This window comes from Lepidochelys kempii, chromosome 5 (genome assembly GCF_965140285.1).
Source record: "Lepidochelys kempii isolate rLepKem1 chromosome 5, rLepKem1.hap1, whole genome shotgun sequence".
In the NCBI taxonomy this organism is placed as follows: domain Eukaryota; kingdom Metazoa; phylum Chordata; order Testudines; family Cheloniidae; genus Lepidochelys; species Lepidochelys kempii.
In genome coordinates, this window is record NC_136384.1 from 85,715,957 (window position 1) to 85,860,135 (window position 144,179).

The following is a 144,179-nucleotide window of genomic DNA, read 5'->3' on the forward strand; positions in this document are numbered from 1 at the left end:
GGCCATTTCCAGCAGTTGACAAGAATGTGTGAGGAACAGTACGGAGGGGGGGTGGGTTGGGGGGGGGCGGAATAAACATGGAGAAATAGTTTTACTTTGTGTAATGACACATCTACTCCCAGTCTTTATTCAAGCCTAAGTTAATTGTATCCAGTTTGCAAATTAATTCCAATTCAGCAGTCTCTCATTGGAGTCTGTTTTTGAAGTTTTTTTGTTGAAGAATTGCCACTTTTAGGTCTGTAATCGAGTGACCAAAGAGAATCTCTGACTGGTTTTTGAACGTTATAATTCTTGACGTCTGATTTGTGTCCATTTATTCTTTTATGTAAAGACTGTCCAGTCTGACCAATATACATGGCAGAGGGGCATTGCTGGCACATGATGGCATATATCACATTGGTAGATGTGCCCGTGAACGAGCCTCTGATAGTGTGGCTGATGTGATTAAGCCCTATGATGGTGTCCCCTGAACAGATATGTGTACACAGTTGGCAACGGGCTTTGTTGCAAGGATAGGTTCCTGGATTAGTGTTTTTGTTGTGTGTTTGTTTTACACACTTTATTATAATATGCATTATAATGTGCAACATTTAAAACAGCCACTGGAGGGCTCACTGGTGCCATGTTAAATGACTAGAAGGTCTTTAAAAGCTAGTATTTTCCCTAGTTTTTGGCTCTGGTAATATCAGGAGATCAAAATGTATTAAACATTTTGAGAAAATTGGAAGATAATGGAATTTTTGCAGATAATTTCTGTGCATGTCTACTTTTGGTACCTGTGGGTACAGATAGTGATAGATTTTCATCTGAAAATCTATATGCTATGTGATTAAGTTTCATGGTGTAGGAACATTTCCAAAAGTAGGAGGATCTAAACGACATAGAATAAACACCAAGGATCAGCTTGTCCCCTCTTGGGTAAAAGCCACAAGAGAGGACAGCCCTGCATCATTGTGTCAGGGTTTTCCTGCCCATGGAAAAGCTACCCCCAAATCTGGCAGACTGGCCCTTCCCTTTTATCACAGGATGGCTGCTGGCCCCTGTAAATGAAGCAGGTCCAGCTTCCTTGTGTCAGAACAGGTGCTGCCAGTCTGGTGAATTAAGAGGGTGAAGCTGCACCTGGGGCTATAAAGAACCAGGGAGAGCCCGAGGGCTGGTCTAGACTACAAAATTAGGTTGGCTTAACTACATGGATCAGGCATGTGAAAAATGTCATGTTCTGTGCAATGTAATTAAGCTGACCTAAGCCCTGCTGTAGATGCCTCAGAATTGACGGAGGAATTCTTCTGTTGACCTAGTTTACGCCTCTCAAGGAGGTGGATTTCTACAGTGGCAGAAAAGCTCCCTCCATCACTATAGTAAGTGTTCATACTAAATTGGCACAGTTGTGCCACTGTAGCATTCCTAGTGTGAACATAGCCTGAGAGGGAGAAGACTAGCTGATTCAGAAGTCTGTGAAAATCATCAAGAAAAGGGAGCTGGCAGAGAGTCAGGAGCGTGGAGCAGGTCTCTGGGGATCTGGAATTCCTCCCTCCCCCTACCATTCTCTCCCTGAAAGAGGAAGCAATTATCAGGAAGCTAGAGGAGGGGCTAGCTTCTTATCCCCCTGAGCCAAAGAACCCAAGGGCAGAGAAGGCCCGTGAGAACTGAATGTTTAGAATAGCAGAGAGAGATGCCTGCTAGCTTTCGGAGCTGAAGGATGAGAGTGAGGCAGTACTGCAGAGCTGGGGCATGGTGAGGAGCTCTACGTGACGTACAGGACTACTTAGACTATTTGGACTACTTCTAGGGGCTCTGAAAGAGAAATTGAGTCAAACATGCCTGTTGTGCCCTGGCTCGCTGCACAAGAGTGCTCCAGGAAGGGATGCCTTCTGACACCCCTATTCTGAGCATGGTGCTAAAGTCAGCTTGGGCTCAAAGATGAGTCAGCCATTAGCAAACTGGTTCATTGCTGAAATAAGAGTCTGAGCGTGGAATTGAGGACTAATACATTACATCTCACTGTCAGTTTTTCCTAGTATTTTTGTACCCAATCCTGCTCTGGTTGAAGTTTAAGGGAATTTTGTTTCTGAAGGAAGAGTAATTGGAACCCCACTCAATCTTGCTTTTCCTAATTTAATTCCATTATTTCTTATTATACTTTTTACTTATACAAGCCTAAATTCCTGTCTGACCTTGGTGTTTATACCCTTCTGGTATTGATTGTTATGTCCCCCATTTAATTAATTTAACCAAAGTATACATATTTAGTGTCTTTAATCAGTACTCCTAGTTATTTTTAGTCTTCTTTGAGTTCCCTATAGTTTATCAACCTATTTCTGGTAATAACTTGTTCTGGAACTGAATACAATGTTGCACCAGAGCAGCACAGGGAAGGGACCATTTATTCTGTTCTTTGTGGCAATGCCTGTGTATGTATAATACCGCATAACTGTACTGCCATTTCTGCTGCCATATCTCATGGGAACTTCTTTAATTTATTGTTCTCTATGACCATGAGATAATTTTGAGTATTGCTCATTTGCAGGTGCCTTTCTTGCATTGAAGATCCATTTGAAATCTTTTTCTCCCAGTGTTGTATCTTGCATTTTTCATGTTAAATCTCCTTTTTGTCCTCCCATATTTCTCAACTTGTTAAGTCCCTTGTGGCTCCCTGCCTTTTCTTAGTTGCTAGAGCTGTCATCTCTTGTAGGAGAAATACAGAACCTTGAATTTATGCCTTGGAACCATTAGCAATCATTCTTTAAGAACTCATGGAGAACAGGTGAGGCCCCAGAGCACTGAAGAAGGACAGCAGTAGTACATATCTTTAAAAAGGGGAACAAAGAGGACCTGGGAAATTATAGACCAGTTGGCCTAACTTCAATACCTGGAAAGATACTGGAAGAAATTATTGAACGATCAATTTTGTAAGTACCTTCAGGATAACAGGGATATAAGAAAGAGCCCACATGGATGTGTCAAGAACAAAAATGCCAAACCAACCTAATTTCCCTCTTTGAGAGGGTTACTGGCCTAGTGGATAGGGGTGAAGCAGTAGATGTGATATATCTTGATGTTTTTAGTAAGGCTTTGACACAGTCCTACATAACAGACTCACAAGCAAACTAGGTAAATGTGACAGGTTTCAGAGTAGCAGCCATGTTAGTCTGTATTCACAAAAAGAAAAAGAGGACTTGTGGCACCTTAGGGACTAACAAATTTATTTGAGCATAAGCTTTCATGAGCTACAGCTCACTTCATCGGATGCATTCAGTGGAAAATACAGTGGGGAGATTTATATACATAGAGAACATGAAACAATGGGTGTTACCATACACCCTGTAACGAGAGTGATCACTTAAGGTGAGCTATTACCAGGAGCTCTCCTGCTGGTTATCAATGGCTTCATGTCAAACTGGGAGGGCATATACAGAGGTCAATCATAGGTCTGGTACTTGTCAATATTTTTATTAATTACTTGGATAATGGAGTGGAAAGTATGCTTATAAAATTTGTGGATAACACCAACCTGGGGGGTGTTGCAAGCCCTTTGGAGGACAGGATTAGAATTCAAAATCACCTTGACAATTTGGATAATTGGTCTGAAATAAACAAGATGAAATTCAGTAAAGACAAGTGTTAAGTACTTCACTTAGGAAGGAAAATATCAAATGTACAACTACAAAATGGGGAATAATTGACTAGCTGGTAGTACTACTGGAAAGGATCAGGTTATAATGGATCACAAATTGAATATAGGTCAACAATGTGATGCAGTTGCAAAAGGCTAACATCATTCTGGGGTGTATTAACAAGAGTGTCATATGTTGGACACAAGAGGTAACTGTCCCACTGTACTCAGCAGTGGTGAGGTCCCAGCTGGAGTATTATGTCCAGTTCTGGTTGCCACACTTTAAGAAAGATGTGGACAAGTTAGTGAGAGTCCAGAGGACAGCAACAAAAATGATAAAAGGTTTAGAAAACCTAACCTATGAGGAAAGGTTAAAAAAACTGGACATGCTTTTTCTTAAGAAAAGAAGGCTGAGGAAGGACCTGTTAAGTCTTCAGATATGTTAAGAGCTGTTATAAGAGGATGGTGATCAATTGTTCTCCATGGCCACTGAAGATAGGAAAAGAAGTAATCAACTTAATCTACAACAAGGGAGATTTAGGTGAGGTGTTAGAAAAAATTTTCTAACTATAAGGATAGATAAATACTGGAATAGGCTTCCAAGGAAGGCTGTGTAATCCCCATCATTGGAAGTTTTTAAGAACAGGTTTGACAAACACCTGTCAGGGATGGTCTTGGTGTCCTTGGTTCTGCTGAGCATAGAAGAGTGGACTAGATCAGTGGTTCTCAACCAGGAGTCTGGGTCACCCTGGGGGGCCACAAGCAGGTTTCAGGAGGGCCACCAAGCAAGGCCAGCATTAGATTTGCTGAGGCCCAGAGCAGAAAGCTGAAGTCCCAGTGCATGGGGCTGAAGTCTGGGTCCCTGAGCCCCCCCAGGGCTGAAGCCAAAGCCTAAGCAATGTAGTTTTGTGGGGGCCCCTGTGGCATGGGGCCCCAGGCAGTTGCCATGCTTGCTACTCCCTAATGCCGACCCTGGCTTTTATATGCAGAAAACCAGGTATTTTGGCCCATATGGAGTTTTTATAGAATGTAGGGGGGTGGGGGAGTCAGAAAGAAAAAGGTTGAGAATCTCTGGACTAAATGACCTCTCGAGGACCCTTCCAGACCTACATTTCTATGATGTCTCCCCTTCCCCCCTTTTTTGAGTCATTCTATGTAGACATCTGATTGAAATCTTACTTGATGGCGCTCTTCCAGTGGAGAACAACTACATATTTTCAGGATATATAGTAAACCTCTGTGTGGAATAGTCTGAATTTAATAAAAATTAAGCAATGCATAGTTCAGCAACGATTCAGACAAACTGATTCAGCTAGCTGTATAGGTATTAAAACTTAATGCCTTTGTCTTGTTTTTAGCAACACATCAGTGGAGTTGTCATGGATACTGAGTTGAGCCCTGGTTTTGCAACTTGCAGATGTGTTGAAAAATGTAGGGTTTTTTTATTTTCATTTTTGTTGCTGTTTTTTGGTGTGTCAGTCTTTTTGTTTTTTCTGCTCTAATCCTACAGTCATCCCAAGCTTATGGGCTTGATCCAAAGTCCCCTGAAGTAAATGGAAAGACTGTTCAACTTCAATGGGATTTGGAGAGGTCCCTACATGAACAGTACAATTCTGTAAACTTACTATTTTAGGGTAATTCCCAGAGATCTACCTAGTTTTACCATATCTTATTCCACTTTTGGAATACTAATATTTCTTATCTATGTTCAATTCTTTAGTGACAGGAGTTCATGAAGGGGAAGCATTCTGCTGTACTAGAACATCCCAAATTAAAACGGCTGGCATATTGAATTCTTTGTAGTACATCTCTTCCCCTAGTTTCCACAGATGGAGCACATGCAAATATATTAATCCACAGATTTCTACCCCAGTGTTACAAAAAAATAATTTAAAAATTAAATATTTGACAATTATTTCCTTCTTTACTAACCTGTTCCATTCTCCATATTAGAGATGTCACCAGCTGTTGTAGGAGAAACTCTGAGCCCTGAATTCAGGTCGTGGCAGATAAAATGCTTTCCATTTCATGTATGAATTTTTTTTCTTTTATAACCTTGTCTATCCATTGTCATGTATATCAATGACAATATAAATAAACAATAAGCCACAATCCTACTGAAATCACAAATGCAAGAGTGGTATTCTACATAAAAACATTTGTATTTTTAGCAGTGAAAACCACATTGCATTTCTTCAAAGGAGAGACTGTTTAGAATAGCATTTCTCATATTAATGAACTACTGACATTTGTTTACAACGTTGCAAGGAGTAAATGCAAAGTCCAACTTCTAGCTTGAGTAGGTGGGTCAGGAGGAGAAATCCTCCCTCCAGTGGTTCCACTTGGCTGAAGTAGGCACTGTGGGACCTTTCATGCTTTTGCCTGCTTCCATCCAAGTAGGTCCGTTAATGTCATCTAGCCAGACAAGGTTCTGTTTCCTCCTCTCCATTGCCACACTCTGCCGCTGCTAAGGGGCATTCTGTGAAGAACAGGACTGAATTTGCCTTTAAATAACATGGGGAGTTGTGAACTGGTTGATGAGCACTGAGCTGTAAAGCCTAGGCACCAAAACTGTCAATTCAAGCCACTGCAAGTTCTTGAATTTTATTTCAAACTGCAGGATTTAATACATTTTAAAAACACAAAACTGCATTTTATTAAAGCAAGCTCATTTTTTCCCACTACATTGTCTTTTTAATTTAAAACAAAAAAATCAGTGGTATTTTTTTTCAAAGTAATCCTGCTCCAGGGTGTTTTTCTTAGTGTTTGTGCATGTTTGTATGTCTTAGTTATGCCTCATGAGTCTGAAATGTATTTCTTCAATACGTGTTATAGCATAGCAAGCGTTGCCATGGTACCTTGTAACATTTCTTCAATCAGCAGATGGAGCTACATGGAGAAAAGGGTTTTGCTGGTGCAGAAATTTGAAACAGAATGCTAAAATAAATTTGTTACAAAAAATCATGCCTCATATGATTGATGATACATTACTGGATTATTTGCTTTAATGTATCATCTGGCAGTTAAACATGTTCCCTCATTTATCTGATATTACATGAGAAAATTCAATAAATCAAAATTAATATCAGAACGAATGACAAGCTTTTCTTAACCCTAAACAGCTTTCCCCAAAACATTTCTGGGAGGGTAAATTTCCCCTCCCCCCAAAGAAGAAGTTAAAAAGTATAGCTAGTGAACTGGATGGTTGAGGATAGGGGTAAAAGAGAGCTTTTTACCTATAGGTCAGTTCACATCCAGCTCAACTCAGAGTGTCTGAAAATTTTAATCTTATGCCTGTTTGGTGGTCATTTCCCATGGGACTGGGACCAAAACTAATCCCTACCGAAATTAGTGCTGTTATCGTTGTTGAGAGTGTCAGCAGAGAGGTCAAGACCTGAGTGGGCCTGTAGAATTAATTACTATTTAAAGAGACCCCTATGTCTCAGTTTTCTCGGGAGCATCGCATAATTTTTTATATGCTGTCTTGGTGTCTCAAGAACTTTTTGGAATGACCTGGTTTTTCATAAAATTTATCCAAAAGTTTGGATATTTATAACTACATAATGCTACACTACTACAGAAACTTTTGTATGTGCTGTTTCACTCTTGTTACGTAGTAAGCAGGTGTTCTGAACCATCCATTGTTCAAGGCCAAAGCTCGTCAGGCACCAACATTGCAAATTGTAAGATGAGTCAATGACACAGACTAGCCAGTGCAAAACCCCTGCTTTGGACCTCAAAAAAGAAGGGGAGGGAGTTGGACAGGAAGGTGGATAAGCACCTGGCAGTCCTTCTGTATCTCACTTTTTTCCTTTTCATGGTCACCAGAACCATAGATAGTATGGAGGTAGGAAAAGGGAGTGCAGAGCAAGAAATCAACCTTGCCTTGATCTATTCCATGGCTCCAGTTGGAGCTTTTTCTACCAGGTGAAGCAGATCACGGAAAGAGGCAGAATGCAGAGCACTTGAGTATTTTATACCTGTAAAAATGTTGCCATGAAACTGTCCTGGATTTTGGATTCGAAAAAAAGACTCCTTAATCTTATGCTTGGGAGGTGATCCTTTTAGGTGAGCGTTGAGGCCCTGTCAGATGGTGCAACTTGCATGTTTCACTGACAATGTTAAGTCTCTTCTATGGTTAAATAGAGGATTTCAGTTTCCAGGGCTGTTACTTAAACACCTTTCAAGAGTACTAAATATACACATGCACACATTAAATGGCAGAGGGTAATTACAAAGCTTTGCCTTGCCTTCAGTACCAGGAAAAAATTCTGGAAGCTGTTTGGATTAGAGATGAAACTGTCAAAATCAAGTGAAGTATCCTCAGTGCATACAGAGACTGGCCACAGCTCTCTAACCTTGTTAAGATTCACACTCATGAAATGCTAATGGCATCTCAGGTGAGGGACGCCCTCCTCAGCAGTAGCTGTGGAATGGTCTGTGGCTGATCCGCTCTGCCCATCCCTCCAGTGGCTGAGTCTATGGCTCTTCCCATTGACTGATCCATATGGTAGAAGCAGTGCCAGTGCTAGCCCATTGTGGGGGCCCTAAGCAGGAATATTTCCCCCCTCCCCCGCAGAAGACATGCTAACAATTAAAAGGGGCCCTCTTCAGCTGGCTGGGGCCCTAAGCAATTGCTTAGTCTGCTTATGCCTCGCACTGGCTCTGGGTGGAGAAATTACCAGGGGAGTGACATTGTGGAGGAGGTGTCTCCCCACAACATCCCAACATGAGGGCAGGCTCCCTTCTGTCTCTCTGCCAGGGAGACCCTAAGGGCTAAGAATGCCCACATCCAACCAGACCTGGAGCCAAATGAAAGCATCTGCCTCTTGAGAAAGGAACTGGTTGATCTCTTCCACAACCCAGGCAATTGGGAGGGGGAAAGCCATCACATTTTCCACTTTCTTGACTTATCCAATTCCCTATCCTCCAATTAAGATTTGAATGTACTGTCTGAACCCCTTTCCACTCTCAGCTGCCCAACCACTTGGTCCCTCTCTCTTTCCTAGATATGGATTTTAATTTGGGTTATTGCTGTCCTTCTGTGTATCTCTTCCGGATCTCTCTCCTGAAAAGTTCAGGATCTGTGGAGACCTGCCAAGGTGCAGATCATTTGAATAAATTGCCTGCACCCTTCTGGATCTTCATGAGTCTCTACTGCACTAGCCTGAGTGTCCTCACAGAATAGATCAGGTCCCTATGGAGCTTCTTCTGAACAGGATTTACTTAAGATTGTAAGCTATTTGAAGAAGTGACTTTTTGTTCTGTTTGTACAGTACCAGTACAATGGGGTCCTGGTCCATGGCTGAGATCTCTAGGCACTACCACAATACAAATAAAAAAAAATAACAATATGGATAAGGGACATCTGCAATTATCAGAATTGGGCTCTTTGTGTTTCTATTTCTAATTTTTCAGTGAATTTTAGTGCTTGTGTATGTTGCTGGACTGACAGCCCCAGGAAGTGATGTCCTCTTTTCATCCATAGTACATGTGCAGAAAGGTATCTGAAGAACAGGCTTCCCTCACATTGCTCTGCTGATGAACATCAACCTTGACCTAGGGGGTGAAATTGAAAATGCAGGTCCTGATTCTCAATTACCTTGCATCTTATATAGTCATTTACACCTGAATAAAACAAGGCATAATGAGTGTAAAATTCTACCAAATGAGAATAGTAGCATCTTACACTCACAAGTGTAAATATCTACACAAAGTTAAGGTAGTGGAGAATCAGACTTTGTAGTCTTTATGCTCAACTTTTTCTTCATCTCTCTACAGAAATTGCCAACAAAGCTGCTAATTGTGAGAGACTTCTGAAAAAATGATCTTGTTGTTTCCTCAAGATGGTGACCAACGAGAAGGCTAAGGGTCTTTACAATGTACTTTAAAAATAAGCTTTCTAAAGCAAAAAGGATTCTGGTAAGCCTTCTACAGTTTGTGCATCAGCATCATTTTAATTGACTTCATTGGAGTGATTCCTGACTTTAAGTGAGAGGAGAACTAGGCCTAAAATGTACTTGTTCCCAATTTTCATTTTAGCTACATTTTAAGGAAAAGTGTTCTTTTCCTATTGTAACTCTTCTGCCAGTCAGAGTTGATAGCAAGGGCCGGGTTCAGTATCTAGGGGTTCCTTTTCAACAATACACAAAACTGGCTTGAGCCCCCGCCCAGTGACTTGGGACAATTACACACCACCCCCTAGATGCCTCTAAGAGGCAATACTTCTCCTCTCACAAGCACAGAGTCTGAGTGTAGCAAAAACATTTTTAATAAAAGGAGGGAAATAATGCAGCATTAATTTAGGGAAACACCACAAACAGGGTTTATAGACATAAACCATGAGCAAAAGACCCACCACCAAGTAAGTTGGGCAGTGTCCTTTTCCCCTCAGGTTCTTCAGTCCAGCAACCCAAAAGTCCCTTTAACGTACCTGTCCCTTCTCTGCACTCACAGTTGCTGTCCTTTGGACAGTGCAGACCCAGAGTTCAGAGATGCATCTGCAGAGTTCACCTCCCCACCCTGGGGGTGGGGTGGGGAAGATAAGGAGGCACTTTACTCATTCTGGTGCTCAGGCATTGACTCGCCACAAGTTTCTGCAGGGCTCTGCTCTGGTACTCTCCACCACCCACCCTGCTGGCTGCACCTCTCTGCCAGCTGCCCTGCACCAAGGTGTCTTCAGGGCCCACCACTTAACACAGCTCTCTGTGATTTCAGCTGTTAGCGGGGGAGCCTCACTGCTGATGCACACTGGGCAGTCTCTTGCATCAGAGACACTATCCCAAAGTAGGTCTAATACTTAGACCTAGGTATCAGTGACTTTATTACTCCTGCCTCAATAACAAGGAGAAAGGGGATCCCACACTAGCCAAAAGTGACCAATTGGGCAAGCAATCCCATCATGCTGAGCACCTAGGCAGGGTGGGTGTGCCCATGCAAATGAGATCAGCTCCTAAAATCCCTTTCTACAGCTCACCACTAGATGCCAGGGGAGAGCTCATTCAGACTCTGCTTACACTATTTTACTGACAACAATAAGTAAATAAAATTAAAGTAAGGACTGAAATAACATACTGATTCGTGCTTGAGATAAAGGTATTTTAAATTTTATTTCATTTCATTGTATTACTATAGCTTCCAATACTTTTATTCACCTGAATATATGAACCTTCTGAAGAGATCATAATTTAAAGCCCTCAACCCACAGTGAACTGTGTACAGAACCCCAGTAAAGCCATTGAGTTTCTGTGTGAGTATGCAAGTCCACCTATGCATAGTTTATTGCAGGATTGGGGCTTAACTACATCCATGATACAAGAGGAGCAGGGGGGAAGGGATGGATAGGGGTTATATCTGTGAGAGTATGTGGTTATTCAGTAAGGACTAGTGTATAGCATGGTAGGCAGAATTTTTTTTAATATCTAAAAAAAATACCTGATATTTCTTACAGACATTGCAGCGTAAGTTGGTGTGGAGGTTTTAAGGAGTAGGTTAATCTGCATAGACTATGTAGTTTATGTAGAGCTCGAGCTGTGATGAACATATCCTATCATCATAGGAAATGCACATTTTTTTTCTTCAGAATATAAATTTGAGTAGCTGGATAATTCCAGTGACTTAGTTTATCATGAGATAATTATATCTAAGGATATTAGAGTTCAGCAAGTTTTTGTTTCTTGAAGAGGCTCAGGGCTATGTTTACAATAATCACAATCACTATTTTTGCCTTACTGTCTAATTATAAATTGGCTAAGAAAACATGTATTATATGCATCAACTGGTTAGTCTCCAATATTAAATCTTTTTTAAACTGTTGGTAGGTGAGTAGAACGGGTATAAAATATACGGCATTAAAGTTGACTATTTCTTGTTTCTTTCTTAGCATTTTCCAAGTCTGGCGATACCATCCTGTATCCTGTAATTCAATATAACTTCCAACAGGCTGTTTGTCAGAGGTTCTTCAGACCCTCTCAATAAACTCTGTAGAATAAAGCTAGGCAACTGGTGGTGCTTTTATTTCCTGCCCTGTCTCTTCCTAGTGGGTGGGGGTTGAAGATCCCAGCAGATCCTCACCCCCAGAGTACACTGGTCTACTGACTGAGGTGGGTGGACAAGCTACTCACCCACTTGCAGATACCTGAGAAAAAACTTAAACAGGTCTACCTTGCTGCTCTCCCAGAGAAGCAAGGAGCTCATCACCAAGTTGCCACATAAGGAAGAGATAATGGGAAAAAACAGCCTTCTCTTGAAGACAACAAACATTGTAGGGAGAGGTGATTAGAAGATCGCTGGGCTACTTTCTGCAGAAAAAACTAAAGAGAAGTGCGCGTGGGAGGGAGATACTAATATGAAGGAGGATAGTATAATAGCTTATTTTAAAGATTGGATGGGATTTATACTTGGTGTTCTGAATATTCATATATTTGGACCCCAAATATGAAAATTATCTGAGTCTGAATTATGCATTAGGAGACAAGCTCAAACAAAACAACAGAAATACAACTTGAGCTTTGAACCTGGAAACCTCCCACATGCAGCATGTATATATAGCAACATGTCAGCCCTGAGTGGGCCTGGAGAATGAATTACTATTTCATGTAAGGAGACCCCCTATTTCTCAGTTTTCTCCTTTCCAGTTTTTTATTTGCTTGATATCTGAATAAGATTATGGGATGACCTGGTTTTTCATTTAATTTATCCAAAAGTTTGGATATTTATAACTACACAATGCTACACAACATATAGATTTGTAGGCCACAAAAAACAGGTGAACATAACTAACGTGTCATTCGGACACCTGGATTGTTATCCAGTTGCTTTGGTCTAAATCTTTTGGATAAGAAAATCAATGCACTAAATTTATATTTCAGTCCTGTTCGATTTCCACCCAGCATTTATTGAGGTCATTATTATGCCAGGTTGATAGTGATCTTAACTGAGCTGGCAATAAATATTTTAGTGAAATTGGTACTACCAATCCACCTTTTCGAGTGAGTTTACAGAGATTTTTACTATTTGTTCTTGGGAACTTATTGGGCTATGCAAGTTTAACAATTCTTGTTTGAATTTCCGTTAGAGTTCTTTCTGGTATCCATATTGGTAGGGCTTGAAACAGGAAGTTATTTTTTGTTGACTAATTCATTTTTACCACAGCTATAGAGCCAGGACAAGACAAATATAGTTTTTTTTCTGTTCAGAGAAATCATTTTTCTATTTTGAAATAATGAAAGGAAAATACATTTCATAGAACCAATGGCAGTTAGGAGAAATATTCAGTCCTAAGTGCTTATTTGTTTATACCACACAAACTCAAATGTATTTTGTAGTTATTTAATCATACATTCCTCCAGTCCTACATTTAATATTTCAGATTTAGTATAATTTTATAACATGATATATCACTGAGTTCATTATTAACATCCTGAATGCAAGTCATACATTGTAGTGGATTGGTTTCCATTAGAACTACATCATCTGCCTACAGCTCAATTTTAATGTTATCTTTTATTAATGGTAACCCCTGTTTTGCTATTATTCTGATGTATTTTTGGGTCAGAGGTTCAATAAAGAAGGTGAACAACAAGGGACATAGAGGACAACCTTGTCTGATTCTTCTTTATTTGTAGTTCTTTGCTATATTCTCCATTAACTTTTATCCTAGTAGAGAAAGAAAGTCATATAGTTACCCAAGTTGTCATATCACCTCCAAAATCTGTCGTCAAATGCAGTGTCTTTAGGAAAGACCACCCTACTTTATCAAAGGCCTTCTCAGTGTCAAAGGATAGCAGTAGTCCTTTTAAAAATTCTGTATATCATGAATTACTCTAATAATTTTTCTAATGTGATCACTCAGTTTTCTGTTACATATGAACCCTATTTGATCAGTGTGTACTGACTGAGGATGGACTACTTCTATTCTTAGAATCATAGAATATTAGGGTTGGAAGAGACCTCAGGAGGTCATCTAGTCCAATCCCCTGCTCAAAGCAGGACCAACACCAACTAAATCATCCCAGTGAGGGCTTTGTCAAGCCGGGCCTTAAAAACCTCTAAGGATGGAGATTCCACCACCTCCCTAGGTAACCCATTCCAGTGCTTCACCACCCTCCTAGTGAAATACTGTTTCCTAATATGCAGCCTAGACCACCCCCACTTCAACTTGAGACCATTGCTTCTTGTTCTGTCATCTGCCACCACTGAGAACAGCCTAGCTCCATCCTCTTTGGAACCCCCCCTTCAGGTAGTTGAAAGCAGCTATCAAATCCCCCCTCACTCTTCTTTTCTGCAGACTAAATAACCCCAGTTCCCTCAGCCTCTCCTAGTAAGTCACGTGCCCCAGCCCCCTAATCATTTTCTTTGCCCTCCTCTGGACTCTCTCCAATTTGTCCACATCCCTTCTGTAGCAGGGGGGACCAAAACTGGACACAATTCTCCAGATATGGCCTCACCAGTGCTGAATAGCAAGAATCTGGCAAGAGTCTCTGAAAATATTTTCATGTCTACATTAAGAAGCAAGATAGCAGCTTGTCTTTTTGTAGCATTGGTATTATTACTATATCTGCCTCTTTCAGTGTATATGGAACCTCCTTATTCTCTACAAATCATTACGTAGAGTAGTTAATTTACCTGCAGTGATTTCTGATATTTTATAAAGCTCTACTTAGCATGCATCTGTCCTAAGAATTTGTGTGTTGACATTGATTTATTCACCTCTGTAACCTCCTCTTCCCCTATTTGTCTTTCTAAATCAATCAGTTGTTTCTGAATTAACCCTGGGATGTTATCTTCATTATTATATTCCTTAATTTTTCCCATAGGCTCTTTCTAGTTGAAGATATAAAGATTTGTATAAAACCACCTGAATTCAACAATTTCTGTGATCTTATATTTTCCTTTTTTTATTTGCTTGTATTTGACTTTTCCTTTTCTTAATCTATAGGTGAGGAATTTATGAGCTTTATTCCACCACTCATAATACTCTGTTTCAGCCAGCTGAGAGACGCTTTAGTTTTATCAATAAGAATGGCATTTAGTTATCCCTCTGAGGAAGGGGAGAGGTGTTTAATATACTTCTTGACCCAGTTCTTGTATACAAAGGTTGCACTTTTTCAATTTCTTGTGTTTTTGCTTTTTCTGCTTCCCTTTCTTTTTTCCTCTTAGTTCTGTTTTATAAGCATCCTGGATAATGTTTGACCTTTATCATTAGTATCAAAATAGAACTGAGTTTCTGTTTACCACAGCATTGAAAATAACAATCTTTTGTTAGAGTTATTCAGTCTTTTCTCCAGGATCACCATTATTGATTTTTAAATAGGGTTGCAACCATTGCATGGTCTGTCCAGACTTGGGATATAATATCTAAATCTATTACATATACTTCCAAAGATGATGAAGCTGGATGTAGTCGATCCTGGTATCTAAACTGCATAGTTAGGAAAAAAAAGGTATAAATCTCTCAGAGTGGTGCTTTTGCCTCTGGGTATGTCAAAGCCTAGCTTGATGATATTTTTCCTTGACTTTGATCCTATATTATGGCTTTTTAAAATTTGTATTAGCTAATTTAGTCATGTTGGGGGAGTTCATTTTTTCCCTTTGGTTTTAGAAGTAGGTAAGCAAACAACAATTATATCTGGAAAGACATACAATGAGAAGTGTTAACAAGGGCTATGATGTGTCATGTCAAAGATGGATATCAGAATGAGTAAAAGTGGTGTATATACCATGGAGTATATAGAGAAAAAAGGAACTATTTAAAGGACAGGAAGACGTTCAGCTTTTAAAAGAGACCCAACAGAGGTTTTTAAAGTTATAGTGCTAAGGTGCCTTGCTACAGGTTTTATATTTCACAATATAAGCTGCTCTTAGATAATATTTTCTCTTTATTTCAGTGTGAATTGTTGAATAGGTGATCAGCATCCATCTGTTAGGTTTTTTTTTTAAAAAGTCTGGAAGAGACTATTTAATCACAAATTTAAGAGAGAGGTTAAAAGAGAGGGAGAGTTTTCATTTTAAGGCAAATATTTGCAAGTCATATTGGAGAGTATGAAGAAAAACTATGACAAAGAATATACTTTTTTTATGAGCAGCTTCAGTGTTAGTCATCAGAACTGTAACTCATCTCAGTATAACATTAACCACAGGCTGTATATACACCTACAGGGCAGCATTTTGTTCTTTTGTTTGAAATATTGTACTGGTACAGGTTTCAGAGTAGCAACCGTATGAAGTGAGGTGTAGCTCACAAAAGCTTATGCTCAAATAAATTGGTTAGTCTCTAAGGTGCCACAAGTCCTCCTTTTCTTTGTACTGGTACAGTTACAGTTCTTTCCTTCTTGTCTAATGCAGTTCAGTTCAGCACTGGATGCTGCAGTCTCCTATTGTGGTGCAGGTCACGTAGCAGTGAATGAACAAGATTGCATGAATAATGCGCTCTTTATTCAGCGATTGGGTAAAAATGAATGCCCTCAACACCTACGTACATCCAATCTCCACTGCTTCCTGTGTGCTTATTCTTTCTGAAGCTTTAATTATTTATCCTTGGAGAGAATTTGACAGTTACAAGTAGTCACGACTCAGCAGATTAACCCTACAAGCACTGACTTCCATTTCCATATCAAGCAGACTCAAATGATAGTTTTGAAGTGACATGATTCCTAATTAAAATGAAAAGCAAGGCAGGCTTTAAAGGCTAGTTATTTGTAAGTGTATCAGGCTTCCTTTGATGAAATTAAAACTGATTTAATATTATTGCTAATTTTAATGTGCACACTTTAAAGAATTAAAAGAGTTTAATATGCTCTAAACACTGATATGGGCATTCTGCAGTGAATATGTATTTTAAGGAAGTAATGGGGAAAGCAGGGTTATATTTACTAGTCAAGTACTATATATTAACGAGAAAATAAACTGGATTACAGAAGAAAATGTTCACTAATTTTGCTATTCAGTTCCTTGTAATCGGAGCTCATAGATCACATCTTCGATCAAGCTATATGTATAATCAAGTCAGTTAATCAACATAGCTTAAAAAGGAAAAGCTCTTAGAAATAAACTGGCAATATACTTTTTTAAATTGTATATTGTATAGTTGTTTTGAGTGAGAGAACCATTAAACCTACAGTAGATAACATGATCTTAAATGCTAACGTTTTATTTACAAGGATTTGTTATGACTGCATTTTAAAAAGCAATCCCCTAAAATGCCAATATTAGAATACACCGCCACAATTAGTTCTTTAGCAATAATAGGGTTTTTTCCCCCTCCAATAGTGCCTATGATACTTTCTGAAAAATTTCCATTCATTCTTTAGATAAGGCTTCCATGTTACATATAAAAATCATAAGTATTACTAGTACATTAAATGCCTTGATATACAGTAATCAGAAAACAACGGTAGCACAATAAGATAGCACACATCCAAAACACAGAGACTAGTATCCTTTTTTACTTTTAGATTTTGTCCAAGTTCTGTTAACATACTATCGTCATTTGTCTGATGCAAGTGCATGAATCACTCGGGGTGGCCAACCTGTGGCTCTGGAGCCACACGCTGCTCTTCAGAAGTTAATATGTGGCTGATTGGCGGGGCAGCCGGTGGGAGCCAGGGTGGGGGAAGCTGATGGGGGGCTGCTGACGTATGACTGTGGTTCTTTGGCAATGTACATTGGTAAATTCTGGCTCCTTCTGAGGCTGGCCACCCTTGCACTAGATATACATCATTCTGCATTAAATGTCAACAAAAGATTTTCATATTAAAATGTTGTGAATATGATTGCCAGGTCATATTCTGAAGTCCTATTTTAGGTAAGATATACATATAAACAAAACAATTTAGTGGGGAACTAACCACTGGAAAATTTACCAAGGGCTGTGGTAAATTCTCCATCACTGGCAATTTTTAAACCAAGGTCCGGTGTTTTTTTTTTCCCTCCCTTTCCTAAAGGAGATGCTCTAGCTCAAGCAGGAAGTACTTTGGAGAAGTCTTGCGTTATGCAGAAGGTCAGACTAGACCACCACCATACTCCCATCCGGACTTGGGATCTGTGAATTGAGAATATTAATGTTAGGTTTTTAATCCTAGTGCTAAACTGTTGACTATATAATATCATATTTTGTTATTAGAGAATTCTCTCTTGGTGGTAGTCCCTTTGCCAGCAGTAACGGAAGTGCAACTGATTACTGACTGGGTTTTGCCAAAACACTAAGGAATCCTGAGGTTTGAATACCAAACAGTAATCTTAGTATGGTTCTATGAATTTTTGACTGCCAGACAGAAATGGTTGGTAATAACTTTAATATGTGGAGCTTTGGGAACACAGTGCACACTAAAGACTTGTGCACATGGGTGGTTTAAACTAGATTAAGTGGAGTGAATCTGGTTTGAAAATGCTTGTGTACACATGACAATTCAATATAGCACAGACCCTGTGCTTGGACATAGCAGAACTTGATGAATGGTGCATTTGGTCTGTCTTCTGTGGGTTATTTGACTGTTTGTTCTCTAAGTACAGGCACTGATTAGAGTGATCTGGATTTCTCGGTGACCTGGACACAAGTGAACTATATGCTTTTGAATACAACTAAATGTAAAAGTGTACATCTAGGAACAAAGAACGTCAGCCATACTTACAGGATGGGGGACTCTATCCTGGGAAGCAGTGACTCTGAAAAAGATTTGGGGATTGGGGTGTTTAATCAGCTGAACATGAGCTCCCAGTGTGGTGCTGAGTCCAAAAGAGCTAATGTGATCCTAGAATGCATAAACATTGGAATCTCAAGGAGGAGTAGAGATTATTTTATCTCTGTATTTTGCATTGGTGCAACTGCTGCTGGAATATGTGTGTTCATTTCTGGTGCCCACAATTCAAAAAGGATGTTGATAAATTGGAGACGGTTCAGAGAAGAACCATGAAATTGAGTAAAGCATTAGAAAACAGACCTTATAGTGATAAACTAAATAGACTCAAAGAGCTCAGTCAAAAAGATTAAGGGGTGAGTTGATCACAGTCTATAAGTACATAGATGGGAAATAAGTATTTAATAATGGGCTCTTCAATCTAGCAGAGAAAGCCTGCTATCTGCTCTCTCTCTGTACCTCCATAAGCAGCAAGATTCATCAGAGGCTCAGCAGAAGGAGGCCAGTGAGGAGATCCCCCTGGAAAGCTAGGATCTCTTCAGGACTCAGGACCCTGTGGCCAGGCAGGTAGAAGACAAGCCCAATCCTTGCCCCACAGCAACCAAAGTTGGGATTGAGGCAGCACATCCTATGGAGGGAACCTTGACATGTAAGTATCTGTCTCTACCCTTTATTAGTGTGCTATGCTGCCATGTTAGCTTCTGTTCTGGGTGCCGCATGTCTGCAGCCATTTTCAGTGGATGTGAGCTAGGAGCCTTTCAGACTCCTAGGCCCCCCACTTTCCCTCCCTGCCTTGTCCCAATTCTGTCCATTTGGCACCACCATACAGGTTTCTAAAATGGCAGTTGCTCTGGCTGGGCAATTGGCCTCTGTCTCATGGTAAACTCCCCACATCTGACCATTTTTAGGCCTATGATATGTAAGGTATGTGCCCATTTATCCATTTTCCTTCCCCAGCCATCTTCTGTCCCGCCCAGGAAATGCATGTCCTCCTCCCTGCCAACTCTGTTCGTCAGTTCAAAATGACAGCTGGAAACATGGCACAGCTGCAGCCTCTACTTCATCCCCTTAATTGAAATAACAATTTTAAAACCAATAGGACAAAGGTTTAGAGATATGGCGAGATATATTCAAGTCAATTCTGTTTAGCACTTATAGCAGACTTATCCCCACCTTTCAAGACAAGTAGGGGTAAAAAATTTTTTTTAAAAGATGGCCATATTTTATCAGCCAGATTATTAGCAATATTAGGATTTTAGAGCAAAGGAATGAGGTTTGAGGCCCCAACATTGTATCACAACTTAATGCAGTTTAAACCTTTAAATCTGAATACTATTTGATGTCGCGATGTGGTGTCACCACATTGCAACTCCATGACAACACCACTCATTGTTAACCCTATGTTGCTGATGTATTGTAACAGTCAGTATCACAGGACCGGAAGGGACCTCGAGAGGTCATCTAGTCCAGTTGCCTAAACTCATGTCTGGATTAAGTATTATCGAGACCATCCCTGACAGATGTTTGTCTAACCTGCTTTTAAAAATCTCCAGGGATGGAGATTTCATAACCTTCCTAAGCAATTTATTCTAGTGCTTAACTATCCTGACAGTTAAGTTTTTCATAATGTCCAACCTAACCCTCTCTTGCTGCAATTTAAGCCTATTGCTTCTTGTCCTATCCTTAGAGGTTAAGGAGAACAATTTTTCTCCCTCCTCTTTGTTACAACTTTTCATGTACTTGAAAATTGTCATGTCCCCTCTGTCTTCTCCAGACTAAACAAACCCAATTTTTTCAATCCCTCATAGGTCATGTTTTCTAGACCTTTAATCATTGTTGTTGCTCTTCTCTGGACTTTCTCCAGTTTGTCCACATCTTTCATGAAATGTGGCATCCAGAACTGGACACAATACTCTAGTTGAAGGCTAATCAGCATGGAGTAGAGCAGAAGAATTACTTCTTTTGTGTTGCTTACAACACTCCTGCTAATACATCCCAGAAGGATGTTTGCTATTTTTGCAATAGTGTTACACTGTTGACTCATATATAGCTTATGACCCCCAGATCCCTTCTGCAGTACTCCTTCCTAGGCAGTCATTTCCCATTTTGTATGTGTGCAACTGATTGTTCCTTCCCAAGTGGAGTGCTTTGCATTTGTCCTTATTGAATTTCATCCTATTTACTTCAGACCATTTCTCCAGTTCATTTTAAATTTTAATCCTATCCTCCAAAGGACTCGCAGCCCCTCCCAACTTGGTATCATGCACAAACTTTAAGTGTACACTCTATGCCATTATCTAAATCATTGATGAAGACATTGAACAGAAATGGACCCATATCTGATCCCTGCAGGACCCCATTTGATATGCCCTTCCAGCTTGACTATGAACCACTGATAACAGTTTTTGAATGAGTAATGCACCCACCTTGTAGTAGCTCTATCTAGGCTGTATTTCCCTAGTTTGTTTATGAGATGGTCACGAGACAATATCAAAAGCCTTACTTAAGTCAAGATGTAACACATCTATCACTTCTCCCCTATCATGCATCTCAGCTGGGTACCTCCCTGGCTGAGAGTTTTGCGGTAGAGGTTGGACCACCCACAATAATAGAAAAGAAACATCTTCATAAAAAATGGCAGCACAAGAGGAAGGAAGAAAGATGGTAATGTAAGAACAGTCAAAGCGAAAATGCAAGAGGAGGGCATGGTGGCTAAGACATTAGGAAGAATAATTATTTTCTGCATAAAGAAGGATCAGAGAAGGAGGTTGAATGTTATCACAAGACCATTCATTAAGATTTTAGTCAAGGAAATGATGAAATTGTCCCTATGACTAACTTCAGGACAGGAACATTTATTTATTTTGAACACACACTTGTTTCAGGGGGAAAAAATCTGATAATCTATAGAAGTAGTGCAGGTCACATTAAGGACCTGAGCAACTATTTAAACAATATTATTTTATTGGGTCATTACTTTAGTAAAACTACTGACAACAGTAGGGCTGGATTACTTTTGGTAAACAACTTTTGTTATTTATTATTTGTATTACCCTGGTGCCTAGGAACCCTAGTAATGGACCAGGACTAGCCTATTGTACTAGGTACTATACAAATAGGGAACAGAAGATGGTCCCTGCCCCGAGGAGCTTACAGTTCAAGACAAGAGATGACAGAAACAATGCAACATTACTGGTGATAGGCAGTGCCACAACACACCAGCAGCCTAACCATTGTCAAGATTTTGTAAGCAACATGGCAAAGAAGAGTTTGAGGAGGGATTAGAAGCTGCATAATGAAGTAGCTTTGCAGACATTTACTGGGAGCTTGTCCTAAGTGTGAGGGGCAGCATGGGAGAAAGCATGAAGGAGTTAGTTTGAAAACGTAACAAGTGGTTGGTGGAAGCTGGCATTATGGGCTGATCGGAGGGAGGGGTCCAACAGTTTGAGAGCGAATGAGAGAGGATAGGTTGGGTGGGGATAGGTTGTGGAGGTCCTTGAAACTGAAACAGTTTGGAGGAGTCTGTGGAGGTATGCAAAGAGGGCATGCCTTTCCTTAGTACATTGGCTAGTTTTGAATTTAAGACAGTAGGAGTTGAGGGTTCTCAAACTAAAGCACTTATTCAGGTAACAGATAAAACAGAACTCTTTCTCCCCAAGCTCTTCCCTCCTTTCTTGGTCACCGTGGACACCACCACCATTCTGCCTGTGATTCAGGCCTGTAACTTTGGTGTCATCTTTGACTCAGACCTCTCTAGGTGCTCGCATCCAGGCTGCATCTAAATATTTTAGATTCTTTCAGCAAAACATCTCTAAGACATGGCCTTTCCTATCCATTCACACAGCTCAACCTGTCATCCACTCAGTCCCTCCATGGGCTCCCTCTCCTCTATCACACCAAACATAAGCTACTTATCTTCAGTTTTGAGGCCCTTCAAAACTAACCCCACTCTACCTATTTGCTCCCCTGCCTCTGACTGGCCCACAATACCAGCTTCCATCACCCACTTGTTAAATTTCCAAACAAGTACCTTTGTGCTTCCTCCAGTGTTACCCCCCGCCCCACATTTGGAAGGAGCTCCCAGGAAATTTTTGCAAAATTAACTCATTTTCTATCCTCAAATCCTTCCTGAAAATGCTCGTTTTTTTGCCAGGATACCTACAGAATACTTGACCACAATTAGGCTATTACTGTGCTAAGACCACTGCCTACCATAGAATCATAGACTATCAGGGTTGGAAGGGACCCCAGAAGGTCATCTAGTCCAACCCCCTGCTCAAAGCAGGACCAATTCCCAGTTAAATCATCCCAGCCAGGGCTTTGTCAAGCCTGACCTTAAAAACCTCTAAGGAAGGAGATTCTACCACCTCCCTAGGTAACGCATTCCAGTGTTTCACCACCCTCTTAGTGAAAAAGTTTTTCCTAATATCCAATCTAAACCTCCCCCACTGCAACTTGAGACCATTACTCCTCATTCTGTCATCTGCTACCATTGAGAACAGTCTAGAGCCATCCTCTTTGGAACCCCCTTTCAGGTAGTTGAAAGCAGCTATCAAATCCCCCCTCATTCTTCTCTTCTGCAGGCTAAACAATCCCAGCTCCCTCAGCCTCTCCTCATAACTCATGTGTTCCAGTCCCCTAATCATTTTTGTTGCCCTTCGCTGGACTCTCTCCAATTTATCCACATCCTTCTTGTAGTGTGGGGCCCAAAACTGGACACAGTACTCCAGATGAGGCCTCACCAATGTCGAATAGAGGGGAACGATCACGTCCCTCGATCTGCTCGCTATGCCCCTACTTATACATCCCAAAATGCCATTGGCCTTCTTGGCAACAAGGGCACACTGCTGACTCATATCCAGCTTCTCGTCCACTGTCACCCCTAGGTCCTTTTCCACAGAACTGCTGCCTAGCCATTCGGTCCCTAGTCTGTAGCTGTGCATTGGCTAGTATCATGTTGACTAGTATTGTCTCACTGATGGGGGAATACAAGGAGACAACCTGTCTGTATCCAGCTGTCTCTTTATGCTTGGATTGTAAGCTCCTTAGGGCAGTGACTGTCTTTTTGTTTTGTTTGTCCAGAGCATAGCACAATGGGATCTTGGTCCATGACTAGGGCTCCTAGGTACTAGAGTAATACAAATAATTGATAATACTAATAAACCTTTAACCAACAGACCATTTCTCTCTTAAGGTACGTTCAGGGTGGCATTTGAGCTGGCCTTTGCTCCTAGCAGGCTAGAAGGAGTTAACCTACTCTGTAGCTTACACGGTATAGCTAGCTGCCTGGATCCAAGCTTGGGCAGCTAGCCCCATCCACCACCAGTGCTGTAACATTCATACTAAGGCCTGGTCTACACTGAGAGGGTAGGGGAAAAAAAACGTCTAACTAAGTTACCCAACTTCAGCTACATGAATAACGTAGCTCAAGTCGACATACTTAGATCGACTTACCATAGTGTCCTCACTGTGGTAAGTAGACGGCTGATGCTCCCCCGCCGACTACGCCTCTCGCTCTGGTGGAGTACCGGATTTGACAGGAGAGCACTCGATTTATCGCATCTAGACTAGAAGCGATGCATCGACCCCTGCTGAATCTATTGCTGCCCGTCAATCCAGAGGGTAATGTAGATAAGCCCTAAGACTTTTAGCACTCTAGTCTGAGTTTAATTAGCACAAGTCTGTCCATCTGTGCTGGGAATCACACCTCCCAGTTGCAGTGTAGACACACCCAATCCCTATGCTTTCTTCCTCCTTTTACACAGCAGAGGGAGCAAGAAAGTCTTCTATGTTTGTATAAGTTTATTGGAATATGGAATGTCATCTTTTATCCATGAAAGGGAAGATGAAAGCACTTTTCTATTTTTGTGACTTCTGTAGGATGAAACCAGTTAAATACAATCTGCACTTTTTTTTGCAATCACCATTGCCAACACAGTAAAATAATTCTTGGGGTACTAAACTCTTCGTGTTTCTTTTGAAAGAGACATTTTTGGTCAGAAAACATTAAAACTAAAATTTTATTAGCAAGGATAGAAGGAACAGTGATTGTAAGTGTTGCCAGTCCACCCACACATCACAGCCCTAGCCCCTTTTAATAGGTTTCCTTTCCATTAGATGATTGTGGTGTGCACAATGTACATTTCCAAGGTTATTTGAGGGTCCTGTCTCTGTGCATGCATTACACAGTCTTGTGCACCCAACCATTGTATATCTGACAGCAACCATGATAAATACTAATTTTAACATTGTTGTTTTCCCTGCTGTTTCAAGTAAAAATAAAGCTGCCTTCCATAAAGGATTCAGGCTGAAATGAGTAACTGAGGCACTTTTCATTCCTACTCTAAGTTCCTCTTAGACTCAAAAGACAATTTCATAAATCCAAAGGGGAGAATGCATTATCAGAACTTTCTGATGAAAGGAGAATGATGGTTGTGGGCAAAATCGCACACATTAGAACATTAAAAATGAGACTAAGCTAAACTTTTTGAAAAAAGGAGCTTAGGAGGTGAGTTTTAGATGCTCAATCAGGGTCCAGGTGGTCTGCTAAGGATAGATAGGGACTTAGCCTATTTACACGTATTAAAATGTGAGCAATCATGTTGATTATAGTCAGGCAGGAGATAGGCTCTCGTATCTCCAAACTGACATTTTGTTAATTAATGTGTTAAATGTCATTATTGCTCGGATACCATCAAAATGCATTTATCACCAGTCATAGGTTATTTCTCAATGAACTGAGCCTTGGAGCATAATTTTATACCTTAGGCAAGCACATAGGAATAATCAAATGTAGTCCATAAATGCTATAAACCCTTTATACCTTTTATTTTTATTGACACAAAGGATTTGGGAGGACAATAACCACCTATCAGCTGCCAGTATCCTGGATCTCTCTGTCAGACTTTTGGAGAGGGCATCAGACAGACAAAGCACTTGTTACTCTGGTGAATTACCTCCGCCTGTCCAAGAGCTGTGCTGCTATTGGCCACTCAGTAGCAGCACCAGAAGGAACACTAAGAATTAATGCTGTTTTTGCTCCTGCACAGTTTGAGGTCCACATGACTATTGCTTTCCCCTTCTACACAGCTCCTATGCAGGGGTGGGGGGGCGGCGGATCTCTGTTCTCATGCAGTTTAGGTTCTGGGAAGGAATAGAAATCACTGCAATCATGTGAAGCTCCTACACTGCTCACACTGCACTGGAATAGTACTTCTCTCCTGGGAGTCTTAACTCTGCATAGTGGTTTTTTTTCCACATGCTAAGCCTCCCCTTCTCCATCCTGGTTCACTAGTACTCTTGCTTCTTTAGGATCCCTTCCTGTTCTTTGCTCACAGAGCCGCTTAGGAGCTTTGAGCACCTCTTCCTTCCTTGTCACAAACATTCCTCGTTACACAGCAGATTCCTCCTGCTCACTATCTGTCCTTCCAACTTAAAGGAGTGTCAGCCCCAGTCTCATGAGGCCTCAGCCAACCTCCCATAGTTTTACACTGGCTAGGCATACACCAGGAAGAGTATCTCTACTACATTGTAGATGTAGACTTTTAATATTTTCGTATTGTGAAGTATTTTCAGAATTCTAGAAAAGTGTTGTTGTAGCTGTGATGGTCCCAGGATATTAGAAAGACAAGGTGAGCGAGGTAATATCTTTTATTGGACCAACTTCTGTTGGTGAAAGATGAGCGTTTGAGCTTACACAGAGCTCTTCTTCAGGTCTGAGAAAGGTACTCAGAGTACCTGTGAAAGCTCCAAAACTGGTCTCTGAATGCAAATTCAGAAACATTTAAAATTTCTGTAGTTGTTACATTATTACAGCACTAATATTGGTTGGTGTAAAAAGAACCAGGGTGAAATCCTGGCCCCACTGAAGTTAATGACAAAACTCCCATTGACTTGAGTAGGGCCAGGATTTTACTCCCAGTTTTAAAAGAGAGCAAATAGAACTGGACTAGTTTGTAAATATGTCAGACTACTTTTCAAACAAAAACAGGCTATAAACACAGAGGATAAAGAAAGTAAACAGGAATAGAGCAATGAAGCTGAACAGGGAATTACTGAATTATTTAATATATTTAATAAATAAAAAGGAATTGAATGGTGTGGACTTGACTAGAGAGAGTTATTTTTTTTCACTACACTTAAACAATAACCAGACTGCAAATATAATCACCTAATAGTTGCTTTTCTCACTAAAGCTAGTTTTTCTAAATCTAGGACATCTCAAGTGGTTTTACACCAAAATGGTCATATTGGAGTAGAGTAAGCCTCTGCACTAGGTTTCCAGAAGTAGCTTGGTTTCAGGGACATTGTCGTGGGGCAAACGACTTACCAGTGCAGCACCTCCTGTTGGTCATCCTGGGAATTAGCTCTTCCAGCCAGGAGCGTCCTCTGCAAGCCCGTGTCTCGCCTGCCCCCATGCCCCTCCCAGACCTCGGTGCCCTCCTCGTCAGAGTTCCACCCCAGCAGTAATCCACGTCTCCCCACCCAGGGTGTCCCCAAACCCTCTAGCCCCACCTTGTCTCAGTGGCCACTGCCAGTCACCATCTAGCCTCCGCTCCCTGGGGCAGACTGTAGAATATGAACCACTCATCGGCAAGGGGGGGGTTGGACCAGCTGCCCTCTGCTTATCTCTGGTTTGCCCCTCTGCAGCCCCAATAGGACCCTTTCATAGGCCTTCAGCCTGGGGCTTTGCTAGGCTGGAGCTCCCTAGTTCCCTCTGCCTTTCCCCAGCACTACTCTACTTCAGGTACCCTGCTAGTACCTTTTGTGTGTCCTTAACTAGGCCTGCAGCCTGGGGGTTTGCTCAGCTGGAGCTCCCCAGCACTGTTCCATCTTAAGTACCCTTCTTAGCTTCCTAGGTAGCCAGGTTGTTTTGCACTCACTCACACTCTCTCTGAAACTAAAGAGAGAGTCTGTCCTTGCTTCTAGCCCACAGCCCTCTTATAAGGGCCAGCTGGACCCTGATTAAGCTGGCCACAGCTGTGGCTGCTTTCCCAATCAGCCTGCTTTCCCTATTCACAGCCCTCTCCCAGGCTGCTTTAATCCCTTCAGGGCAGGAGTGGGGGTAGTCATCCTGCTGCAGACATGTTTTAGCTCCAAGGCAGAATTTTACAAAAATCTAATGTTTTGTCTCAGTTGCTATCTTGCATCTTTTTGGCTTCTAAATTTCAATGCAAGTCAGGCAGTGTAGGCAGTACATGTCCTGTCTCTTTGACGATTGTGATAGTGGCTGATATTTAGCATATGAATACATATCTGCCCACATGGAACTACAATTTCCAGCAGGGTGAGAGGCTATGTAAGAGGAGGACACAGAATATGGGGTCATTATGAGGTTGTAGGGTGCAGCACCGACTGTGATCTTCATGACCTTAAGTTTATGAGTATAATGGGAGGCAAGATGGAAGGAGAGACTCGAAAATCTGTGTTGCAACCAACAGAGCTCCCGTCTAGTCTTAGATATCAACTTGGAGCCTGGAGCAGGAGACTTCCTGAAGTCTATGAAGTCTTGACTGGGCCTGCACTTGGAAAAGAAAGGAAGAGAATTTGAAAACTCATAAAAACAGGAAGACACAGTATAAAGGTCAGAACTCAAGAATAAAAAAACTAATAGGGATTTAAGACCAGTAATAGAGCAGGAGTAGGACCTATGGGGAAGGTAGGGAGGAAAATATCTCCTAATGGAATTTGGACTAGGGGAAGGAGGGAGAGACTCAATTAAGTAGTTTTGAGGGATGGAAGAAGACTGAGGAAAATGTGTTGCATCTTGTGGTTTGATTTTTGAAAATACGGTCTCCCTATATTGTTGATTCTTTTTTCTCCCCTCAATGGTTTGTGATGGAGCACGTAAGAGTTAAGAAAAGAAATTAATTCTTTATCAGAGATGGTCCTGTGCCACAAAATGCATATTTAGAGCTAGTTCTGGCCCATCTCTACTATTACCTTTTTACATAATAATGGCTTTTAACAATAGGACAATAAGAGAGGATCCACTAGTGGAGAACAATGAGTTACAGCTTTAATTTGCTTACCAATTTTCATAAGTCATCTCACAGAATTACTTGTCTTAAGAGTAAAAGTATTTCAATATCTTGCAACAAGAGCATTATCATGTAAAATACAAACTTTTTGAGGAAATACTCTGCATAGGAAGGAAAGCGATACTAATTTAGGGCCAACTTCTGATCTCAGACTGGTTTAAAATTTGAGTAACTCCACTGAAGCCAGTGGAGGTATTTCAAATTACACTGGTGTGACTGAGATCAGAAGTTGGCCCTTAAATAACAATATTTCCACCAACCTGGCCTTCCACAGGATCAACTTACAAAGCTCTACACAGTACTCTGATGTATTCACAGGGCCCAACCTTAGCAACCAGGTTACCATGGAAACACAATGAAACTCTGGGAGGGGTGGGGGGAGTTTGCAGGAATTTTTCATTGAAGCAATTGAGTTTGAATTTGTGAAAGAGAAAATGCAAAAGGATATTTTTTTGCTCTCATTTCCTTTTGGCATAGGGTAATATAAACATGATACTGTATTAGCTCTGCAACCACCAAATGCTCAGTATGGAAAATCTAAATGATGTGAACCCACACCATGTTTGTTTCCTGCAAAAAGAATTGAAATAGAGTACAGTCACCAGTTATTGCTTACAACACTGATGCGGACTGTGATTCCTCTGAATATTTACATCAGCTATCTGATTTGCCTTTGAAATTTCATAGGGTCGTGTGTTTCTGCGTGAGAGAGAAAGAATATGCTATATCAGAGATATACCCTTAGAATAGATACATTGAAGTTGTTGTGGGGTTTTTACTTTATTAAAAAAGCCACTTCTCTTCCCAAGAAGATGAAATCATAACATTCTTTTTCTTGGTTATAGCCATGCTACCTGAAGTTGTGATCTCATAAATTAAGTAGGACTGTACCTGGTTTGTACTTGGATAAGAGATAGCTGATCAACTCTAGGTAGGGTAGAAAATGGATTCAGTAAGTGGCATTTTTCCTTCTTGTTGTGAACCAATGTCCCCATAGGGTGCCAGAGGGCTCGGTAGCATTGGAAGTGCTGTCTTTTATTTGAGAAGTGAAACCGAGGCATCGAGCAATCATTTGTGGTCATTAAAAGTCCCATGAGACATTTTGCAAGAGTAGTGTGTTAACCTTAATGTCCTTGTCAAATTACAATTTGAAAATAACATTCTGTCTACTTAAATACTCTGCAGTCATACTTTCCTGAAATGCCAGGTATCAGCAAAAACTGCTCCCTACAAGAATGAAGCTATGGAAAAATAGGTAGTTTAACTAATGGTAAAAATATTTTGCAACAGTTTCGTATAAGAGCTCTAGCACTCCATTGTTTGGAGCAGGGACTTGAAATTTAGCAGAAATGGTACTGGGGTCAGAGAAGTATCTTTTACTGACCCAGGATAATAACTCAGATTTGGCTAAGTTATAAGTCCCTGAAAATCACCTCTTTCACATGCTCAGTAGAGCCTCTGAGGGTATTTCTACACAGCATTTTAGAGTGAGCCTCCCAACCTGGGTCAACACACTTGGGCTAGTTGGGCTTGTGCTAGTGCTCTAAAAATAGCTGTACAAGACAGTGCTTGGAAGTTGTGGTTCAGGCTGGAGCTCCGGCTCTGAAGCCTAGTTATCTGGATGTTGCAACTTCAAAGCACTGGTTAAGCCCCACTACCGCAAGTTGACCTGACCTGAGAGGTTCACTCCCACCCTCAAAGGTTTGCTGATAATCTCTCTGAATATTCCACCTGCACTGAGCATGCCCGTGGCCTCTCTTACTTTCTATGTGCATTGAACATACTCCCAGGCCTCACTGATCCATCATTTGCACTGAACATGCCTCGTGGAGCTTTAGCTCCAGAATGAACAGGGAAACAACAGCAGCTACCACTCTTTTGGCCTAGGGGATCAAGTGCTGTGCTGGGTGGCAGAAGGAGACCAGCTCTTCCACTGTCTGATATTAATAATTCTGTGCACTTCACATCCCTTATTGAGCAAGACCTCATATCCTTCATTTATGAGAAAGTTAAGTATTATTCCCCAAGGTGTACAAAGTCACATTTGATTGAGATGGGAATAGAACGCTCTCTCTAATATAGCAGATGGAAGTTTCATCTACAGCCACAGTGCCTTTCAGAATGAATGTGCCAAGTCTCTATGTACTTGGCTTCTCTTTGTAACCACTAGATCAGATTCCCTTAGAGAACCCAGAATAGAAATCAAGAATCCTTTTTGATTCTCAGCATACTACTGCTGTGTAGCAAATACTGGTGAAATGTGTTTCATCTCCATCTCTAGTTCCATAGTTTCATATTATAGAATTTGTTTGATCCGTTTTCTTTTAAAAATACATAGGAATTTACTAGAAAAACGTTATTCATAAAAGAATGTTAAGATTGCAAAGTCAGGCACTCAAAAGTTATGAAATGCTAGAATTAAAGTTGTCCATGCAACATTAATTTGGTTTCTCTTGTGGAGATGTATTATGATAATCTCTAATTACATGATCACATCCTGTTGGTTCTACAGGGACCCCTGTCTTTCAGTGCACAGGATGGACAGCAAATGAAGTAGAGATCACTAAGAAGAGAACAGATGTTACTTAGGGCACTGGACTGGGCCCCAGGAAAGGTAAGTTCTATTCCTGGCTGTACCACAGACCTCCTATGTGAGGTGCAACTAAGGCCAGTTTTAATTCTGAAATTTTTTGACAAAAGTACCATTTTTTGACATTTCACTATGCAATATTTTTATTCGTTTTAATGTAGATTTTTGTTTGTAATAGTGTCTATATGCATAATGGTAGAATTATCGTTAATCAGGCGGAAGTGTTCAATAAATATTTCTGGTGTGTGTGTGTGTGTGCGCAACAGATGATTTCATCATATCACATCACTGCAGTAAGTTGACAGCTGACCCTCTCCCGTCGACTCCGCTTGTGCTTCTCGTTCTGGTGGAGTACTGGAGTCAATGGGAGAGTGCTCAGCGGTCGATTTATCGTGTCTATACTAGACTAGACATGATAAATCGACCCCTGCTGGATCAATCGCTGCCTGCCGATCCAGCAGGTAATGTAGACAAGCCCTAACTAAACTTACTACCAAAGTTTGATTAACTTTTGAAGTGCCTTGCGCTGTCGCTTGGACTTTCAGGTTGTCCTTGAAATATTGGTATTACTGTTGTCAGGAGCCCATAAGTCCATTTGTTCTGGTGCTGTCATGTCCTAAGGCTTGGTGGTTTTGAACTGTTGTGGTTGTTGCCTAACTGAGACCTTCTCAGGCAAAGGGGCAAATTCAGTGCCCCTTATTTTTCTCCCTTCAGGAAGCTGGAGAAGGCATTGCCTATTCTTCCTCAGTACATGTCTATCTGGAATGACAATCTTGTAAGACACTGGGGCAACCTCATATGAAACCACTGCTGTTTGTGACCACTGATTTCCATGTGAGATGCACACTGCATTCTGATCATGAAGTACCAGCTTCCGGGATTCAAAATCATGTTGTTTTTTTGTTTAGCTGTATCTGTCTCTAATACTTCCGCACATCCCCAGTTCTTCTGATGTCAGTTTCTATCTTTACAGTTATTCTCATTCTCAGTTTTCTGTTAAACAAAATGTCTGTAGGTGACCAACCACATTTCATTGGTGCTATCCTGTAATTTCACAATGCTAAGTATTGATCAGAGTTTGACTCTGCAGCCATTTTTAGTAGCACTTTGTTATTTTAATATCATTTTCCACCAATCCATTGAACTGGGGATAATGGGGTCTTATGGTTACATGTCTAAACAAAATCTTAACTGTAAACTGCTTAAAATCATGCTCACTAAACTGTGTCCCATTGTCACACATTACTATGTCAGGAATATGTCTTGCAAAAACAGATATGATATGCTTGATCACCTATTTAGCCATAGTATCTTCTAGTAAAACTATCCCAGGAAAGTAAGAATATTAGTCTAGAATGAGTACATATTTTTTTCCAAACAACATAAACAAATCTACACCTACTTTGCTCCACAGGGCCAATTTTTCCTATGTCACCAACATGGGCTCTTTTGCTTCACTTGGCCTGTATTTTTGGTATGTGTGACAAGCCTTAATAATTTCCTCAATGGTGCTGTTCATTTGAGGCCAGTATAAAACATCACTTGTCCTTCTTGTAGATTTTCTATCTTAAGTGCCATCTATTTATGCTCTTTAACATATTTTGTCTTAACCTTTAGGGCTCACCATCTGATGTCTCTAAACAAAATCCCATCTAAGACTGAGAGCTCCCCCTTTAGTTGGTGATAGGGGCTGAGAACATGCTGTTCCACCTTCTCTGTGCTAATGACCTTACTCCCTTTCTGAATGGTCTCATCCTGAGCTGTTGCAATCACAGTCAACGTTTTTTCTGAGTGGATAGGTTTTTAAATCAAATTCATACATTCACTGTCTAACTCTGAACATTGCTCCACTGCTCTTTTGTCAAATGCTTTACAGTGTGTGTCTGCAGCCACCAAATCTCTACCAGATTTGCATTCAATTTGCAAATCATAAATTTGTAACCGAAAGAATATCTATATTCTCAGAGAGATGTTCGTTAGGCCCGTTTTGGCAATGATAATAAGTGGTTTATGCAGTGGCCTATGGGCTGGATCTGGCCCACAGGATGATTCTGGCTGACTCCCATGCAAGGTGCCATTCTGTAGGAAAAAATGGTGTCCTCTATGCAGCATGATCATGATGCCTGGAGGACGCCATTTTGGACCACCTAAGATATGCAAGAGAATTGTTGCATGCCTTACTAAAATTGTCCTGGCATGCCACTGGGTTTATGGTCAGAGCACTGTCCACCCTCAATAAATTTCATTCTGGACTGGGTGACTTGCATTGGTTGGCAAATTCTAATTGCCTTGTCAAGGTTTAATTCTGGGTCTCCCAGTAGCTTCTCTGAGGTTTTGAGGATTCCAATCAGAATCCAGTCTCTTATCATTAGGCTCTTATCAAAAGGGTTAGATTTTTATTGGTAAACGTTGATAAATGTTGATTTCACCAACCACACACAAACTGATGAAAAAATTATTTTTGTAGATAATAATTGAATTTTACAGATAGGCAAAGTAAGAAAAAAAATCTGCTTGAGGAGTTATTAGAGGGTGATTTAAGGCTGTTTTCTTTGAATATTTTGACATATGAGGTTGATCATTTGTTTTCAACTGTTACAAAGCTTTAATTTTTTGAATTCTAATGTCTAGCGTCATTAAATAATTATCTGATCCCAATTCCAAATGAAATTGGAATTCTGCCAGACTACTTATCATGCACTCAGGTATCCCCTTCCCCCTACAAAAAATTCAAGATTGGTTCTTAATCCTTAAATCAGTAAGAAAGACTTCTATCGTTTCACATTTCTTTTTGTACCCTCAGATTAAAAAAGAAACTCCAATTTTTTTTTTTACATGTCAAGGAGTATTCCTCAAATTTTTGTAATACAGTTTCATGGTAAGCCTCCTCTACCTCAAAATTACATGAAAATTGTTAAATCTGCTATTGTCAGCAATAAGGCTACCTTCTGTCTTTGTGCTGGCACCTTTTATTTGCATTATTTGCAGTGAAGCATTGTTTTAAATCTGTTCCAGTTATTTTTCATATTGCCAGAGAGTTTCAGCCCTGGAGCTTTTAGCTGCTCCTTTCTTCCACTCACATTTTTTTCTTTAATTTCTGTTTACTCCCAATAGCATGTGGTGTTTAGTAATCACATTGGGACTAAGGTGCTTGAAAGAGAATCTCTTTATTCTGTGATGCAGTTTCCCAACTGCCTCTGCATTGTAGAATGCAGGCTTCTGTAGCGCACTCCCACAGACTTCCTGTCTGGGAAGCTAAACCACTTTAAGGTACAGTTCCCAACACCATGAGAGGTTGAGGAGAAAAGTAAGAGATTGGGTGATAGCAGGGGTAAGGGAGGTTAGAAGATGAGAGGGGATGGGGCCACCTGGGCAGAAAGAGGGGAAAATAGTGGATAGGAATTCTTAGTCATTGAAAGGAGAAAAGGAAGGGCATGTACTGGGGGAAAGGATAGAAGGGGAAAAGTGGAGGGGGAGGTCATGCTGGATCATATTAATTTTTTCTTTAAGAAATCAGCAGGATCCTTTGCAGAAAGGGAGGAGGGAATAAGATGTGGGTAGGGCACGAAGGGAGAGTCAAACGTGTGAAGAGTTGGTTGGGGTTGTGATTCTACAAAGGTGTGTGATTCTACAAAGGAGAAGTAGAATACTTTGCCTAAGAAGATGGCAGAATTAAAGGGGGAATAAGTGTAATTTAGTGGAGAAAGTTAGTCTTCCAGTTTGATTTTTGGGGTGAAATTAGCATATCAATATTTACTTGCAGAGTTCTTTTGATTCTATATATTGTCATCTTTCCATAAGACCCTCTCCTTCTGGATGACTTTTGCACAAACATTCGCCCTTTGTGAAGAGTGTTTTTTGAATATTACAGGTTTCAGAGTAGCAGCCGTGTTAGTCTGTATTCGCAAAAAGAAAAGAAGTACTTGTGGCACCTTAGAGACTAACAAATTTGTTTGAACATAAGCTTTTGTGAGCTACAGCTCACTTCATCGGATGCATTCAGTGAATGCATTCAAAAACATAAATTTGTTAGTCTTTAAGGTGCCACAAGTACTCCTTTTCTTTTTGAATATTAATTATGTTCTCACCCCAAGTGGTCCCTATGTTTATTCAGTCAGAAATCTCAGGCATCCTGATTTTTATACACACATGAATTAAATTATTCATTGCTGTTTGTTTATCAGACAGAGATGACCCGTGCCTGCTGATGGGGGGACGGAAGCGGGGGCAGAGGGAGGGCATCTGGCTTCAGCAGTGTTACTGAGCATGCTCAGTACAAGCCAAGTAGCAAATTGGGGGGGGGGGGATGTGACACCCCCCCAGGTTCCTTCCCATGTGTCGCCTCTGATATCAGGTATGATTCACATTAGAGGGTAGCTCACTGTCACAAGTGAGTTGGAGCAAATCTATGGAGAATTCTGGAAATTAGGAGGGCAATTTAGAAATGAATTCAAAGACGAATAAGAAACCAATTAAAATGTCAGAGTGTGCAGACATACCAACTGTCATGCATCTTGTGTGACACGCACTTATACATTTAAAGTCACCATTCAGTGGTGCTGTGAGTATGCGGAAGGGCCATGGCTGTAATTTATCCTGGTTGAAGCAAGGAGTCACTGTGGTGCCTGAAGAGCAGGCAGCCAGATGTATCTCTCTTGTCTGTTCCCCACTTTTTCGGCTGGTTCTCAACCAGGTGGAGCCTCCCCCGGGCCCCAGCAGGGGAGGTGAGGAGTTACGGGGGAGAAAGGAGAGACAAGGGTTATTGAGAGGAAGGAAGGTGGGGCAGGAGCTACTGCCGCTGGTGGGAGGTAAGTGAGGAGTAGGAGCCATTATGTGGAGCAGAGGTAAATGAGGAATAGCAGGGGAGACAGGAGAGGGATAGTAGCTAATAGAGAGGACCAGTGCTAAAGGGCCTAATGCCATCCCTTAGCAGCCACCTCTCAGGTTCCCTTCTGTCCGACATCTACACCCCCTCACTCTCCATAGGTTACCCCGAGCTTCCCCCAGGGTGCTTCTGCTTCCTGCCAAGTCCTTGCCTCCTCCTTTTGAGGGGTGCATGGAATAAGGTCCTACCACCCACTGTCAGGGAGCCCTATAAATGGAAATGTACTCTCAATCCAACTCCTTTCACTGGCACTAAAGCCACACAGTGTCTCCCAAACTGATGTTTATGGGCATAGGTAAATTATCACACATGGAACACCATAAAATGTGGCAGGTTATGAAGATGAGGGTAACAAATTACTGCTTCCTGGAGAGAGACTAGTTTAAACCAGTTAAACCATTAAACAGTTATTAAGACTTGAGTCTCATTTACAATAAAACTCCATTACACTGCTCTGTAAAGTGGTCTTACTTTAATTGTAATTGTAATTTATGCCCACTTGAAGGCCTCTTTATAGCACTGCCAGGGCAGTATACAGGATTCTTAGTGTAAATGAGAATCAGACCATCCTTCAGGAGTGACTTTAGATCACTATTCACCTGAACTGGATTAGAATCAATTGTGTGGTTGAAAGATTTATACAATTATCAGTCCCAGGAGCTAAGTGGGGACAGATTTTCAAAGTGCTCACTACTTATAATTGAGGCCAGATTTTCAAAAAGGCTCAGTTCCCATTCAACACTGAAATGAGGGCCAGACTTCCCAGTATTCAGCACTCAGCAGCTCTCAATGCAGCACCCAGGACCAGATTTTCAAAAGAGGTAGGCCTCCATTAGTTGCTTTGGTAGCATTTCTATACCTTCTAGGTCAGTTTCAGAAAAGGATCTTTGGTCACTGCATTAAAAGTCCATAAACTCTCCCTCTCTACCCCTTCCCCTGCCTCTCTCTTTCACTGGACTACAGATGACACTATTTTAAAATACCCAGTTTGCAAAAGGGTTAAATATTTAGCTCCATTTTTTCAAAGGGCTAATAAGAACCAGAGAATCTCTGAAGGCAAACCTGTAAAAATTGGAATCTGCCAATGTACATTTGTCGCAATCAAAAAAAATCAAACAAAATGTGTGCATTCATGTTGCTGTCCTAGATGTAAAAGAAACAGCTGAATGAATGTCTTGGGGTGAAATACACGTTCAAGAAAACAGTTTTGCTCACACCCCCTTTCTAATAAAAATCCCTTACATTTAATTGTGAAATATCTTTACTGCAAAACAATTGTGCTAGTCATCTTTAGATCACTGTAAGCAGGCTTTTTTTCTCAGGTTGTTGTATGAAAGATCCCGCCTGTGTTTGAAATGGAATCTTCCACTATTTAGCAAGTCTTTGTTGAATGAGTCATCCAAGCTGTTTCTTATTGGCTGGGATGGTTAGCACCCAAGGGATTGCCTGGCAGAGGCTGCAAGGCCTTGCTTCATTCACAGAAATGTTGGTATGCTAGCCAGTCCTTTCATTCACATACACAGAATTTCATTCACATTTTGCAGGGTTTTTTTTATCTGCTTCTAATGAAGAGAGCCATTTGGAAATGACAGGGTTTTCTGTGTATTAGAGAACAGTAGAAATAATCTATGATGTGTATATTTGCTGTTGCTGTGCTAGCAGGATGGAGAGAAAAATGAATGCTGTGTGGATACTGTAGCAGGTTTGCAGTGGGTGATGAAAGGCTATTCCGCAGATCACTAGAAATCTGTTTTTACACTGAATAGGACATTTCCATTATTCATCACTGCTGGGATAAGAGGTGCTGACTTAACTTAAGGTGTCATAAATTATACTAATTAAATACCTGTATTTAAAGCTGTTTTAGTGTATTTGTACTTCATGCACTGCAGCCTTAGTCATGGGGGAAGGGAGGGAATCCCTCAAGATAATTCCTTCAAAGATATGCTGCAGCTATACTGATTCTTTTAAGAGAACTTGCACCGTTAAACTTCTTTTGTCTGAATTCCTTTTTTACAGTGCAGTATAATGTCCAAAATCCATAATTTGCAAAGCAGACCGACTGACAAAAAAGAGCCATATGGTTTATAATCTGCATTGTATTTTCATTATACTGTACATTTTGGATTTTTACAATAAAAGGGAAAAGAGATTCAAATTTTCAGTATTTATACCTATTTTCTTATTCCTCCTAGGTGTTTTTGACTGGCATTTATGCTTCACAGGAGCTAGTGCATTTTATATTCTTTACTGCAGGGCATCAGTATGCTGATATAAGGACTTTTGAATATTTCTCTGGTATTTAATTTTTCAGAGTTAAGCCAAATATTCAGCTCTACTGAAGATCCATTTTACAGTTTTTGCTTTAGAGTGAAGATCAGTGGTGAACGAAGGCATATTTCGTAAGCCTGCTGCCGTACATCAGAATTTTTTTTTCTTCAGACACAGGTATTTCATGTAACTGCATTAAAAAACAGAAAAAGCTTGCTCTTGAATAATATAGGGCAGAAGGATTTGTTTCTGTACAAAAACTGTGATGTAACAGTTTTTGTGAGAAACGGCATTGGCACAAAGGCATTTGTTAAGGCTGTTAGGCTGCTTTTGTGAAGAAAATGAGTATAGTCTTTAGTGTAGTATGTCCACCCAATTTTTTGATTGCTGTTGTATGTCAAGATTTTCTGAAAGCCTTCAAGATATATGAATCCTGTTTTGTTTGTATATGTTGAAGCATTGTTATAATATCTGATACCTAACTGACCTTTTTTTTTTTTTAACAGATTGACGAATATGTGATATGGAAGAATGTTTTAACAGAAGAATAGAGTGGAGTGGTTTTCTTTTAAAGTTAGTCCAGATATTTAGAGGTATTTGTTTTTGGTAACAAAAAGGGGAAAAATTAAAGATTGGAAGGAAATATCTGTTTGAGAAGACAGGAAAAGGAAATTTGAGAATTGATTGGTGCTAGTGTGCTGTAAGTGGGTGGATTTTTTTTTTTTTTTTTTTTTTTTGCTACAGGAAGTGATTTGCAGTGTTCACTGAGCCTTTTGTTGAAAAGGGTCCTTCTCATTTGTGTGAGTCATGCTTTTGCTGTGAGCGACTTGGCAGCTCTAAGCAGGACTGGGATCTCTGTCATAGAAAACTATTACTTCACCCAACCTTAACGTGGAACCATACATTTATTTCAAAATTATTTTGCACTTCCTTATACTCTTTATTCTTTTTAAGCCAAAATTTACTCTCTATCCTCATTATTATGAATCGCCTGCTATGTTAGCACAGGCATCTCCTGCACTGGCATCAGATTTGCCAGAACATATGCAGGAAACCAGATAGAAGGGCATGCTTCAGCGTACCAAGTATAACCGCTTCAGGAATGATTCCGTGACATCAGTTGATGATCTTATTCACAATTTGTCCATGAACAGCAAAGTCTCAGCAGTTGCTACGACCTCAACAGCACCTTCATACCTGGTCTCGCCTGAAGTTCTCCGCAAAGACCAAGAAGATGGACCCACCACCTTTTGTACCCTCATCCATAAGGTGTCCCACTTGAAACTCTCCAACACAGGCAGCCTTTTGGGTATCAAAAATCTCTCCTCTGCAGTGAAGGAGCTTGCTGTCTCCAAATTGCAGGGAAGCTCGAGTGCTTCTAGCTCAGCAGCAGGGGCTTCAGACAACACATGTAACCTTGTCTCTGCCACTCCGTGTTCTCAGCAGGACATGAGCAAGATGAGTACAGGAAAAAAAACACGGTCAGAGGAAATGCACCTGGGAGGTGAAGACTGGAATCAAAGTAGCAGCTTTGTCAATAAACCCTCCCGAGGGTGGCTGCACTCGAATGAGAAGATCCTGGGACCTGGTGTGACGTACATTGTGAAGGTTGGTCTGCTTTCCTTCCATTCTCTTTTTTTAATCAATGAAAATTTCTCTGCAGGTTTTGATGACAGATTAGTGAAGCTGAAAGGATCTCTATGTGTATGTTCTTTTTTCTGTGGAATGCATGGAATGTAAATGTAGAAAGGCAGGATTAGAAAGCAGTGTTAATTTGTTATATTAGAGAAGAGGAAACAGGCACGTTGGCTCTATCAGTTAGCATGTTTTACAGCTATGTAGAAGATCTTTTTTCTCAAGATAAAAAGCTGTTTTTCTTACATTCGGTATTTTTCTTAATTCAGATTTTTGATTTTATCTGCCATATTGTGTATGTCTCCGATACATAGATTTTCAATATGTCTGGTGCAATCTGTAATACAGGAGGAATGAGAAACACCTTTACGTGAGACCTGTTTATCATGCACCACATTTCAAACTAAAAATTACTTCAAAGAAAAGTGCATTTTTGAGTGAAGTTGTATTTGCAATCTCATGGTGAGAAATCCACAGATTACCGTTTTGTCTCATTCCATAAATAGGAATATTGTTTATCTCAGTAGTGCAGACAAAATGCAGACTTGTTTTACGTAACAGGGATTTGGCTACCTTAAACATTATTTCTCTCTTCAGTTCATTGATGCTTTATGTCGAGAGCAGTGAACCATAGATGTCCAGGCTAATACTGTTGTATTTTTGAAAGCATTTAAAATGTACAGTAAAAAGGATGGTACCTTTGGTAAGAAGGGGGTGCATGCAGTTTCTCTGTCATGGAAGATTCCAGTTGATGTTTTCAAATATAGCATATAGTAGGTATAAAAATAATTATACTGTTCAAAATTCCCTCTTAAATCACAAATTCTTACATATGTAACAGCTCTGATGCTTAAGAGTTAAATTACTATGTAACAGTGTTAAGCAGAAGGTAGATCTATTTTTATCTCAGTTTTTTCAGCGTGTAAAAAATTACAGCATAAAATTTAATCCACAGTGTTTTAAATGAGTTAAAGCAACACTAAATTTAGAGTAATGTGAGGTAAACAATATTAAAAACAGAGCACGTTTTTAACAATTGGAGTTTTGAGAAGTAGGTTTTTGATTGATGATAGATTTAACAAGAGATTTAACAGTTCAAAACCCTTTTTTAAAAGTACTGTCATTCTTTGTCAGTCTCAAACTTATCATGAGACATAAAGGAAAATGAATTATCAGCTTTTTGAATGCACACTGCTTTTCTGTTACTATACAAGAAGTCTCTTGGTAAAATTGACACCTGGATGTTGGGTGTTAAAGTAGCGGGCCTCTGTTGTTCTCTTGCATTACAATATTCTGGTTAACAAAAGGTCATATATTGTCCTCACTTTTGCTCATGAAACTTATTCCATTTTTTTCTGCTTAAGACATCATCAGAAGCATGCAGTTACTGGCTTTTGGAATTCACTGTTACAAGTGCAATCAAAAGTAACAATTATGAAGCAGAACAAATACTTATTTTCTTGAGCTAATATGTTGATTGATTGACCACAAACATGCTAGAAGAACCTGAAAAGTTTGAGTTTGATTGAAAAGAGATGAAAGAAATTATTTTTTAAAATAAAAGTGAACTCTAAAAAACTAACCAATATTTAATGTTGGAACTATGCAAAGATTTCTCTCTATGCAATGAGTATCACATGCTTTAACCAGTCTATTGGGATATTTAAAAAAAATAGCTTTAGCATTAAACAGCCTATATTTCAATTGGGTTTTACATGTAATCAGAATGTATAACATTATGATGTTTAGCATTTATTTTAAAAATAGGATGATGGGATCTTTAACTTTTTGCTGTCTGGAATACTCACTTATAGATACAAATGTATTGTAAATGTCAAAACAAAGTTTAAAAATGGTATAAATAACAAAGGATAACGTATGAATGAAATTAAAACCCATCATAGTTAGTTAATAATTTGCCTGTTCATTAAGTCTCTCTGAATTTTTTCCTCAGCAACTGCAGTATTCACATAAATAAGAACAGAAGTGCAGTTCCCACATCATTAAACACTGTTAGTTCCCCGGGCTTTTGTGCATTCAAAACATCAAATCAATACATAGATAATGTATATTGAAGGGAAACAGTCTTTGGATACCTCATGGCTATATTGAATGTCTGGGGGACTTGTACAGTGTTTAATTAGTACCATATGCCTTGCTGAGCATTCCATATGTCATTTGTTAAATGAAACAAAAATTTGATTTGCTGTTAACCAGAAAAGCTTTTATCATTGTATGTGTGTACTGGCATAGGGTTAGTATTTTTCATTAACTCACATCAGAAATGTGGAAATTATTCACGGAGGAGGGCAAAATGTCACCAGTGGACAGTTTGATGTAAACCATGTTGGAACATCTCCAAGTAGACTGAGCAATATTCCTATGTTGACTTGAACTGTACATGTGTATTATATACAATATAAAATATATGCCCTTTCCTCAATTTCCTTTTTTTCAAGTCCACAATTATAAACAACATATAATTTGCAAAAGAAAAATGGGCAAATATTTTCCTCAGTTATGACAGTGGTCATTTTTTTGCCAGACTTTATTGCTATCTCAGTTTTTTAAGCTTGAGCACATTGTCCATTTTGAGATGGACTACGTAAATGCAATATTTAAAAGTGGGTAGGATATATATTGCACAGGAGTTGTGATACAATATTCTGTTGTGGTGGAATTTTTTTGGACCTAAAACTACAGGTGCTATCTATAATCTGTTTTTCCTGTGAATTTCCTGTGGATTATGGATTTTTTATGGTAAAATTTCATCACAAACACAGTGAAAAGATTGTGTAACAAATTATAGTTGTTCAAACTATATTTGACTTTTTAGTTCATTTGCTTGACATCAGACGTGTATGGAGACAGAATACTGAAGGGTGCTGGTATTCTACTTACACCATTGGTGAACAATTTGACAACTTGTGGATTAATGAAAACAATGAAAGAGAAAATGGCTTGTAGTAATAGATGTCCTTGAAGATCTCAATTGTTTGTTACAGAGCCTACATTTAATATAGAGTGATTATAAATGTTCGTGTTGTTAGAAAAATAAATCCATGCAATAAAACAGTGTAAAACTGCATAATCTAACAACTAACAGCAGTTAAGTGTTTCAATGAAACTCATTTGTTTCAAATTATAGAAGTCTGCTGATTATCTTAACTGTGATAATGGCATCGGTGTTTTGTTTATTTGTAGATTTAACTGACAACACAGTCAACAATCATGATAGGAAGTAAATAGACGTTAGCCTTTAAATAACCTGTGGTTCAGTCTTGTAATAAGTACCGATGAGATTAAAATAGTGACCTTCAGCAGTTTTAAAGTAAAACAAAACAAAAAATGCTATTATATTGCAATATACTCCATTCTTATATTCAAAACATTTCATGCAGTGCACGCAAAAGTGCTTTGCTAGGCATAAAAACAAGCCAGTTAATGTGGATAAACCATAGAAAAAGCAGTACGTAAACCAGGTCTTTAAAAAAAACAAATATACAATCAGTCTTTCAGATCAAGGGACAAGAATTCCAGATATAAAGAGCATGACACCACAAACAAAAATTTGAATGATAAAACATTGTATAGTACATTAAAATCATATTGCAAAAATACGTACGTGCAATACCTAATTGGCAAGGATATCTAATAAATTTGGTCATCACTCTCACACTGCAGTCTTGAGTGGGAGAAAATTTTTAAATCTGATAAGGAAACTGGTGGATACTTTTTTGTGTAGCAATTTGAGAGTGTAACCAAATTTAGGTCCCAATCCTACGCACACTATTACACACATGCTTAACTTTACTTACAGGAGTTGGGTCCCAGTGAAATCAACGTGACTACTCTCATACGTAAAATTAAAGCTATGTGTATGTGTTTAGAGGACGGGTAATGCTTATGCATCATCGTCCATTTAGATGTTATTGGAGCATCCATGTCAGACCACAGGCAGGTTATATGAGATTTTAACAGCATTCTGCAGGCAGTTGTTGAATTTAAGGAATTATTTCCGTCTTTTGGGACTAAATCATAGCTTTAAGCACAGCTCTGAAGAGGGATTGATGTGTAAACTGCACCACCCATTGCATTTCCATGGGAGGCGTTGTACTTAAGGGCTCACTTCTGAGGCACAATTCCCTCTCTTCTTCCCCTATGCTATAGTGGGCAATAATTTCCCAATGGCCTACACCAGCAGCAGATTATAAAAGCTTCTGTAGCCATTTAGTTGTTCTGGTGAGTCTTTGCCCATTAGGAAGCTCACGCAGCAAGGGAAGGGGTATTCTTACTCTCCCTTGCTGGGGCATATAATCAAAGTTACAATCTAGCCCTTAGTTTTATTTGTAGAGTAGTAAAATTAAAACATGACTTTTTGGTTTGCTTTTGTTTGTTGCAGCCTGCTGTATATGGCTGATGATAAATTTGTTTCCCTCCTTTATAACAGTATTGTTTGGGGTGGTTTTTTTTTTGGTCAGCTTTTCATTGCTCCTTATGTCCATTATGATGCACCTGTACTAACTACAGAATAACTAGTACTAAGCATGTTAACTATAGATCCAGTTTTCAGTGGTGGCCTCTAAATTATTACAAGCCAGATTTGTTTATTTGTGTATTCAATAGGCATTTGTACATGTAATTCAAGTAATTAGGCACACAATTCCCAAATATCCAATTTGCAAATCCAAATGTGGGGTTTGTGTGCATGTTTACAGGCCAAGTTTTAAATGTGTCCTTATGATAATAATAGGGATGAAAGTGAATTCCTTATATTTAAATTCCACTATTGCCACCCCCTAAGCTTTGAAAAATCGTGAGTCAGGACTCAAAAAAAAAATCGTGAGTTTGACTTTAAAATCATGACATTAAAATATGTTTCGGGTACTTTTTGTCTTCTGGTTTTTGAGTCTTTAGGGTTCATGTTTTCAAGTTTTTCTCAGCAACCATGAGAACTAGAAACTTACATGAGAATCTCAGCTTTCACTTAAAGAAAAACTTTATCACATGACTCCAGGTGCTGGAGCTTTATGAAAAACATCAGAAGGGTGGCAACTCAGTTTGTTTTCTGAATTCAAAAACTTGGGTGGGGGATAAGGCAGAATTAAAAAAGAACTACTTTGATCTCAGAGATTAATTTTTCTAATGTTCTACAACCCTTTTGTGGTCAGTCTGTAGCCTTTGCTTTTGCTGGAATGGCAAGACTGTCTACAGTTAAGTAAACCCTGTGTTTCTTGCTCAGTCCAAATTCCCATTGAGTTTATTGGTTCTGATCTAGTGTCTATGGACCTGATATGAAGATTATTGAAGTCAATGGAAAGATGACCACTGAGTTTGGATCAGGCCCTATGGGCAGAAATCATAGATGATGGTAGGGTTGTTTTTATTCCATCAATCAAATATTATTACACACTAGGGACCTTTGCTAACAGCCATTTAGGTCAATAGCAAAGCACGCAGAGACTTCATTAGTGCAGGATCAGGTCTCCGGTGAGAACTTTTGATTCACAAAATGCTGTAGAAGTTTCAGCATGTTTCTTCATATTTATGATTCTTTTTACAGGTGGTGTTAATATTTATTTGATTAGTGAAGTCTCAATTATATATGTTTAAAGAAAGGTCAGTAGAAAATCCTGCTGATTATTTACAATATAAACTACCCAAATTTACTAACTAGTTTAGGTGGCAAATCGGCACTCAGCTGCCCTTCCCCCCCCTTTGGAAATTAGACTTTTGATTACTTTCACTACATTCAGATAACATCACAAACACAAGAGTAATTCTGTGCAGGTTATTTAAATATCTGTTGCTAAAAATTAAAAGAGGCACAGCCCTCCACTTATATGAATGAACCAAGATCTTTAGGGATATGGACCATGGAGCTTTCATGCAGAGTCCCTTCCTTTCCTCAGTACCACTGAAGGACCCATGCCCTTGTCCCCTGGCAACATACCCCATTGAGGAGCCCACTTAGATTGGCAGACTACCTATACCTTATTCTCACTCCATTTTAAGGCATAGAGTGGAAGCTAATGCTGAAAATGTCAGTGTTAAATCCTTCTGACGTTTCCACTGGAAATGCTGCAGGTTTGCCAGAAGATGTTATCACACAGTGCAGATATCTTACCAACTCTTACGTTTTTTCAAAACTGACACAGCCAACCCTGTCCATGGAGACTCAACTGCATGATGCTACCAGGGAATGAATTTCAGAGGTCTGAAGGAGAGTAGGTTGGCACTGCTCCTACCTCCACCTATTCCAGCCAGATCTAGTGTAGATTCCATTCATTCTGTGCGATTGAAGATCTGATCTGTCCCAGTATAACCACATGGCACGTATCATTTTGCTATGGCTTAATATCTGACTAACTATTTGGAAAGTGTGCTTTAAAAGGGGCCTAAAGGAATTAGGCCCCCCAAATCCCACTGAAAGTCAATAGGAGTTAGGTGCCTAACTTCATCAGCCTGCTTTAAGAATCCCAGCCAGCACTGAAATGTATATAGTGAAATCAGCGTAAAGATTTAAAGATCGCTACCTTGCAGCAAACAAGATACATTAAGATAAAGGGCAGACAAAGACAAGGAGCAGATCTAAAGATGATAATGTAAGAGATAAGAAAATCATTAAAAATCTCTTCCCCTTGACATCATCACATTTATATTTGCATAGAAGTTAGGGGTTTTTGTTTGGTTTTTTTATTTTAAATCAAATCTAGGAAATACATTAAATTATACAAATCCAGGAAGTAAGAAAAACAAGAACAAAAAAGAAAATAAATCCTATCTGTTCTCTGAAGGACTTCTAAATGCCAGACACTGTATAGTATGCATGCTGCATGTAACCTCGATGCTGATCTGCTTTTATTACCCTTTTATTTGTTAGTACAGAATTATATTCCAAGAAATGCCTTTATTGTTTGTAAAGTTTAATATCTTCACTATCTCCGACACCATATCACCACAATAAGGTAATTGTAAAAAGCAAAACTCTTTTTGTTGACTTGCACGGGAACCTTGTAAGCAGCACAGGTACTGTAGTCCAAGCATTTTGAAAAGATCCTTTTCTCTTTACCGCCTCCGAAACCTGAATGATTCATACTGAGGGCAGATGCCATGTTTTATAGTAAAATAAGACATCAGCCATTTTAACTTAATACTGTCTAAAATCTAAGCAGCAGTCAGGAGAAAAAGATCAAACAATTAAACTGCACATCTGTGAGTCTCCTTCTAAAAAAAGTTATTAAATGAAGAATTGTGTTGCAAGCACTATACAATGTAGTTAAAACAGTAGCAGCTTGATGTTGTGTTGAGTAGCAGAACCCAGTCTTCTGAGACTTAATTCACAGTGCTCTATCCACTAGGCCACAGTGCTCTCTAAGTTTTCTTATACTGCCAGAATAGAGAAGAGTGGTTTTATTGTAAATGAGAATCAGGCTCAAAGATATTCTCATGGCAGAGAAGGAAAAGCTAAATACTTCTAGTGTTTCACTGAAGTCTGAATTAGATTTGGGCCCAGGATAGATAACTTCTCCTAAATGTTATTTATTTTAATTTATTTAATTCATGTTAAGATCAGTTTTATTTGCACATCTGTGTGTGTGTGTGCGCTTACGTGTACTGAAAGCACTTGCTTGTTAGCATATCAGACTGACGTTGGTGTAAGAACTGGTGACTGGTTCTAACACATCGAAAAAGACAAAAAGGCAAGTTCACCCAGCCAGGGTGGATTTGATTTAAATCATGATTTAAATCACTAGTCAGGAAGACTCAATTTAATCATGGATTTCTACATAAAAGTGCATTCCTGGTGGTTGTTATAACCTTAAGACACATTCTTCACAACTCAGAGATGGATATGGGTTTCATTTTTAGAAGGTACACACTATACATTTTTAAAGTGATGTATTTTGAAAATTTTTCAGATTAGTTTTACAGCTATATCAGAAAATGAATGATTGTTTGGTTATTTCATTTACGAAAGGTAGTTGAAGCAGATATCTATGAAGTCATTGGGAGGTGAACTATCTCCAATTCAACAGGTTAATCATTAATATTTGGAGGATTTTCTTGCCATGCTGTATTAGGAGGAGAACATCACCAGACATACATTTAAATTGTTTTATTTAACTAAAACAATGTTATGTATTTTGGATTTTTCTTCTTCAACGGCAAACATAATATCTTAACAAAACAAGCATATGAATTTTTGAATGTAGTTAAACATTCAAGTTTTTTAAAATCAGGTTTGTTTTTGTTAGAATTGTTTTTAACTAAAATAGTTAAATAAAATATTTAAAAAAATCAAAAATCGACTATATCAGCCAGGTCAACATGAGAAACTTAAAATATTGGCTTCTGCCGCTAACTCAGTCGTCTTCACCTTCATTTTCTTGTTTGTTCATAATCTGGAACATTTAAAGACATTTAAATTTTTTTCCACAGTGTGTTATATCTTTTACTGCTACTTCTTGTAACTATTCTGCTGGGTGTGCATTTCCTGTTGTACCAATTGTTTCTGTAAGGAAGACATTCCCTTCTTCTGTTGTCACACAAGCACATAAAACAGGATCATTGTGGACATTGCTCCACCCATCAAGACTCAGGTTAACAATTTCACCCTCTAGATCTTTTGCACACTGCTCAATTTCTCTTTCATACACTTTATCCAACAATTTGCCTGTGACATCTGCTCTGTTGGGTGGATTGTATCGTGGTCTTAATGACTGAACCATGTTAATGAAGTGTGGGTCTCAATCATATGGAAAGGAGAGTTTGTTTCATAAACAAACCAGGCAATTTTTTCATCAATTACCTCTTTTTGTAATCTGCTGGTTCTTATCACAAATTTATCTGTGGTTGTTTCTGGATGATAGAGATTTTTTTTTTCTTTTTGCTACAGGTGATATACTGTGGCTATGTGACATACATGATGTGGCAGATAACTCTGAAACTATAGAAAATGATGGTGATCTTGAAGGTAGATAGTCTTCAGAATCCTGTATGTTGAGGATGGATTCTCCTAAACAAAATAAGTCAATGCAGTTATTTAATTATTATTACCATACTGCTCATTTAGTAGTACTCACTGCATTCACTGACACTCAGTACTACTTTAAAGGTGAAATTGTAAAAGGAAGATCTGCCTATTTCAGCTATTTATTTTTTATCAGAACTGCATCTAAAATGCTAGTAACATAGCATAACAACTATATTTTTTGCTTAACCATGAGAATTCAAGAATAGTCCAGAAGGAAGACAGGCAGTTCTTAAGAAAAAAGTATGAAATAAAAAAGTTTACCAACCTGAAGATCCTGCATGTTCAGATATGTTCCTTTCACCATCTTCAACACAGCTTCCTCCTGAGAAGGAACGCTTTTCATGATGTTATTTCATTCGGGCAACCAGGCGTTGCATTTCTTTGTTGCACTGTTTGCATTTTGCACGCATGCCTGTCTTACCCACAGGCAGAGGAACTTCATTAAAATATTCCCAAACTGAGTTTCTTTTACGACCTGCTGCCATTATAGGTTTTCCCTTCTAGTGAGAGAATGGTATGGTAGATAACAAATCAATGAAGGCTACACTCAGAAAGACCTCAAGACTTCTGGAATATGCTGCTCAAACAGTTTCACTTTTGTTTCTACTGCCTGTCCCTCCCTTCTCACATTTATCTCCAGACCAGGTCTATTCTGACCCCAACAATCTACTTTTTGAAACTTTGCACTTTTAGAGAGAGGTAAGGGATTGACTCTGTGTACACAAATTTGCAGAGGGACAATAGAGTTGAGGTCCATTATTTCTCACATCTATATATTAATTTATTTAAAAACAAGTTTGCTGTTAACAAGAATGCGATCTCTGGAGAACTGTAAAACTAAGCATCTCTGATGGTATCTTCTAGCCTGAGCACTGAGTCCCATTGGGTAGATAGAAAGATTAACCTAAATAATCTATACAGAAGCCTTTGGAGCCCCATAAGATTGGGTCCCTAATCCATGAACTATTGGCACCCATTTACAAGACTTTTCTTAAACATTTACATGAATATATTGTCTCATACTATAGAATTAATAATCCCTATTCCATAATGAGATATCTTTGAGCTATAATGTATCTTAATTAAAACTATCTTTAGATAGATTTTTTCCTCAAAAAGCATTTTATAAAAAAAAATCTATTTTTAATTTTTTTTTAAAACCATTGATTTTTATCCAACCATGACCCAGCGTAAATTGGTTTAATGCCATTGAATTTAATAGGGTTTCAACAGCTTACACTAGAGCAGTGAATTTGGCCGAAGGTATACAGCCAAGTTGTTGTGATGTGGAACTAAAATTTTTGACTGCCCTACATGGGTAACACATTAAAAAGGCGTGCTCTCTAACAATTTTTGTTTTTGCCAAATGAAGAAAACTGACAAGAATTTTGCAAACCATCTGAAGTATGAGTACAGGCTGGATTTACATATCTACATTTGAGCTGCATCTATGCTGGCACTTTCAGGATCCAAAATTAATGATGACCTTTGAAGCTACCTTGAAAGTAAAAGTGGGAGAGATTGTAGCACAAATAGGACTCAGGCATTTTTGCCACTGTATTGTCTGATGATGTTCAGAACAACAAGTTTATATTAGAGCAATACCAACTTTTTGTTTTGTCTTTATACATCGCCTAGCACAATAGGTCCAGGTCCATGAATAGGGCTGCCCGGTACTACGGCAATACTAATACTAAATACATCTAGATATACTGTACACTATTTGTGGTTTGACATATGTCATTAGGATCTTCTATTGTAGCAAAATGTTTTGGTTGCAGAAGCTTTTGCATGTTCATATTAAAGGATTTCTGATGCGTGACAAGCTGCTAGAACTAATCTACACAGTGCTTTTAAGAAAATATATCTTGTCAGAGATGGTTGGTGGGCAACAAAATACTCTGACAACTGTGGCAGAGTAGTTCATCTTATTTAAGTATGCATTAATGAAGAATAAACAATGCACTGCGATACAGTATTGCATAGGGCATATATTTTCATTTACACTCATTGATAATCAGAGTGACGTGAAAATTGCATCAGTAACTTGGTACATTAAAGTTTTTTGCATGTGCAGTTTTCCACAGGTGATATTTGTGCAGAAAAACTTGGATGCATGATGCAAAATGAATTTGCTTACATAAAATAAAATAGGTAGATCTATAGCTGTCCAATGTATGCATGTCAAACTCTACACTAAGTTTTTCCAGGCAAAAATGGGTGAAAAAATGCACAAACAAAAGTTTGCACATGCAAAATTGTGAGTGCAGTTATAGAAGCAGCTAGTGAAATTGTGACCCATTACTTTTTGTACTGCATGTGTATTTTTGAGCTATAGTGATAGTGATTTTAATTCATGGACACAAGCATAGGAAATACAAAAAGATTAGAATCTGGTTCTGAAGCGTTCCTGCCAAATTTTTTTTTAACATGTATTTATCCACACTAATGAAGATTAGAAATTTTTCAGAACTGGGAGCTGAAATTTGCTTCTTAGCAGTACTTCATCTCTAACATGCCAAAAATGAAAGACTTAGTATTGACTTAGAGGAATTGCCCTTTTGGGATGAGACAAAATGTACTCTCCATCCATTAACCGACTCCATGGCCTTGCTCTTTTAAGTGGTACTGAATTATCATTATATGTGTTGGTTTTGAGATGGTGTTAGAACTTTTCACTGGGGACAAATCTAAAACCACTAACTCATTATAAAGACCTGAGGTTGTAATTAGAGTTGCAGAGATATACCAGTTGGTAAAGGGTCTCTGCAGTTCTTGAGGTTTACTGGATAGCCCTTTTGTTCCCTGATAAGCCTCTGCTCGTGTGCGATGTAGTGACTTCCTTAACCAGTCTGTTCTCCCCTGTCTGCATCTGCTGACACAAGAAATGAAGGACAGGATTTAAATTTCAGCAGTTAAGAGCACAGCCAGGTGTGGAAGAAATGAGTAAACAGCCTGACAACATGGGGGAAAATGTATTCAAATGTATGGTGAAAATATTCTACATCACTGCGCAACAATTCTTATGGGAACTTTTCCCCCAGTAAATGGAAAGGTTCTACTGAATAAAATCCTTTATGCCTGATTATTCATGAACCATATTACCAGACATGAAAAGTATTATTTATTAAGCATACAAAACTGCCACTGGCATATCCTGTTGACATTGAACTATGTGCTGTACCTACCTCTTTATTATCCAGTGCCCAGTTCTGTGAGGTGTGCTGTATTTCCTTTTTGCACTCTCTTCTCCCATTGAAGTCAGTGAGAGTTAGAGTCACTCAGTACCTTGCAAGAGGTGCTCACTTTCTCCGGTGCACACAATTTTATATGAATTATCACGTATAGCGTAAGGAGTGTACAGATTAGCTAAATTCCGTGGAACAAAATAGCAATTTTGAGCGTGGTTTTGCATCCTGGCCCATCCTGGCTAATAGCCACTGATGGACCTATCCTCCATGAGCTTATCTAGTTCTTTTTTGAACCCTGTTATAGTCTTGGCGTTCACAACATCCCCGGGCAATGAGTTCCACAGGTTGACTGTGCGTTGTGTGAAGAAATACTTCCTTTAGTTTGTTTTAAACCTGCTGCCTATTAATTTCATGTGGTGATCCCTAGTTCTTGTGTTATGAGAAGGAGTAAATAACACTTCCTTATTTACTTTCTCGACACCAGTCATGATTTTATAGACCTCTATCATATCCCCCCTTAGTCGTCTCTTTTCCAAACTGAAAAGTCCCAGTCTTATTAATCTGTCCTCATATGGAAGTTGTTCCACACCCCTAATCATTTTGTTGCCCTTTTCTGTACCTTTTCCAAGTCCTATATACCTTTCTTGAGATTGGGTCACCAGATCTGCACACAGTATTCAAGATGTGGGCATACCATGGATTTATATAGAGGCAATATGGTATTTTCTGTTTTATCTATCCCTTTCCTAATGAGTCCCAACATTCTGTTCACTTTTTTGACTGCCGCTGCACATTGAATGAATGTTTTCAGAGAAGATCTCTTTCTTGAGTGATAAAAGCTAATTTGGACCCCTATCATTTTATATGTATAGTTAGGATTATGTTTTCCAATGTGCATTGCTTTGCATTTATCAGCATTGAATTTCATCCGCCATTTTGTTGCCCAGTCACCCAGTTTTGTGAGATCCCTTTGTAACTCTTTGCAGTCTGCTTTGGAATTAACTATCTTGAGTAGTTTTGTATCATCTGCAAATTTTGCCACCTTACTGTTTACCCCTTTTTCCAGGTCATTTATGAATATGTTGAATAGGACTGGTCCCAGTACAGACCCCTGGGGGATACCACTATTGACCTCTCTCCATTCTGAAAACTGACCATTTATACCTCCCCTTTGTTTCCTATCTTTTAACCAGTTACTGATCCACGAGAAGACCTTCCCTCTTTTCCCATGACAGTTTATTTGCTTATTTTGATCCTCTTTATGGTTTTAGTAAATCTTGATTTCTTAATAAGTGGATATCTCACTTATTAGTACCAAGACATAGCTTTCTGTCAAATAGTAAGATAGTTATATATATGTGTCTATTTTAGAAGGACAAAAAATAGTTCTGTTACTCACAAAATTATTCTTAATAAGCTTTTTTAGGATCCATGACATAATTTTTTAAGATACCTGACATCATTTGTTTGTGTGTGTGTGTGTGTGTAAGTCCATATATTAATTGAAGGAACTTATAGTTTATTTATGATAACTTTTTGCATTGTCATAGGAGGCTGAATCTTTTTATCATTTAAGCAACTAAACCTGCAGGGTTTGTATGTAAGATAGGACAAAATGGTTGTCATTCTTTGGTCAGAAGCTGTTTCAGTAGATTAGTCATAAGGTAGATTTATCTCGACAAAATCATTGTCTAGTCATTCAGTATCTATTATTATTGATATCATTCTTATTGAATATTTATATTCTAGTAGAGTCCGGAGATCCAAGTCAGGATCAGAGCCCTATGGTACCTGAACAAACACATATGAAGACAAGGTTCCCATCCAAAAGAGTTCACAGGAAATTAATTGTAGAAGCTTTTAAGCTATTTAAAGCACAGCCTCAAATAATATACAGTGACTCACAGTCATGCAGAGAAAATTTTAAAACTGGCACCGATTTTTTTTTTTAAAGAATTTGCACATTGAGTATTAAACAAATACTAAAGTTCCTAGTGCTGTTGTCTAGATCCACTGTTTTATAAAGTGAATTTAAAAAATAATTTTGGACTGATTCAAAAAAAATTTGGAATCTCTCTTTTTTTCTCTGCAGTCCATTATGAAAAGGCTGTCTGTTTCTACTGTGCTAATTAAATCTAGAGCTTATGAAGCATACCTCTTATCCATAACAATTTTAACAATATAATTTTAGCAATGACCTCATTATCAGAAACCGAAGCAAATAGTTCAGAGAACAAAATGGAGAAAGTGTTGAATTGTAGACTTCACAGAAAACCCAAATGAAATTAATGAGGTACCATTTTAAAAAAAAAAGCATACATACACTGTGGAACGTTTGCAGCAATTGATTTTTTAAAAAGTGATTTCTGGGAGGCATTGAACTCATCCACAGGACATGCATCTATGTCCCTGTAGCGGGGTCGTTACCTGCAGTGGCCCTGACAGGGCTGGGGCTGTGGTGAAAAGCCCAGGCTGATTAAGGGAGCAGCCGCAGCTGTGGCCAGCTCAATTAGGCCCAGCTGCCCCTATAAGAGGCTGTGAGCCAGGAGTCCCCCCTCAGTCTCCCTCTGCCTGTAGAAGGAGAAGGGGCTGGCTGCAAGGTGTGGAGCAGAACACCCAGATTGGAGCAGGACTGGGGAAGGGCCAGAGGAGCTGGGAGCTCTGGCCTGGAAAGCCTCAAGCTGCAGGCTTGACTATAGGCCGAATAGGTGCAGGGTTGCAGAGGGGCAGCCCACGAGTAGGCAGAGGCAGCAGGTCCAAAACCCCCTTCCCTGTGATGAGTGGCGTACACACTGCAGTCTACCCCCGATACAAGGGGCTAAGTGGGGAATGGCAGTAGCCAAGGCTGAGGTGAGGTGGGGTTAGAGGGTGAGGGTTCCCCTGGGTGGGGAGACCCAGAACCTGAGAGTGTGGGAGTACTGCCAGGGGGGCAGCACCCCAGAGAAAGGGGCACCGGGTCCTGGGAGGGACATGGGGGCCAGCAGTAAGGCAGATCACCAGCCTGCAGAGGGAGCTCCGGTGGTTGGACGAGCTAATTCCTGATGACTATCAGCAGGAGGCGCTGCAGGGGTGAGTCTGAACCTTTACAGTCCCCGAAATCCATTTGCTATTACAGTTGTGCAGAACTACCCTGGCATTCAAATAGAATGTAGCAGTCAAACAATAGACTTATTCACCAATTAAGGATTAATAAAGCATGTGCCATATAGATTACATTCTTTCTAGCTGTAGTTAGTATAAGCTAGTAACTGTATTATGTACAACTTTAGTTAGTAATCAAAAACTAGTTCCCCTTTTCCAGACCTGCATCATCTGTTAGCTGACTGCATTTTTGTGATGGTTTCTCCATTTAAGAGGCATGAAAAACTATTGACCATAATATTTAATGGTGGTTTAAACTAGTGTAGAAGTACTGCAATATTGCATTATTTGTTTAGAGCAATTTGTGACCATAAATTCACAGCTGAAGGGGTCAAGTCTTATTTGTTGTTGAACTTTAAAGGCTACTTGTTTTCAGATTTTCTGTTCCATTTCTATTCAATCAATATTTACTTAGAGTTTTATTTCTGGGATAGAACATGCATTCTGTACAGTTCTTAATGAGAAAAAGAAAATGAGAAATTGACTCATTGTAAACTTGTGTATGATTACATATTGCTCTAAAATTTACCAAAAACTGCAAACGTATGGCAACACTAAATAGTACTTTTTTGCATTTTCAACTACACTGTGTTCCATGCTGCTATTTTTATACTGTAAATATATATGTTGACACTTGTTTTACTATTAAGCAAGGCCAAGATAAATGATTTTATCTCACCCAGAGTGAGGCTGTGAACATCTATTAATTAACACAATATTAGTGAGTGCATGGTTCAATAAGGTGCACAGGGAGGGAATGGGAATGCACAAGAAATCTCCCCCTATCCTGTGCAAGAGCCTGTCACAGTGCAGTCCCTATGCTTCCCCCAGTGTACTCTGTGGCACCCTATTCACCAAACAGGGACGAAGTGGGATACAGCAAAGCCCCTGGAGTATGCTGCATTGCCTGAAGGAATGTAGCAGCCAGCTCCCTCTCCCGGTACCCTCTGTAGTTGCAGGAGGAATTCTGCCTGGAGCTCCCCTGGATTAGGTGCCCCTCTGCATTGCCCCCAGAGCACAATGTGAATATAATGCATGGCTGAACCCTTCGAAAATATGCTGAAGTCTTGATATGAATACAAAAAAATGTCAAGTTAAAAAAAGTCGTAACTAATCAGCTCTCTTCAAATTTATACATTCCTTTACATGAGGCAGAGTGCATCTTTGTGAAGAGGGACCATTAGAAGTCAAGGAATCTGACTGCATGAATACTTTGTGTTACTATATAATCTATATAATATATATAATTGGACTCAGAATAGGGGAGACTTCAATAGCCATCTCACTTGGAACCTAAATAGAACATTTAAAGCCAAATATTTACATCTTAAAGCACCAGAAAAACTAAATTCTAAGTGCTGACCTAAAACAGTCTGGCTATTACTCACCTGCATTTACTTCCTACTCTCAAACCTCCACTCTTACTTCTACCTGCAGTACTTTCTAGTGTTGTTGCATCATTTAGCATACATCACGTAATCAGTCTCAATAGGTCCAGTCACAATCTGGGTCTAGGTCCATATTCCGCCCACTTTAAAACATCCCAGATACAAATTCCTCCTAATTGTTATAGGACATTTGTTTCTGTTCCAAATGTAGCACCAGGTTGTGTGTGGGCTCACAAACGTGGGAGGTAAAGAAGAGTGCAGGGAGCTTTCTTCCCCTTACGCCTTGTGCGTGGGCTAGAGTGTGATGTAGAGTCACTGTTCCATGCTGCTAGTGGTACTAGCCATCATGGAGTCTAATGGCAAGGGACAGGGTGAAGGTGAGGCCATGTCACCTACTTCTTCACCAGAGGAGGTGCTAGCCAGTTGCAGGGGAATGAACACTATCCATTTAAAGTGTGACAGTGTTGTTGCATGATATGTTCCCTAAGAACCTCAGGAGGGAGATTGAATGAATTAGCCAGAATTCTTCCTGGGGTTCCATAGCTCCTCCACATCTCATCCAACTCAGACATGCCTTTTAAGGCTCAATTTAGCTCTGAGGAGTGAGGGGACAAACTCTGACTTCCATGGGAGGTTGCCTAAGTAAGAACTTCACAATTTACCTGTTAAAGATTATTTCCCACAAAACCAATCAGAGATTCTCCTATTCTGCTTTATCTGGAGTGCCTGTAAAGCACGAGTTCTCATTCTAGGGGTCATGACCAATCTCTCTTTTTACACTGGCTGGATGGAAGTAGGGTCCCACAACTGTGGAGGAGGGAGTCCTAAAAATGTTCTTTTCTTATAACATAGGGTCACAGGATGGAAAATGTGGGGAACCAGTGCTTTAAGGCATATCTATGAGGAATCATCCAAGAAAAATGTGTCTCAAATAAATTAAATGGTTTTGGATAATCATTTGGGCCTGATTTGTGCACCCCCCCCCCGTCACAGTGAGTAATGCTTTAATTCATGTGTCATCCCATTGATTTAAATGGGACTAATGCCAGAATAAGTTATTACTCAAGTAAGGATGCAGACTTGGCCACGTAAGAACTTAAAGCAATTACACATTCTTCCTTGAGACAATGGTATACTCCCAAAGCTCTTTCAATCTGGAGTGAAAGAGGTATCTATTTTCATAATTAGAGCAAAATGCCCTGGAGGGAATAAAACGGGTCACCTCTTTGCTAATTATTTGAAATTTTAGAAATCCATTTCCAATATTATTGCCATCAAAACTGTCAAAGGATATATTGGCTCTGTCACAATCCCTCAGACAGAGACAAATACCTACAAGATCTTTATCAAGCATTCTTAAAACTACAATACCCACCTGGGGAAGTGAGGAAACAGATTGACAGAGCAAGACTGGTACCCAGTAGTCACCTACTACAGGACAGGCCCAACAAGAAAAATAACAGAACACCACTGACCATCACATACAGCCCCCAGCTAAAACCTCTCTAGAACATCAGCAATCTACAACGTATCCTGGAAAACTAACCCCCCACTCTCACAGGCCTTGGGAGGCAGGCCAGTCCTCGCTTACAGACAGCCCCCCAACCTGAAGCAAATAGTCACCAACAACTACACACTACAGAAATACTAACCCAGGAACCAACCCCTGTAACAAACTTCGTTGCCTACTCTGTCCCCATATCTACTCTAGCGACACCATCAGCAGACCCAACCACATCAGCCAGTCCATCAGGGACTCATTCACCTGCACATCTACTAATGTGATATGCCATCATGTGCCAAGAATGCCCCTCTGCCATGTACATTGGCCAAACCAGACAGTCTCTATGTAAAAGAATAAATGGAAACAAATCAGACATCAGAAATGGTAACATACAAAAGCCAGTAGGAAAAAACTTCAATCTTCCTGGACATTCTATAACAGATTTAAAAGTAGTCGTACTTGAACCAAAAAACCCTTCAGAAACAGACTTCAAAGAAAGAAAAGGAGGACTTGTGGCACCTGAGAGACTAACAAATTTATTTGAGCATAAGCTTTCGTGAGCTACAGCTCACTTCATCGGATGCATTCAGTGGAAAATACAGTGGGGAGATTTATATACATAGAGAACATGAAACAATGGGTGTTACCATACACACTAACCAGAGAGATCACTTAAGGTGAGCTATTATCAGCAGGAGAGTGGGGTTGGGGGGGACCTTTTGTAGTGATAATCAAGATGGGCCATTTCCAGCAGTTGACAAGAACGTCTGAGGAATGGGGGAGGGGTAGGCATAAACATGGGCAAATAGTTTTACTTTGTGTAATGACCCATCCACTCCCAGTCTCTATTCAAGCCTAAGTTAATTGTATCCAGTTTGCAAATTAATTCCAATTCAGCAGTCTCTCGTTGGAGTCTGTTTTTACAGAAATCAGTGGTTTTCCCCCTAATTCTCCACAAGTTTAATTGCAATGGCTATAGAAGGGTTATGTTACTGAGACATCATTAGTTTTACAAATACGTTGCAGAGTTTTACTAGAAAGATATGCTATGAAGTATCATGAATATTTGAAACTAAGCAATGATCTGCTTGTGAAGTGAATGACCAAATGTATTTTGTGATCCATTAGCTCTACTTTTTTTATGTATTCTTACTAATTGGCTAAATTCAGTCACTTGCAATGTATTTCCCAATTGCCATCAGTACAAATTAGTGAGATGTTCAACATAATAAATGTTAAGTTAAAACAACAATTTAAAAACATTACCAAAATAGTTTTGTGGCTTGAGTACAAAAAGGGTGGCAACCTGTTGACTATGCTTCCAGGGTGGTGGTCTAGGCAGGACGCACTTTAAGCGCAGTTGTACTATGAAAAGGGTCTGTAAAAATGGCATTGCATGGCAGTAAGCTTATTGTTTCTCAATGACATCAAGGAGAAATATGCTCATTATATAAGATGTTTGTAACTGCTCAACCTGGGACCTGAGAATTAGTCTGGATTCGTTTATTCTCGTGTATCAACACCAGCTGTAAAATGCATACTGCCCAAATTAACAGGTTTCAGAGTAACAGCCATGTTAGTCTGTATTTGCAAAAAGAAAAGGAGTACTTGTGGCACCTTAGAGACTAACCAATTTATTTGAGCATAAGCTTTCGTGAGCTACAGCTCCGATGAAGTGAGCTGTAGCTCACGAAAGCTTATGCTCAAATAAATTGGTTAGTCTCTAAGATGCCACAAGTACTCCTTTTCTTTTTTCCCAAATTAGGCTCTCAGTTACACCTGGTCAACCCTGTAGCCTTTAAATTATGCCCTGAGTTACACACTTATAAGCCTTTTTTCAGATTATGCACTGCCCCCTTTGTGACATTTTCACAACCCTGTTGCCTTTTAACTATTCATGATGGTCCCTGCAGCTAGAGTTTAGTGAACAATCTTGTTGATGCACAAAAAGGAAGCAAATCCTTTTCATTCACTTAGTCATATTGTGTAGTACTAATAAGAATAAAATGCAGCACAAGCTCAATTTAATAATGAAAGTCAAGTGATATCACTTTGACTACACACAAGGAACAGATGTGGTGAGTACGTATGTGCCATTTTTACAGTATTTTCCAAAATAAAAATATGCTTTAAGCCTGAGCATCAAGAACTTGTGCTTCTAGTGGGCTGATTACAGAATCTGTTCCAATATATTTTAGACCTTTCTTCTTTCAAATATTAGATGTAGTTCAACCCAGAACCCAAGATCACCACAGAGCTATCGTCAGTAGTTTACACAACTATAGCAGCCTCTACATGTGTTAGGATCCGAAGGCACTGGGGTGCTTAAAGGCTATATATGGCAGGTGCACGTATTATTTGCTAACACAACCATGCTATCTCGGACATAGTTTGTACATGGTGTTGTGTACTGTTGGTGCAATCTGTAATGTCATGAGCTATGGGACTTCATTGAGGACAATCCTCTTCTTAAGCAAATGTTGCTAGTCCATTTTAGCTCATTAGGAAGACCTGTATAGTACTGGTGAGCTAGGTATTGATGTCCCAGTAGTTCAGCTGCAGAGGTTGGGAGTTCTAACCCTGTTTCGGACTGATTGAAGGGGGTTGCTCAACATTTGTGAGACAGGTATGCAATATATAGTCTGCCACCTGCTATTGGAAAATCTGGTAGCAGCTATGGGCAGGCAAGCTTTATCCATCTATGTATGGCCAGGAGGCTCTGGGTATTTTTCAGGTTCAGATGTTGCACCTGTCGTCCATGTCTTTGTCACTGCCAGACTAGACTGTTGCAATCCACTCTATGTGGGGCTACATCTTTGTATATTTTTATTAACAATACTGGTATTTCTAATGCCAGATTCTGACTCAACAGTAACGTGCATATTTCTTGGAGTGGAGGATTTCTTCCAGAAATGTAGTGTGATTAAGCCTATGAAACACGGAATAATAATTTTTAACATTCACTTTGAGCAAAAACTGGCTGATAGTGCTTACACTCTTTTCTCTTCACTCCAAACACTTGATTACACTGAACATTCATTCCATGGAACCGTTTTTTCCCCGTAAACACAGAAAACTCTACCCTGTCTAGCAATAAGTCTTGACTAAACATTTTCTAGTTAAAAAACATTGATGTAAAAAAAGAGATACTTCAGGTGGCCTGAAAGAAGTTCTGAGACACATGGCCACTCTAAAAATCTATCCAGAAATTACAGCTTGTTTAGAATTCAACAGCTTGCTTGCTAATGGATACATCTTTCCAGCAACATGAGATGTCATGTTTTGGGATCTGTACTAGCTACCTTCTAGGTACTGGGTAGAATTTAAGGTGTTGATTTTGATTTACAAAGCCCTAAGTGGGTTGGGACCTATCTATTTGAAAGGATGCTTCTTTCTCCAGGTCAAACTGCCACAGTTGCTTGACAGAGGGGCCAGCCAGCATCACATTGTTCACAAGAGTCCCATAGCTTTGGAACATGCTCTTTGCTAGTTCAGAAATAATCTTACTCCAGTATGTGCTGCAAGACCCATGAGCTTTCCTGAGTTGTAAAGTATTGGGAAGACTCTGGTGGAAGCTTGTTAAGGTTATCCGTATGTTTTAGCTGTTATGGGTGAATGGAGGGGGTTACAGGATAGTCTGTTTTTTATAACTGCATTTTTTAAGTGTTTCATTGAGTGCTGGGAGCAAATGATAGGCTCTTCTTTTCAGTGAAAGAGTACAAATGAAAATGTTTTTTTTGTCTTTGGTTTTTTTTGTTGACTATATCTTTTGGTGGATCTTTGTATGTATATTTCAAGTGGATATTTCTCAGAGGTCAATATTAGTGTTGGAGTGGTTTGAGGATGACCACATATGAGAGATACATACATCCTGCTGTTGGCTTTGGGGACTTTATCTGTACTTTCTGGTGGCAGTTAGTATTTACAGCCATCTTGTTGTTTGCAAACGTGATGTTTAAGGGTTGGCATCTTCTGATTTAAAAAAAAAGTTGGGTTGCCATCTTAGCTTAGATACATAGGGAATACTGCAAGTCTTACCATTTTGCTTTTAGTAGTCCCCATGATTTTCTATTACCATGCTGGTTTTCTGTGATTCAGGAAACGTCCAGTCATCTCTCGATTTTTCCCTTTTAGGTAGTTTATAAATAGATAAGCATCAGTGTATTGTAGAATCATCAGGCATAATTTGTAGAAAATAGAAAAACAATTCCATTGAAGTAAGATACGCTACTTTATCGTTTGTTCCTACAGTGCCATGTGCTTGTTAATTTACACCTCAGAGTTTGGTTCTAAATAATTCCAGACACTCCTCAATATGCTGCACCAAAGATCTTTAGCTGGTGTATATTAGCATAGCTTCATTGAGATTAGCTGATTACTTGAATGGGTTTTAGGTGTTTGGCCCCCAGGAAAATCAAGCCACCTACAGAGGTATCTGAATATAAATTTAGCACCCTAACTTTATGCTCTAAAGCGTGAAAATGTTGTTGTAGGTGACTGGGTTGCACATGCAAAATATGTGGATACAAACAGGTCATGGTAGAAACATGAAGTTGGGGTCTCAAATATATTTTGCATTTTTAATTTTAGGCGGTTAGGTCAGATCCTCAGTTCGTGTAAATCAGTGTAACTCCACTAAGTTCTGTAGAGCCTGCTCATTTAGAACAGCTGAGGATCTGACCTTTAAAGTTTGGCTTCATATTTGCTGACACCTTTTGCATCAAGATTTTAGAAACTTCAAAACCCAGAAGGTGAGATACAAGTGAAGTGAAAAAGGTTAAAAAAAAAAAATATTGAAACAAATCTATCCTCCAAACTGTAGTTTCTTATACTACAACAACAGAATCAACCAGCTCACAGTAGTCACTCAATCTTTCATTTTACTCCAAGCTACAATGACGCCAATAACATTTTATAGAGAAATTAAAAGACAATCTATGCTGGCATATGAAAACAAATAAACTCTCTATACTTGTATGCTCCTTTATAAGACACTGTCAAGATTCCAGATAATGTTAATAGCAACATAATAGGGCTGTCAAGCGATTAAAAAAATTAATCGCAATTAATCATGCAATTAATTGCGCTGTTAAATAGAATACCATTCATTTAAATATTTTTGGATGTTTTCTGCATTCTCAAATATATTGATTTCAGTTACAACACAGAATACAAAGTGTACAATGCTCACTTTATATTTTTGATTATAAATATTTGCACTGTAAAAAACAATAGTATTTTTCAATTCACCTACAAGTACTGTAGTGCAATCTTTGTCATGAATGTTGAACTTACAAATGTAGATTTTTTTTTTGTTACATAACTGCACTCAAAAACAAAACAATCTAAAACTTTAGAGCCTACAAGTCCACTCAGTCCTACTTCTTGTTCAGCCAATCCTCAGACAAAAATGTTTGGTTACAATTTGCAGGAGAGAATGCTGCCCACTTTTTTTACAATGTCACCTGTAAGTGAGAATGGGCATTCACATGGCACTATTATAGCTGGCATCGCAAGATATTTACGTGCCAGATGCGCTAAAGATTCATATGTCCTTTTGTCCTTAAACCACCATTCCAGAGATCATGCATCCATACTGATGATGGGTTCTGCTAGATAACGATTGAAAGCAGAGTGGACTAACGCATGTTCATTTTCATCATCTAAGTCAGATGCCACCAGCAGAAAGTTGATTTTCTTTTTTGGTGGTTCAGGTTCTGTAGCTTCTGCATTGGGTTGTTGCTCTTTTAAGACTTCTGAAAGCATGCTCCACACCTCATCCCTCTCAGATTTTGAAAGGCACTGCATATTTTTAAACACTGGGTCAAGTGCTGTAGCTATTTTTAGAAATCTCACATTGATACCTTCTTTGTGTTTTGTCAAATCTGCTCTGAAAGTATTCTTAAAACGAACATGTGCTACATCATCATCTGAGACCGCCATAACATGAAATATGTGGCAGAATGCAGGTAAAACAGAGCAGGAGGCCTTCAGTTCTCCCCCAAGGAGTTCAGTCAAATTTAATTAACACCATTTTTTTAACAAGCATCAGCATGGAAGCATGTCCTCTGGAACAGTGGTCAAAGCATAAAGGGGCATATGAATGTTTGCAATACCTTGCAACACGTACTACAAAACTGCCATGCGAACACCTGTTTTCACTTTCAGGTGACATTGTAAATAAGAAACAGGCAGAAGTATCTTCCATAAATGTAAACAAACTTGTTTGTCTTAGCAATTGGCTGAACAAGAAGTAGGACTGAGTGGACTTGTAGGCATTAAAGTTTTACATTGTTTTGGTTTTGAGTGCAGTTATGTAACTGTGACAAAGCTCTGTCCTTGCTTCCGTGGGTTCCACGTTTCCTGGTGGATTTCGCTAGCCTTAGAGGCTCACAGTGACCCTCCATGTAACCCTTCTCTCTCTAGAGACAAGGGTCACAGTCTGAGCCATTTTCATCATAAGCCAGCAAGGGAGGTGAGGAAGTTATCCTTCCTTGCACAGTCTCTGTTGTCTCAGAGTCTCAGTGATTAATCAGGGGGCAAAGGTGGGGTGGCAAGCCCAGGCCCACCCTCTACTCCGGGCTCCAGCCCAGGGACCCTAATAGTATCAGCTATGGTAGCTGACCTTTTAGAAACATGACATGTACAATTCCCTGGGCTACTTCCCCCACAGCAGCCCTCACTTCCTCAAGCTCCAGTTCACCTTTACCTCAGAGTCTCCTTCCTTGTGCCTGATATGGTGTGTACTACTCAGCCTCTCCAACAGCACAACCTCCTCCCACAGCTCCTGACATGCACACCCACCTGACTGACTGGGAGGCTTTTAACTAGTTTCAGCCAGCTCCTGGTTGGCTTCAGGTGTCCCAATCAACCTAGCATTCTCCCTGCCTTCTGGAAAGTTCTTAATTGGCCCCAGGTGTCCTCATTGACCTGGAGCAGCTTCCATTTCACTTAACCTGGTACCAGGGATTTGTTTAGCCTGGAGCTAATATATCTATCTCCCACTACTTTTCTATAGCCATCTGGCCTTGCCCCGTCACAGTAACAAAAAAAAAAAAATCTATATCTGTAAGTTACACTTCCATGATAGAGATTGCACTACAGTACTAGTATGAGGTGAATTGAAAAATACTATTTCTTTTGTTTATCATTTTTACAGTGCTAATATTTGTAATAAAAAATAATAGTGAGCACTGTAAACTTTGTATTCTGTGTTGTAATAGAAATCAATCTATTTGAAAATGTAGAAAAACATCCAAAAATACCAATTAAAATTTATTAAATATTCTATCGTTTAACAGTGTGATTAATCGCAATAAAAAAACCAATCATGATTAATGTTTTTGAGTTAATGGCATGAGTTCACTGCAATTAATCGACAGCCCTACAACATAATCCTTTAATCAGACATTCATACAAAATTCTTGATTAGACTTTGGGACACCCATCTATCCATTATTCCAAAGAATGCGGGCCTAATTCTCTACTTTGTTACACCAGTTTAACACCAGCATACCTCAATTGACTTTACTGAAATTACACTGGTGTAAAAACAGTGTACTAGAGCAAAGGGGCAGGCCTGTTATCTATAGATCTCTCTTTAACTATGTATTTTTTTCAAAAAATCCGGTGGATAATTGTGCACTTAATGTCCATGTGCTGAGCAGGTGTTTGTTCATGCAAATAACTAATTATAGAAGTGGATTCTCCAGTCTGCTAAGGCCACTTTACTGCTTGTGCAAAGTAGCTTTAAACTGGCCAGAGATTTGCAGTGTATAATTCCCCCTGCGTAGGGGGAATTTATAGCCACCTCCCACCCCTGCTTCCTTTGCATTCCTAGCGTAAGAGGGAGGAGGTGGCGTATTGGGCTGGGGCAAGGTGGAACTGTGGTAGAACTGAGTTCTGTCATGCTCAGTCTTCCACTGGTGGGATACAGGTTGGATCTAATGGAGAATCAGAGCATCTATGTCTAACTGGTCACTTCCACATGGAAATACCTGATGTGGGTTTATAATAATTTGGAGAGTTTTTCATGTACAATTATATGCTTTGCTTTCAATCAGGACCGTAATACTTTTTTGCATTTGTCTGAAAGTGATTGGCTTAGCATGACCATTTCCTATAACAGTTTTGAATTCCACCCGTTTTATTTTTTTCAGTTAGATTTTTTTTTTAAAACATGATAGCAAGGCAGATTGTATTCAGACAGCCATGTGCTAGAATCTGCTTGAGTAAGATATTTCTAATTTTGCAGGATTATCTTTAGAACAATAGATAGACGGCTGTCCATATGTCTTTTCAGGGGTTTTCTGAGCTGAATTTGCAATCAGCTGATTAAAGGATGAACATGTTGCTTTTCACATCATCTGGTTTATAAAGAACCCCATATCTGTGACCATAAAATAGTTAGGAGTTTGGGAAAGGGCAGATAATGTGTACATCCACTTATTGCAATGGCATGTGCAGATCAGATGTTTGCACATGCAATACTCAATTGTCTTTCTCACTGACCATTTACTCTTCCAAATATCTGATTTGGGGTATAGTTACGTGAAGTTGTATGCCTGACTTTTTGATAATCTGGCCCATAATATATGGATTTGTTTATAACAAATTGATGATAAACATGACTATCTTGGCATATTTTTCAATTTAACCCCTTTTTATATTGATTTTTTTATTTGTACTTCTTTGTATATCTTCAAGCTTAGTAAAGAATATGAATGTGAGTGAACTACTAAGTAGTACATTATGTACTGTGTATTATGATGAGATTAGGCATAAAAAGATATGTTGACTAAATTGTAAATGAAATGCAGTATTTATAGAGCAACCCTGTGATCCAAAGAACCTAGTTATGAAAAGCTAGCTTACAAACGATAAATCAGATGTAAAACAAAGATTGCACAGTAACTTTTATTGATTGTTTCTTCTCCTAGAGCTCAGTAATGTGTGTAATACATACTTTATAACTTTTCTTTCTTCCTGCAGTACTTGGGATGTATAGAGGTCTTACGCTCAATGAGATCTCTTGACTTCAATACAAGAACACAGATTACAAGGTAAGACTTTTTGCAAATAAATTCACATAGTTAACTCTTGTATTATCTCCAAACAGTCAAGCATATGACTGGAGAAGAGCAAATATGTAACTGAATGTTTAGACTCTTTGGTCCCATTCTTATATTTTGCATTTAAAGGTGGGCATCTTACATTAGTGTAGCTCCAAAGGGACTTAGGGTCTTTTTCTGCCTGTTCTTCTGCCCTTTCAGGCTGCAATTCAGCAAAGCATTTAAGCATGTGCTTAAGTACATTACCATTAAACACATATTAATACTTCACTGAATAGGGACAGACTGCTGAATTGGGGCCTCAAGGCTTGAAATTCTAAAAAGCCTTAAGGAATTTTGTGTGTGTGTAATTTTAATTGTTCCTTGTGAAACTACAGAAAAGAAGGGTTAATATTTTTAAAAATTAAAAATCTATAGTACAGAAAATATAAATAGAAAGAAATCAGTAGAATGGTAATAGAAACAAATACAAGCCTATTATTCTTTCCAGAGAATCCATAATAAATAGTACATACGTACACATATATATACTGGGTTGACATTAGAATTTCTAAGCATAGCTTTTTTTAAATTCATCACTAAAAGATGATACTGCTTTTAAAACATTATCCATGAATAATTCTATTTATAAAGAGATTCTTTAGGGAGAAATACAGCAAATGTTTGTTTTTTATACATTCTAGTTTTAGGGCCTGATCCCATTCACTTTGAATCAGGCCCCCCAATGTGGCAAGATGCCGGTGTCTTCTAGCATTTGACAGTACAGCTTCCAAAAACCGTAGCCAAATCAGGCAGTAAACCATTCTGTTTGTATGAAAAGGAAAAATATAAAATGGGATTAGTGGAGAAGGCTGTTGCCTTTTGAATTCAGGGAGATGGGTTGTGAATGGTGTTCTGGAAAACACCTCCCAGTTTCTAGTGGTCTATCTCAATCAAAAAGAAAAGGAGTACTTGTGGCACCTTAGTGACTAACCAATTTATTTGAGCATAAGCTTTCGTGAGCTACAGCTCACTTCCACAGATGCATACTGTGGAAACTGCAGAAGACATTATATACACAGAGACCATGAAACAATACCTCCTCCCACCCCACTCTCCTGCTGGTAATAGCTTATCTAAAGTGATCACTCTCCTTACAATGAATATGATAATCAAGGTGGGCCATTTCCAGCACAAATCCAGGTTTTCTCACCCCCCCCCCACACAAACTCACTCTCCTGCTGGCAATAGCTCATCCAAACTGACCACTCTCCTTACAATGTGTATGATAATCAAGGTGGGCCATTTCCAGCATAAATCCAAGTTTAACCAGAACGTCGGGGGGGGGGTGTAGGAAAAAACAAGGGGAAATAGGTTACCTTGCATAATGACTTAGCCACTCCCAGTCTCTATTTAAGCCTAAATTAATAGTATCCAATTTGCAAATGAATTCCAATTCAGCAGTTTCTCGCTGGAGTCTGGATTTGAAGTTTTTTTTTGTTTTAAGATAGCGACCTTCATGTCTATCTTAAAACAAAAAAACTACAAAAAAACTTCAAATCCAGACTTGTTTCATGGTCTCTCTGAATATAATGTCTTCTGCAGTTTCCACAGTATGCATCCGATGAAGTGAGCTGTAGCTCACGAAAGCTCATGCTCAGATAAATGGGTTAGTCTCTAAGGTGCCACAAGTACTCCTTTTCTTTTTGCGAATACAGACTAACACGGCTGTTACTCTGAAACCTATCTCAATCAAAGAATTCATGATATATCTGTTATGAAACTAATACCTCTCGTGCTTGGATGTTCTTGTAGACTCCATGGACCAGATTCAGAGCTCTTGCACATGGGTGTAATTTCAGTGACTTACAAGAGTTGCACCTGCATGCACCAACTTCAAGTTTGCCGCCATGGGTAAGACTACACTGCAGTTGGAAGCTCACTTAAAGTAGCACCATGGCTGTTGTGACTCGAGCCCTCAAGCCTACCCAACCCCCTGGGTCTGAGCTTAGGTGGCTAGCCAGAGTCTTCGCCAGAGCCACAACTTCGGCACTGCTATTTTTAGCATGCTAGCTTGAGCTGAACTAGCATGAGTCCATCTACCTGGACTGGGAGGCTTGCTCCCAGTCCAGCTGCAGTGTAGGCATACCTTCTGAGTCCTTTAACTGGGTGCTCAGATACTATGAGGGTGAGTGGAATAGAGAGAGATGACAGAACATTATATATTCCTGTCAAACGTTCTAGGCCTTAGAAGACATTTGAGAATATTTCTGATAAGCTGTCTTCGTGGTCTCTGTCTGTGTTTCTACAGTATTCACAATAATGGCCTTTTTAAGCAACTTCATGCCAGACAGAATCTTAGTGCTGACACAGGTGGCACATTTGTACTTACCACTTGGAAAGTTAAGTGATACTGGCTTATAAAACAATTTGTAATAGTTACTTACTTTGTTTTATATCTGAATATGAGCCACTTGTTGGTTGGTGTACACTTTCCTTGGCTTAGCATTGCTTTTTTCTCCAGTAACTAGTTTAAAGATCCACTCTGTCAGTAAAACTCAACCAAATTTGCCAATCAGAAAGCAGTATAATCTGTGGTCATTTTTACATGCAAAATGTCACTGCTCCAGTGTTCTCTGAGTGCATGGTTATTTTTGGCTTTAACTGTGAAACATACATTTGGAAAGTGACGTTTTTCTGATGAAGTTGTAGCATAGCTGATCACATACTGGGCACTTCCTTGGCTCATATTCTTTTGACCACATCTAAAATGTAAGAAAAGTCGCAGGCAGAAAACCTTATGTTGCTTGGGGTTTCTTTTCTTTTCTTTTCCTTTTTTTTTTCTTTTTTTAAAATGATGCCACACAGACTCACTCCTCGGATCCATTCACAAGGTCTAATCCAAAGTCCACTGATGTCAGTGGGAGCTTTGGATGAGCTTTGAATCAGATGCTAGAACCTGAATCTGCATTTCACTAACATTAGAAATAATCACGGACATTAGAAATGCCTATGGCTTGGGTTACCGTTAAAGAAACCACCACAAGCAGTCTCTGCCTCACTTTGTAATTTCGTATTTCACATACAAGCTTATGTTTGATTAAGAAGTCACATTTCCCCAAACTCACTTTTGAGCTTTAACCTTCATGGTAAAATGTCACACGTGCACCAACTGATTCCTGCTGACCTCACTTACAAATAACAAACAGAAGTCTCTAAGTCATATTTATTCTAGGATTGTAGTAATTCTATAGTTTATTCATAATCTGTGCCAAATGCTCTGTATCATTGTCCTTGATTCTTGTATAAATGTTGGCAGACCCAGTAGCGCAGCAGGTATACAAGTGAGGCATTATCATTGCTTGCTTGTTAGCTGATTTCTCTGCAGCTCTTTCACCAATGAGAATCATTTTGAAATTTGAAAATCCTTGTGTAGTGGATCATCGGCAGCAGGGATTGAAGCTGGGACCTGTGGTGCCTTTACTGCCTGAGCAAAAGAGCTCAGGTTCCATAAATTGCTCTAGGACTAGCCACTGGAAGGAGACAGAGTCACATTGTGTAAGCGTGGCTGCACCACTCCTCTTGGCTGGAGAAGATACCCTGAGCTTCAGATGTCTAAGCAGTTCAAATCCATGTTTGGATCTCTAGTTATAATGCAACCTTCCTGGCTGGCTATAAGCATGGATTGCTCTTGCTTTAGTTGATGCCATTTTGGTGTGAGGTGTCCTTGCAAATCCTATAGACTTGAAAGAAGAAATGGCTCCACCTTTGGCCTGACATAACTTCTGACATCAGGTAATGTTTAGTAAGCACTCTAGAGGCCAGTTTGCGAATATGAGCCCAGTCAGAGTCTACAGGATTCTGGAAACCTCTATTTCCCGGTGGCCATGCTGAAGGCTTGGTGTGCATGGACAGTAGCATAGTCACTCCCTTTCTAACATTACATCAACAGTTGCTCCCACAGCAGTACCATATCTGTCATTGCACACTCCTCTTCTCTGCGGGCAGATTTTCAAAAGATTTCAGCTCTTACAATTGGGGCCAGATTTCTGAGGAGCTCCGCTCCCATTTAGGCATCACCGTAAGTGGCCACACATTCAAAAGAGATGAGCTCGTTTGAAAAATCTGACCGTGTAATTCCTTCCCACTGACTTTTGCCAAGATCAATAATGAGTAAGGAGAGAAGAGATTCCCGAGGACCTGATCACAAGATTAAAGGGCCAAGGAGTAGCTTTATCTGAGGCACAATAACCAAGAGCTCAAAACATTTAAATTAAATATGTAACTCAGTTATTGCACATTTAAAATAACACAATGGGGTGGAATGCGGAATGGGGGGTGGGGGGGAGATAAAGTTCCTGGACAAGCCATCAGGTTAAAAGATTGTGTAAATGTCATATTTGATGTATATTGTTCAGGTGTCTAGAATTTATCTTTGGGCCAGATTGTTTGTGACTCGTTCTATTGGCAAACTTTTGCTCACCTGAATAGTCCTATTGAAGTCTATGGCTTGTTTGAATAAGTTCTCATGATGGTTGTAAAGACTCCACAGTCTTGCTTGTAATCAAAGGAAAACAAAGTTGTAATTCACTGGGAGGTTCTGTTGATCTCAAGGGCAAAAATTTCTAAAGCAGCTTTTAAAATTGTGCCCACGATGTGACACATCTAAGTTTTTGTATATGCAAAATTATATATATTTGTGCATACCTGCTACATTGATGCATGCTTGCGGGGAGGAAGAAAGAGCTTTTTTAGCCAAATCGCAGAACTGAGAGTCAGACTCCTGGGTTCTATAGGTTCTGGCTTCTTGTCTCCTGGGACACACCACTTAATCTGTTTTGACCTCACAGGGTTGTGAGACTAAATAAATGTTTGTAAAGTGCACTGAAATCTTTGGATGGAAAGGACTGTAGAAGTGCAAACAATTAATACTGGCTGAGATTTTCAAAGCTGCCTAATGGATTTAGATGCCCAAGTCCCATTAGAAATTAAGGGGACTTAGGTGTCCAAACTCCCTAGAAAGTATTGAAAATCATCCCACCTATTATTATTTAATCAGTTATTTAGATACCCAAATCCAAGTGTATGCTTGGGCAAAACCAAACACATGAAAAACTGGCAACTTTTGAAGGCCCAAAATAAATACGATTTGCTTAGGGGGTCTTCCTTCTCTTAAGGTCACTCGTAAAAAATATAAGGTATTTTCACTGTTTTGCTTGGCGCTTTGTGTGTCTAATACTTAACTTGAATTGTTTATCATTCTTAAAAATTAAAATGTTAAATATTTTAATAGTTAATATACTTTCTACGTAAGTGAAATCAATGAACAGATGCTTCCCTTTACCATGCTGTTAGTAGAGGGGTATCAACAGTTTCAGTGTTGCCCAGAAAAACGTGGTGGTATATTAGTCTGTGGCTATGGCTTATGGAGAAATGAAAAGGTAAGTATAAATTGTATGAGATTTTTCCTTGATCGTTGTGAAATTTGAAGTTGCCAGAGGCTTTTACTACAGAACAAATGTGACAATTAGAGTGCTATTGTATTGTCACTTGTGAACCTATTCTTTTGTAATCTCCACGTGAATCTTTGAATTTTTAAATGGAAGTGCAAGCAAAAGTGTCAGTAGGTATAGATAATGGTAAAATAAAAACCATCTGAATCCACAAATTGTATAATTAACTGTGCATTGGCAATTCTTGGCACACACCTGAAGTAATGCTAACTTGCTTGGGCAAAGGAAAGAACAGAAGTGTTTCATTCTCAACGTAGAGGAGGAGCCAGACAACTGAACTAACTGCAGCTGGCAACTGGTCCTAAATTCACCATGACTCCTTCCACCATCGCCACTGAAAGGGACCACCTTTAAAGTTTTTTTGGCCAGCCCATTTGTGTCCTCAAACTTTTTATTAAAAAAATATTCAGGTAAAATATTATTGCAACACGTGCAATGTTTACAGTTCATCTAATACACAAGTGTCTACATCTGTGTGCTTACTGTTAAATTTGTTACATTATAATGAGCTTTAGCTACCATGTTGCATGCATGGACCGAATTATAATTATGTTGCATGTACAGTTTGTCATACTACAGGTATCTGGATTACAAGCCTGCATGTTCTGTGTTGTTGTTAGCTAATTGAGTGCAATTACTTTAGTGCATGCAGCGTCTGAAAGCCATCTCACCATACTGAGTGAAACATTATGTTGCATGTTCCGTTAATAAGTAGAGCCCCATAGCGGAATAACTTATATTAGCGATGGGCCTGAATACAATCCAGATCCTAGTCCCCCATGAACTTTGTGGGGATAAGGTGCTCAAACCCTGCTCACAGCCCAGATCTTGTGGTTGGACCCTCCCTTCATAAGGGGCTGAACCAAAACCGTAAATACACACTTTTCCATCCATTCCCCCTGCCCTGACTTTTGGAAAGGAGGTGTTCAAAATCCAAATCCAAGGTACAGAACTAGGTTCAGGCCCACCACTAAATTGTATTGATGACGTTTCAATTCATATAGTATTTCTTTACATATTTTGTATTCTTTACAGAAACTTATTGCCAGCAAAGATCACCCGCAAGGAAGACATTGGGAGGGAAAAATGGCTCCACTATAGCGTATGAAGAAATTTAGGTAACATGTATTTATTTCAAACAATAAGTCTTATGTAGTCACTGAATTCCCCCCACCCCTCAGCTATTTGGAAAATATTACTTTTGCTTGGAAAGCACCAGTGTTCTATAGTTTACCTGTGGTTAATGGACCATGGATTTTGCCATCTGGATGGTACTGTAGGGGTGTGTAATACATAGACTCAGATTGTAAGTAACCCCAGCACACCTGTGCATGGACAGAGGGTGATCAAGAAGCTGTGCAAAGGGAGAAAATCTACACAGGGGCGAGCTCTGGGGAGCACAGGGACTGCTTGCTATTACTCCCCTTTTCAGGGCAGGGAGGAGACAGGGCTGTGCTCGTAACCTGTAACAGCAAGCTGAGTAGGAGAGCATCTGCCCCATTTTTATGCAAGGAGGAGCTTTGGTTCTCCTCTTGGGGCAGTGGAGCTCCAGACAGACTGCCCCCTCCTCAGGTCTGTGACTCAAAAGTTACTGACTAGCCCATGCTTTACATACTCTGAGAACCTTCAATGGATAGCAGATTAGTAGTAGTAGAAGTAGTAATTTATTGTTAATGAGTTTCATACCAGGAAATGTGCCCAGTAGGTGAATAACTGCTACTCATATGCACCAGAATTATGAATAATACCTGGATAACTAATTTATAATACCTGACACTCATGCTTAACAGAATAACAAATACTGATGGGGGAATAATTTACATCTGCCCACTTAGCTCCCATAAAGTAGCATGCAAATGTGTTGGAACAAACGGGTTTTTTAATGTGCTTTACATTGTAAGTATCTTTAATTTTAATTTATTATTATTAATGGAAACATTTTCAATAATGTTGGATTAATTTGATCTATGGTAGTTTAACAATAATGAACAAAAGAGGACAATAATAACTTATTAAGCCTGGGCAGCCTTCCCTGTCTCCTTTTTGCTAGCCTCTGTGAGTAAGAAAGAGCTACAGAGAGGACTGGGTTGGGAGAGAGTTGAAGACAAAATTGCCAGCTTCATGTCTTTGGCAACTCTCCTGTGGATGTAGCTGCACCCTGTATTATCAGACAAGAGGTTGATGAACCTGAGCAGTTCTGTTGGCTTTTCTTAGCCGAGATAAATAAATTCAGTTCAAGAATAACTGTCTTTGTACTGAAGTATAAAATGCAAAATGTGTCCTGTCTGAGATATTGATTGTGTGTGTGTAAAGTTTGGAGTTTGTGGCAACTGTGGATTTAGCCAGAGGGAAGCAAAATAAGTGAGACTTCTCAGGGCTATAAGAGAACATCTGGGGACTCATTTCAGTAGTTAGTGTGAAGCAGAGGGGTTTTATTCCTGCTTTTAAAGGCAAATCTCAGTGCAAAGTTAACTGTGGAGTCATTACTTGACAATTAGGAGAATGTCAAATTTTTAACAGCAGATGGGCCATGGGACTGCAAACACATGGAGAAAACCAAGGTGCAGGGAAGCTGAGTGACTCTTTTTTACACCATGCATAATTAGTCTGTGGAACTCATTGCCACAGGATGTTGTTGAGGCCAAGAACTTATCAGGCAGTAAAGAAGGGATTGGACACTTATATGAATAATAAGGCTAGCCAGTTTTATAATCACTAATCCAAACCCAAGAGATTTTGGAAGAGTTGTAAAAGCTCATGCTTCAGAATTTAAGATAATCTCTAGCAATTAGTGGGAGAGTCACTTGGGGCAAAGATTATCCCGTATCTGTCTAGCAAGCGCTCTGAAGTGACAGGTGTCTGCTCTTAGAGACAGTGTACTAGACTAGAAGAACTTTAGATCTGATCTAATATGACAATTCCTATGTTCCTGTGGCTACTGTGAGCCGATGGCTGAGCTAGGAATAGAGTTTGTCTTCTGTGTCTCAGTCCATTGTCCTGCCCACTGGTCTACGCTTCCAGAGGCCATGCTGGAATAGAGAATGATGGCCTGCAAAGGAGGCTCGAGAATTATGGCTTCTTAACTAAACTGATCTAGACTTAGGTTCTTCCTTTAGTTCAGGGGAGGCCAACCTGTGGCTGAAGAGCCACATGCAGCTCTTCAGAAGTTAATATGCGGCTCCTCGTATAGGCACCGACTCCAGGGCTGGAGCTACAGGCGCCAACTTTCCAATGTGCCGGGGGGTGCTCGCTGCTCAACCCCGGCTCTGCCACAGGCCCTGCCCTCACTCCACCCCTTCCCGCCCCCTACCTGAGCCTGCCGTGCCTTTGCTCCTCCCCCCTCCGCCCCAGCCTCCTGCAGGCCACAAAACAGCTGATTGGGAGGTGCTGGGAGTGGGTGGGGGCTGCTGACATATTACTGTGGCACTTTAGCAAGGTACATTGGTAAATTCTGGTTCCTTCTCAGGCTCAGGTTGGCTACCGCTGCTTTAGTTTGTTGGCATCACTGAACTTATCTTCCAAAAACAATCCCTAAATACAGGGTTTTGCACACACTATTTATGTACACTAAAAGGTGGGTTTTAGAAGCTTGTTTTGAAAATGTACCCCTTCTAATGGCAGAGTGTTTAGAGTCTGTGTGATGCTTAAACATAATGGGTGTTTTCAGAAATATGCACACAACTGTGTGCACAAAAATGAAGTTGTCTAATTGGCATGTACAGTTGCCATAGCTGTGCACAGAATCCAATATATATATAGGCTCCTAAGATGCCAGTTAGGTGCAAAACTGACCCTGTGTGTATGCAATTTTGTGGTTATAAATACAAATTAGGTGTGTAATTGCATGCACAATTCCGAAAATCAGAACAGTCAGACTTTTTAACTAGCTTATTAGAAGTAGGTTTTAACAATATGTAATTCTCTGTGCTGCTGGTGTATAAAACAGTAGGATGTTCTGGAGCTCATATTAGCCTAAAGACTTCGGTTTTATAAATCTGCATTTTATTCACATTTTATGTGGAATTTAGTAAATATGTGACTAGATTCCCACAAAGGCTTGATAGGAGTGAAAGGTACTGGTTGTGCTAAGATCTTCTGCCTGGTGTATTGCTTAATAAATATGCATCTATGGAAGTTCAAAAATAAGTGAACACCACTAAACCAAATCAATGGGTGGTAAAAAATCTTTGGCAGTGAAGGGATTAAAAAAGCATCTAAGAATTGTTGATGCAGGGTGCTCTGAAATAGCACTAAGGCTTGAGTACACTGACTTTTGTCATTGATTTAGAAAACACTTTTCAAATGAATATAGAAAACTGAGTGCAAGAGTATTGTGCCAATGCCCTTGAATTACTATTGTGTAGTTCAACATACATCTAACCATATGTTATGTTCTGTAGCTAATCATTTCCAAAGATGTATTTCTCATTAGAGTTGATTACAAAGTCCTGATTGTGTATAGTTTATAAAATGTGTTAAGGATAGAATGGCCAGCTTGTTTTTGTTTTCCCCCTTACAGATCTGTCACACATAGAGAATCCCACATTGCAAGAAACAAACTGAGAAGCTGAAGGGAAGAAAGAAGAATGGTTTTATATCTTCCTGTATAAGTTCACCACCATTTGTCTGCCATATTCATCACCATCAACTTATTCTATAAATCCTCCCCTCTGCTCCATGCTTTCCGTGACCTGGAACAAGTTGGCTAGTTCACATTCCTCTTCTGTGAGTTCACTGTAACCATTTCACATCATTAGGTCCTTTCACCCCTTGTACAAGCAGCTCTGCTCCAGGATTACTCTTTACACCATTTATATCACGAAACCTGTCCACTATTCTTTCCTCATTCTCTTCCATACTCTCAGTTCTATGTTCATCAGCTACTTTTTCATTCCCACCTCTATCAGACCCCACCCATTTGCCTCTCTGCCTTTAAAGCACCACTAACTATCATATGTGAGCACCAGCCCTTAAGGCTTCTTAATCCTCCCTTAACCACTTCAAACACTACAAATTTACTGTGCCTGTTTTGTAAATGAACAAATATTCTGATTATTAAATATATTTCTGAAAGTTTACTTTTGGCCTCTGTGGGATTTATTCAGAATTAAGGTGTTAATATTTTAATATAGGCCATTTTTCTCCTTGGCAGGTGGTAGCTATATAACATGTTTGTTAAAAAGATTGGCAAAGATAGTGTTCAGAAATAAATAGGGGCAGACTGCACAGTTTGTCCAGAAATGTGCAGTTCTTTTTCTAAGTAAATTCATTGAATGTTTGTTGCATACAGTAGTCTCTTTGTTTCCTTTTTTAGTCTGTGGAGCCCCAGGTGTGAGATTCAGGCTGGCAAAGATACAGATGGAAGTGTGGGGTAACATGGATAGACAAGAGGAAAAACAGCAAGTTTTATGGCTGTGGCATGCAAGTCTTTTGTGTGCAAATTGGTCAGGGTTTCTAGTCTCAAAATTGACCTACCAGGTTTTTTTTAATTCAATTGAAAAGTCGATGCAACTTTTCCATGTCTGTCTTTTTCTACAAAACAATAGCTTCAGTACTCTTTTCATAAAAAGTAATAAATTTACATGAATTAAATTTTTAAAAATCCAAAACAAAACAAGCAAGGGTACATTCATGTGATTGTGAAAACAATGTTTATTAAAGAAACAGATTTCAGCTTCCTTAGGACTAGAAGTGCTCACAAAGTATGATGGTTTAAAGTTATGAAAAACAGGACTATGGCCTTTTACATGGAACATGAAGCCAATATGAAAGGCATGCTTTTCTTTTTCACAATAATGTCAGATCATCATGGAGCACTGTAGGTAAGACTGGAGAAATTCAGTATTGCGTATAGACAACATTTCACTCAGTACACTTGCCATCTAAAATCTATACTGAAAGCATAGAGTGTGTGTTGTGCTGAGAAAATGACTTCAGATATGACCATCTGCAAAGCAGAAAATATTTAGGGCCAGATTTGGAACTCAGTATGTGGTCCTTAATTGCAAGTCTGCACAGAAACAAATTTTACAAGATATCAAGATAGTACCGAACTATGTGGTACATACCTGAGATCAGTGCCTAGTTACCATAAGGGCATGGGGTACAGAAAGATTTAAACATATTATTGAAAACCACTTTTCCACATCAAGCAAGAAATTACATTTATGTCAAATTTTTCAAAGTCTGTGCAATTGATTAGTCATGCAAATGTGCCATAAACCTCTATTTTCCTGTTCAGATGAGTGTTTGTATGCACAAGTCAGATAAGTGCATGCTCAAACTAGCAGCTGTATGCACAGTTAATCTGGTTTGATGTGTGCCTATACAGGGAATGGTGGGTGCAAAATTGGAGAGGATGATTAATATGAGAATCAAAAGGAGAGTAAGGAACTAGTTAAAGGGGAAACTACAATGAGCCATGCTGAAAAGAGCACTGTCAGGGTGGAAGGAGGTTATTGGTGGAATTCCTCAGGGACTGGTCTTGGGACCAATCTTACTTAATATTTTAATTAATGCCCTTGGCGCAAAAAGTGGAAGTGTGCTAATAAAATTTGTGGATGACACAAAGTTGGGAGGTATTGCCAATATGGAGGAGGACCGGAATATCATACAAGGAATTTTGGTGTAATAAAAATGGGATGGAATTTAATAGTGCAAGATCATGAACTTAGGGACTAACAAGAATGTTTGCTGTAAACTGCAGACTTATCAGTTGGAAGTGACAGAAGAGAAGACCTGGGTGTATTGGTTGATCACAGTATGACCATGAGCCCCCAATGTGATGTAGCTGTGAAAAAAGTCAATACAATCATGCATCAGGTGAGATGTTTCCAGTAGCTAGGAAGTGTTATTACCATTGCACAAGGCACCAGTGAGACCTCATCCAGATGAGGAATACTGTGTGCAATTCTGGTCTCCCATGTTTAAGAAAGACTAATTCGAACTGGAACAGATGCAGAGAAGGGCTACTAGGATGATCAGAGGAATGAATAACCTTTCTTATGAGAGGAGACCTAAGGAGCTTGACTTGTTTAGCGTAACAAAATGAAGGCTGAGCGGAGATATAATTTCTCTCTATAAATATATCAGAGGGACAAACACCAGGGAGGGAGAGGAGTTATTTAAGTTAATGGCAACACTGGCACAAAAACAAATGGCTATAAACTGGCCAGCAGTGAGTTTAGGCTTCAAAGTAGGTGAAGGTTTCTAACCATTAGAGGAGAGAAATTCTGGAATACCTTCCCAAGGGGAGAAGTGGGGTCAAAAAACCTAATTTGTTTCAAGACTGAGCTTGATAAGTTTATGGAGTGGATGCTATAATGAGGTTGCAATGGCATATGGCCCATCTGTGACTGCTGTTAGCAAATATCTCCAATGGCTGGAAATGAGACACTAGATGAGAAGGGCTCTGAGTTACTACAGAGAATTATTTCCCAGGTGTCTAGCTGGTGGTTCTCACTCACACGCTCGGAGTCTAACTGATTTGCCATATTTGGGGGTCAGGAAGGAATTTTTCTCCAGGTCAGACTGGCAGAGACCTTGGGGCACAGGAGCTTAATTTCTAACCTGCCGGGGGGTGTTCCCCCCCCCCAGCTACAGCCAGGCCCTGCCCTCACTCCACCGCTTCCTCCAATGCCCCACCCCGACCTGCTTCTTACTGCCCCCCCCCCACCTCTTCCTAGGCCCAAAGTGGGGATGACCAGCCAGCTGTTTTCTTTCCATCTGTTTATCTAATCAAGGGTCTATATGAGCACCTCCGTACGTGAGCGCTTTCATGCCTACTGACCGAGTAAATGCTACACCTTTTTGCAGCAGCTCTAAGGATCGCTGGTGAGCAGCTGACCCCAGACTTCTCTGGGCTATCCTGTCTTGCACAGGTAAAATTGCTTGGAGAACTTCTTCTCCAGCTCCACTATATTCACCAGCATGCTTCAAAGATAAGCTAGTATGACATTCAAGGCTCCTAATATCACCACCAAAACCATTGTTCATTTTAGAGCTGAGGTTGCTCTCCTGTAGTTACTGAAAAACAAGGAACTTGCTAGTTAAAGCAATACTACAGTCCAGACTAGTTTCAAAATGTCTTATCAGCTCAATATCATAACACCCAAATGCACTCTCGTCCTCCTGAGATCCACAGCACACTGTTTTTCTTTTCACACACTCAGACACACAACCTGAACTCCAAGCTCAGCAGGGTTAAGGTGTTTTATGAACAAATGTACCTGCAGCTGGAAGTCTGCAGTGTGTTATTACTGCCTAAACTGATATGAATTCTGGCTTCCCATCTGTCCTCCATCCCCCTTTCCAGATCCACTTCCCAGCTAAAGTGTGCAGTGTTTCGACTGGCTGGCTATTCCAACAGGAGGCTGGTGATACGACCAGCCAATCCTTCAAGCTAGGTTTCTTCCTCTCATTCCAGTACATTCGCTTCCCCAACCTCAGACCTGATAAGGGTAGCCAGCAGGAGTCCCAATCTGATGGATTGACTGAGTTCCCTCAGTGTAGGGCTCCTCTCTTGACATTCAGTTGCCTGTTGGCAGAGAGGCCAGGCAACCAAAGAAGTACCTACCCTAGCTCAGCATCCGAGATGGAGATGTCTCCAATGCAAAGATGCAATCTATGCTTGTCAGGAAAATTTGCCTGCAAACTCTCCCTGCCCCTCCATGCCTTCTGTTGCTGATAGTTGCTGGGAGATTGTAGGAGCAGGCAGGGGGAGGTGCAGGTAAATGTACCTGATAAGCGTAGGTTGTATCTCTGCAGTCAGAGTGGATGAGTAGCTGAAGAACTGCCCAGACCAGCTCTGAAGCACACTGGGAAGGGATAGGGAGTAAGTCTGGGGAGCCAGCCATGGGCTGGGGAGAAGGTCTCCCAGCTGCTGCCCAGTTCTCCTCACTGTTTTTGCAAGACCCAGGGCTTGCTGGGAGCCTGTCTGAGGAGCCAGAGGTGCCCATGGCTGGGCAGCATGGCTAAGGAGGCAGCACTGGATCATAGACATATGTGTTGGCTTTTCCTAGGGTTAATGAAAACAGTTCTTTCGAGCAAGGGGGATATTTGCCAGCTGGCCTGATTGTTAACTGCTGTATCTGGGAGTGTTAGTAACAATTTTATGGAAAACACATTGCAGAAAATTCATTGGGCTTCTGAACTGAGGTAGATTTGGAGACTAAATTCAATCACTGGACAGTGAAATGGAGGGATTTAGTCTTGCTTTAAGGGCCTGATCCAAAATCTGTTGAAGTTAATGGGAGTCTTTCCACTGACTTCAGGTGCGTTGGTTTGGGCCCTAGGTCAGAAGTGCCACACAATCTGAACCGGGGGCATGTGCAAGAGGGGCAAGCAGGGCACGACTCCCAAGTCAACAAAACCGAGGCACAGAACTCCTCCATGGCAGGGAGAGTGAGCTCCTCCTGCCCCAGGCCGCGTGGGAGGTCTGGCTCCCACGGGGCCACAGGGGAAGAGGGGGGAGCCAGCTCCTCCAGCCACCAGGGGAGAGCGAGCGCCTCAGGCCCCAGGGTTATGGGGTGGAGGGGAGCCAGCACCGCAGGCCACGGGGGGCACAGAAAGTGCCCCTCCAAAAGTGGCCAAATTTTTATTTCTGTACATGCCCCAATCTTAACTATGGAGTCACTACTGATTCCTCCATAATAAATCAATAACTTCATTCGTTAGGCCACTGTCCGTGTGTGTACTTGCACATATGTGTGCACCCCCTCCCATATGCACACTGGTCACATACCTTCACATAGACTATGGGTTGAAACAGTAACACGGATACTGTGTCAGAGTAGAATTAAAGTAATATTTTGGTTTTTAATGATGCTTTAGGTTGGCTTTGCGACTTTGGTCATTTCTGGCTGTGTGGGCTTTTGAGTTTGCGGTGGGTTCCCTCCAATTTTGTTATTTTTAAAAATATTTGGTTGTACAAAAGTAATTTGTCCACTTGGAAGCATACATAGACTATTCTGTTCAAGGCTAGATCCATTACAGCATTGATATTAACAGGACTAGGAAGGACTGTGTGCATGCATGTTTGTGGATTTTCAAGAATTAACAATTTGGTTGTTGCATTTGACCTATTGTTTAAAACCTAAAGGGCTTAAAGACATTCACCTGTCGCTGCATGTTCAGCAAAATTTCATTTTGAAATGCAATCCTATTCTTCATCCAAATTCCTCCTGAGTGTATGTTTCTTTCACTTAGCCTGTCAGCATTAATTTACCAATGACACAAGTGTGATTAGAAAACAAAAACATAATGTTTGTGGTATAAAGATATTTGTAGTGATGAGGTCAGGCCACAAGTTATGTGGGTCATAATGAACAAATACCAGTAAAATCCTTACACCACAACACACGTCATATATTTTCTTTACAACATACATTTTACATCAAAATGATCGCAGAAATATTTTAGAGAGTTCTGATACTATGTGAAACCAGGCTGGCTTGGCTCTGCACAAGCCTCAGAGGGGGAGGAAAATAATCATCTCTATGTTCTAAATTTAGGAAAAAAACCCCCAAAATAAATACATATGTTAAAAATGGTCTCAAATGGTGTTTAATAATTAAGAGCTGCATTGTTTTAAGACCTGATATCTCACTAGGATAAAAAAAAAAAGAGAATTGTGCAGCACATACCAGCTCTCCAATGGTATAAAGAACCAATGTTTATCCTTAATGGTTCTCAAGTTATTGCACCTTGAACCAAAACTGAGTGTTGTACTTCAGAGCAGAGTAGTCTAAATTTGGAGAAAATTCCACATTTGGGAAGGAAGGTAGAAGGGAAATGTTTTTGGCTGGCTGTATTTTTTTTAAAAATGGAGTCTGTTTTAAAGCTGATCAGAGACGATATCTTTACAGGTGAGAAAAGAACTAATTGACTCACTAGTTATCAGGTCTTCACTTGTGATTGAATGCCATAAAGAACTAAGTTGTCAAATATTCCCCTTCAGTGCAATTTGAACATATAATGAAGAAACCAGCACATCCATTTGCTCTAAAGCTTATTTTCTGTCTCCACAGGGAAGCAATCAGCCGTGTTTGTGAAGCAGTACCTGGAGCCAAAGCAGCCTTCAAAAAAAGAAAGGTATTTTTCTTTCTTTCTTGTTAGAGACCCATATTTCCTTAGGTCAGCATAGTGGAAACCAGACACAGTGGGCAGGTGTGTTTTAAGCCAGCCTGAGAACTGCAGGTGCAGAATCTTCCAAAGTCTTGTCTGTGTGCAGCCACTGTTGATTGCACTTACTGCCTTTCCAGTCAGCATCGTTCATAGGAGTTCAAAGTAAGGGAGTGTAAAGATACTCCTTCCTCCCCTACCTGGGATATCCACATCATGGCGAGTAGCATTGCTGGGTAGGGAAGTGGCTGGGGAGTGGGTGAAGTCTTGGCTCTGCCCCCACGTTACTGGCCACAGTAAAGGGGGAAGTACACTGTGCGAGGTTTCCAGCTACACAAACTGTTGCCCTCCTGGAGCAAGGAGACTGTGACTCTGAGTGCCAGTACGATCCCGGCTCTACCTCTGGAGCAGCACAGCTATGAACTGCCCCAACTCAGGCTTGTGGTAAAGCCAAGTTTAGCTCTTAGGAAGTCTAGTTTGCAGTGACATGAGCTTGTATCTAAAATGGATAGCTGTTGTACTACCAACAGAAATAGAATGTATGAGGGAGGGTTCAGAACAAGAACCCACACACCGTCTTTGCTGAATGTAGCTTTTTCTTGTAGCTGAGAGCCATGTAATACATATTTAGCTCTCATGGTCACAAGGGGGTACTGTATTTAACTCCCAGTGAGACATATGCAAACACTCAAACAACAAATACCACAGTGACAGTGGAATCTGCTTCAGAACAGATTTGTTTTTTCAAAGAATTTCTTCCATATTCAGCCTTTTTAATGGGGGCTTTTAATCAGGAAGTAAAAGAAAGGCAAATGTCTTTTTTTCTTGAAAAACAAAATGCCACAAAATAACACTGGGAAAATGGATGAAAGGAAGTTCCTAGTGCCAAAAAGCCATCTTGCTGAATCAGGGTGTCTAAGAACAGTGTCTCTTGTTTAAATATTAGAATCCGAATACTCAGGTACATCAGTCTTGAAAAATTGGACAGAGATTTGGTTGTGGAAAGCAAAATATATCAACGAGTGTAAATTGTCCCACAGTAATTGAGAATTTAGGGTAGGTTGTCCATTTAGAAAATACAATCCATGAGGAAAGTATTTGTTACTTTACTGACTGCGCTTCTCATCTGCACTCCGGCTTATCCCTCCTGGTATTGTCGATGTCCCTCCACCACCTGATGGCGTCCAACACCATTAGTTGCCGCCTCAGCCGAGCGTAGCGTTGACTGATTTTGCATTTTCTCAGCACTCGCTCGTACTACTTTTAAAATAAACCAACCCTTTGGGAAGGGAAATGGTGCTGGTAAATCTTAACAACAGCAACAAAAAACACATGAACTTTTGCAGGTCTGTGCTCCACCCTGTCTTCATGGTGACTCTAATATTTTTGTCAGTTTCCTCTCATGTATCTTAATTTACATGGCTAGGGCAAATTCTCGTCTCTAGTCTGTAATATGGATTTATTACATATTAATAAAAAAATTCTCCTATGTGAAGTACACTGGCTTAGTGTATGCAGTTATATCTCCTTCTATCTCTAATGAGAATAAGACTCTGCTTCTTACTTATAGATAACAAAGTTATTCCTTCATCTCAAGTAGTAAGAATATGTGCTTTTGGTGTTGCAAGTCCAGGGTTTGATCCCCACTGACTATTGTACAGTAATAACGTTTTGTAACCTATGGTTTGTTGCTATATTCCACACTTTAGCTTTAACCATTTTGTTAATCGTGTTATGAGGAATGACCTACAGAGAAAAGTAGCTGCCCAAATGAAGTGATCACTAGTGTAGAGCAAAAGTTGTCATTCTTGAATAGCAGCCCTTAAGATGTCAGCTGAGCCTGCACGAAGTGTGTCATGTACCCCTTGTACAGGGAAGGTTGGAGGGCTGCTATTAGCAAGTCGGGCTCCTCTACTGGATATAGACTGGCTACAGAGCTTCCTTCTCAGAGGTACACCAGATATGAACCTTCCATAAAGATCCTTTAATGAACTGCCAGGAGTGGCTGAGGTTAGCTTAAATGGGATTTGTTACACACAGTGTCCCCATGTGGCTGAACAGTATAATACAGCAGCAAAGAGTCCTGTGGCACCTTATAGACTAACAGACGTATTGGAGCATAAGCTTTCGTATTGGAGCATAAGTGGGTGAATACCCACTTCGTCAGATGCATGCATGCGTAACAGTGAGTTGTTATTGCAAATCAACTAAAATGCATTCCATTACTTCACAGCCACCAAGCAAAGTTCTCTCTAGCATCTTGGGAAAGAGCAATCTTCAGTTTGCAGGAATGAACATAACTCTGAATATATCCACCACCAGCTTAAATCTAATGACTCCTGATTCAAAGCAGGTTTGTGTATAAAAATCCCTAATAAGTCCATGGATGAAGAGTATACCATGTAAGGTTTGCTACTTGATAAAATGCTCCTGTGCTTAAAGTATTATTTCTTTATCAAATAAAAAAGAAATGAAAATATGAAGTGCAATAGATTAATTAGTTTGTTTACACATTTAACATAGATTGGTGAAAATAGTGTTCTCACAGTAATTCTGTCATTACCTCTCAAAAGGTTCACTTTACAATGTGAAATGGCCTTTTCTGGCAGAAAAAGGTCCAGTTCCAAACTCTGGCTGTGTTTGGTTCTGACCCATCTACAGAGATGAATGCCTATTACCAGTGGTTTTTCTTTCTTTTTCTATATATTGTTTAGAGGGCATTCTATTCATAAGGTGATGTTAAAAATCCTGCTTTGGGGGTTTTGCACTTCAGTGAAATGTCTGCCTTTCAGAAGAAGGAAGCCTTGTCAACCAATCACTTTATTCTTCTCCTTTGCGCTGAAGGTATATACTGACTTTGGGGAATCACTGCAGTGGGTTGTGAATGATGTATGAGATGAGAAAAAATCTTGCTCGCTATGCATATAGAGAAAGCTGATAGTGTTGCATAATCACTGCTGTGCTGTTTGCTGTGAGCTACGTACCTAGATGTGCCTAGATACAGCGAGGGGAAAAAACTTGCTGTGCCACAAGATAAAAAATAAACTAGAAACACACACACCTGAAAGGCTTCTTACTTATTTGTCTGTTCCCCACCCTCTTCATATAAGATGCTGTCGTCTTCTACAGTACTAACTCAAGCACTGTAATAGCAGCACTATGGCATGCTGTAGTGTTTTGGACCATTATTAAAGAATCTGACAGTACTTTTTATAAGGGCATTTGTCCCAGCTTTCACTACTGGCACAGGGAGCCTTCCCTTAGTATGACCCATCTGCAAAACATACAAAAAACTGAAGGCATTTTAAAAGTAAGAAGTCATTTTAAATAAAGGGCCAGAGCCTCAGCTCTGGGTAAAGCAGCAGAGATTGGGGGATGTCAATGGAGCTCTGCTGATTCACATCAGCCCCAAACGTTTTGGCTTCTCTCCACAATATAGTCTCGTTAACTGGAACTAGAAGAGATGGCTGATATCATATGTATCTAATTCATTACACTGGCTATGATGACGGAGGGCTGTGAAACGAAGGGGTCTTTGACAAACCAGCACTCCAGTGGAGGTCTCCTTCATTTCTGGTTTATACTAGGAGTGTTGGATTACCCCAGAGTGCATTCCTGGAACGGATAAAAATGTGGTCTGCTTTCTGTGGCATACCTTTCAGAATACTGAAAACAAGGCTGGCCAAATGGCTTTGTGATTAGTTCTTTATGGTGCTATCCAAGAAAGACAGTCTTGATTCTTGTTCCTCATCTCTTGTTCCTGGATCAGCTTTGGACTGGAAACAATGGAAAAACAGCATTCTTAGTTTGGAGTAGGAAGGTAAGGGACCAATTGAGTTGCTCCATTGAGTTGACTATGTTAGTTAAGAGTGACACTGAGACATGGAGTGAATTACTGTTCAGTCCTTCTGGTACAAAGACCACCATGATGCAGGTCTTTGAGTGGTAGTGGGGAGAGAAACCCTCCTTTGGGGATAAAGAGGAAGCCAATCCTCCTTTGAGAATAAAAAAAATTAAAGATCTATTTAAAGGTTACAGTTGGGTGAGCAGCAGGGGCTAAAAGTATTACGAAGGCAGCATGCCTGCGATGGAGGAAACACTTCATCTTATTCTCTAGTGACCCTTTCTAACTCAGTGAAGGAACTCCAAGAGACACTCACATTCAGCCTCAAGAGGGCAGGTACAGGTCTTTCAGGTGCAAGGGAAAAAGAGGAAAGGAAAATGAGTTGGCTCAGGGAATGCTTCTCTCTATGACTCCAACTCTCTTTCCACTGCTCTGACAGTTAACTCCATTGAGCTAGAGAGTCTATCTGGTGTCCACACTGTTCAAATCCACAGGAGGTTATGGAAGCCCCTAACATTTGCCTTTTGTAGCCATGCAGGCTGTGGCAGCTATGTATTTTGGGTGAAGTGTACCTTTTTGCTATATTCATCACCACAGGTGACAAAAACTCACTTCAACAGATTAAAGTTTCTCCAAAATATCTTTAGGAAATTATATTTTCAGATAAGATACTGTATGGCAGGGCTATATAATTTACTTGAATGCTGGGCACATTTTTATGTTCATTCACTGCTATTCTAAAATGTCATTGTCCTTCAACTTAAGGAAAACCTGAATTAGGGATATCCAATATTCTTGAGCTTGTTTACATCAGCAGCATATTCTCTGTGACTAACTCCTCATAGACGAAAGGCAAGAATTAATTCTGATCTTGTTTTCGGTTTTTACTTCACTCTCACAAAAAAAAAAAAAAAAAAGAAAACCAAAGGGGGTAATCTGCAAAAGAGAATCGTCTGACTCATACTTTTGTTTTTTTTCTGATCCAAACAGATAATAGCAAATCATCATATGCAGTCTATTTCCTTTGCCTCTGGAGGTGATCCGGTAAGCATTTATTTAGTCATTTTCTTCCATACATATTGCTATAGGAGGACCTTATACCAGGATTTATCTCATGTCTTACTCAAAGGAAAATATAAGCATGATAGCTTCTGTTTCTTATTTCATAAGCTCTTCTTGACCGTTGCCATCAAGCTCTTTTTGAGGGAAACCACTGACAGGCAGTCACAAATCCTCCTCTGTGAATGAGTGTCAGGAAAAGTGTCAAAGGGCCTGGAGCATTTCATATAAATCTTATAAATCCTGTAAGTAGAGCCCCGGGGTTTTCAAAGGAAGCGCAGTATTTTCATATGGATATCCTTTCACTTTTCATCTGGATTGTTATCCATTTTGCCCTTCCTGCAGAAAAGGATTGAGGATGAGGCTGTATTTCTAGCATGGTAGCCCCAGGTAATTTTTCTTTCCTTTCTTTTCCCTCAACTCTATCTTATGAAAACGGAGAGCCAAATACTGCCCTCAGATATGTCCATTCCACTCATATGTTTGAGGAGAGGATGTGGCTTTTAGGAGAAGCCCAGTTCTGCATTTTTATACTTGCCATGTTTAGTTTTGCTCTCAGGTGCCTCTGTGCAACTCACATTCAATTCATGCATATCAGAGGGCAGATCTGGGGTTTTTTACTTATCTACATATTTGTTTCAGCTGTCCTCCCAATTTCATACTAAATACGCTTCAGAATATGTCCTATACATGAAGAATTGAAAGAATTTCAAAATAGTAAAAGTCCTTCCTGAGTCTTGAAAGCCTTTACTCTAGATTGATCAACCCAGTCCCTGTTGCCAGGGATAGGTCCACTTACATGGCACATATGGCCCTCTCTACGAACTAACTCTCCCACCTCAACTGCAAGATGAGTTAACTGCACCAGCTCTTCAGGGCAAAATATCCTTGACATGTTTGCAATCTTACTGTTATCCATATGCTAAATGGGTCAAATTCATCCATGATGTAACTCTGCTAAACTCAATGGGGATACAGCAGGGATGTATTTGGGCCATTGTAAAATAGTAATTCTGGGAGTAAAAAATTGATCAACAGCACTTCTGAAATACCACAGATTGCAACAGATGCTGGAAATGAACAATTCCTGCAGCGGGCAGAGGACTGAGTACAGTTGCCTGCCTCCATAAGAAAGTTCTTTGCCACTCCATCTGCCATCCCACATGCTAAGTCCTAGAAACACCACCACCCATTGGCGAGTGATTTACCAGGTGACAGCATTACCACCAGCAGCAGTAAGAGATTTGAGGTTCAATAAGGATAAGTGCAGGGTCCTGCACTTAGGATGGAAGAATCCAATTCACCGCTACAGACTAGGGACCGAATGGCTAGGCAGCAGTTCTGCGGAAAAGGACCTAGGGGTGACAGTGGACGAGAAGCTGGATATGAGTCAGCAGTGTGCCCTTGTTGCCAAGAAGGCCAATGGCATTTTGGGATGTATAAGTAGGGGCATAGCGAGCAGATCGAGGGACGTGATCGTTCCCCTCTATTTGACATTGGTGAGGCCTCATCTGGAGTACTGTGTCTAGTTTTGGGCCCCACACTACAAGAAGGATGTGGATAAATTGGAGAGAGTCCAGCGAAGGGCAACAAAAATGATTAGGGGTCTAGAACACATGACTTATGAGGAGAGGCTGAGGGAGCTGGGATTGTTTAGCCTGCAGAAGAGAAGAATGAGGGGGGATTTGATAGCTGCTTTCAACTACCTGAAAGGGGGTTCCAAAGAGGATGGCTCTAGACTGTTCTCAATGGTAGCAGATGACAGAACGAGGAGTAATGGTCTCAAGTTGCAGTGGGGGAGGTTTAGATTGGATATTAGGAAAAACTTTTTCACTAAGAGGGTGGTGAAACACTGGAATGCGTTACCTAGGGAGGTGGTAGAATCTCCTTCCTTAGAGGTTTTTAAGGTCAGGCTTGACAAAGCCCTGGCTGGGATGATTTAACTGGGAATTGGTCCTGCTTCGAGGGGGTTGATGACCTTCTGGGGTCCCTTCCAACCCTGATATTCTATGATTCTATGAATTGAAATAAATAAGGTCTATCAAATGTTTTAGTGAGATGAAAGTCATGCCACTGAGTCACTGAGAAATCAAATCTTACCAAGTACAGGAGCCAACAAGAGCTGGTGAAACTGTAAAGTAGCACAACAAGACCACTATATGATGATCTCATCCTGGGGGTGGAGAGGAGGGTAGGTGTGAGCATCCTTTGACATTCAGCAGGTTTGTCACAGTAGACACCTCGTTGGGAGAACTTTAAATAAAAGAAAGAGCTTGCTCATGTGGTTCCTGTCTCTCAGAACTAAATTTAATTACTGCTTGATACACCAAACATACTAAACCAGCCTAGCATATATCGCAACATAAATGTCCTCATTGTTTTCTTTCCTCTTCAGGGATGAAATCCATCACCACTCGCACCAGAGTCATTCCCCATACATCAGGTCACTGGGAGTATTAGATATGCATGAACAGAGAGACAGGGCTATTCTGTTCTGTTCTATACACCTTCTTTTACTACCTTCATCACCGTGGTATCTGAGTGCACTCCAGTAGTGCATTAAGTGATGTGAGTGTCACAGTTTAGGGCAATTGCACCGGTATTCCCCCATGGTGGCCCCTTGAGGGCACTCACTCTAAACTCTCAGCTCCTCAGCCATCACCTCTCTTGGGAAGAGACCCACATCTCTCTCCCTCCTGACAGTGATTATTGCTGGCTGCACAGTTCCCTGCCTACACTGTGATATTTCTAAGCAAGCACATTTATTCTTAAGGTGGAAGCATTACAGAGAAAACTTTAAAATAACAAAAGAACCTACACACATTCTAATAAGTTTGCCAGAGATCACCCCTCCCAACTCCTCATGGCTCTGTTAAGAGTCAGTGCTTCAAACCCCACAATGGAGCTTTTCTGTGGTCACAAATTCATAACAGCCTTAGCTCAGAACTACCACCTCCACAAGCAGGTTAGTCTTTCCTGTATGCAGCTTGGGCCTTTGATCTTGAGACTCCAAGAACAGGTAATCTGCAGATAATGGCCCCTCTCCTCAGGGTGGAACTTCAAAAGACTGGTTTTTTGTATAACTGGAGGTGGGGAATTTGCATTCATCTCCCCTTAGAGATTCCACAGGTAAATCACTTGACAATGTTTGTCCCCAAAAGCCCATTCTTACACATTGTTCAGCAGAGTTCTTTGAAGTTCATAACACTTCCCAAGGTTCACATCATATCTCCCCCCTAGAGAGGTTACATACAATCCCGGCCCACGGTAATACATAACGTTTGCATTTAATACAGTGGACTCAAAAGACGCTTAAACTTAATCCATTAAGGTTTTTTTCAAGGATATTGTAGGAAATTGCCATATCTGTCACTGTGACTAACATCTGCCACAAGTGGTTTGTTCTTGCTCTCATCCTCTCCCCAGGAGAAGAACTGTGTATGCAATATAATGTTTTGTTTTGGTAGGCGAAGTTGAAGAAGTGTGACTTGCATTTGGAGCGGAAGGTGTTGAAGTCTGTGAGATCTTTACTTCTGTGGGATTTTGTTCCACAGTCTCAGACTGGCCCTCAAGAAGGCTCTGTCTCCCATACAGACAACCTTCACTCTTGTGGTGGGAAGTTCCATTGTTCCTGAGGACTGGAGTTGTCAACTATGGTCTTCATGCCAGAGCTTCAGGCATGGGTGGTGGGTGAACATGCTGTTGGGGGAGGCTAGCCTCCAGCCCCTCCCCCTCCCTTTTTGCTCCCTCTCCCCCACCGGAGCCAGGAGCACCCCCTCTGTGGTTGACAACCCCTCGTGCTCTGCCAGCCCCAGCGTGCTGGGTGGACAGGCGGTGCAGACGGAGAGTCCACAGACCCAGCGCACCAGGCGGCCAGACGGCGTGGTCAGAGTGCCCTCAGCCCCGGAGTGTCCCCGGCCCCAGCTCCAGCACTGGGCAGGTGGGCGGCAAGGCCGGAGCAGCCCCAGCACACCCGGCATGTGAGCAGCAGAGCCGGAGCGCCCCTAGCCCCAGTGCCCCCAGCTCCGGGCCTTGTGCACACCGGCCCCAGCCTCTCAGCCACAAAAGAGTGGGATGGGAACTGGAAGCAGGCAGGAGGGAGCTTCAGGGTGGAGCGTGGGTGGGGCCACACAAGGCTGTTTGGGGAGGCACAACCTTCCCCTGTCTACGTTACTTGCTGCCCATGGCTTCAGGCAATCTTTTAGATATGCTGGGCCCAAGCCATTGAGTATCTTGGACAAGACCCTGATTCTTTTGTCAATCTGGGCCTCATCCAAAGCCCACTGATGTCAATGTAAGTTTTTTAATTGATTTCAAAGGGCTTTGGAAGAGGTCCTTGCACTAGTGTAAATTAAGGGTAATGGTTTGGAAGTCAGTGGAGTCACACTAGTGTGAAACCAGAGTGAGATCAGAACCAATCCTGTAAATGTTTTTGCAATAAAACAACAGTTGCTTTTGCACATGCTTGTCAGGTGTCTGAGTGGCAGGTGTTCAAACAGGATATTAATACGGTGCTCAACAGGGCATAGGTAGGCCCTGTCCATGTTAAAATTGAACAGATGCCAGCATTAGCTATGCTTAAGGGCAAGATGGAAGAGCTTTTTAAAAAGGAATTTGCTTACCTGGCCAGCATTCCCTAGCCTTATTTATCAGTTAAAGGTAGTCACAAAACATAAAAATGTAGCCTGGAAGACATGTGAAATAAAAATTTATTTTTCCTTATTCCCGTTTTATTTGCATACTTGTGTTAGGTTTGCCTGAGAGTTAGTCTGTAGCATGGTTTTATGTCATGGGTAAACTCTCATATAAGGAAGGACTGCAAAAACTGTCCACACTGGTCAGGAAAACCATGCTGGAAGCCTGCTACAGACTAGCATGCTTAAACATGGATATTGATGGCATCGTGTTAACTATATTGTGAACATGTTCTTCGGCGTGATTCCATACAGACGATGTACTCAGTCATATTGCTGTGTGTAAAATGGTGGGTTATCTATCTGTCCGACCCTCACCACCAGGCTATCACTTCATGGGAAATACTTATGTGATATGCTCTGCTTTTTTGTTACAGCGTAAGAGCAAATTCATATATTCATTCATAATGAATATATGAATTTGCTTTTGCACTGTAACAAAAGAGCAGAGCATATCATATATATATATATATATATATATATATATATGTCTCCATCTTTTACAGGATACAACAGACTATGTTGCATATGTAGCTAAGGACCCTGTTAATCGCAGAGGTAAGGTATTTTTTATATTTGGTGCCTTCCATTTAAAAATATAAATTCATGTTTTCATTTTATTGGATTTTTCCAGAAAAAGTAAATGCAACACAAAAAAAGTTGACATTAGGGATGATCACTGGAACAATCAGCACAGCAATAATCAGCAGCCACACATGTTACTCCAGCAGATTTTTTGCCATGATTAATATATTTCAAATCATGTGGATGCTCCTCATGCCTGGACTGGACCTTCCTAGCATCTTTGCAGAATGTTGTGAGGAAGGAGATCATAACCCTCTTTGTCTCTGATCTTGTATTCAAGCTGTTACCTAGTTCTCCTTCTACTTTCCCTGAGATCAGACATTGGTTTCTCTTTAAGGCACCTGTTAGTGAGTGCCTCCAACAAACAGGATTTATGATCCAGTTATGATTCTCATACATAAAAGCAAATTATAGAAAGAGAGCGAAGAAATCATAATCTAGAAGGATAGGTACAAAAGGCTCCCATCTGCTTGTATTACAGAAAGCTTTGTGAGGTCTTAAGTTTAAGTTACAAAATATTATATAACATATTAATAATACATAGATTCTCAGGTAGTTTAAGGCCAGAAGGACCATTAGATCATCTAATCTGTTTTCCTGCATATCACAGGTGACTAAACTTCACTCAGTTACCCCTGTGTAAGTCCAGTAACTTGTGCTTGGCTATAGAATATCTTTCAGAAAAGCATCCAGCCTAGATTTGAAGACATCAGGAGATGGAGAATCCTCTACTTTCCAAGTTCCCAGGGTAGTTTGATCCAGTTGTTAATCACCCTCATTATTTAAAATATATGCCTAATTTCTAATTTGAATTTCTCTCGCTTCAGTTTCCAGTCATTGGTCCTTGTTCTGCCTTTCTCCACTAGATTAAAGAGCCCTTTACAGCTGGGCATTTTCTCCCCATGAAGGTACTTATGCACTGTAATCAAGTCACCTCTCAATCTTCTTTTTGATAAACTAAACAGACTGAACTCTGTAAGTCTCTCACTTTCAGGTATTTTCTCCAGCTCTCAAAACATTTTGTGGCTCTTTTCTACACTCTCTGCAATTTTTCAATAATCTTTTTAAAATGTAGACATTAGAACTTGACACTGAATTCCAGTATTGGCTTCACCAATACCATGTACAGGTGTAAAACCACCTCCTCGCTACTCCTTTTATTATACATCTGTAATGGTGCGGTCTCACCTCAAGAGTGCCCCCTTGTGTCAGGAGGCAATATAGCAGGAGTTTTCATATCCAGCATCCCCTTCAGGCAATCACCACCCAGCTCTCTGGCTGAGGAGCAGCTAGTCCAAACCCATTCTAGGGTAACAAAATATCCAAGCGGAGTCCAAAGTATCCAGCTATCTTCTGGGTCCTGTGCTCCAGTGGTTTCACTGCCTTTCCCCAGCTCTGGTGTCAAGTCCTGTCCTAAGTCTTCCTGAGGCCTCTAGCTTCCAACAGCCTCTGTCAGGTGGAATGAATGTGCCTAACTGGTCTTTAATTCTTTCTTGCCCGTGATGGGGTTCACCCCCTCACAATATCCAATTGACACACCTTTGCTTTAGGAGCTCATGTTCAGGTGTTTGCCCACTGTGACCCTTAAATCTTTTTTTGAATCACGTCTTCCCAGGTTACAATCCCCCATTCTGTAGGTATGACTTGCATTCCTTGATTCTAGATGTATAGCTTTGCATTTGGCTGTACTGAAAGACATGTTGTTTGAATTGGACCCAGTTTAACAAGTGATCTAGAGCGCTCTGTATGACTGTTCTGTTCTCCTTATTTACCACTCCCCCAGTCTTTGTGTCACCCATAAAATTTATCAGCAGTGATTTTATATGTACTTCTACATCACTGATGAAAATGTTTTTTGTTATTTAAAGTAGCACCCACAGCATGCTCCACATTATACACACATATAAGAAGACTTATTCTTTCCCTACAAAGATTAAATGGTACTTTTCCTCTCACAGCCTAATGCTCTCGCTCTTGTAGCATAGCGGTTGTCTGTCTTCCAGTCACCCAGTCTATAACAAACCCTAAAGAAATATCTCTGTGTGAGCCAAACTTCTCGTTCCTTTTATAAGAAACCTAAGGGTGTGATCCATGAAGCAACTTAGATGCTTAAACTCCAGAGTTAGGTGCCTATGTCTCCATGCCCGTGGTTCATGAAACTCCTGCTTGGCTGCCACCTAACCCTGTGGGTGCCTCAACTCACTCGTCACCTAACTTTCTGCTGTAAAAGTTCCCTAGGCGCCCAAGTATTAGACCCTGGGGCATATGCACTGCTGCCTCCCTTTAGGTGCCCAGGTACCTATACTGCGTAAGCCCCAAAGTGATTCATGAATCAGGGGAAGACAGGCATTCAGCTGCCTAAGTCCCATGCAAAGCCTGACCTAGATTGCCCACCTCCAGGTGAGTGCTCAATCAGTGGGCTACACGTTGTAAGTTGTAAGTAAAGTGGGCTGCCCCCTTTTCCAGCCATTTTGTATGGAGCAAGGCAGACACCTAGCTCATTACCACAACACCTCTTTATCACTGACTCCAGGTGGCTGGTACCTGTTTGTGGATCCCTAGTGGAGATAGGCACCTACCTTTGAGAGAGGGGTGGGGCTTAGCACACATCCCTGTTGTCAGCATCACCCATTGACTAGCATAGGTGGCTTCCTACCTAGCATAATGGTTTTTGTGGTTCCCATTCTTAGGCTCCTATCTCTCCCTATTCATTGTATAGGGAGCCCAAGGGCCTAACTTGGCTTTGTGGATCACAGTGTTATTCCTGTGATTTTCTAGGTACCTAAAAATTAAGCACTGCGATGCTGAGGGTTGCAACACCTAAGTCCCTTTGTGGATCTTGCCTCTACTTCTCACCTGCCCAGCAACCATCCGTGTATCCAAGGAGACAGTTTATCCATTACGTTATTTTTAAAATGACTTAAGTTTCTTTTCATCTCCCAAATTGTTTAGCAGCAGGCAACATATTCTCTTTAAATACCCACTTCCACTATTGCATGCATACATACTATAGTCCTTTGTTCAGCTTCGCTTCTTTCAGTCCACACGTTTGGAGATGTCTGCACAATGATGCTGAATGCCTAACACAGCTGTTCGTATGGTTTATTCATGTATGGCAAATTCACTTCATAAGCCAGTGGCCTCAGTCTCAGTGTTTATGCAGGTGAAGTGTGCTGGGCTGGGGGAAAAATCCATCTGCAACCCAGGGCCAGGAACATTTGCCCTGCATGACATCACACAACTCTGTGGGCAGGAATAGCAGCCACTGTATCTGCGTAATTGCAGATCTCATGATGTCCTACCCTGGTCTATGCACAAATTCTTCCTGCATGCCAGCCTGTGTGGGGCCACTGTGTAGATGCTCTTCAAGTGCTGTGTGACTGTTACTAACATAATTGTACAACCACACACAAATGTCAGCATCATTCCTAATTTGTATTACATTAGTCCCTAGAGGCTCCAATCCCCTTGTGGTAGGCACTGGACATGCAATTGTCTACATTGCGATGAGGAAGTGTGATTGCAGCGTGTGTAGGCATACTCAAGCCACCTTTGATCCAGCTATATTTCAGGCACAGATTCGTATTGCTCAGTGGAAAGGGAGTGGGTTTCTCGGCCCCAGCAGGTGTAGAGGTGGTATAACCAGTCTCCCTCCACACAGTTCCAGAGTATCAGCCTAGAAGAGTGCATAGAGGGGATCAATGTCGAGCTTCTGTATTGGCTGTATGCCACCCAGGGATTTCCCAGCTAGCCAGTTACGCCAATACACCACACCTTTGTGTCACTGGAGCCATAGCAGGGCCAAAGATCTGGTTGGTATCCTGCATCTGAATACCTCCCTCACGCCTCATTTTGGGGAAGTTCAGAACCCCCAGTTGGAAACTTTATCGCACAGGCACACGTCAAGATAAGTAGATTAGAAAATCAACTAAGATGGCGATAAAATTATGGAAAACAGATTAAAGAGAAATAAAGGTAAATTTAATTTGGAATGATCTGAAAATGTTCTCTAGTGTCTATCTCCTTATTTTAATAGAAAGCTCAGAATTCTCCTGTAACTTGCTGCACACAGTTACAGTCAGGTGATAATGAATGACATTCATTAAGGTTTCTCTTCTTGAAAGAGCTTTTCAAATTATGGGCCCTGATTCTGGTCTCACTTACACCAGTTTTACACTGTTGTACGATAATTCCATTGGATTGGAGTGGAATCACTCCTGATTTCAGATGGTGTGAGTGCAAGGAGTATCAAGCCAATGTCTTAAGTTAGCTGTAGCTAATTGCTATTTTTGTTCATTCAGATTTTAATAAAATCTATACATCATGAAAAGAACAACTGTTCTTGTCCTGGAGGTCCTTGTGCCATTCATTACTGCATCACAATGAAGACTGTATAAATAATGGTGTGTAAATGTCAGCATCTCTCCTTCTTTCCTCTAGCGTGCCATATACTGGAATGCTGTGATGACCTGGCCCAGGATATTATCAGCACCATAGGGCAAGCTTTTGAATTACGATTTAAGCAATATTTACGGTGTCCCTCTAATATACCTGCTCTCCATGATAGGTGAGTAACATTGCAGTAGAATCTTTTCTAGTTCTGCAGTTTCCTTCACCAGCTGGTAAAGTGAGGGGTGAATCTATGGCTGTGCTGTGGATGAAACTGTCTTAGAAGAACTGAATTTTAAACACACTTTAAAACAGGTTCTGATAAATGAGTGAAACATGGTTTGCCTGATCAATGTGGATTGGCCACAATCATTTTAAAATCACGTTTCAACATGGCCTCTAGGCTAAACAGTTTTAAAATTATAACGTCCTGCCCATACTGGCTAGTCAAACGCTTGTTAGAGATAGAGACAGGCGGCCAAATTCAGAGGTGATGTATGCTATAGGAGGTATATGGCACATCGCTGAGTGAAACTATGGGACACTAAATTGGTATAATTTACATAATGAGTGACCAGAACAAGTTGTAAATTACACCAGCTAAGAGTCATCTATTTGGCCCCACGTCAAAGCACTATTTTAAGCACGGGTTTTAAATGGTTATGCTCTGGCCCATATCCATACTGAAGGTCTTTAAGCCCTATTAGCCTAAATCTGTTTAAAATTTGTTTTTAAATCCAGCTTTATACCCAGTGTTGATGGAGCCTTGAAGTAATGCAAGTGGAGGAACTTCCCAGGGAGGTTGGAATCTATCCTGCAGGGTTTCTTTGTAAAGTTATGAATGTTCATGACAGATTTTGGTCTGCTCATTTTAGAGATTTTTCTTTTTGCTGCAAGTCATAAAGATCATCATAACCCTTATTTAAAGTCAAAGAAACAGGCTTTCTAAAAACACATAAATAGAGGTTAGGCTTCCCCTCCCATGAAAAAAGTGCACACTGAAGGGCAGAGTGGGAGGAAACCCTATGTGAGATTGTTCTAAAAGGGGAACTGGGTTTACCCCCTACCAAATTAGCCTATGGTTCTGCCTTCATACTGATTTTCACATCTCTTTCCCCCACCTCAGTCTCTATCTACAGTAACATTTTTAGAAACTTTCCCACCAATGCTAGCACCATATCAGCTCCCTTGGTGTGAGCAACATTTTGGTTGGATGTATTCCTGAAGGTTTCATCACATGACATAATCTTTAATGAAAGATTAATCTTTAATTCCGGGAGACTCCAGGACAATCTTGGAGTTTTGGCAACCCTACGCATAGTGAGTGTGGGTTGCTACCATTCTGATTTGGAAGAATTTTACCTTCCCTTTGCACTGATGTAAATGATAGCTTGATGTGCAGTGAAACAGAAAATCAGGCCTATTGAATTCACCAAAGTCATTCCTGATTCACACCAGGGTTATTTAGATCAGAATTAGGCCCCAAGACATTATGAAGGATCCTTTTTTTTTTATCATCAGTTAATCAATCAATCACACAAATAATACTACAAATAACATGGTAAATGTAACTAGGAAAGGTATTGTGAAGAAGTTTTTAATGGATGTCATTAATAGGGATATATATATATAGGACCTGATCCAAAGCTCGCTAAAGTCAATGAGAAGGCTCCCATCAACTTCAGTGGGCTTTGGATCAGCCTCGTTACAGGGATGGAGTGCTGCTTGGTTCATCCTATTTTACTTTGTAAATGTCACTTAATTGTCAAAGGGCTGGGTAGTATATGGCCCATGTAGCTAGTACTACAGTGCTTCGAGTGCTGCGAGATGAATAACGTAATCCCTTTCTACAGGATGCAGAGTTTTGATGAACCTTGGATGGAGGAAAATGGAGAGCCAGCAGAACATCCCTATTACAACAGCATTCCTAATAAAATGCCTCCTACTGGTGGCTTTATTGATGCTAGATTCAAAACTAGGATCCCAAATGCCGCAGATACTGCTCAGGTCAGTGAAATGTTACCTGCTTAGCTTTCTTATTCAATCAAAAATTTGAAAGCAGCATTTTATTTCCAGATCAATGCACTGACAATATTAAATACCTTGTAGCGTTTCATATATAACTGAATTGTTCTGTGGCAACTTATTTATTATTGCTTCATGTTCATTCATGTATTTAAATAAGAAATGAAACATGACTCTGTATTGTTTATTATTAAATTCTGGCTTGTCCTGCAATGGTTGTGCTGGGGGAGAAGAGGCTAAAGATGACCTCTTACCCATCACACCTGCTCAGTAGACAGATAAAATCATAGGCTTCCAGATCACAGAATGCTAGGTGGGAGGCCAACATTTATTGTTCTCAGTAGGACATGGCTAAGTAACTAGGGAGAAATTATAAGGTCCCCACTCCCTGTTAATACACAGAAGGAAAGATAGTGTACACTGTTTCCTTTTGGACCAGCCCTATGGAGCTTTCTGAAAGCCCTATTGTACTATAGAGTCATTTTCCCTCTTTCTCTGGCCCCATTAACATTTAATTATTCAATTATATAATTTCAGTGGAACAACTTCACTAAGAGCTCCTCATCAGGATATCCCCTGCTCAATGGTTAGAGGAACTCACCTAAGAAGTGGCAAATCCCTGTTCAAATCCCTTCTCTTCATCAGGCAGAGGTGACTTGAACCAGGGGTCTCCCACATCCCATGTAAGTACCCTAACCACTGGGCTAATGGTTATAAGGGAAGTCCTTCTCCTCCACGTCCCTTCCCTGTTGTTTTGTGTGGAGTTGGTGGCCTCTGAGTACACCTAGTGGATTGGGCCCTTCCTGTTAGTTAGGTGGAGTAGTGCCTATCTTCCCCTGGTTCGTGTATCACTAGCAGAGCTAGGTGCCTCCCTGCAGCCTGGGTTTAGGCACCTATCTCTGTGAGGGGGCGAGGCTTAATACCCATCCATTTTATCAGCCTTTCCTATTAGCTAGATTAGGTGGCTTTGTGTGTTGCATTCTAAGCTGCCTATCTCTCCCCATTCATTGAATAGGAGCCGAGGTGCCTAACTCAGCTTTGTGGGTTGTAGTGTTGTTCCTGTGATTTTTCTAGGCACCTAACAGTTAGGTATTGTGATGCTCAGTGTCACAGTTCCTACGTCGCTTTGTGGATCTGGGCCTGGCAGCCTGCAGAGCTATTCTCTTGGCTGACCTAGGCAGCTGGATCAGGTGGATCCTGTTAGCTCTAACCCAGGACATAAAAAAGGTTGAACCTCTGTATGAGGCGCAGGCAGCAGCAAATCCAGAAATAGCCGAGCTCAAGTACATGTCCTGATAGAAAGTTTATTTAAAGAGGTACCATTGCATTATAAATCACATTCCACCCCCCCATGCCCCTCGTTATTATTACATGGAACACCTGAGAATGCTATAACTGAACATGCCTAGGGAGGGGACTTTTTTACACATTCTTCCATTTGCTTGCTTTGTGCAACTTATTTTTCGTATAGACAAACTTCGCTATTTCTCCTGTATATTCACTATCCCCTGCTGTATGTATGACTCTTTCCCGCCACAATAGGGGAGAGAAACATTTTTTGAAACAGGATACTTTGATTCTAACCGAATCAATTGGCAGAGGGACTCATGGGCAGGGGTAGCACATGAAACTACTTTTAGGTAGTTTTTTAATTGACTAATATTTCAACCTGGTGGTGCCCCCTTAAGTTAACAGTAAAGGAAACCCCAGGAAAGGGTAATTTGGATGCCATCCAGTTGTTTGTGTGCTGGGTTAAGAACAGGGCACTTCAACAGGGCTGCTTTCAACTACCTGAAGGGGGGGTTCCAAAGAGGATGGATCTAGACCTCTTTTCAGTGGTACCAGATGACAGAACAAGGAGTAATGGTCTCAAGTTGCAGTGGGAGAGGTTTAGGTTGGATGTTAGGAAAAACTTTTTCACTAGAAGGGTGATGAAGCACTGGAATGCGTTATCTAGGGAGGTGGTGGAATCTCCTTCCTTTGAGGTTTTTAAGGTCAGGCTTGGCAAAGCCCTGGCTGGGATGATTTAGTTGGGGATTGGTCCTGCTTTGGGAGCGGGTTGGACTAGATGACCTCCTGAGGTCCCTTCCAACCCTGATACTCTATGATTCTTACAGACCAATCCTACTGTTCTCATTCAGGCAAAAATACAAGGATTGGGCTCTAAGTGTGTGCTCCTTCAAGCTGATTCATGAAGGCAGGTCCCTGCACCTATATGGAGTCCCATTGACTTCAGTGGGCATGAGCAACTATAAGAGGCTGCCCATATTGACCCTACTGAAATCAGTGTGGCTCTGCCAGTCTGAGTGGAACAGCACTCAACATCTGAGCCAAAGATCATAATGTTGGTGGCACATCTGTATTTAATTCCCAGAGATGCCTTGTCTGATGAGAACCCCCTCCCACCATACAGTCAGTAGTTTCCAGAGAGTGAATCTTTCTGTTAATCCTTTTGAAGACACTTACTCATTCTTGTATTCCAGCATCTGTTTCCTGCAGAGCATCCTCAATAGGTGGTCAGGGTTTGCCAATAAAGAAGGCTGCACTGGATGAGAATATTTTATAGACACACCTGATGTTGTCATTGAGGATTACAAGGGTGAATAAAAGCAGCAAGGAGTGAGATTTTCATGAAGGTCACTCACACTATCATGAGCTCTAGCTCACGAAAGCTTATGCTCAAATAAATTTGTTAGTCTCTAAGGTACAAGTCCTCCTGTTCTTTTTACAGTCAAGACAGAATACTCAATCATAGTGTCATGCATAAGGAATGAAAAGAAGACTAGGTTTAAGTAGAACAGAACCAAAAAAAGCCTCAAAGATGCACACTGCATCACAGTGTTTTAAAGGAAGGAGTAGTTGAAGAATTGTTGTTTGTATGTCCACTGTAGTCTGCAACAGCAGCAGGAAGAGAACAAACATACTACCAGAGTCGACACTTTGGAGACAAATTCAGTGAAGATTGGCAGCCTGCTCCTGTTAAACAAGGTGAGTTAAACTTTAAAGTAATTATACTTCTCAAAGGGTATGTCTGCACTGCTGCCGCGTTGTTGTTTTTTTTGTTTTTTTTTTGAGAGTATCACAGGCTGGGTCAACTGACTCAGGATTATGGGGCTTGCACTACAGGACTAAAAATGGCAGTGTAGATGTTCCTGCCAGGGCTGGAGCCTGGGCTCTGAAATCTGGCAAGTGGGGAGGATTTCAGAGCCTGGACTCCATCCCGAGCAGGAACTGTCGATACTGCTGTCTTTAATCCCACAGTGCAAGCCCGTGAGCCCAAGTCAGTTGACACAGGCTCTGAAACTCACTGAGGTGTTTTGTTTTATTTTTTAGTGTAGACATTATGTAGGCCCCAATCATAGAGTTTGACTTGATTGGGTGGATTGGGGCCATAAGGTGAAAGTCTGATACATGGAAATCTTGCAGCAAGACACTATAGTTAATTGATAGTTTCTCTCCTCCCTTAAAGTGAATTTTAGCATCAGTGTTTGTGACAGGTATTGGATAAACAGCTCTGGGAACTGAAATCCAATGTATATCCTGAAAAACAAACACACACACACACACTTGTGTGTGTGTGTTTCAGAATATACATTGGATTTCAGTTCCCAGAGCTGTTTATTTAATCAATGATTTTGGATGCCTTAATCTTTGGCTGCCCAACTTGACACACCTTTAAGGGGCCTCATTTTCAGGAGGTGGGCGGTCAGCACTTTCTGAAAATCTGACCTTTTGAAGGTGTCTCCAGTCGTGTCCTACAAATCAAATCAGGCAACCAAAATCAGTAGTTACTTCTGACAATGTAGGTGTGTGTGTGTGTTATACCCAGGGTACACTCTGGACTGGTGAATAGCTGTGACACCCATGCTTTCTAACCTTTACACTACTTTGCTGTTGCCTCCACTCCTGGACTGCTCACAAACAGCCAGCCTCCACCCTAAACCCCGCTTTGCATCCAGCATTTATAATGGTGTTAGATATATAAAAAAGTGTTTTTAATTTATAAGGGGGGTCGCACTCAGAGGCTAGCTATGTGAAAGGGGTCACCAGTAAAAAAGCTTGAGAACCACTGCTCTAGCATGTAAGTCACTCCCAGCTATGTCTGTGTGCACTTGCAACCTGCTGGTCACAGGCTTTCACTAACCTGATTTACACTGGAAGGTGACCACAGCACACCTCTGGTCCCAGACTTTTCCCCAGAACTGTACATCTTCTACTGCTCACTCTTCTCCTGGACAATACAAGCTAATATAAAGTCTGCTATTTTATTAATAGAAATGATATACACATATCCTGTTATCTCAAATGGAGTTTCCCAAACACTTCAATTCAAACACACTGGTCTATATAAAACAATAAAACAAGTTTATTAACTACAAAGATATAGGATTTTAAGTGAATTCAAGTAATGAGGCATAAAATGGTTACAAGAGAAATAAAGATAAAATGCCTAACTTAACAAACTATGTTATATTCAAAGCAAAGTTTCTGTCATCACATGCTCTCAGTAGTCTTGCTGGCCAAATTTCTAGACCAGGGCTCTCATCTTCTGTGTAATGGCTGCTTCCTTTGTTCCTTCACAGTCAATCAATGGACAGAGGATAAGAGAGGAGGAGGAAGGGTGTCATTTTTATAGTCAGTCCCCCTCTTAGAAATGTTTCCAGCTGAGAGTTAGGAGACAAAAACTCCAAGGGTATTATATCTCCTGCTGGTTTTCCCACCCGTTGGAACTCCCTTTGTTTTCCGCTTAAATGCAGATTAAGCAGAGCACACATTCTTTTGTTTTAGACAGACCTGTTTGCCATTTTCTGTTTGGGCAGGGCTGTGGTTTGGAACATGGAACTCTACAGTAGAATTTTATAACTTTATGTACAATGTTGTTCAGGACAATTATTGGCCAGTAAATTATGAGTTTTTAAATTATACCTTACAAGGCATACTTTGTACAAAGATTATTACAATAATGGTCAAAGGGTGAATACAGGGGTACAGACCATCACAGTGTCTGTGCTTGCACATATGTGCATGTATGAGCTGAGTTGAGCAAATTATTTGTAACAAATAATTGATTTCTAAAATTTTCCTGTTTTGCTTTTTGTGAATGTCATGAACAAATCATAATATTCTGAAATATATTCATTATTCAGAATTTTTATGCACGTCTTCATGAAATTTTCCCCTCATTTGACTAGTTTGCAGTATTTGTTTCAGATATTTGATATTTAAATTTCAAAACTCATGCTGTGTTGGTTGGTTCTCTGATTGCATGACATGAGTAACTAACCAATGCTGTCCCAGTTTTGAATATTCCAATCAAATACAGCTAGTAGTCAGGCTTAAAATTCACTTTCCTCCTGTATTTGTGCTAGTAAACAATAGGCAGAAAGTGAAGACAAAAGGACCATGAACGCAGTCAAATCAAAATCAGTTTTGAATTTGAATGACTATTCGAGAACGATTTTTCCAATGTGCCAAGCTCTAATAGACAGGCATGTTGTTTGTTGTTTGTCTTTTCATCTCTCTTTCCAGAGACTGTTGAGTCTGCACTTTGGTTAGTGGCACCTCCTATGTTTGTTCTAAACAATGCTGCTTTATCCTTCCAAATGCGATGTTAAAGAGAGGGAGGGGAAATAAGTCTTTTGAATTTTCCAGGGTCCTTGGACATTTACAGCGTGCCAGAAGGGAAGCCTCAGGTAACCCCAACGGGAGAGGTGCCAGCTTATGTGAACACCCAACATATAAACATAGAAGCTCTACTTGCACTTCAGGCAGATGCTGAAAGTGCATTCAGTGGAACAAAAGAGTGTACCAAAGACAGCAGTCCAAGAAAAGATCTGTTTGATATGAGTGAGTTCCCTTTTAACTCTCACCTCTAATAACAGATCTTACATAATTAGTCTTTTATTTTGGACCAATAGAATTGCCATTTATTCATTCCTAAAACGGGTTGAATTAATGAACATGATCCATATCTTTCTGAGTTTGAAATGATGGGTTCTTATAGTTTTGAAGCTAAACCAAGGTAAAAGGTGTTAACCTGCATCTACCCTAGAAAGAAGGCTGGGCTCTAACCTAGATCACACTGATCTAACCTAGACCTCTTTTCCTAATTTAGGATGTAGACTCATGGTCTTATCATAGTATGTAATTAAACATCAGGGATCTTTGTTAAATTAATACTCTGTTTTGAAAAGAGAGCAGATATCTGTGTAATATAAGTGACTATGCAGATTATGCAGTTCATTTAAAATGAATTCCTCCTAACTAACTGGCCAGACAATAAGAGAGATCTGGTCCTGTCCAGAACATACAAATACCAGCTACCTACAAATATATGACCATTAGCAATTACTCCAAAAATGTCAAAATTGTCTCTGATTTTAATATATTTGTTTACAAACAACGTTCTGTAAGTTCTTAATATATTATATAAACTGGTAATACACCATACTGTGTTTGTTCTTCTTAAGGATAAATGGAAGTGGCTATTACATGAAAATAAACCAGGGTTAAAAAGACTGGAATTGTATTTTTTTGTAATGCAGTTTACCTGTGACTGATCTTGCACTTGTTTCTGTACCTGTAACCAGAACCTTTTGAAGATGCTCTCAAGAACCAGGCTACTGGGCCTGCGCTGAATAAGGCTACCTCGGTCGAGTGTACTAGTCCTCCGTTACCCAGAGCAGCTAACTGCGCTATAATGGATGAACTGCATACAGAGCCTTGGTATCAAGGAGAGATGAGTAGGAAAGAAGCAGAACAGCTGTTAAAGAAATGTGGAGACTTCCTGGTCAGGAAAAGCACCACAAATCCAGGCTCCTATGTGCTGACTGGTATGCACAATAGACAAGCCAAACATCTTCTTTTAGTGGATCCGGAAGGAACTGTAAGTATTGACTCCTGGATGACAGTAAAAAAGTGTCCGACTCTATATATTTTCTGTAAGCCAGAAAATGAACCCTATTTATAACACTTATTTGTTATTACAGGCATTTGTAAGGTTCCCATCACCTAACTTAAATCTCAACTCACGACGCTTAGCTGAAGAACTGCTGCAGCATTTCTACATGGATAGGTAGCTCTGACACCACTTCCTCTAGTCTAGTCCTCAGTGCAGTACAGGGGCGGTCAAAGGTATTAAGTTCCTTTTGTGGCCCCCAGATCCCTTGGCTGTCTGGGGAGCAGTCTGGTCCCTTGCATTAGTTAGAACAGCCTTTGCACTGCTCTTATTTCCACCCAGCTGCCTGAGGCCCCAATCAGTTGTTCTGAGGCCTGCTAAACCCAGGGTTGTGAGTTCAATCCTTGAGGGGGCCATTTAGGGATCTGGGGCAAAAATTGGGGATTGGTCCTGCTTTGAGCAGGGGGTTGGACTAGATGACCTCCTGAGGTCCCTTCCAACCCTGATATTCTATGATTCTATGATAAAAGTGATCTCCAGAGCGTAGGGGCATGACTTCCTTCTCTGGGACTAGGTTCTGACTCAGGCTTGGGAGAGAAATGGTATACTCTGTCTCTCTGCTACCTGAGGATTCCCTTAGCAGGTTAAATTGGCTTTCTAGCAGCAGAGCAATATAAAGTAGCTAGAGCTGGGTATGAAAACTGGTCCTTGGTATTTTTGTAGCTGCCCATCAGTGAAAAAGTAAGCAGATGACACAAAAATAGGGGGAGTGGAAAATAATGAAGAGGACAGGTCATTGATTCAGAGATCTGGATCACTTGGTAAACTGGGTGCAAGGAAATAATATGTTTTAATACAGCTAAACTTAAATCTATATCTATATCTATCTAGGAACAAAGAATGAAGGCCATACCTACAAAATGGGGGACTATATTCTGGGAAGCAGTGACTCTGAAAAAGATTTCGGGGTTGTGGTGGATAATCAACTGAACATGAACTCCTAACGTAATGCTAGGGGCAAAAGATCTAATGCTATCATTGGATGCCTAAACCAGGGAATCTCAAAAAGGAGTAGAAAGGTTATATTTGGCACTGGTGCGACTGCTGCTGGAATACTGTGTCCAGTTCTGCTGTCCACAATTCAAGAAGAATGTTGGTAAATTAGAGAGGGTTCAGCGAACAGATTCAAGAATGATTAAAGGATTAGAAAACATGCCTTACAGTGATAGACTTAAGGAGCAAATCTATTTAACTTAACAAAAAGACAGTTAAGGGGTGACATGGGTGCAGGCTATAACTCTCTTCATGGGGAGCAAATATTTAATAATGAGTTCCTCAGTCTGGCAGAGAAAGATATAACATGATCCAGTGTCTGGAAGTTGAAGCTAGACAAATTCACTGGGAAGTAAGGTGCACATTTTTAACAGGTGAGAGTTATTAACCAATGGAACAATTTATCAAAGGTCACGGTGGATTCTCCATCACTGACAATTTTTAAATCAAGATTGGATGTTTTTCTAAAAAATCTGCTCTAGGAATTATTTTGGGGAAGTTCTCTGGCCTGTGTTCCACAGGAGGTCAGACAGATGATCACAATGGTCCTTTCTGGCTTTGGAATCTATGCATCTGTGAGTTTGTGAAGGGGCTCCACCTGATATGGGAGGGTGGAAAGCAACATACTTCAGTTCCCTGTTCTGAGTGGCTTACCCGTCTGGCACTTAATACAATACTTTCTATTCCTGTGTAAAATGCTAGTTTAAATAATAAGAATCAGAGCAACAGGTTCCTGACAAAATAGTGTATATGGTATACATACAGAAGGACCAATCCTACCGGGCCTTACTTCTACTGACTTCAACAGAGAAACTTGCATAAGGCCAGCAGGGTTTGATTCACAAAAGCTTTGACTAGAGAAGGCTGCTGTACGTGCTGTCATTGTATTTGCCACAGGAGGGCAGTCAAAGAATATTATTAAGATGTTTTCCATTATAACTGGATTACTCCTGAGGTTACATGTGCTTGTGTCAGCCTCGACAAGCCAGCGGAAATGAGTGCTGAATCTCTGAGATATGAACCTCTTTGACTCACTGACTGAAAGTTTACCAGTGTTTTGTGACTCCTGCAGAAGGGCCTTTTGGTTTATCATACAAATAGCTACCTTTCGAGTGGGATGCCATGAGGATTAAGTAGTAGGGTCCTATCATACCTTTAATGCACAAGCCTGCAGTATGGCTGGTGCAGAGACGCAGTGTCCTGGTTGGAGTTCTGGTAGGCAGGGAGCATGGGGCCATTGCTACACAGGGGCGCACCACATATTCCCTTCTGTGCATGACCAGGATATTGGCCTCACATCCCTCCACTCCTTCCTCTTAAGGCAGCATGAGCCAGCTCCCCTCCCTGCATGAAGATCTCCTTGCATCACCTCTCTCACTTGAGTCCATTTGTAATACATCTCTGAGTCACAATGGCTATGCTGCTTCCTCCTTGCTCTGGGGCTGGGGGGAGTAGTAATTTACTGGTGGTCTATATGAATACTTAGCAAATTACAGCACTCACCCCCAGTCCCACCCCTGTGCTTAGTGCCAGCCAGCAAGAAGTGATGGAAGATCCAAGGATCCCTTCCCAACATACCTCCTGCAGGTGAGGAGTAGTTGAGATGTCTTACCTGGTATCTGCTACCCATTTGGGTTCAAGATCCATGTAACCTGTGCAGGGATGGAAGGAGGTTCTGATTTCTGTAACAGGGTAGCCTGCCTCTTTAAGGTCCAGGAGGGCTTGGTCAGCCAGCTCTGTTCAGTTAGCCCCACTCCGTTGTACTTATGCTGAGTGTGAGGTTTAAAAGGAGGAAAGCCAGTGGCTGCTTGCTGGCTGGGGAGGAGATTCCCTGAGCCAGAGATGGGTCTTTTCAAACTTGACTCCCCAAGTGGGAGGCCCTGGAATTGTTGCTTGACAGAAAGTGAGAGGCAGCTGCAGAGTTGCAGGTGGTAAGAGAGTGGCAGTGAGCAGGAGGTTCCTGCAGCAGAACCTTGACCATGGGGGAGGGCTTGACCCTAGAAGCCAGAGGCAGAGGGCTGAAGAAAGTTGAGGACCAGGGGAGTAGTAGAGGGGTTTGCCTGCTGACCTCCCAAGCTGGAGAATAGAGCGTGCTGAGAGAGTGCTGGACCCTCTCCTGGGGAAGAAAGGACTACAGATAGGAAGACTGGAAGGTTCCTTCTGGGAAGAGCAAGAGACCGACTCTAGCTAGAAGGGGCTGAAGTGGCTACTTCAGGGGTGAAAGTAACTTAAAGGACTTACTGGTATGCCTGAGTAGGGGGCGAGGCCTCAACCGGAAGGGGCGAGGCCTTTAAATCCCCGGGCCCTTTAAATCGAGATTTAAAGGGCCTGGGGCTGCAGCTGTGGTAGTGGCATCTGGGAGCCCCAGGCCCTTTAAATCATTGCCAGAGCTACCAGCTGCGAAGGCAGTTGGGAGCCCCGGGGCTCCCGGCCACTGTTGCTACCCCGGGGCTCCGACGGCGATTTAAAGGACCTGGGGCTCTGGCCGCTGCTACCACAGCAGAGCTCCAGGCCCTTTAAATTGCCGACGGAGCCCCTGGGAGGGGGGGGGGGGGTCCTGGCTGCCAGGGGCTCCAGCAGCGGGGCTCGGGACACCTTACTTTGGGATTAACCTCATTTAAATCAATGAGACTTCTCATGTGGTAATAGACAACTTGGGGTCTACTCAGAATTCAGTTGGTCAGAAAAATGTTTTTTTTGGTTGACAAACACCAAAATATTTCATTAATATTGCCTACATTTTCAGCAGACATGTTTAACTTTTTGATGAAAAACCAAACCCCAAATATTTTTCAGATTTTTGGCAACAACAAATGAAAAAATTTGGGCCAAAAATTGCCTATCCCCAGGAGGTTTGGATTTTGTTTGAAATGTTTTGGTTTCAATTTTTCAACAAAAAATTGAAAATGTTCGCAGAGAGCAGACACTATCTCCAAACTGTTTAATTTGATCAGAAGGTCAATGTTGTAAGTTGTGATGGAAAATCTTCAACAAGGCCTATTCAGTGTGAGGAAATGTGACCAATAAGAGAGCAGACAAAACAGAAGTTTGGAGAGAAGTGAGGGAGCAGGAGACAAAACAACTAATCTGTAGATGAAAAACCTCCATTGACTCTAATGGGAGGAGGCTCAGACCCTTAAAAATGTGTGTGTGTGTGTGTGTAAACAGATATAAAAGGAAAATATTTTGTCTTATTTTCAGTTAACTTTCATTTAATGGTAAAGGAAAGATTGGTCTGTATTTAGCCTTTACTTTTCCATGCTCTTCTTTTAAGGTTCGTACAAAGGATCGTGTATTTGACAGCATAAGCCATCTCATCAACCATCATCTTGAGAACAATTTGCCAATAGTTTCTGCTGGAAGTGAACTCTGCCTCCAGCAGCCAGCTGAGAGGAAACAGTGACCCATGGTGACATGTTCAGCATTTGTAAGCTATAACCACTGCAGTGGACACTGCAAACCTGGAAACATGTACATTAAAAAATACACACATCTATCTATCTATCTATCTATCTATCTATCTATCTATCTATCTATCTATCACCAATATGTTTTCTTGAGCTTTAAAAAGCCCCATCCCATACAGTACCATTTGAAATTTCTTACTGCTATATGCAGACATGAAGTCTGATTAAAAACACAGACAGATTTCTTAAAATATAATTTCAATAAAATTATTCTGATTCTGTAATGTGAATATTGACACTGTATATACATACATTATATATAAATACAGTAATATATTTATATTTTTCAAGTCAGTCTGTTGAAGGTATGGAACTAATGTTCTGTGCCATGTGTTTTTAACTGAAAAAGATGCCCATTGTGATTGTTCAGATAAAAATAGAATTCAACAGTCTCATTTCCTTGAGAATACAATATTAGAAGTCTTATTTGTAGTTTTATCTAATAAGCACAATTATGGTGAGAACACAGGCGGATTACATTGGTTAAATACCAGTTGAGGGGATTAAATTCAGCAGCTAGTATTCTAACATAGGAAATTTAGCTTGAAACAATTTTTAAAAGCATTATTCAGTGTCACTGAGTTCAAAAGCATTTTCTCTTTCTGATGTCCAGTTTGAATTCTTATATGATGCTACTCAAGATATTTGTAACTTGCTTTGACAATGATTTGGTGTGATCTCTGTGTACAAGGTGTATGCATTTGATTTTTCTAACCATAATATTATTGAACTAATATTCTGCCGCTTTGATTTATTAAATTCAACACTAAGATTATTTACAAATAGTTCACTTCTTGTGCTAAAGAATTAATTGTTTTTGACTGCCAGTCACCAATGAGATGTATACATTGACTAAAAGGGTTCAAACTGGTTGCTTTTTTAAATATATTTAGTGCAAGATGCTTTGGTCAAAGACACGGCTGAAAAAAAATTTTTCTCATAGAACAATGACAAAAATGAATACCTAGAATGTTAGTCCATTTAAATGATCTAACTTGGATTCACTTAGTTTTTGTGTGTCTCTGCCTAAGGTACAGCTTCAAGTTAACCTTTAGCAAGTGATTGTTTTTATAGATGTATTGGTTGTCTCTAATGAGCAGTGTGGAAAAAACTGATATACATTAAGTTGCTTTTTTAGCAGGTATTTCATTAATATTTGGTATTGGGGCGTGTACATTGAAAAGTGCATTCTGTCCAACACACACACACTTCATTAATTTGCCTTTCTTTTGGAATGGACTTTGTCTTTCAGTTATACATATCTAACTGAGGGCAAAATTCAGCTCTCTGTTTAATGGATGCAACTCCCATAGACTTCAGTGAAGGTTGCACCGCTGTAACTGAGAGCAAAATTTAAACTTCAGTATTTCTAAGTCAGAAATTCAAACCAAGTTTTAGGATTTGATTAATAAAGGCCCTGATTAAGGAAGATACTTACACGTATGTCTACCCTCAAGTATATTAGTTCAGTTGAAGTCAATAGGACCTGTCATGTCCTTAAAGTTAGACATGTGCCTAAGTATTTTGCTGAAATGGGGCCAAGTTGACTTCAGGATTTGCTTTAGAATCCATTCCTAGGATGGCAGTTTTAAAACTCCCAAATAATGTCCTCCTTGTGCCATGGACTACGCAAAGGACATTACTTTGCAAGTTTGTTTAGGATTAATCTCTATTTTCGAAAAGGAATCCCACAGCTGGTTTAGAGCTCACTACCTGAAAAGAGCTATCAGAGGAAGAACTGACTTTCAAAGATTTTTGAGAATTTAAAATTACATTTTCACCTCTAATCTCCCCATCTCAGCATGTTTCACTTCCCAATGCATTCCCACAACTAGCCCCTATTTCCCTGTCTACCAGAGGTGAAAGTAAGGCCCTACGGTCCAGTATAGACATACTGGCAAGAGCCAGTATGCCGTGCCGGACTGGACCGGCTTCACCAGGCTGGCGCTTTAAAGGGCCCAGGGCTCCCCGCAGTGGCTGGAGCCCTGGGCCCTTTAGAGCACCGCCCGAACCCTGCTGCTGGAGCCCCAGGGTAACAGCAGCAGGGCTCCAGTGGTGATTTAAAGGGCCTGGAGCTCTGCTGCGGTAGTGGTGGCCGGAGCCCGGGGCCCTTTAAATCGCCCCTGAGCCCTGGGGCTCCCAGCTGCTTCTGCAGCTGGGAGCTCTGGGGGTGATTTAAAGGCCTGGGGGCTTCCAGCTGCAGCTGGAGCCCTGGGGCCTTTAAATCTTGATTTAAAGGGCCCGGGTATTTAAAGGCCCTGCCTCTACCGGTTGAGGCCATGCCTCTTCCAGTTGAGGCCACGCCCCCCTGCTCAGGAATCCGGAGTACCGGTAAGTCCTTTTAGTTACTTTCACCCATGCTGTCTACCTGAAACTTCCCAGCCTATGTTGATCCCTTCCTGGAACTCTTTCAGCCATTCAAGACTCACCCTAGCTGGTGTCTCACACTAAGTTACTCATCTGGCTTCTCTCTTGGATCCCCACTAATCACTTCCTGACACATCTTTACATCTAGGCCGCAGAGGCTGATTATCACAAGCACTTCCCCGTGCAGCTGTTGTTGCAGCTTCTCTGCATCAGACCACACCCAAATTTTCTTTCCTCACCCCTTCCCTATCTGTGGGAGGAATCAGTTCTTCTTTATGCCTTGTAGTAGGCAGGGAATTATGGCAGCATCTTTTCCTTCTCCTCCTTGCTGTGATGATATAGCTGTTTGCTTCAGTTCCCATCTCCTCTGCACAGAACAGTAGGTTTGGGTGGGAGCAGAGAGCACAGGAAAGGAGTCAGATGCATCAGAACACTCCCCACTGGCATGGATGGAGATCTTCAGCTTAGGTCTGCCCTATTCCATGCAGGAACACAGAATGCTGAAATATGGAGGTACTTAAGTAGCACCCTATCTGGTAGCCGTGATCATGATTTTAGGAAAGAAAAGTCTTGTTTTGCTTTTTCTGTGATTATACTGTGCAAAGTGACTCTGTAAAATTTGCATCTTGTGGTTAGGGCTAAATTAAGGCAATCCGAGGCCCCACGCACACACCCTTCAATGGGTTCCCCCTTTGGGGTAGCAGCAAGTGTCAGAGTGAAGATGTATGGAACAAGCACACCTCTGAGAGTTATTGTTTCAGGCTCTGTATAGACTCAGACAGGCACTGGTTACCTTTGGGTCACAATTTCAAGCTTTTCTTAGCGTTCATGAGGGCTATTTTTAAAATCAAATGAAAGCTGAGATTCTGACTTCCTTGTGTCACTCTAGGAGGTGGGACATGGCCCTGATAGTACCTATGCTTTAATCTGGCACAGCCTGTGGTTCTATTTTTATCATCTTTCAATAATTCCATATCACATTTATGAAGTTTATTAGTAAAACAATGTTGTCTCTAATTTGTGGCCCTGAAATCTCTAACTGAGATTGAAAGTCAAACTGGATTCTTTCTGGTCTGCGCATCACCGTGCGTAGGAAAGATTCAACAGTGAGAATGGTTGAAACTTTCTCGATGAAAATTCTCCTGTCAGAAAATGTGGTTTTGTCTAAATTTCTGCAGAAAAATGTAGATTTAGACAGTTTTTTTGAATTTATGATTGGAGGAATCAAAGGGAAAAAAATTCACTTTGAGTTGACGTGTCAGAATGAAATGTTGGTTTGAAACTAAAAATGCCATTTCAAATTATATGAAAGTGTCGAAATTCTCTGTTTCAACATTTCCAATTCAAATCTTTTCAAAAATTTTTGTTCCATGACATATTTTGCTATTTTGACTTTCCGTTTGATGCAGAATGGAAACTTATTGTGAAATGTCAAAATTTCCTGAGGGATTTAGTTAGAATTTAGCTAGCAATTCTGTTTGGCTTATTCTGCTATAACAGAGTGTAACTAACTATCAAAACTAAAGTTGTTTGTACACAATTTGAAAGGAAAAACATGGACCCCAATCCTGCAAACTTTTAGGGCAGGTCTACAATACCACTTAAGTCAGCGGTTCCCAAACTGCAGGTCGGGACCCCAAAGTGGGTTGTCATTCCCTTTGAATGGGATCGCCAGGGCTGGCTTAGACTTGCTGAAGCCCAAGCCCCACTGCCCAGGGCTGAAGCCAAAGCCCTAGGACTTCAGTCCTGGGCAGCAGAGTTCAGGTTGCAGCCCCCCCCTCCACCAGGGCGGTGGGGCTTGTTTGGGCTCAGGCTTTGGTCCTGGGGTCGTGAGTAATTTCTGTTGTCAGAAGGGTGCAATGAAGATTGAGAACCCCTGGCTTAAGTTGATCTAATTTACATTGCTCAGGGGTGTGAAAAAGCCCTCTCACCCCCAAGCGATGCAAGTTTTGCACTGTCCACACCAGCACTATGTAAGTGGGAGATGCTCTCCTGCCGACATAGCTTCTTGCCGAGGTGCAGTAATTATGCTGACAGGAGAGCGCTCTACTGTCAGCATACTGCATCTTCACCAGACACACTACAGCATCAGTGCAGCCGCACTGATGTAGCACTGTAGTGTAGACTTGCCCTTAGTTATGTCAGTAGCACACAGGAGATAATGTATGGAGACTACTTGCATAAACGAACACTAATCATCTGAGTCAATGTTTGAAGTTCAGATTTCTAGTTTATTTAGCTTTTTTAAAAACAGTCTTTTCCCTCAAAACAACTGAATAGCAATCCATTTTTACATGTTTGTTTATTATTACTACAGCTGGGACACTAAAAGATTTTTACACATTTATTTCACTTAATTTAAAATGCACCGGTGTCTCAACACTTCCTTCTTTAGGTCTTAAGGACTTTGCATGAAACCGCAACACTTTGCACTTGGTACTTTGCACAAGTGTAAGATGATTGCAAAAGTTGTAAGGCTAAGGAGAATCAGGCCCCACCTACTTCCAGCCATCTCACAGGAGACTTTTAGCGTGCTACAACACAGGGAGAAGAGTGGCTTCTGTGGTACTTAAAAGCATACATGATTGCAGAGCTAGGCACCTGCTTAGGTGATTTTGAAAATCCCATTAGGTGTCTATCTGCATCCTTAGCTACCTAAATACCTTTGGAAATTTGGCCCACAGAATAAAGTGACAGGAGATGGTGCATGAATGAAAGCATTTTAAACGTATTAAAATAACTTGTAAAAGAATCTTTTGCGTTGTCCCAGTTGTAGTCTTCATAAACTGGCAATCAATCAGCTGTATGTAACAGACCCTTTTCCTAACTTACCGTTTTTTAGATCAAATGGGTACAGTGAAAACATGAGAGATTTGCAGGAATATTGTAACCATGTAATTGTAATTGCACACGAACACAACCTTTACTTTATTTTCTGAAATTGTAAATAGGCCCTCTGAAAGCTTTAACACATGCTTTGAAAATCAGCCTTCAGATAGGTGGCAAGGAGACACAGAATGATGGGGTGCTTTTACTGAATTCTCAAGAATATGTTTCATGGGCTACATCTTCCACTATAATTAATTAAGCTACTTTGAGCAGCTTTAGTGGCATGAAGAAGCTGGAAACTTGGCAAATCTGCCCAGCTCAGAATTTCCCTTGGTGAGGTAGTACTGGGGTAGGGAGAATTACTAGAGAAAAGGGGGGCCTGAGCTATGGTGATTCCCAGCTGCTGGAATGGATCCTTGTGTGATCCATCACCTGCTCTTGTTGCTGCTCATTGGATTTGGTCCTGTATGTGAAAATAACAGAATAAGGATATAAATAGATGAATGCAGGGCCCAGTCCTGCTCTCATTAAAATCAGCGAGCAGTTTGCTCATGACTTCTGTGGAGGGAGGCACGATTAAACCCTTCATGATGGGGAGAGTTCAATCTTGTGAAGTGTTTCCAACCCCAAACATTCAAAAATTATGAGTCAGGGCCAAAAAATCAGGATATGGGCTTAAAATTATGAGATTTTTAAAAAATCATAATTGTGGGTTTTTATTTTCTTTCTGGTGTTTCAGGCTTTAGGTTTCATGTTTTCAAGCTCCCCCTCCCCTCTAAAAAGGCTACTTTTTAGAATGAAAGATGAGATTAGCACATCATCCCATGATTCAAGGAGCTGGGATTTTACAAAAACAAAAACAAACAAACAAAAGAGAGCCAAATTTGTGAGACACATGATAAAACCATGAGTATTGCAACACTGGAGTGTCCTCAGTTTCTTCCTAAGGGGTAGTTGAGGATGTTCAGAACTATGTAGGAAGCTACGGGTACCTTGCAGTAGCAGGCCTATTGTCTAGACGCATTCCAAATTATGTGTGAGGACAGCTAGAATCTGCCCATCAGTTTGGTTTTCATTTATGTTACAATTGTGCGAATCATGTGCAATAGACATGCCTTAGGGCCACGTTACTAACTCTTAAGTAAACCAAATGTTTCACATTAATTTTACTGTAGGTGTGCAAGAGTCGTTATTTGGTTGAAATCAATGCAAAATTTTCAGTGAAGTTGCCCTTATTAGTTCTGGCAGCTGAATTTCAGCCTTGTTTCTGAAGTTTCAATCAGACATTTTGGTTGCTGCAGAAATTTCAATCATGTAGATGGCACAAAGAAAAAAAATACCATTAGCTCCTGACTTCAATGGGTGTTCTGCCCAAAAAAGTACTCCTGTGCTCATCTTCAATAATGCAAGCATGGGAGAGCTAGGCTGGCCATATCTGGGTGGAGAGCACAGAGGGAGACCCAGCTTCCACGGCATTCTGTCTCCTTGCCTGGGGAAGACCCTCAGCAGAGCTGAAACTTTGTAGGTCAGGTGATGGTGTGTGGCACAGGAGAGGGCGGAGACCATCAGAATTCCACAGCATGCTGTCCTGCAGACCACACAGATACCACCAATGGGAGTTAATGCTGTCCCAAGCAGCACTAACTTCTACGGCATCTGTCCTAGGGTTTGTGTTAAGGAGCTGCATGGGAAACAGCCAATGGTGCCATTTTTCCTGGGATGGCTGAGCCAAAGCCCATTGAAATCAATGGAATCAGCCTGTAGGTTTGGAGGCCCATGACTTTTGCCTCTTCTACAGCCCCCAGACCTTTCCTCTCTGAGGAGAGTATTAGAAGGAAACTCCATAAGTGTCCTATCAGGGGGTTGCGTGGCCCTCTCATATAGGTTTTCTATGGGAGATTGCAATTTAGGACTGAACAAGGGCTACAAGGTATGAATAGAAAATAAAGCAGTGCACGAAGAAGATGTAGGTATGTACTAGAAATCTGGCAGGTATCACCTGCCAGTTTTATATGTTCTGTGTCTGGGGTTTATTATTTATTCCCCTCATGGAATGGTAGTCTCCTATTTCTTAGCATGATAGTCTCCAGGTTCCCTGCTATGCAGTTAGGAGAGGAGAATTAATAAATATTTATACCCTTGTACAATTATTGCTGGCAGACAAAATGCCAGATGCTAGCTTCAATTTATTCGTAATGGAATTTATACATATTTATATATTTGTAAGTAATAAATGCCCCATTTTAAAGCTGGCACATTTTTGCAGCGTCCAGGCAATTTGCAGCTTTATATCAGGACTTTGCAACTTGTGACTGTTTAATAACATTTAGTTACAAATCCATGTTCCAAACTTTTGTCCAGGGCATCCAGGCAGAGACCCTCAAAGGTATTTAGCTGTCCAACTAGTTACACACTTAAATACCTTTAAGGATCTGGACTCCACTGTCTACTTGATGCAGCGAATAGAACTAAATATGTGCAGTAAGTGTAAATATATATAAACAATGCGGTACACTAAGCAAACATGTGCAGCCTTCACCCAACTCTGCTGTCACTAAAGTCAAACTCCCATTGATTTTACTGGGAGCAGAGTTAGGCCAATGCTCAATGCTTTTGAAAATCCCACACCAGGAATACGAAATAAAAGAGCTCACCTCACACACTTACCAACAATATTGAGTTTTTACTTCACATATTTTTCCAGTTAGAGTTTTGTGAAGGTTACTTACCTTGCTGCTGATCAAAGTAGGGGGAACTGTTCACTAAATCATATATTTGACTCTCACACTTGTGATACCTCAAAATTAAGAAATACAGTGGCTAAATTTGAAATGTGTTCATGCCTAACATGAAGATCTATTCTACAACTTTCTCCCCCAGTTCCTCCTCTATCTTCAGTGAGGTTATAAAAAAAAAAACAACACCCAGAAAATATTCATTATAAACCAATGAAAATGCATTATAAACTAACAAAAAATAATGAATATAGTTGGTATGGGAAATAGATTTTTTTCCCGTGTGACTACATTTGTGTAGTAATGTCTTCTGTTCCAAGTGAAGTTCTCTAGTCCAAACATAACTTAAACCCTGGCACAAGCTGAGTTTTTTTGGAAGATGAATATGTTCCTTTCAGTCATGAATTTTTTTAAAAAAAACTTACTGCAGTAATTTTTTTTTCAAAAGTACATTCAAAATTTATTACTTTTTAGAAACATTTTTGATTGAGAATTGTACAAACTGGTCTCTTTGTAAAGATGAGTGGTGTGTGGAAATACTGTGGTTGTTTATTGTCCCTGGAACTTTTGTGAGTTCAAAATGAAATCTATTATGAAATGTTCTACTATGTCCCAAGATTTTTGCTAGTCCACTGCTAGTGTCCACTTTGTTTTTAGAGCTGAATCGACTCTTCGGAAATCCTTCAGCCACGGAATTTAGTCACTTAGCCCATTTTTGATTTTCCAGCTTGTGCAGGAAGTAATGAACTCACCACTACTTTTATCAGATCTAAGGACTTGTCTACATGGCACAACAAAGCACCCTAGAGAGGAACAGTGAATAGTGGAGTGCTGTAACATTTGGCGCTCTAACTGCCCCATGTAGACTCTTCTGGCATGAACTAAAAGGTAGCTCATTAACTAGGTGCCTTTCAGTTTGTGCCAGCACAACCTGTATGGGGTAGTAAGAGCACAGACGATTAGACCACTCTACAAATCACACCCCTCTGGAGAACTTGGCCACGGCATACAGACAAACTCTAAATGTAGGCAGTGGGCCTGATTCTTATCCCCCTTATCCAGGTTTTCCACTCACTAGTTTAACTCATTTTTTACTTCATTGAAGTCATTCCTGATTTAGAGCAGAAACAGTGAGATCAGAATCAGGCACAATGTGAACCATGGCCAAATTCTACAGGGCTTACTTCACTGAGGAGGCTGACTGATGTCAATGAACTGCTCATGTCAGCAGAGTAGGTGGAGTTTGACCCCAATTATTTTAGATTACAACATGCTAGGGAAATAAAATGACAGTTAGGGCCAAATAATGTGTTATGAGTTGGCCGCAGTTACACTGGAGTAGTTCCATTTGCTCCAACAGAGTTATTGTTGATCTACAAGAATCCATGTGAGAACTGAAACAAACCCCATTAATAAGATTTTGCCAATTACCATTTTCATAACACAAATAATTGCTGCTATATGTCCTGATTCTGGGCCAGATAATATCCTGGTCTGTGTGCCGAGATTTTCCTCTCTCGTCTGCAAAAGGATGGAGTTGGTGGGTTAGCCAACTCTACAGTAACATCCTGTTCCTTCCTTGGACACGATGGACAGCACTCTGAGGGTTGGCATTCATGGAGGAGGAAGGGCACTGATTGGGTGTGCTTGTGGGGTGGGGAGTGGGCAGCCCCATGTTGGATCAGTGGGAGGCTGGGCTGATGCACATCAACCCAGCCTCCCTCTTATCCCACAGATTACTTGAGAAAGGCAGTACCTTGTATTAGCTTCCTTGTAGAATTTCCCTCTTTAAGGGGAGGTCAGAAGTAGCTGTGGCCAGGGATGCTCCTTGCTGCCATAGCCACTAGGGAGTGTGGATGGGGAACTGGAGCTTTACAAACAGTGGAGGCAGCACTAATGTAGATGCTAGGGGAATCCTTAGGTTTGTGGGCAGGCCCCACAGCTCAGCTCATTCTGTGACTGGGCAAACGGTACTGGCAAAACTCAGAGAAAACTCTCCTTTGAGTTCTCTTCCAATTTAACCTGCTTCCATGGGGTTTACCACTGGAAAGGACTGTCCAGGCTCTTGAGAGAGGCTGAACCTACAGCTCCAGCTGAAGTCAATGGATGAAATTGTGCTCTGATTACATCAGTGTAAATCCCATGTAGTCCATTAAATTAAGTGATGCTACACCAGGTTTGCACTGGTGGAATTCAGCTCAAAGAATATGGTCCAGTGAGAGTTGATCAACCCCTCTCAGGATTTCATAGCTTTGTGGATTTTATGATAGCAGATGGAGTTGCGTGAACATTATTTGTTTTAATTTTTATTATTATGGCAGGTGAAAATAATGAACTTTCAGGCAATGCTTCACTTCTAATTACAATTGGTTACTGGGAAATGTGCCTTTATTATGAAATAGCATAATTCTGCTTGTGTAGCAAACCCTTAGAGCATTTAACTTAATTACTAAGGATCTGAGCTTGTTCCCACTGAAATCAGAGGCCAAACTCCCTTTGACTGCAACAGAGTCAGAGCCTGTCATATTTGGTTGACATTGTATTTGTGTAGATACAGTGCTTTCAGACATGACTTTTATAATTTAACTAAGTTTTCTACACAAACACACACGCTTGTTCCATTTCTTTGAAAGGTGACTGCTACATCATAACTTTGGTTCAAAGGTTTGAGATTTCAAAAAAAGTTTTCTAAAAAGTTTATGGTACTTAATGATTTTAAAATACTGTAACGCTGTAAGACTGTTGGCAATAAAAACTCTTGTGAAAGCTCTTTTCCTTAGGTGGTTTCTTTTGTAGTCTGGAACAAAAATAAAGGCTCTGAAATAATGAGTGTGAAGCGTGTATTTCTTTTGTGGCTTTTCCTCTATGTACAACAAATCAGCTAGACTGAGGGTCTGATTCTGATCCCACATAAGTGCAACTTTTGGCCCAGTGCAGAACCAGTTATTTGGGCTGCATTCTAAGATATTCTTTGGTGTTTGTGGTGAAAGAATCAAGGATGGATACCCTCCACAGCACCTGTAGTCCCATCATCACTGTCAATCCCCTAGTTTCCCTGCCCCTCAATCCCCATTGTGTTTGCACTGCCAGGTGGGCTTTCTAAATCCAGGCTCCCCTTTCTACAGTAGAGCCATGCTGGTTCTGCAGTGGGCAGTGCTCTGAGTTCCCATGAAGAACAGAGCTAGATTTATCCATTTGTGTATAACTGCCTCATATATTGTAATATTGGCTATTGCATAGGCATGCACAAGCTGAGTAGCTAGCTTTAAAATGAGCACAGTGCTGAGCTGCAGGAAGTGAATTCGAATGATGAGTTTCCTCTCCATTGGAATCCACTGCCAGAATGAAGGGGAGAGATCAGGGTTGGGTGGAAGGTTGCCATGTCAACCCAGAACCATGAGGCCCCAAACAGTTGAATGGCTTACATAGCTTGTAAATTGGGCTAACTCAAATAGTTTCTTAGAATGGAAGGGGGCATTTAAGCTCAGGCTTATGGACATGTATGTGGGCTTTGGCTATGACAGTAGAACCTCAGAGTTATGAATACTAGAGTTACAAATTGACCAGTCAACCACACACCTCATTTGGAACCTGAAGTACACAATCAGGCAGTAGCAGAGCCAAAAAAAAAAAAAAAAAGAAGCAAATACAGTATAGTTCTGTGTTTAAATGTAAACTACTAAGAAAAATAAAGGGAAAGCAGCATTTTTCTTCTGCATGGTAAAGTTTCAAAGCTGTATTAAGTCAATGTTCAGTTGTAAACTTTTGAAAGAACAACCGTAATGTTTTGTTCAGAGTTACAAACATTTCAGACTTACTAACAATCTCCATTCCCGAGGTGTTTGTAACTGAGGTTCTACTGCACGTATTTTCATTCTTATTTCAGATCTAAGTATGGAGACACACACATACCATTCTTAACTTGAGGCATGGGGTGAGTTTCACTGCCCTGCGCTTTAAGCAAGGGGGAGCATGTCTGGCTGGCTGTGAGAAGAGAGCAATGCTTTCTGGCTTCTGGGGAGGAGGGGAGATGTAAAACTGCTGGAAAAGCAGTCCGTGTGCTGGATGACTCACCACCTAGGAATGAGGGGTTTAAAAAGGTCAGCCTGGGCCTGGACTCCCCTCATCACTCCGAACAGGCTAGGTAGCACCCATCCTCCCTCCCTATTTAGGTCAGAAATATGCCAGGTAATTAGCTATATCTGCTGTGGGCATTACGCTAGCTGCCCTGTTAAGGGGGGCTGGGAAGGAATTTTTCCCTCACCAACATAATGGCCAGGTGCAGTGGGGATTTTTTGCCTTCCTCGCAGCAGGTTCAGGTGGGCTCTGTTCATGCACAGCATGATGGGCGGTAGGCCATATATCACAACTCTTTATTTAAGTGTATAGCGGATCTTCAGTTCAGGAACTCCATAATTTAAGGCACAAAAGAACGGATAAATGGCTTGGAAAAGGAATTAAGAAGAGGTGCTTGGTAACTGAGCAAGCCGGGGGCAGTTGGGGACTCCTCTGATTGGTAAAGCCGGGAGCCAACCCCCCCATCATTAGCGTCCACCTTAACCGGGGGTGGTCGGAAAGGTACCAGCAAGGGAATTGCTGGAGGGACCTGGATGAAAAGGGAACGGGGGAGCTGGTGGAAGCTCCCCGCCCCGGAATTGGCGGTTCCCGGCAGTGGATCTGCTGGAGGGACATGAACAGAAAAGTGTGTGTGTGTGTGGGGGGGGTGCTTGAAAAAAGCACTCCCCACCTGTAGCCAGACAACCAGCCCCCCCTCTCAGATAAGCATTGCTGGGAACACAAGGGAGCCAAAACAACAGGGCACTTAACATAAATTCCAGCACAGCCTTTGAAGCTGTGAGAAGCCCAGGTGTGCTGCTCCAATGTGCCTCTGGGAACATATACAACGATTAGGCTCACAGCAGGCAGAGGCCCTGTGACAGACATGGCTCTTAGCCCCTACTAAATAGCGTGATGCACACACCCCGACATCCTAGGTGGGAAAATATTTACCCTGATAAAAGGAATGTCCAGTAGTCGACACTTATTGTTTCTCTCCCTTGCAAGTGTAAACTACTCTTGTGAGAGCTGGCATCGCCCAGACAGACCAGCCCCAATTTGGCATAAGAAAGGAGAAAGAGAATAAAGGAGTACAGAGGTATAAGTATGGGACCTACAGCATCATGATTTTTGAGTGCTTTTCACTATCTATCTGCTGGTCAGATAAGTGACTGCCTCCCAGGGCTTCTGCAGCTAAGAGGGTCCCTAAACCTTGTCCCTTATTCGTCTTTCCGCGGAATTGAGTGACCGATCCTGGCTTGGCACCGCTGGAATCGAGAGATGCAAGGAGGGTAAGAAGCACCCACACCTGATCTCCTATCTTTAGTGTACACATATTTTGAAATAGAGCTCTATACTTTGTTTTCTTTCTTTGGGATTGTGGCTTCAGTTTTGTAACTTGTTTGTGTGTGTAACATCTCTACATTTAAGTAAGTAGGCACTAGCAATTTTGTAACCACATGATTAGAATCTAGTTTAATAAATTTTGGTAACCATTTGTGCATAAGCCTGACTTGTTTCTCTGGTTTACTGTAAAGCAGCCAACACAATTAAAGAACCTCAGCCGTTTTGGCTATAAAGCCTGGCCATTAGGTGAGAGTACTAAGAGCCTAGCGTTGAGTTGTGCCGCGTCCACGGGGCAAACTCTTGGGGCGCCTGCCAGTCAATCCTGACTGCCCACTGCGAAGGAGCTCTGAGCTCTAGCAGTTAAAGTCACGGGTGTGGAGAGGCTCTTAGTGCTGCCATTGGGGCACCTGTCAGTCAGTGTTGACTGCCCACTGCGAAGGAGCTCTGAGCTCTAGCAGTTAAAGTCACGGTGTTTAGGACCTTGGGGCATCCGTCAGCCTAGCCCGGGCTGCCTGCCGCGAAGGGACAGTGCGTCCTAGCGGTTAAAGTCACGGATGGTATAAAACGGGCATAGCTGGCACCTCACCAAACATCCTTGGCCATCGGCTAACACCACCCCCCAGTGAATTGTGGGGGTTTTCTCCTGCACTGCACATTTTATCTGCTGGGTTACTCCCAGACATCTACTAATAAAGTAGCGGCCTGATTAAACCCATATCTAATGTCTCCTGTCATTCTTTCGGCCTAGCCAGACAACAGCCACACTGCTTTCCCTCACACTAATGGGAGTTGAGTTGCTCAAGCCCTTCCTGTTTACAATAGCTGAGAATGGAGCTTTTGGGCTAGGGGAAGACTGGTCATTTAAACAAATCAAACATTTAGAAGAACAGGTAACAGAAGGACTTTAGCAAACATTTTTAATGACACTCCTGTCAAGAGAGCTGTCCAAGACTGGAGAGTATAACCACACATCACTCCAAGATGTAAAGAGATAAACCATGAAACTACAATATAGCCACAGTTCAGTTTATAACAAATACACATACAAATCCTACAGCTTTGATTCACTTCATAGCCACAGTTCAGTTTCCTATGTCAGTACACTTGTTTTCTTGCCACTCTTTGCCAAGATTTTCTTTCAAGTGGCTTATAAATTGTAACTCACTGCATTGGGAAGTCTCTGTTTTATACAAGTCATTTCATATTTATTGGTATCTTCACAGTTGCTGCAAAATCAGCCTCTTTCTTTTTACAGCTGTCAGAAGACTACTGACATTTTTACACGTAGACTCTTACCTTGCACTTGACAATGAAAAGGCAAAACGGTATATGTCGAAAGGCTTTTGCTACATACATTACAGGGTTTCTGCACTGTACATATTCTTTAAACACAGCTGCTTTAATTACAAGAAAGAAAACTAAGCACCAGTTTTTGTAAGTTGTGAATTAAGAAGAGTTATGATTTTTTGAGAATTACGATACCTTACTTAGTGATTTCCCTGCCATTGCAGGGGCTTCAGGCAGTGGTGTGCCCCTTTTTTCCCTACGGCACATAATAGTCTAGTCTCCTGTGGGCTGTAATACTTTGGTCTAATTTTGGTTGTTGGATTTAATGTGTGGGTGCTAGGTGGGGTGGGGGACTGTGATATACACTGAGACTAGATGATCTGGTGGTCCCTTCTGGTCTTAAACTCTATGACTCTAATGCTTGGTTTGATTCATTTAGGCTGGTCTTTTCAAATGGGTCCAAGGGAATTAGGTGCTCAACTGCTATTGAAAGTCAATGAGAGCTAATTTGAGCACCTGATTCACATAGGTCCCTTTGAAAAAATCCCAGCCTTAAAGCACAACTCCTTTATACTTGTGTGTAAATTAGGCATGCTGCACTGACTTCAAGCAAGCTATGCTGCTTTAGACCAGCTGAGGCTCTGGCCCCATGTATTTATGAGCTGTTAATCACAATGGACCAGACTACCTCCTCTTGGGATAACACATTTGGAAGGGGATTGCGGGGCAGGAAAAGTCCACAAAGTACTCACAGGGGATAGATTTGGGGTGCCAACATGGGTGCAGAGGGCCAGGTCCCCAGTGGACTCATGGGGAGCCATTCCACATCCAGAGGAACAAACTGTAATATGCCTTCTCTTGTGCAGCATGACTCCAAATGAACAGTTCTGCATCAGCTGGATCTGTCCCTAGAAGATGTTAATACAGCTCCACGCTGTACTAGCTCCTGGATGGGACTCCAGAAGTTGTGCAAGGATTTTGTCAGGGTCCATTGCCTTTTTAAAGGAAGCCTGTTTTAACTGTGGAAGAATGCCACTTTGTAGAGACTTTCACAGGTTTGACATACTGTTTGCAATATATTTAAAAATGTAAGTAAAAATACATGCATTGGAAAAGTACCTACCCTTGATATATGTGTGAATTGTTAGATCATATTTTAACTACCTTGAATAACAAACATATATACTTGCTTTTAGTGGTTATTCGATACAGTTTGCATAAAATAAACTGAAAAAATTTGGCCACGGCCCTAGTGATCATACTGTTACTATGTAAACATGAGCAATCTGTGATTACTGGTTGCAAGAAAAACTACTGAGTAGACATAGCATCTTTATCTGCTCAGTTCAGGATTACTACTTCATACATTTTCAAACATACAATTTGAAACTTCTACATACTTGTATAATCTGTATTATTGCATTATATACTGTAATACTATGCATAGCATAATACAAACTTTTGCTATACAATTACTATTTAATAAAGAAATGTACAAATATACAGTTATTTATACCACATACATGTAAGGCTATTAACATAACAGCAAAATATGTATAGAGAAATATAATGCACTTTGTATAATGTAAGTAACTTTTCTCCCAATTAACAATAAACAGGATAGTGGGATACGTATAATAGCTGATGTTTCTTATAGGTGATGTAGATGTACTGTAAGATCAGACTTTACCAAATACACTGATGTCATACATGTCATCATGACACAAGGATTTTGTGCAGACTGTTGGGTAGTAGAAAAAGCTTTCCTGAGTCAGATCTTTTACAGAATTAAAACCCAAAGCAAAACAAGTCATGTGATAAATAGACACTCAGTTAACTAAGTGGTTAGTATCTTCCCCTTGATTTAAGTTACAATTTAAGTGCATGAAAATGGAAAGCTTGTAATTGAATCCTACAAAGCCATAGATGAGTCCTTGACTTGCAGAGTCCTTCATTTGCACAAGTTTCCATTCTGAAATGATGATTTATCTTTTTCATTTATACTTGAGGGAACACTAATCTGTGGGAAATCATCCTTTGGTTTCTGTGCATTGCTGCTGCTAGACTTACTTCTGCTTTGATCTGGAGTGGGCTGAATAGGCAAAGATCTAGCCACATTGGTCTTCACTAGACAGCCACAAACAAGGCGAAAGAAAGCCCGACGCATTTCCTTGCTGGCTAAAGTGTAGATGATGGGATTCATCGCAGAATTGAGGACAGCCAAAGCAATGAACCAGTCAGCCTTGTATAAAATGGCACATTCTTTTACTCTGCAGGCTACATCTATAAGCAACAGAATAAATAATGGAGACCAACAAGCAATGAAAACACCAACTACAATAACAACTGTCCTAAGTAGTGCCATAGATCTCTCTGAGTTACTATGATTAGTGACGTTACGGCTACTGGATTTTACCAGTATGTAAATACGTGCATAAAGGATAACAATTGCCACCAAAATGGCTATGAAGATACTTATGCAAAATACAACATATTTCTTGGAATAAAGAGGCAAAATTGTTGAGCAGTCTGGTAAATTGCTGATACAGTTCCAGCCAAGGATTGGTAAGGCACCGAGGGAAACCGAGATAAGCCAACATGTTCCAATAAGAAGGAAGACCCTGTACTTTTTATTTGCATCATAAGGCCTCATTTTGATCATAGTTAAATGTCTCTCAATGGCTATGGCTAATAAGCTTAAAGTGGAAGCTCCTAGGGCAACAAACATACTTCCTTCCCTAATAAACCAGATTGTGTAGGACAGGCTCAGAGTTCTTTTTCCAGACATAAGAATGTTTACTTTGTAAACAATTCCAGCCAACAGATCACAGAGAGCTAGATTGCCAATAAAAAAGTACATACGGTTGTGAAATTTGTTATTTTTCCATATGGCAATCAACACCATCAAGTTTTCCAGGACTATGAAACTACATATGATCAGAAATGAAACAGTTGTTAACCCTATGCGATCAGTCGCCTTTTCTCTTAGAATAAGTTTTCCTGTATAATTATAATGTAGCACAATTACAGAGTCAGATTCTTCATTTCCTGGAGTGGTGAACGTAGCAACAAATGGCATAGTAACTGTCGCCATAATTTGTTTGTTTTGTTTTTAAAATCATGAAAGTCTAATTCCAATATCTTTCCACAAGAGGGAACTCAAGTCACATTCCCCAAAGCAGTTCTCTGAGTCGTTTGAGGATGCCCCAGGCTTCAGTAGTTGTTGCATGTCAACATCCAGCAGTGGCAGTGAAACCAAGAACCTGGGGGAGAAAAAAAGTAAGTAGAGTCAATATCACTGTCTTTATATAAAGCAAATCCTATGTATATGCCTTATAATAATTTAAAGGAACATTAAATTTGTGGGGAGCATTAAATATATACCAAGGATTGATGTTACAGTGGGTTTGATCATTTGGAATCTGAAAGCCAACCACCTACTAACTAAAACTTTAGTCATATAATTTGATTATAATTCTACTGATGAAAAAAGACGGAAATGGCGGGTATTGACTCCCTGTGTTGTCGGATCCAAAATAACTATTGCTGAGTAAACAAAGTACTTTACGTGAAACTGAGGAGTAGGGAGGAAGGTTTAGCACAAACACCCAACCAATCTCAGGGAGTTTATTAACTACCTAATTTTGACTCTAAGCAGGAATAATTGTAAGTAGTTTTACTTGAAATCCTCCAAAGCCAACACAGTTTTTAAGATAACAAATCAGATCCTCAGCTCCTGTTATGCTCCCTGGGCCACTGAAGAGGTACAAAGTGACTTTGCACCATCTCTAAAGTGTTGATGAGCATGGGAGAATCCAGAGGTGATGATGAGGCAGTTTGGGATAGGATGGAGATATTCTGGGGCAGATTGGGAGTGTGACAGGGTCTAGGCAGCGGTGCTTGAATGCTATGTGCTCTGCTGATGTCAAACCAGTGGAACATCCCTGTGACTGTTAAAAGTGGCTGTGGGAGCTGTTTTGGTCCCTGGCAGCCCTAGGATTAGAAAAGGTATAAAGGTGGATTTTAGCCACTTGTGCTCAACTTGTCAGGTACCCAGGCCCCAGCTGCTACTGTAATAGATGTGTTATAAATGTCTAAAATAGTTTCTCTCTCTTAACATGGCAAAATTATACTATTTATAGTTAAGATGGTGTCTGAAAACCCACGAGCTCAAAGACAATTCTACTAATTGGTTGCATTAGGTAACTTTTCCGTATCATTACTTTATATACAAATTAAGTCCAACCTTTATTTGTGCCATCTAATGAAAAGAAATCAGTAGTTCATAGCATGTAACTTCAGAACTACATTAGTTTCTCGATTTAATTATACGTGAAAGATTAATCAGACTTAATATTTTACTAATACTTTTAAAAACAGCTTTGATTTTTCTTTCTCTGTCATGGCTTTGAATCATCACTAGTTTTTTCCATGAACTTTGATATCATATAAATTCACAATAGAGGACCCGAGGCTCATATTTTTTTATTATGGCATACAAATACTGCAAAAGGACTACATGACTATGCAAAAATAATATGTGATGATGTAAGTATGGTGGTGCTTCAGCCTTACGATTTTGCAGGAATTGTTAGAACTTAGATACTGCATGGTCAGACTGGTACCAGCACTTAGTTATTAGGTACTATAAAAAATACATACATTGTTCAATAACACTGTTATAACTTGGGCCTGATCCTTTTCCCACTGAAGATGGGAGGCAAAACTCCCACTGATGTCACTGGAATAGGATTGGACCATTAGGTTGCCAACAGTTTTTCTGAGGCCCTATAAATCTGAACCTTTTAAACAAAACAACTTTATTCTTAGCAGAGGCTGACTATCATAAATAATTTACAATCTGCACGCTGTATTGCACTGAAACTTTTTGGATGTTTCTCCTTCACTATAAAAGTCATTTCACATTGTCCACATTCACTGTAAATGCCTTCCCACTATAATACATTTTTATGTGTGACCACAGAAGAAATCAGCTAGCCATAGTTCGATAGTTAGATCAAGCAAAGATATTCATCACTGGGCACACAAGAAAATGATTAGTTGATGTTTACATATATGATATAATGGAAACCTCCTTACAGTATCACACGCAACAAAATAAATATTTCAGTAGTAACTATTTTGTGAGTAGAGCCATCATTTTGTTATGTAGAAGAACAAATATGTTGCTTTCTGTCCCCTGTGTGACCAATGAAATATTAAACTTTATCAACCAGAACCTCAGCTGGTGTAAATCAGCACAGCTCTATTAAAGCCAGTATTAGCTACACCAATTTACACCACCTGAGGACATGGACTATATATTTAATCAACAAAAAAGACACAGGATATCTTCCATTGTTCTTAACTACCTATTGTTAAAATTATGATCATATGCAGTATCACAATCAACGTAAATCTTTGCTTGCTTTGGACAGTGTATTGGACAATCAACAATAGAGTTTCCTGCTGAACGATGGATTTTATCAACATGATCTAAAGTAAGCAGTATTACCAGTTAGGACCTACAGAAAATAAATCTCACTGATGAACCTTTTCAATGTTTATATTAATAATAATGCAATAAATAATTTAGGAAAATGCTTGAAAATTAAAATTTAATCTGGAAGCAACATTTAAAAATAATGTTTTGGACCATATTATGCTATTGATTTTTAAGCAGAACTTCCTGTTTTTCTGCTTAAAAATCAATGGCATAATATGGCCTGCTAATTTTTTTTAATAGTTAGTTGAATATTACTATAAGAAGACATTGTCAGATAGAACATTTTACAGGACACTTCTTTGTCAACATAGCACTACAGATATAGACATTCTACAAAATATCTTAATGTCAGTTACATACAAATGACTGGTCACTGCTTACTAATCCTTCTATTTCTCCTGTTGTCCATAGAATGTTCCAAGTAAAATAGGGTAGATGAGACCAACTTCTAATGCAACAAAGAAACAGGACTTTCCCACTCTCACTTCCTCTAAATCAAACAAAAGCCATTCAAGTCTTCTTCATACATCATAAATTAAAGAAACAAAAAAATCACAAAGCCCTAATATATTTCCAGGTCTCCTTTAAATTGCCCTAGCAGAAACTTGTTTCCAGCTAAACAATAACAGCAGGAAAGCTGTGAAACTTCTCTCTCTCCCATCATATTCACAACAATGTGATATCCACTCACCTTGAAAAACTGTATCTGGAGATTCATGTGAAAGTCTTACTGAGAACACTTAAATATCAAAGCTTCATCTACATGTCTGATTCAGCTGTTCTCAGTACAGACCTCAAGGCAGGGGGCAAAGATGGATGTATACCACCTTTACACCTCACTTTCTCCCCCAAACACCAGTGCTGCTGGGGGCCAGTTTGTCCCTATATACAAAGTATAGCAGCCTCCTTTGCTGCTCTAACTCACACCAGCAGAAATGGCTCCCCAGCACCCACTAAATTGGCCTGGGATCCCAAAGCACATCAGGGTTGCCCATATACTCTCTATGTTGAGAACAGAGGAAGTAGCATAGAGTCAGTAATGTGGCTGTGGTAGCTGGGGATTTTCCCAAGCCAGGGAAATACCTAACTGCCCAATTAATACACTTTGTGGTCTCAGCGTGCTGCTGGAGTGGTTCATGGGACTGTATGGAAGCCAAAGATCTGCTCCAACACTGTTGGTTCCAGTCTTGCACCACTGAAATCAATGGAGCAGGAGCTGGTCCATTACACATAAGTAATGTGTTGTTCTATCTTGCAAAGTGCTAAGCAACACCTGCAAGACTCCCATTGGGAACTGAGGGCTCTCAGCACCACAAAATAGACACTCAGCAACTTGCAGTAGACTGAAGAAATAGTCATCTAGGAGTTATATTGTCTGGAACAACAACAGAACGACTTTGCTTTCTGTTACACCCACCCTGAAGGCAAAGAGGTTTTATGGGTATAAAGGAGAAAAGAGTTTGGCTCATTGTTTTTGTGTTCTCACTCTTACTTTTGTCTATACAAGGACATATTATATTACACAGTCACATTGATAACTGAATTATATCTCTATCCAGTACACCACTGGAATTGACCTTTTCCTACATTCCAAGCAGCAACAAAAAACCCTCTTGAATAAAGGGACTGGAGAGACACTCCACACATTCCAGGTCTCCATCCTTCTCCATATGTAGCCATTTGCTTTACCCACAAATGACAATTTTAAGAAAGGAGAAGGAAAAGAAAAGAATATGTGTACGACGCCAAAGTTTCTTCTATTTTTATTTATTTTTAAAGCTTTTCCAGATGATGAGTAAATGTGTGTAGTTTGTCAGGCACGCCCTGGGGGCATTAAATTTAAGAATACAAAAAGCTTTCTGGGAACATAGGTGAATTTTAATCTACATTCCCTGTTTGCAATTGAATGGCTCTAGCTGCAAATGGGATTTAGACAACAAACATCAGCAGTCAGAACAATATTTCTTGGAAAGCACAAACAAATGAGAAATTTAAAAGTTTTTTTAAATAAATGTGCTGGCAGTTTTATGGCTTCGGCCAAAACCTTTAATAAAGAGTTATTTTTCTTGGCTTCTAGTTTTTAGACAACAGCATTTTGCATTAGTAATTCTTCCAAGTAGCAAGCGTGCAACTCTCATATAGGAGCTCTGGGTGTTTTGAAACTTGGCTTTAAGCATATTGGCAGAAGTTATCTTTACTCTTTTCTCCTCCTCACTCCCTCTAGCTGCCCTCCCTCCTTGGAAAGCATCCACTGTTCAGTTTCCAGATTCTAAAAGGTTGCAGTGACCCCGACTTTCACTCACTTTGGGTCAAAGATCTTTCTTTTCTAAACAAAGAACTAAAGGTATGCAGGGAGTCACTTTTCTAAACAGGAAGTAATTTTCTAATCGGGAACAACTCTCATAACTTTACCTGTTTAACCACTCTCCCGAAAATTCAATCAGTGTGACAGTGAGCCTTCACTTTATATATCAAACTAATTTCCTTTCAAGGATCTTTCCAAATAAAGTGGCAACAGATAAATCTAAAAAAGCAGCAAGTGGCACCAACATATACTTTTTTTCCAGGTTATCTAGTACAGTATAAGGAAACCTTAGAAATTACATTAAGTATAGTACATAGGACAAAGAATTGATTAGAAAAGCTGACAAGGGAGTTGTATAACTTTAAAAAAGCCTCAAAGACTGATCACCACATGAGAGTATTGAGGAATAAAATATGACAGGTACTAAAATTTGCAAGAACAAAATTAAATAACTTTTAATGAAATGACCAGAGAAATGCAGCGTTCCCGCAGCATATAACTTTGCCCAAGCCAATGTAACAACCAGCTGTAGGTGGAGATCCTCATTTGTAATTGACTCCAATATTACAAGCTCTTGGGCTGTAATGATATTTTCAGTTTCAGAACTTGCTCACCAACCTTGATACTGTACTAGCTCCTTCAGGACTGTTCACTGGAACTGCCCTATCACACAGCCCTCTTAAATCGTGTTCTTAGCACAATGGAGGTAAGGCTGGCTGGGACTTGACTACTTCTTCAGGTGAAATTCGTGATAATTAATCAACATGGAAATAGGACAAATAATATGACGTCTTATAACTGGGACTAGCAAAAGTGACGGACTCGTACCACAATTCCAGCCCTCTGACTTTAGTTGAAACGTTTAAATGCAAATTGGTCTAAAAATCAAGACTAAACAAATAGACTAAACAAATACGTCTGGATCTGCCCAAATTAGCCGATCTCTCTCTCTCTCTTTCACACACACACACACACACACACACACAAAAATCCTTTCCTCGCAAAGCATATCGCAGCCATCAGACTAGTGCAAGTGACCTGAGCCCATAAATAGCAACGCTACCTCAGTGTCCTTCCGACACAGTACACCCACCATGGCGTAAAGGTCAGCCCCTGGCATTCAGGTTCAGGATAAAGTACTTGGTACGCCTCTACACCGCTAACTCCAGCTAGCTCAGAAGAGTGAGACTCCAGTAAAGAAGAGGTGGCATGCAATGTGTAGTTGTTGGCCCCACCTCTGTAATTGTCTATAATGTCTAGTTTCAGAGTAGCAGCCCTGTTAGTCTGTATTCGCAAAAAGAAAAGGAGGACTTGTGGCACCTTAGAGACTAACCAATTTATTTGAGCATAAGCTTTCGTGAGCTACAGCTCACTTCATCTGCTGTAGCTCACGAAAGCTTATGCTCAGATAAATTTGTTAGTCTCTAAGGTGCCACAAGTCCTCCTTTTCTTTTTATAATGTCTAGGTAGGTGTTTATTTCTGTAAGCACCACTTTATACATAAGTGCCTCCTCAGAGTCCTGTTTTCTGCTTCTACCCGTCAAAATAGCACGCTCCGCTTTAAACCCCCGCTCTGGATCGCCTGCCCTTTGTCTGACTAGAATCTACCCCGCGTCGCGTCCGCCTCCAGCTGGAGCAACAGACCTGAACGTTCGGATTCCGGAACGCGAGGGACCAGGTGACTCGAGAGCGACAGCGAGGGAGGTGGGTCCCGCGGTCGGGAGCTGGACCGCTCGCCAGAGCTCACTCTTGTGCATTCGTTAGAAGCCGACACAGGCTAGAGACCAGCCAGCTCGCACCCCGCCGCCTGCAGGGTTTGCAAGGAGAAGTGAGACCCGTTAGAAAAGCGCCAGGCGAGCCGCGAGTTTCCACGAAAAGCCAATCGGAGACTCCAAAACTTTCCCAAACTCTGCAGCCGGCTCTCCGCAAGGGGAGGACTGAATGGACTCACAAAGCCGGGTGCGGGGATGTGCGGGGCTGAATTCCAGGCAGGAATCAAGCATGACATCCCTCCCCCCCCTTTTTAAAAATACCCCTCCCCGAACCAGCGCCAAATAATCCAACCAGCCAACAGATACCTCACTACCGACCTATAGCCGGGCAATTAAAGACGATCGTGACTCTGATTGTGAGTCCTGTTGTTATTATTATAGACACCTCCTGACGAACAGCCCCTGCAGCGGGCAGTTGAGCGTAGCCAGGTTTCTAAGGAGAGTTTCCTGTAGTTTAAAGGTGTGGAGATCCGCGGTTTAGCTTTGTTTGTACTCACGTTCTACACCCGAGCTATTGCCTGCACGCTCCCAGATCGCCTCTGCCGCTTGGGGGCATTCGGGTACCCAGCATCCTGGAGAAGATGGGGTGTCTCCGTGGGTGTCCTCCTAGTCCTCTGGGTGGGGATGACGGGTCTAGCGCGGCAGTAACTACACTGGTCTCAGGCAAATGCCCCCGAAACCGCTTCTTTCCGGTTTCCTGCTTTCTCCACTCTCCGACTCTGTTCCGGGCCAAGCAGGACCAGCCAGCAAACGCGTCAAGTCCAGCTGAACTTCCCCCCAGCCGCCCCATGTGACTCTCCCCTGCAGCGAGTCAGAGCTTTGCGGTGTCTCGGGGATGCTCAGCAAACTTCTCGGGCTGCCTGGGAGGAGCCGCTGCACACCGCCCCGCTTCACAGCGCCTCCCCTCTGTATCGCCCTCCTCCCATTCGCAGCTCTCTGGTCCTTCCGCTCCCCTTTGTCCCTCTCAGCCGCTGTCCATCCCCCTCCTCTCTGCTCCTTCTACGTCCTGTGGCCCACTCCTACCTGGGCCTTCCACCTCTTGCCAATATTCTATTCCCCATCCTCCCTCCATCCCTGCCTCTCCTCTTTTCCACTCCACCTTGTCCCTCCTCTTTCTCTTTCTGCCAGCCCTTCATTCCCTGAGCCTAGCCTTGTCCCTTGACTCTTTCTTCCCAGGCTGGTCTTTTCATTCTCATTTCCCATTTCCTCCCACCCTGCCCCTCCACTCCTTTCTCCCTCCCAGTTTTCCTCCCCTGCCCTTCCTCTCCTCTTTCCTTCACCTTTCCCCTCCCCCGTTTCCTTCCAAGTCCCATTTCTAGACCTTTTCTCAGGTTTGTCTCAATATTGTGCTCTTGTGGTGAGGACTGAGGCTGGCTGGCTGCTGTCCCTACGGTCTTACTGCTGTCACTACCAGTGTCTGATGGGACAATGCCTGCCAGGGAAAGGTAGTGACAGGAATGGGAAAAACAGGTGTAAAGGAGGATGGCAGAGGAGAGCCTTGAAGCAGTGAACTGCATTGGAATCAAACAGTTTGGAGCAAAAAAAAAAATGCTAATATTTTCAAAAAATATTGGATAGTCCTTACGATATTGGAGCTTTTGGCATTCTTGAGTCAGAGCCATACTCTCCTTTGCTCAGCCTGTCTATGTCACTATGTTATTTGTATTAGAGCAGCACCTACTGGAGCCAATAGGAGCAACACGAACATAATGTGAGGAACTGCTCTTCTCTAAGGAGGCTCACAGCAAGGGTACTACACTGTCCACCTCTAACTTCCTCTAGAATAGCTTCTTACACAAGTCCACAGTGACAATGGCAGGGATACTGACTGAGAAAAGGGAGTTCTGGGATCACAGAAATGAAGGACTGGAAGGGACTTTAGTATGTTATCTAGTCCAGTCCCCTGCAATGAGGCAGGATTAAGAATTATCTAGACCATCCCTGACAGGTGTTTGTCTAACCTGCTCTTAAAAATCTCCAATGATGGAGATTCCACAACCTCTCTAGGTAATTTGTTCTAGTGCTTAACTACCCTTACAGCTAAGAAGTTTTTCCTAATGTCCAACTGAAATCTCCCTTGCTGTAATTTAGGACCATTACTTTTTGTCCTATCCTCAGGGGTTAAGGAGAACAATTCATAGCCACATAACTTCTAGATGGCTCTATTACAATATGTGGAAGCAGCTGCTTTTGAAAATATGCAAACATCTGGTCAAGAGGTCCTGAGTACTTTAATGTATCAGGAGTTCCAAAAAGTACAAACATGCTTGTAAGGAGTCTGTGGATGCATCAAAACTGTTCTCCCAAAGACAGCATTGTTAGGTAGATGTGCTGAACTTGTAAGAATGAGTGATGCAACAAACCACTTCCATCAATCAATTTCCCTGTAACAGGTCCATTGCTAAGTGCAGACAGTCCTGTAAGGTTGCCAACTCGTCTCAGCTACAGTAACTCAGTATTTTTCTTGGGAGTCTCCTCCCTGGAGTTGAGCAAAGCCACGCTGGGATTTGTGCCACATTCTCAGCCATGCAATACTTAGGTCTGTCGTGTTGTCTGCAGTTTTGTTACTGAGAAAGTAGAAAAGCAAATCCTGGAAAACAGAATAATTTTTAAGCATTGAGAAAGCTAGAAGCACAAACAGGGGTGGAGTGGCAGAACAAATGGCCTTTTCAAAGTCTGATTTTTATTTTCTAAATTCATAAAAAAATATGACAAATATAACTTTCCTCTAACACTAGGCATAATAACCCTTTGGGGTAATGGGACTATACAGCTGTACTTATATTTGGGTTCATTTGTTCACATTACACAAAATTGAAACAATATTTGTTCCTCACATGATGGCCTATTACTTAGTCATTGTTTCTTAAAGCCTTACCCTGCCTCCAACCAGAACATTACAAACTTAGGCTCTGATCCAGCACCTGATTTCATGTGGGCAACACCTTATACTTTTTGTGGAGCCTCACTGATTTCATAGGGCTCTGTGGAGGTGCAGGGGTCCACATCATATTGTCACTTGCTAGACTGGGGATTTCATTGCTGCAGTGAAAATCCTACCTATCCTTCCTCTCTGTCAACCAATCCTTTGGTCATTTTTATGGGGCCAATGGTAGTTCATTCTTATTTTCATCTTTTTGCCACTCCCACACTCACAGCCAGTCAGTGACTGACCTCTCAATAAATTGAGCAAAATAAATTGCCTGATGGGCAAAAGCATTGTCGTAGGTGGTTTTGGGTACATGTCGTCAGGCTCCCCTCCCTTCCTCCGTTAAAGCAATGGCAGACAATTGTTTCATGCCTTTTGTCCTGGATTACCTGTGCAGACACCATAGCATGGCAAGCATGGAGCCCACTCAGCTCACCGCTGCTGTTGTGAGCATTGTAAACACCTTGCGCATTATCTTGCAGCATGTGCAGAACCAGGCTAAGAGAAGCCAGCACGAGGACAATTGTGAGGAGGACATGGACACAGATGTTCCTGAAAGCACGGGCTGTGGCAATTGGGCCATCATGGTGGCAGTGGGGCTGGCTGATACAGTGGAATGCCGATTCTGGGCCTGGCAAACAAACACAGACTAGTGGGTCCGCACAGTGTTGCAAGTATGGGATGATTCACTGTGGCTGCAAAACTTTTGCATGCGTAATTTCACTTTCCTTGAACTTTGTGAGTTGTTTTCCCCGCCCTGAAGCACAGGAATACCAAGGTGAGAGCTGCCCTGACATCTGAGACATGAGTGGCGATAGCCCTGTGGAAGCTTGCAACGCCTGCCTGCTACCTGTTAGTCGGGAATCAATTTGGAGTGGGCAAATCTACTGTGGGGACTGCTGTGATCCAAGTTGCCAATGCAATCACTGACATTCTGTTATCAAGGGTAGTGACTCTGGGAAATATGCAGGTCATACTGGATGGCTTTGCTGCAATAGGGTTCCCTAACTGTGATGGGGGGATAGATGGAATGCATATCCCTGTCTTGGCACTGGACCACCTTGCCAACCAGTACATAAACCGCAAGGGGTACTTCTCAATGGTGCTGCAAGCACTGGTGCATCAACGTGGGATGGTCGGGAAAGGTGGATGACACTCGCATCTTTAGGAACTCTGCACTGTTCAAGCAGCTGCAAGAAGGGACTTACGTCCCAGACCAGAAAATTACCATTGGGGATGTTGAAATGCTAATAGTTATCCTTGGAGACCCAGCCCACTCCTTGCTCCCATGGCTCATAAAGCTGTACACAGGCAGCCTGGACAGTAGTAAGGAGCAGTTCAACTGTAGGCTGAGCAATTGTAGAATGGAGGTAGAATGTGCCTTTGGACGGTTAAAAGTTCGCTGGTGCTGTTTGCTGACTAGGTTAGACCTCAGCGCAACTAATATTGCCATTGTTATTGCTGCTTGCTGTGTGCTCCATAATATCTGTGAGAGTAAGGGGAGATGTTTATGGTGGGGTGGGATGTTGAGGCAAATTGCCTGGTGGATGATTTTGAGCAGGGCAATTAGAAGAGCACAGCTAGGCATGCTATGCATCAGAGAGGCTTTGAAAACCAGTTTCATGACTGGCCAGGCTACGGTATGACAGTTGTGTGTGTTTCTCCTTGCTGCAAACCCACCCCCTTTGTTGATTTTAATTCCCTGTAAGCCAACCACCCTCCCCCCTTCGATCACAGCTGGAATAGGAAATAAAGTAACCATTGTTTTGAAAGCATGCATTTTTCTCTATTAATTAAAAAAAAAGTGAGATAACTTACAAGGTAGCCTGGGTGGGGTGGGGGAGGAGGGAAGGACAAGGCACATTGCTTATTGTAGCCACACTACAAATCAAAACTGTTTGAATGACAGCTTTCTGTTGCTTGGGCCATCCTCTGGAGTGGAGTGGCTGGGTGCCCAGAGCCTCTTCCCTCCCCCCCCAACGCATTGTTGGGCATCTGGGTGAGGAGGATATGGAACTTGGGGAGGAGAGCAGGAGGTTATACAATGGAAGCAGCGGGGGTCTGTGCTCTTCATGTCTTTCCTGCAGCTCCACCAGATGCCTCATCATGTCAGTTTGCTCCCCCATTAGCCTCAGCATCGCCTCCTGACTCTGCTCATCGCGGCCACTTAATGCTTCCCTGGCCTCTGCCATTGAATGCCTCCATGCATTAAACTGTGCCCTATCAGTGTGGGAGGACTGCATGAGCTCGGAAAACATGTCATCGCAAGTGAGTTTTTTTTGCCTTCTAATCTGTGGTAACCTCAAGGATGGAGATGATAGGGGGAGCATAGAAACATTTGCACCTGGGGGGAGATAAAAAGGGAGAGTAAAATTTAAGATGATACATTTATGAGAACAAGAGTGAGACTCTTTCACAGTGAATCAAGCAATTCAATCAAGTGAATCAAGCAATCACAGCAGACAGCACATGTGCTTTAGGTACAAGGTCACATTTTGCCTTTTATGTTGAGTGCCTGCTGGTATGGTGACACATCACACACAGCTGGGCAACAGAATTCAGTTTCCAGGCAGCCAAATGGTACGTGGGCTTGGCTTCTTATGCCTTCATAACATGTGGGAATGGTTTCAAACTGTAGCACCCTCCTTTCCCATGGCAAGCAATGCCAGTTGGGTTTCACATTTAAAAGGAGGGGCTGCGGTTTTTGGGTGGATGTGCAGCACACACCTCCTTCCACCCACCATGTGGCTATTCTCTAGGATGATTCCTTTTAGCCAAGTGCAAACAGCCCAGCATGAACAGCGTCCTTTTACTGTTCCCTTACAAAAATTTCCCTATTTCAACCAGGTGACCATGAATGATATCACTCTCTAACACAGAAAGATATAGACCAAATGTTGCTTGAATGTGACCAAAACCCAGGACCATTCACTGCCATGCTTTGTGCTTCAGTGATTCCAGACTACTTGCTACTGGCTTGGCATGGTAAAGTGTCCTACAGTGGAGGGTGAAATAAGGCAGCCCTCCCCAGAAACCTTCTGCAAAGGCTTTCAGAGCACCTCCAGGAGAGCTTCATGGAGATGTCCCTGGAGGATTCCCACTCCATCCCCAGACACGTAAACAGACTTTTCCAGTAGCTGTATTGGCCACAAATGCATCCCAAATCTTCAAGGCAAATCAAACATTAAACACTATTGCTTTTAAACCCTGTACTGTACTTACAAATGTGCACTCACCAGAAGTGCCTTCTCCAGCTTCAGGGTTGGGGATCTCACCTTGGGAGGTATTGGCTCAATGCTGATTAAAAGGTCCTGGCTGCCGGGGAGAACAGATTTACTGCTTGCCTGCTGCGCATTCTCCTCCTCCTTCTCCTCCTTTTCCTCATCCACAAAATCATCCTCCCTGTTGCATGAGACTCCCCCCTTGCAGGTGTCCACAGACAGTGGTGGGGTAGTGGTAGCGTCCCCCCCTAGAATGCCATGCAGTTGATCATAGAAGCGGCATGTATGAGGCTCTGACCCGGAGCGACCATTTGCCTCCTTTGTCTTTTGGTAGGCTTGCCTGAGCTCCTTAACTTTCACATGGCACTGCTGTGTGTCCCTGTTGTAGCCTCTCTCCACCATGCCTTGTGTGATTTGGGCATATATATTAGCATTTCTTCTTTTTGATCGGAGTTCGGCCTGCACAGATTCTTCTCCCCATACAGCAATCAGATCCAGTGTCTCCCTTTCATTCCATGCTCGAGCTTGTTTGCGATTCTGTGGGGACTGCGTGGTCACCTGTGCTGCTGAGCTCGCCATGCTGACCAAACAGGAAATGAAATTCAAAATTTCCCGGGGCTTTTCCTGTGTACCTGGCTAGTGCATCCGAGTCCAAAGTGCTGTCCAGAGTGGTCACATTGGAGCACTCTGGGATAGCTCCCAGAGGCCAATACAGTCGAATTGCGTCTGCACTACCCCAAATTTGACCCAGCAAGGTTGATTTTAGCCCTACTTCCCTCGTCAGGGAGGATTACAGAAGTTGATTTTAGAGCCCTGTCAAGGTTCCTTCCCCTACTTCCCTCGTCAGGGAGGATTACAGAAGTTGATTTTAGAGCCCTGTCAAGGTTCCTTCCCCACTCTGAACTCTAGGGTACAGATGTGGGGACTTGCATGAAAGACACCCTAAGCTTTTTCTTACCAGCCTAGGTTAAAAACTTCCCCAAGGTACAAACTTTGCCTTGTCCTTGGACCCTGTGCTGCCACCACCAAGCATGTTAAACAAAGAACAGGGAAAGAGCCCACTTGGAGATGTCTCCCCCCCCAGAATATCCCCCCAAGCCCTACACCCCCTTTCCTGGGGAAGGCTTGATAAAAATCCTCACCAATTTGCATAGGTGAACACAGACCCAAACCATTGGATCTTAAGAACAATGAAAAAGCAATCAGGATCTTAAAAGAAGAATTTTAATTAAAGCAAAAGTAAAAGAATCACCTCTGTAAAATCAGGATGGTAAATATCTTACAGGGTAATCAGATTCAAAACACAGAGAATCTCTCTAGGCAAAACCTTAAGTCACAAAAAGAGACAAAACCAGGAATATACATTCCATTCAGCACAGCTTATTTACCAGTCATTTAAACAAAAGGAAATCTAACGCATTTCTAGCTAGATTACTTACTAACAAGTTCTAATACGCGATTCCTGTTCTGTTCCCGGCAAAAGCATCACACAGACAGACAGACCCTTTGTCCCCCCACCCCCTCCAGCTTTGAAAGTAACTTGTCTCCTCATTGGTCATTTTGGTCAGGTGCCAGCAAGGTTATCCTAGCTTCTTAACACTTTACAGGTGAAAGGGTTTTGCTTCTGGCCAGGAGGGATTTTATAGTTCTGTATACAGAAAGGTGGTTACCCTTCCCTTTATATTTATGACAAGCCCTTTAGGTCAACAGAACAGGGTTGGTTGTGTGGATGCATTCATTTTAAAATCGACCTAACACGGCTAAATTCGACCTAACCCCTGTAGTGTAGACCAGGGCTTAGTCTCACTCCTCAGAATTACACTGGCTTGTTGCCTAGGATAGGTAAAACTCTCATTGGCACCAATAGCAGGTTTGCTATATAAGCAGACCACAAATTTAAACTGATCTCAGGACCTTGGAGGATTAGAAACAGGTGCTTTCTCCCATTTAGTGGTCATTCCCAGCTTCCCAATAGGAGCCAGCATTCACTTTTAGATCAGGAAATTCCTGAGATTTTGGACTTTAGACTGGGAACATTTGTATATTCAGAAAAGCTATTTCAGGTCATTTTTAGAGGTTTCTGTTGCATTTCCCTGAGCCCTGAACACTCGGACTCATAGTACCGTAGGATCCTGACTTTATATGGAGTGGGATACAAAAATAGTCCCAATGCATTTTTTTAAAACTCTCTAAATC

The 144,179-nt window shown here is 40.9% G+C and overlaps 2 protein-coding genes across 3 annotated transcripts; one reads left to right on the plus strand and one right to left on the minus strand.

Annotated features, from left to right (window-relative positions):
• Positions 1–38,799: 38,799 nt before the first annotated feature.
• On the plus strand, positions 38,800–111,745 carry SHC3 (SHC adaptor protein 3). The gene is made up of 12 exons (XM_073344912.2): positions 38,800–39,643; positions 66,923–66,993; positions 83,522–83,585; positions 85,849–85,968; positions 88,450–88,503; positions 93,719–93,770; positions 98,238–98,364; positions 100,040–100,193; positions 103,103–103,199; positions 105,864–106,058; positions 106,802–107,097; positions 111,437–111,745. Exons 1-12 carry the CDS (start codon positions 39,104–39,106, stop codon positions 111,563–111,565), a joined length of 1,899 nt encoding a protein of 632 aa, XP_073201013.1. The 5' UTR covers positions 38,800–39,103; the 3' UTR covers positions 111,566–111,745.
• A 16,044-nt stretch (positions 111,746–127,789) lies between these two features.
• Positions 127,790–136,676, minus strand: S1PR3 (sphingosine-1-phosphate receptor 3). Of its 2 annotated transcripts, XM_073344913.1 has the most exons (3): positions 136,331–136,676; positions 135,706–135,868; positions 127,790–129,513 (listed from the first exon to the last, which is right to left on the minus strand). In XM_073344913.1, the coding sequence occupies exon 3, from the start codon at positions 129,342–129,344 to the stop codon at positions 128,202–128,204; it is 1,143 nt and encodes a 380-aa protein (XP_073201014.1). In that variant the 5' UTR covers positions 129,345–129,513; positions 135,706–135,868; positions 136,331–136,676; the 3' UTR covers positions 127,790–128,201. The 2 variants fall into 2 exon arrangements, with proteins under 2 accessions (XP_073201014.1, XP_073201016.1); XM_073344915.1 differs by lacking the exon at positions 135,706–135,868.
• Between the last annotated feature and the right edge of the window lie 7,503 nt (positions 136,677–144,179).

Coding starts and splice junctions, on each gene's coding strand:
- SHC3 (XM_073344912.2), top strand. CDS start 39,104: ATGCTTCAGCGTACCAAGTATAACCGCTTCAGGAATGATTCCGTGACA. Junction 85,969..88,449: donor TGACTCCTGATTCAAAGCAG/GTTTGTGTATAA, acceptor TGATCCAAACAG/ATAATAGCAAATCATCATAT. Junction 106,059..106,801: donor AAAAGATCTGTTTGATATGA/GTGAGTTCCCTT, acceptor ACCTGTAACCAG/AACCTTTTGAAGATGCTCTC.
- S1PR3 (XM_073344915.1), bottom strand. CDS start 129,344: ATGGCGACAGTTACTATGCCATTTGTTGCTACGTTCACCACTCCAGGA.